Source organism: Ranitomeya imitator, chromosome 5 (genome assembly GCF_032444005.1).
Source record: "Ranitomeya imitator isolate aRanImi1 chromosome 5, aRanImi1.pri, whole genome shotgun sequence".
NCBI classification, from domain to species: Eukaryota; Metazoa; Chordata; class Amphibia; order Anura; family Dendrobatidae; genus Ranitomeya; species Ranitomeya imitator.
The window spans coordinates 512,672,006-512,816,184 of record NC_091286.1 but is presented as its reverse complement, the minus strand read 5'-3'; the positions used below and the strand labels follow the sequence as shown (position 1 = coordinate 512,816,184).

Here is a 144,179-nt window from a genome sequence, read left to right as displayed (position 1 = left end):
AGTATATTGCCTAGTGACATAGTATATTGCAGTCACATAGTATATTGCGCAGCCATGTAGTATATTGCCCAGTGACGTAGCATATTGCCCAGTGACGTAGTATACCGCACAGAACCATGTAGTATATTGCCCAGTTACATAGTATATTGCCCAGTGACGTAGTATACAGCACCGAGCCACGTAGTATATTGCACAGCGAAGTAGTATACAGCACAGAGCCACGTAGTATATTGGCCAGTCACATAGTATATTGCCCAGCTACGTAGTATATTGCCCAGCCAGGTTTGTCACAGGTTAAAAAATAAAAAATAAACATATACTCACCTTTCTGAGGGCCCCTTGTAGTCCACGGCAGCTTCCGGTCCCAGGGTTGGTATGAGCGCAGGACCTGTGATGACGTCGCGGTCACATGACCGTGACGTCATGGCAGGTCTTTCTAGCGCAGGCGCACATGGCCTGTGATGACGTCGCGGTCACATGACCGTGACATCATGGCAGGTCCTTCTCGCGCATGCGCGCAAGGCCTTTGAAGACGTCGCGGTCACATGACCGTGATGTCATGGCAGGTCCTTCTCCCATACCATCTTTGCCACCGGAACCTGCAACGGAAGATGGCGGCCGGCGCGAGCGACTACGGAGGGTGAGTATAGCAGTTTTTTTTTATTATTATTATCTTTAACATTACATTTTTTACTATTGATGCCGCATAGGCAGCGTCAATAGTAAAAAGTTGGGGACACACAGGGTTAATAGCGGCGGTAACGGAGTGCATTACCCGCTTACCCGCGGCATAACGCTGTCCGTTACCACTGGCATTAACCCTGTGTTAGCGGTGACCGGAGGGGAGTATGCGGGCGACAGGCACTGACTGCAGGTAGTAAGGAGCGGCCACTGTCTTCCGGACTGTGCCCGTCGCTGATTGGTCGAGGCAGCCATGACAGACAGCTGGCGAGACCAATCAGCGAATGAATATCCGTGAAAGAAAGAAAGAAAGAAAGAAAGAAGGACAGACGGAAGTGACCCTTAGGCAATTATATAGTAGATTAGTGTAATGTGTGACTCTGCTAATTCCACTACAGTACTACCCCCATAGAAGTAGATTGAGCAGGGTCAAACATTACACGACTGCTCCCAAAAAAGTAGATGGAGCGGGGTCACACATTACACGACTACTAATGTAGAAGTGGATGGTGCAGGGTCACACATTAAAACACTGCTCCCATAGAAGTAGAGAGTGGGGTCACACATTACACCACTGCTCCCAAAGAAGTGGACATAGCAGGGTCACGCATTACACCTCTGTGCCCCAAAAAGTGGAAGTTGTGGAGTCATGCTTTGCAGCACTGCTCCCATAGAATTGGACAGAGCAGGGTCACCCCATTCCGTCCACTTCTATGGGAGTAGTGGTGTAATGCATGACTCTGCTCTGTCCACTTTTTTGGGAGCAGTGGGGTAATGCGTGACCCCACTCCATCCACTATATTACTATTCCCATAGAAGTGGACAGAGCAGGGTCACATATTATTCAAAATATTCAACTATATCACATGTAAGGGGTGAACTGTGATAACATCAGGAGAGCATTAGGACCCTGCTGTTTCTGCACATCTGAGCTAAGAGAAAAGACCCCAGGAAACTGTGGGCAGGGAAGCTCATGAGAGAGGAAGGGAGGGGAGAAGAGAAACTGCTCTGTGAGAAACAGCATGGGGCAGCTGATGTGAAGTTAGAAGTTTGGACTCTGTAAAGACTGGTTTGCTGCTTGTGTTTGGGAAGGTATTAATCCCTTCCTCTGGTGAACCTGTGGTTCTGTTGTGGAACAATTACAGTGTGTTCATGAGTAGTATTGAGCGATACCTTCCGATATCCAGAAGTATTGGTATCGGATTGGATCGGCCGATATAAAAAAAAAAATCGCATATCACTGATACCGATACCGATACCAATGCAAGTCAATGGGACACAAATATCAGAACGTAAATAAGCCCTTTCTGTCCTTCTAAATCCTGTTCCGGAGGGGGGAAGAGTGTGGGTGGTGCGTGAGCGGACACTGTGCGTGTCTGTGTGTGGCGCTTGGTCTGTGCGGGCCTGCCAGGGACCTGTATGTGCCTGCTGGGGCTCTGTGCGGCCTGCCGGGGCTCTCTGCGGGCCTACTGGGGCTCTATGCGGCCTGCCGGGGCTCTATGCGCACTGTCGGGGCTCTATGCGGGCTTCCAGGGCTCTATGGGAGCTGCCGGGGCTCTTTATGGGCTGCCGGGGCTCTATACGGCCAGATGGGGATCTGTGTGTGTCTGCAGGCATCGTCCGATGGGACTACAAGGCCCATCGGACAATGCCTGCTACACTGACAGTGATTAAAACAGCCAATGATGGGACAGTAGTAGTCCCATCATCCGGCTAATGTCTTGAATGAAAAACAAAACAAAACACATACATACTCCATACATACTCCATACATACTCCATACAATATGTTACGCCGCCTTTTCATACTCACCTGTCCAGCCAGCGCGCTCCTGATGCTCCCTCCTCTTCTCTGTCTTCCTGCTTTTCCTGCGCTTGTCCCTCCTGTGCTTCGCGCATGCGCAGACGCGCTCCTTTCGTCGCTGGGGCTTCTGGGAGGTCGTGACCCGGCGGCTCCGCCTTCAATATGGCGGCGCTCCTCATCAGGTACTTCTTCCCAGCGCCTGCCCTGCTTAGACGCCTTTGCATCTATTGCGTTTGCTGGTTAACCGCCAGCATTCCCTTAGGTTCCTTGGCTCTGAACCTTGTTTCCTGCGCAGTGTCTCTTACCTTCTCTGTTTGCCGTGTCCTGCCAGTCTTGTGTTCCTGCCGTATCCTGCTAGTCCTGTGTTCCTGCCGTATCCTGCCAGTCCTGTGTTCCTGCTGTATCCTGCCAGTCCCGTGTTCCTGCTGTATCCTGCCAGTCCCGTGTTCTTGCCGTGTCCTGCCAGTCCTGTGTTCCTGCCGTTTCCAGCCAGTCCTGTGTTCCTGTCCTTTCCTGCCAGTCCAAAGTCTGACACTCTGTCAAGGTCTTTTCAATCTCAGGATGAAGGGGAAAGACCAGCACATATTCTTGATCCTGCTAAGATTGTTTCGTTGGCTCCTCTGAAGGTGATCACTACACCCCCGGGAAAGACCTTTGTATCCAATCATGACAAACTGAAAGTTTTACGTTGGGGTCATTCTTCCCGATTCGCTGGTCATGTTGGGGGCAAGAAGACTCTCACCCCGATTTCTCACCATTACTGGTGGCCTTCACTTCGGCAAGATGTCCTGGATTTCGTTGCCTCTTGTTCTTCATGTGCTAAAAACAAAGTTCCTCGACAGCTTCCTTCTGAACCTCTGCATCCGCTTTCTGTGCCCTCGGTTCCCTGGAGTCACATTGCAATGGATTTCATCATCGATTTGCCGAAATCTTCTAATTGTATGGTAATTTTGGTGGTGGTAGATAGATTTTCCAAAATGCCTCACTTCATCTCTCTACCTGGTTTACCTTCAGCTCCTGAGCTAGCAAAGGTCTTTCTTCATCAGATATTTCGGCTTCATGGATTCCCTCAGCATATCGTGTCCGACCATGGAGTTCAGTTTACCTCCCGTTTCTGGAGAGCTCTTTGTGGACTTATGAAGGTATCGCTAAATTTTTCTTCTGCATACCATCCCCAGTCTAACGGACAAGTGGAGCGGGTGAATCAAATTCTTACATCTTATCTTCGCCATTTTACTAATGCTCATCATGATGACTGGGTGTCTCTTCTTCCTTGGGCTGAATTCGCTTATAATAACCATACTAGCGAATCTTCGTATAAATCTCCTTTTTTCATTGTATTTGGGCAACATCCCGGCATTCCTCTCCCTGTTTCCCCCACCTCAGGTGTACCGGCGGCGGATTCCTTGTCTGTGGAATTCTCCAAAATTTGGCAGGAGGCTAAGGAGGCGCTTCAGAGGGCAAGTTACAGAATGAAAAAGTATGCTGATAAAAAGCGTTTAGATGTTCCTCCGTATCGTCGGGGTGACAAAGTCTGGTTATCCTCTCGTTACATCAGACTCAAGATTCCCTCTCAAAAATTTGGCCCACGTTACATTGGTCCCTTTGAGGTTTCTAGCCAAATTAATGATGCAGCTTATAAGTTGAAGTTGCCCTCCTCGTTACGCATTCCTAACTCTTTTCATGTTTCACTCCTCTAACCCGCAATTTTTAATCATTTTCATTCTGCTCCGTCACATTCTTATTTTACTATTTCTTCCGATGCTGCTTTTGAGGTTAAGTATATTCTTGCTAGGAAATTTGTTAAGGGTAAGACTTACTACTTAATCGATTGGAAGGGCTTTGGTCCCGAGGAGAGATCCTGGGAACCCCTAGAGAACATCAATGCTCCTGTGATCTTGAAAAAATTCCTTTCCAGTTTTAAAGAGAGGGGGGGTAAGATAGGGGATACTGTTACGCCGCCTTTTCATACTCACCTGTCCGGCCGGCGCGCTCCCGATGCTCCCTCCTCTTCTCTGTCTTCCCTTCTTTTCCGGTGCTCGTCCCTCCTATGCTTCGCACATGCGCAGACGCGCTCCTTTCGTCGCTGGGGCTTCTGGGAGGTTGTGACCCGGCGGCTCCACCTCCAATATGGCGGCGCCCGTCGGGAACTTCTTCCCAGCACCTGCCCTGCTTAGACGCCTTTGCGTCTTTTGCGTTTGCTGGTTAACTGCCAGTATTCCCTTAGGTTCCTTGGCTCTGAACTGTGTTTCCTGCGCAGTGTCTTTTACCTTCTCTGTTTGCCGTGTCCTGCCAGTCCCGTGTTCCTGCCATGTCCTGCCAGTCCTGTGTTCCTGCCGTATCCTGCCAGTCCTGTGTTCCTGCAGTATCGCTGCTGCGGGAGAAAAATTGAAGCCGTTGTCAGATGGATGGCAGCTAACGCATCGACTTCAATTAGTGCCACATCCTCTCAGGCACAGAGCACTGAAGAGCAACCATCGGTCTCATCACACCTGCCAAATTGCCCAGGCAGTCAGAGAGCCCAGGACAGGAGCCATCTCTACTTCTGTTCTCTGAATCTCTTGGCTTGGAAACAGGGGGCCAGCCAAGCAGCATTAGAGAATCAGAAGAAGAGTCTGTATGCAGTGATGCCCAACAGCTTTGTCTCTCTGAATCAGAAGAGGCGGGTGGGACAGTGCCTCCGGTTACCACTTCTCAGTACACATCTGATGATGAGACTCAGGTGCCACTTTCTGGTGCGTACTGTGCTGCCGAGACAAGCCAGGAGAAGCAGTTGATGGAAGAGGGTAGCGTAGATGATGAGGTCCTCGACTCATCATGGCATGAGGAACAGGAAGGTGGTGGGAGCAGCTCTGAGGAAGAGATTCCTCGAACGGCCGGGAGAGGGAGGGGGAAGACTGCGGTGCCTGTAGCCTCCACTTCGGCACCCATTAGGAGCATGCCTCTTCCAAAAGCCAAAGCGGGCGCTCCCCAGACTTGCAGTTCCTGGTCCTTTTTTGACACTGTTGCAAATGACATTTGCTTTCTCAAATGCAAGCTGTGTCGTCAGAAAATCAAACGAGGTAGAAATGTCAGCAACCTCAATACCTCAAACATGTGGAAACATGTGCGGACCAAGCACGCGGTGGAGTTACAAAAACACACTGAAGACCTAGGCCAACCTACAGCGGCACCTACCACCTCTTCAGCTCATGTTGTTGCCTCTTCCTCCAGCTCACACACTGCTGGTTTGGCTTCCTCACAGGATCGCCATGGAAGAACTTCTGGCACTGTTGTCCAGAGACCCACTGTAATTCCACCCACAGCACCACGTTCCCAGTCATCCTCACACTCCCAGCCCAGTCTACAGCCATCAGTAGCACAGGTATGGGAGAAAAGGCGGTCATTCTTGACAAACCACCCACGAGCACAGGCTCTGAATGCAGGCATTGCAATACTTCTGTCACTTGAAATGCTCTCATTCAGGCTGGTGGAAACTGACAGCTTCCGTAACTTGATGGCATTGGCAGTCCCACAATACAATATGACCAGCCTCTTTTATTTCAGCAGGCAAGCCATCCCTGCCCTGCAAAAGCATGTGGAGGGAAACATCAAACATGCGCTACTAAACGCTGTTAGTAGCAAGGTCCACCTCACCACCAATGCGTGGACCAGTCACCATGGCCAGGGACGATACCTTTCCCTCACTGCCCATTGGGTCAATGTTGTGGAGCTGGATACAGACATGGCGAGTGGCGCTGTACGTGTACTGCCAATGTCAAGGATTGCAGGAATCCAGTCTGTGCACATTGACTCCTCTTCATACTCCAGTTCCTCAGAATCATCGCTGCAGGAGCCGTCACGGTCTACCTCCATCTTGACCCGTGAACGCTTACCTGTTACAACCGATATGAGCGCAGCTGTGGCCAAACATCAACAGGCCGTACTTAAATTAATTTCTTCGGGGAATCGAAGCCACACAGCGCAGGAGCTCTGGAATGCCATCAATCAGGAGAGCGACATATGGTTTGCACCAGCGAATCTCCAGCCAGGCATGGTAGTGTGTGACAATGGCCGAAATCTGGTGGCAGCTCTGGTCCTTGGCAACCTCATTCACATCATCACATGTGCTCAACTTGGTTGTGCAGAGTTTTCTGAGGGACTATCCGGATCTTGATGCACTGCTGCACAAGGTCCGCCTTGAGTGTGCTCACTTGCGGCGTTCCAGCATGGCCAGGTCGCGCATTACAACGTCTTCCGGAACATCGCATCATATGTGACCTCCCCACCAGGTGGAATTCCACGTTACATATGTTGGAGCAGTTGTGTGAGCAGCAGCCAGCAGTAATGGAGTACCAGCTGCATCAGGCGTAAAAAAAAGTCACAGTGCATGCCGTTCAGACTTCACAACCACTGAGTGGGCCACTATGAAGGACATCTGCCAGGTTTTGCAGGCCTTTCATGAATCCACGCGGATGGTGAGTGCAGATGATGCACTAGTCAGCATGACTGTCCCCATTATCTGCCTTCTTGAAAGAACACTGCAAGCGGTAAGGGATGAGGTGGTGGAAGAGGTTGAGGAGTCAGAAATGCCATCGGCTTCTGGACAGTCTGCGCGACGTGGTTCCTCACAAAGGACTAGGCAGGGGACCTTTTGTGAGGAGGATGAGAAGGAGTCAATGGAGGAGGAAGACATTTTTTCCAGAGGAGGGAGTTTCACAAATCTCCAGTAGTCAGTATGTAGAGCGAGGGTGGGGTGATGCAGAGCAAGCAGACATCATGCTTCCAGCAGGGGGCAGCGTTTATTGGCCAGTTGGCAGTCTGCAGCACATGGTTGGTTTCATGCTGCAGTGCCTGAGAAACGACCGCCGCATCGCCCACATTCTTACCACGGCTGATTATTAGGTGTACACCCTCTTTGATCCGCGCTACAGGGACAATTTACAAACCCTCATACCACCGTTGCAGCGGGAGCGTAAAATGCGGCTGTACCAAGACACACTGGTGCAGTCCATCATCTTCTCCAGTCCAATCGAGAGAAGTGCTGTGCCTGCTACTGCTAGTGCTTTAGACTAGGTTCAGATTGCGTTAATGGGACCGCGCTAACGAACAGCGTTGCAGATCGTGGATATGCGAGAGCGGGGATGTTAAACGCGACCCCGAAAAAGACATTGCGTTAGCGCAATCTGCTAGCGCTTAGCGCTAAACGGATTGCCCTAACGCAATCTAAACCTAGCTTTACAAAGCAGCTCTGTGCGTAGAGGCAGTGGAGGAATCTCTGCACAAAGAGGGAGCAGAAGCAGTGGCTCAGCACAAGTCAAGACCAGTCTGTTCCAACAGTGGCAAAGTTTTGTGTGCCCACCACAAACGTCTACACCATTACTGATGGATCCAGTCAGCAGGAGGCCATGTTTCCATCAGATGGTGACAGACTACATGTCTTGCACTCTCAGCGTACTCCCAGATGGCTCTTCCCCCTTCAAGTTTTGGGTCTCTAAGCTGGATACATGGCCAGAGCTTAGCCAGTATGCATTGGAGGTGCTGGCTTGCCCTGCTGCCAGTGTATTATCGGAACACGTCTTTAGTGCTGCAGGTGGTGTACTATCAGACCGTCGCATGTGACTATCTTCTGATAACGTTGACCGGCTTACTTTCTTGAAAATGAACAAGGCCTGGATCTCACAGGAATTTACCAACTCCTGTTATTGATTAAATAATTGGTTGCCAACAGTATCCAGGTCTCCTGCTGTGTTCATGTTTCAACCACCTGAACTTTAATCCCTGGGCTCCAACACCGTCAGTTGCTGCCCAAAAGTGTCGGCTGCACAGACAACACATGACCCAATGTTATTGGGTTTCAGTAACGTCCGCTGATCCCCTGCAGTGTATCCGGCAACGTGTCCAGCGACCGCAACGCTGGCACTACAACAGCAATTAAAGGGAACCGGTCCCCCCCAGACATTTGTAACTGAAAGAGCCATCTTGTGCAGCACTAATGCTGCACAAGGAACAGGTGGCTCTTTTAGTTATGCTCCTTGCAGACGCTGCACTTAAGACTTATTAAATATGTGTCCCCTCATACCTTGAAACTGTCCCAGAGGTGGGACTTTCCTTCGCAATGAGACGCAGCATGGCCAGCATTCATGCCCCCATGGCGCCGAGCGCCTCCTCCTCAGCATTGTTAGAATCTGTCCCGCAGCCTGCGCTGTTATGTTTAACCTGGGTCATGTGCTGCTAGCACTGCCCATCTTCTGACATCATTTGATGTCAGGCTGACTGTGCCTGTGCGTACGCGCTGCACGAGATCCCTCCCCACAGTGCCTTCAGATTTTGTCACACTGCGGGCCTGGGATTCATGGGCATGCCCAGTGCATATCTTCACCTCCTACTCATCTGCTTCCGCCTTCCTCAGACTGTACGGCGTCATGGCCGTGGCATGTGATTATGGATCAGCTGATGCTGCACACTCAGAAGAGGGCAGATGGAGAGGAGTGAGAGGTGAAGATTTGCACTGCGCATGGCCATGAATCCCAGGCCCACAGTGTGACAAAATCAGAAGACACTGCGGGCCGTGATCTCTGGCAGCGCGCCCGCACAGGCACAGTCAGCCTGACATCAAATGATGTCAGAAGACAGGCAGCGCTAACAGCGCATGGCTAAGGTTTAACATAACAGTGCGGCCTCCGTGACCGATTCAAACAACGCTGTTGAGGCTGTGCCCGGCGCCAAGGGGGCCTGAATGCCGGCTGTGCTGCATCTCATTATGAAGGAAAGTCCCACCTCCGTGATGGTTTCTTGGTATCAGGGGACACATTGTTTAGTTCAGCGTGTGCAAGGAGCATAACTAAAAGAGCCACCTTTTCCTTGTGCAGTGTTAGGGCTGTACAATGTGGGTTTTAAAGTTGCTAATGTCTGGGGGGTTAAAGGTTCCTTTTCAACTTGCTCCAATTAGGCCTCAGCCTACACTCTGTCATGTAATGCCTGGGCTCCAACACCGCCAGTTGTTGCTCAGAAGTGTCTTTGGCACGGGTACTCCCTCCTGCCCAGCCTGGTTCCAGCAACGTCAGCTGGTTCCGGGTAGTGTCAAGGTCACTTAGACTGCAAAACGTTGTCATGTCGTGTTGCAGTCGGGTTAGCCGACTCCATGGTGCCTGCAGTTTAGGGGCTTCCTATGTGGGCTGCGGGAAGTGGCAATCAAGGCTGGTTCTGTAGTGCCAATAGGGCAAGCTCCCCCTGTAGGACTGTTGGTTTTCGGTAACTGCGGCTGGATTGCGGCCTACCTATTTTTTCTTTTACTGTGGACCTTCTGCTGCCTGAGTTCCAGCACCGTTAGCTGGTTCTTGGCAACACAATCTTGACTAGGTCCCCCTGTTTCCAGCACCGTCAGCTGGTTCCAAGCAGAGCCTTTAGCTTAGGTGCCTTCTTCTGGGTATCCGAGTTCCACCAACGTCAGGCGGTCCTTGGTAGTGCTTTATGGCACGGGTACCTCCTGCTTAGTAACCAGGTTCCAGCACCGTCAGCTGGTCCTCGGTCGTGCCATTGGCTCTTGCACCTTGGGCAACGCATCTGGGTTCTAGTACCGTCAGCTGATTCTCGGCAGTGTCTTTGGCATGGGTACTTCCTCCTGCCCAGGCTGGTTCAAGCACCGTCAGCTGGTTCCGGGTAGTGTCAAGGTCACTTAGACTGCAAAACGTTGTCCTGTCGTGTTGCGGTCGGGTTAGCCGACTCCATGGTGCCTGCAGTTTAGGGGGTTCCTATGTGGGCTGCGGGAAATGGCAATCAAGGCTGGTTCTGTAGTGCCAATAGGACAAGCTCCCCCTGTAGGATTGTTGGTTTTCGGTTACTGCGGTTGGATCGCGGCCTACCTATTTTTTCTTTTACTGTGGACTTTCTGCCACCTGAGTTCCAGCACCATTAGCTGGTTCCTGGCAACACAATCGCATCTAGGTCCCCCTAGTTCCAGCACCGTCAGCTGGTTCTGGTCAGAGCCTTTGGCTTAGGTGCCTCCTTCTGGGTATCTGAGTTCCACCAACGTCAGGCGGTCCTTGGTAGTGCTTTGTGGCACGGGTACCTCCTGATTAGTAACCAGGTTCCAGCACCGTCAGCTGGTCCTTGGTCGTGCCATTGGCTCTTGCACCTTGGGCAACGCATCTGGGTTCCAGTACCATCAGCTGGTTCTCGGCAGTGTCTTTGGCACGGGTACTCCCTCCTGCCCAGCCTGGTTCCAGCACCGTCAGCTGGTTCCGGGTAGTGTCAAGGTCACTTAGACTCCAAAACATTGTCCTGTCGTGTTGCGGTCGGGTTAGCTGACTCCATGGTGCCTGCAGTTTAAGGCCTTCCTATGTGGGCTGCGGGAAGTGGCAATCAAGGCTGGTTCTGTAGTGCCAATAGGACAAGCTCCCCCTGTAAGACTGTTGGTTTTCAGTAACTGCGGCTGGATCGCGGCCTACCTATTTTTTCTTTTACTGTGGACCTTCTGCTGCCTGAGTTCCAGCACCGTTAGCTGGTTCCTGACAACACAATCGTATCTAGGTCCCCCTGGTTCCAGCACCGTCAGCTGGTTCCGGGCAGAGCCTTTGGCTTTGGTGCCTCCTTCTGGGTATCCGAGTTCCACCAACGTCAGGCGGTCCTTGGTAGTGCTTTGTGGCACGGGTACCTCCTGCTTAGTAACCAGGTTTGAACACCGTCAGCTAGTCCTCGGTCGTGCCATTGGCTCTTCTACCTTTGGGTAGCCATCCGGGTTCCAATACTGTCGGCTGGTTCTCAGCAGTGTCTTTTGCTCTTTTACCTTCTGCTCCCCATCCTGGTTCCAGCACCATCAGCTGGTTCCGGGCAGAGCCTTTGGCTTAGGTGCCTCCTTCTGGGTATCCGAGTTCCACCAATGTCATGCGGTCCTTGGTAGTGCTTTCTGGCACGGGTACCTCCTGCTTAGTAACCGGGTTCCAGCACCGTCAGCTGGTCCTCGGTCGTGCCATTGGATCTTCTACCTTTGGGTGGCCATCTGGGTTCCAGTACCGTCAGCTGGTTCTCGGCAGTTCCTCGGCCTTTTTGTACCTCCTGCTACAGTTCCAAGTTCAAGAGCCTAAGCATGACGACCCTGAAGACTGAGAAGCAAAGAACAAGAAGCTGCAGAACAAAAAGCAGAAGAACATTAAGCATAAGACTAAAAATCAGAGCAAAAGATATTATCTAAATTATAAGCAGAAGAAGACTAAGCAGTGTATGGGGGTGAGTCCGTTCCTCCTCGTGGTGCCCCTGGAAAAAACCTGCTGCTGCAGGACAAACTGAACGCGGACAAATCCTGTTTTAAATTTTTTGTGACAGGCAGAATGGAAGGTGTAATCTTCAAACTTTGACAGATAACAACTACAGGAATGCCTGATTGTCACACATAAGATTTTGATGAAGAAGAGGAATATGAAAGAGATGATGAAGTTGAATATGAAGAAGAAGAAGAAGAAGAGTTGAATGAGAAGAATATGAGGAATTTTTAAAAAAGGATCATAGGAAGAAGGTGAAGAAGAAGATGAATAAGGTGAAGAAGAAGTTGATGAAAAAGATGCTGCTGGTGAGGATGATGAAGAAGAAAGTGTGGTAGAAGTAAAAAAAGGTGCAGAGCATGGAAGTAGAGAAACATAAATATCTGACAAAATCTAAAAAACCTAAACATAGTCAAAATCTTTGTAACTCCGAACATCTTTAAAAATGTATAATTACTGCTATACCATTTGAATGGGCTAAACCTCTATGCCTTTAATGTCCCCTCCACCTCCTCCGATACATTCTACGTTATTCTTAGTTGTTTTCCTTCATGTGGAATTAGGCTACAAGGAAAGAAAGGGTTTATTTTAATTCCGATATTTTGGTCCCATTGACTTGCATTGTTATCAGGTATCGGTATCGGCGAGATCCGATATTTTGCCGATATCGGCCGATCCAATCCGATACCGATACTTTTGAATATCGGAAGATATCGCTCAACTCTACTACTTATGTGAATTACATCCCAGTGCAAAATTTGTACCTGAGCTATCACCAGCATGTTAGCTTGATGTATGGGCCCTTATAGTGTTCTAGATCCTATAAAGACATACTTGTTCAGCCCATGTAATAATGTTCCCAATCACAATACCTTCCAGTGATAATGTCCCCCTCCTGGGCTCCTTCCTGTAATAATGTTCCCCCATCATGGGCCCATTCCTGTAATAATGCTCCCAATCATGTGCCCCTTTTTGTAATAATTTCCCCTTTCTTAGTCTCTTTTTGTAATAATGTACTCCATTCCTGGGCCTGTTTCTATAATAATGTCCCCGATACTAGACCCCTTTAATAATGTCCCTAATCCTGGACCCTTCTTGTAATAATGTCACCCATCCTGGGCCCCTTCCTTTGATATTGTTTTCATCCTGGGATTCCTCCTGTAATAATGCCCCTTATCATGGGCACCCCTTCCTGTAATAATGCCCCCCATCATGGGTCCCTTATTTGTAACAATATGTCCCATCTTCTGGCCTTTTCTATTATAATAATGTCCCCAATTCTGGTCTCCTACCCTGTAATAATGCACCTCATCCTGGCCCCTTTCTGTAATTATGTCCTCCATTATGGACACCCTTCCGATGATAATGTCTCTCATCATGAGGCACTTCCTATAAAAATGTTCCCTGTCTTTGCTCCTTTCTGTAATAATGTCTCTCATCATGGTTAGTTCCTGTAAAAATGTTCCTTCATCCAGGCCCCTTCCTGTAATAACGAATAAAAGAGAGAAAATTGCAAATGGACGGCACTGCCCCAACTAAATCCATAATCTTCAGGAAAGCCGGTACTAAAAAGCTATATCATGTCAGCAACAGCCATGGCAAAAAAGATATCGGGTGCAAAACCATGAAATAACAATATGTGTCCCAGGTAGCAAAAGAAAAAAGCAAGATGCACTCACCAATCTTCAAAGTAGCACATTTTATTGAGTCTTCACAATTAAAACTTCATGGCCGGGGGAGAAGAAAAGGAGCTTGTGCGAGCAGGGAAGACGACGGCCGTTTCACGCGGTCCTTGCGCTTCAACGGGTCTGCATCATGCAGCCCCGTTGAAGCGCAAGGACCGCGCGAAACAGCCGTCGTCTCCCCTGCTCGCACGAGCTCCTTTTCTTCTCCCCCGGCCATGAAGTTTTAATTGTGAAGACTCAATAAAATTAGCTACTTTGAAGATTGGTGAGTGCATCCTGCTTTTTTCTTTTGCTACCCTTCCTGTAATAATGTCGTCTTTCCTGTAATCATGTTTCCCATCCATTCTGTAATAATGTATCCCATCCTGAACCCCTTCCTGTAGTAATGAACCCAATTCTGGACAACTTTCTTTTATAATGTCTCACATGCTAGGCTTTCAGTAAAAATGTTCCCCTTCATGAACACCCCTTTCTGTAATAATGTTTCCTGTACTGGATCCTTTCTGTAATAATATCCCGACCCTGGTCCCCTTTCTGTACTAATGTCACTAATTCTGGGCCCCTTCCTGTTGTTAAGTCCTCCATACTTCGTCCATCTTGTAATACTGTCTCCAATCCTGGGCTCCTTACTGCAATAATGCCCTCTATTCTGGGCTCCTTCCTATCATAATGCCCCCATCCTGGGCCCCTTTCTGCAATATTATCCCCCATCCTAGGCCACGTTCCTCTTTTTATGTCCCCCATCCATGGCCCCTTCCAGTAATAATGCCTCCCATCCCATGTCCCGTCCTAGTATAATGTGCTCCATTCAGAGCCTCATCCAGTAATAATGTCCCCTGTACTGCTACTCTTTTACAGCATATTTAAAATAAATAAATGATTCTCCTTACTTTCCCCACTCTCATGACATGCAACAACCTTTTTTATAGCCAGCACATAGACATGCAGCTGATTTCAACATTTCTGTCACAGGCGACACATAGCGTCATGGGTATGTGCCGCCCATGACGTTCACGCCGGCATCAGCTGCTGGATTCTGGTTACCCGGCAGTGTGCATTGCAGTGCAGGAAGGTGGTGTGTCTTGGCATTGCAATACATTTCGGCTATACGTGCCTTGGATGCACATCCAGCTGAAAAAAAAAAGAGCTGACGTTGGCAGGTCCCTTTCCTGCAGGGGCCTTCTGCAACCACAATCATTATGCTCTTGCTGGCCCAGGGTTCCATGTTCCCCCCGCCCCATGGACGAGTCCACCCCAGATGTTTGCTCATGACTATATGTTTAAAGCACATAATGCACTGGGGATTACATGTTTACAGCATGGCATGCGTATTAAAGGTATACTGTCATCTGATTCATGCAGCCTGAACCATGGGCAGCATGAATCAGGCTGTTAGTGCAGTGCTGCTGCATTTCAGGAAAAACATGTTGTCAGGGTTGGCAGAATGCACCGAATATATATATATCAGAAGTAGTAGGTGCGTTCGCAACCCGGGGTCCACCGTGCAGGAAAGAACCTGCTGCTAGTAAAGGCGGTACAATGTGGCGTTATAAACAAACTCTGTTACTTCACAGAGTCCGTTAGCAAAGAGAATGCTATGCCCTGTTAAGCTCACAGAGGAACACAGCTTCTTAGTAGAGCCAATAGTGATCATGCAGTCAATAGCAAAGCAAACACGCAGCTCCTCTCCGGTGGAGCCGGAATTCTAATGGCTATACGCCAGCCCTGAATCCACACACACAAAACTCCTCCCCTGAGGTGCCAGCATTCTAGTGGCTTATTTCAGCCAAACCCTGACCGCATACAAACATGACCACACTGGCGCTGAGCTCATACATAAATTCACACTAGCGCTTGGCCGTGCGGCCTGCGAACGTTTTATAGTTGCAGCTCAACAGGATCTTCTTGGAGGACCAATGGAAGCTGCTACAGGGCCTGAGCGTGTGACCCCCGACCTCCAATGAGAGGTACTCCGGTGGGCATGCTCAGAGTTTGTAAAGCAGGACTTAGTCCCAAAAAAAGCCTGCTTGCCGCATACCAGTGCAAGGTACAATAGCAGAGCCTGGAAAGGCAGCAGTAACCCTTTGCACAGTATCAGACAGAGTGAGACGCTGGGACCGATGTCTCCGCTGAGCAGGCTCCACTGCGGCTGATGCAAAATGGGAGACCGCAGCAGACATGGTTTGAGACTCCCCCTGTGCAGCAGTGGGAACTCGACTCCTAACACATGTCAGAGGCATATCCCCGGCAGTTTCTACCTGTGCTGTTCTGGTTGATTGCCAGGTCTCTTTTTATATGTGTAAATGGGGAAAGACATGTCAGTAATTGGAAACTGGGTAGGGAAAAGCTGCAAGGGACTACATTGGACTAACCATCTAAAATGTATAGTCCCTGGCAGAATCTTTAAAGTATGTCCACTCTGAAATGTCACAGCTAGTGATGGGCGATCCCGTAGATGTTGGGGTCCGGAAATATCAGCCAAACATCTAAAAAAAAGTTTAGTTCAGGTAGCAGAATGATATCTGAACCTGGACCCCATTTACGTGAATTGGGGCCCGAACATCTATCATTTGCTACGCTGTCATCTGTGTGACAACTCGAGAGACACCGGCGGTTCTGATCGGCAGTAAGATCATTGTGGACAGTCTGAGAGCTGTCAGCTGTCATCCCATGCTGTCAGATGTAAAAAGGTTACTGACAGTTACATGGATCAGCTGATGAGAGATTACTACTCTCATAGGCGTATGCCTGCTGTAGCTGATCACAGCAAGAGCAGGTGCAGCTGATGGGAGTTTTCATCTGCTGGCGTCTGTGCAATAAATAAAAAAAATGAAAAAAAGAACTTTCTCACACAGCGAGCGGTACTGTAAGTGAGGTCACAGGGGTTCATCACCTATGAACTCCAGAGATCTTTCTCAAGTCACAACTACACACTGCAAGAGCATAATCATGCTCCCATCCCAGAGTCGGTTGGCGTGGATAGCGATCGAATCACTGATGTGACCACTATCCAAAACATCTTGATCTTTGTGGGATATATATGGATTATCTTCATACATCCCCCGCTAGCGTCGTGGGGTACTCAGAACTGGGTCGTACGGCTCTTAAAGGGGTGGTCACAGCAGCAGTGACCCGGTCCATGGCCCTGGGCGTGCAATTTGAAGGAATGGATGATGGAAAGGGATAAAGTTTATATAGGAAAATGGGATGATTTGTGATGCCATCTATGGTACTCGGCAAGGGATGGCCGACACTGCTTAAAGGGACTGCTGGGGATGATGGTGATGCAGCTGGGATGGTTCTGCTCCCCACAGGGCTACCGGTGCAGTTTTGTAAGGGACTTGTGGATGTTGGGGTGCAGGACTGAGGGTCCAGGACTGAGGGTGCGGGAATAACTAGAGGATACAAGGGCTGCAGATTTATTTACCTTTAATTCCTGGTTGAAGGTGCTGTCTGGGGCACAGGTAACAGGTGGTAATGGAGAGCCAGGTGGATTTCAAGGCCTTCCCTCTGTGCTGTTCTCTGGGTGCTTGGTGTTTTTACTTCTCCTCCAGTCCCTCTCTGTCTGTCCACTAAGTGAAACACTACCCGCATGGCAGGCAGCTTGAGCCTGTTCCAGGAATCACTCCCTTGTGGTGACTCCAGGCTCTCCTAAACTGCTGTGCTTCCGGGTGTCAGCTGGGGCCAGGAGGCCTGCAATCCCCTGCCCTCTGGTTTTAATTGCTGGGCCTGCAGCTCCCATACAACCACGGACTCTTCCTTCACTATCTGCTCTCTCACTCCCACATACTAAGACTAACTAACTCAGCCCCCAGACCAGAATTGATAGGGAAGTTCCCCTGAAAACTGGGTTATAGCTCCCCATTCTCTTCTGGAGTCAGGAAAGGTGTTGGATGCAGACTTTATTACCTGCTAAGGGGATCTCTCTTTGCTTCCATGCATGGCATCACGCCCCTGAGGAAGGTAATGTCACTGTGGCAACCGGACTCCTCATGTGCCACATTCACATAGGACAGGTGAGGGATATGGTTGTTTATTATTTTTCCTCTTTTACAGATGACAGGGACTTCAGTGGATTAGGTGTAAAAGAGTGTGTAACTGTGCTTTTTTATTTCAAATAAAGGAGTCTGTGTCATTATTTCAGTTAAAGGATTTTATTTGGGCTGTGCTTTTTTTTTAAATTGAAAAATGGGATGAGTAATGAGGGCGCCTTATAGTCGCCTTTCCATTACTAATCTCTGCACTTGATGTCAGCAGCCATAAAACAGCTGACATTAACCGCACAAATATTACCCCACTTGCCAGTGCAACAGGGCAAGAGGGAAGAGCCAGGCAAAGTGCCAGAATCAGAAAGCAATCTACAGCCACATATGGGGCATATATACATTCAGAAGAAATTATGGGACACATTTTGGTGCTATTTTTGCACATTTTTCCTGGTGAAAATGTAAAATCTGGGGCTAAAACTAAATTTTGGTGGTAAAAATGTAATTATTTCTTCTTCACTCAATGGTATAAAATTCTGTGACACACCTGTAGTGTCAATATGATCACTGCACTCCTAGATTAATTCATTTAGAAGCGTAGTTTGTAAAACGAGATCACTTACAGGTGGGTTGTGCTGTTCTGGCACCTTAAAGGGTCTGCCAATGTGACAAACCAGTCCAGAGGAAAAGATTTTGCAGTATTTTTTTTTTCATTTTTGTGGCTGTAAGTTATATACTCCTGTGATGCACCTGGTGGATCAAGTTGCTCACCACACATCTAGATACATTCCTTGAGGGGTCTAGTTTCCAAAATGGGGTTTCATGTAGGAGGTTTCCACTGTTTAGGCACATGAGGGGCTCTCCAAACATGACCTGACACCTGCAGACCATTCTATCAAAGTCTGCATTCCAAAACGGCACTCCTTCCTTTCTCAGGCCTGCTGTGCACCCAAACAATAGCTTTCCGTTGCGTATGCAGTATCAATGTACTCAGAAAAAATTGCACAACAAATTTTGGTGTCCATTTTCTCTAGTTACCCTTGTAAAAATGAAAAATTTGGGGCTAAAAAACATTTTTGTGGGAAAAATTACTTTTTTTTTTTTCCAAAGCTCAGAAGTTATAAACTGTGAAGCAGCTGGGTGTTCAAGGTCACTTGTGGTGTGCTTCCGCTGTTTAGACACATCAGGGGCTCTCAAAACATGACATTGCATTCGCTAATAACTGCTGCAAATTTTGCAATCAAAAAATCAAATGGCGCTCCTTCCCTTCCAAGCCCTGCTGTGCATCCAAACAGTAGTTTTCCTACACAAATTGGGTATCGACATGCTTAGGAGAATTTGACATTTTGTGGTCCATTTTTTCCTGTTACACTTGTGAAAATAAAAAAAATTGGTTAAAATTTTTGAGGAAAAAAAGTTAAATGTTCAAATATTCCTGTGAAGCACCCGAAGGGTTAATAATTTTCTTGAATGTGGTTTTAAGCACTTTGAGGGGTGCAGTTTTTGAAATGATTTCACTTTTGGCCATTTTCTGTCATATAGGGATCCCAAAGTCACTTCAAATGTGATGTGGTCCCTAAAAAAATGGTTTTGTAATTTTTGTTGGAGAAATGAGAAATTGCTGGTCACATTTTAACCCTTATAACTTTTCAACAAAAAAATTATATTTCAAAAATTGTGCTGATGTAAATTGGGAAATGTTATTTATTAACTATTTTGTGTGACATATCTCTCTGATTTAACCCCTTCATGACCTTGGGATTTTCCGTTTTTCCGTGTTCGTTTTTCGCTCCCCTCCTTCCCAGAGCCATAACCTTTTTATTTTTCTGTCAATATGGCCATCTGAGGGCTTATTTTTTGCAAAACAAGTTGTACTTTTGAACGACATCATTGGTTTTAGCATGTCATGTACTAGAAAACGAGAAAAAAATTGCGGTGAAATTGCAAAAAAAGTGCAATCCCACACTTGTTTTTTATTTGGCTTTTTGTTAGGTTCACTAAATGCTAAAACTGACTGGCCATTATGATTCTCCAGTTCATTACGAGTTCACAGACACCAAACATGTCTAGGTTATTTTTTATCTAAGTGGTGAAAAAAAATTCCAAACTTCGCTGAAAAAAAAATAAAAATGGCGCCATTTTCCGATACCCGTAGCGTCTCCATTTTTCATGATCTGGGGTCAATTGAGGGCTTATTTTTTGTGTGCTGGCGTTTTTAATGATACCATTTTGGTGCAGATACATTCTTTTCATCGCCCGTTATTGCATTTTAATGCAATGTCGCGGCAACCAAAAAAACGTAATTCTGGCGTTTCTAATTTTTTTCTTTCTACCCCATTTAGCAATCAGGTTAATCCTTTTTTTATTGATAGATAGGGCGATTCTGAACGTGGCGGTACCAAATATGTGTAGGTTTGATTTTTTTATTGATTTATTTTGAATGGGGCGAAAGGGGGGTGATTTAAACTTTTATATTTTTTTTATTTTTTTCACATTTTTTTATCTTTTTTTTTTTTACTTTTGCCATGCTTCAATAGCCTCCATAGGAGCTGGCACAACTCGATCGCCTCTGCTACATAGCAGCGATCATCAGATCGCTGCTAGGTAGCTGAATTGCAGGTGTGCTATGAGCGCCGACCACAGTGTGGCGCTCACAGCAGGCCGGGATCGATAACCATAGACCATCAGCAGGTCGGGATCAGTAACCATCTCAAGGACCTCTATGGTTACTCTGCAGAAGCATCGCTGACCCCGATCATGTGCCGGGGGTCGGCTATGCGCTCATTTCCAGACGGATGGCCGGAAGTGCCGGTTAAATGCCGCTGTCAACGTTTGACAGCAGCATTTAACTAGTTAATAGCGGCGGGTGAATCACAATTTCATCCGCCGCTTTTGCGGGCACATGTCAGCTGTTCAAAACAGCTGACGTGTCCCGGCTTTGATGCGGGCTCACCGCCGGAGCCCTGCATCAAAGCACGGTATCTGACTTCGGACGTACTATCCCATCTGAGGTCAGAAAGGGGTTAAGGGCATAAAAATGAAAAATTTTAAAATTGCTAAATTTTTGTCAAGTTTTTTAGTTTTTTTCACAAATAAAGGTAAGTTATATCGATGAAATTTTACCACTATCATGAAGTACAAAAAGCAGTCTCAGAATTAGCAGGGTCCGTTGAAGCATTCTAGAGTTATTACCACTAGGGTTGAGCGAAACGGGTCGAACATTTTCAAAAGTCGCCGACTTTTGACAAAGTCGGGTTTCATGAAACCCGATCCGACCCCTGTGCGGTGTCGGCCATGCGGTACGCGACTTTCGCGCCAAAGTCGCGTTTCAATGACGCGAAAAGCGCCATTTCTCAGCCAATGAAGGTAAACGCAGAGTGTGGGCAGCGTGATGACATAGGTCCTGGTCCCCACCATCTTAGAGAAGGGCATTGCAGTGATTGGCTTGCTGTCCGCGGCGTCACAGGGGCTATAAAGGGGCGTTCCCGCCGACCGCCATGTTACTGCTGCTGATCTGAGCTTAGGGAGAGGTTGCTGCCGCTTCGTCAGAAGCAGGGATAGCGTTAGGCAGGGTCTATTAACCACCAAACCGCTTGTGCTGTAGCGATTTGCACTGTCCAACACCACCTTCGGTGTGCAGGGACAGTGGAAGCTACATTTTTTTTTTTTTTCCCCCTCAGCGCTGTAGCTCATTGGGCTGCCCTAGAAGGCTCCCTGATAGCTGCATTGCTGTGTGTACGCCGCTGTGCAAACCAACTGCTTTTTTCAAAGCACAAATCCTCTTGTTCCTTCCTTTCTGCACAGCTATCTTGTTTGTTTGTCCACACTTTTTATTTAATTTGTGCATCAGTCCACTCCTTATTGCTGCCTGCCATACCTGGCTGAGATTACTGCAGGGAGATAGCAATTGAAGGACAGTTCCTTTTTTTTTTTTTTTTTGTGGGAGATTAAGATTGGCATTTCTGCTAGAGTGCCATCCCTGTCTGTGTCATCTCTCACTCAGTGGGCCATAGAAAGCCTATTTATTTTTTTGCTTGATTTGGGTTCCAAAATCTACCTGAAAAAATCAAAAAATCAATCAGTGGGAGAAAAATATTGGCCTTTGGGCTTGTGTGCCAGTCCTAAGCGTGCCATCTCTCTCTCTCAGATAGTGGGCCATAGAAAGCCTATTTATTATTTTTTTTATTGGGTTTATAAATTTTCCCTGGAAAAAAAAAAAAAAAAAGTGGGAGATTAATATTGGCCTCTGGGCTTGTGTGCCAGTCCTGAGCGTGCCATCTCTCTCACAAATAGTGGGCCATAGAAAGCCTATTTATTTTTTTGCTTGATTTGGGTTCCAAAATCTACCTGAAAAAATCAATAAATCAATCAGAGGGAGAAAAATATTGGCCTTTGGGCTTGTGTGCCAGTCCTAAGCGTGCCATCTCTCTCTCTCAGATAGTGGGCCATAGAAAGCCTATTTATTATTTTTTTATTGGGTTTATAAATTTTCCCTGGAAAAAAAAAAAAAAAAAGTGGGAGATTAATATTGGCCTCTGGGCTTGTGTGCCAGTCCTGAGCGTGCCATCTCTCTCACAAATAGTGGGCCATAGAAAGCCTATTTATTTTTTTGCTTGATTTGGGTTCCAAAATCTACCTGAAAAAATCAATAAATCAATCAGTGGGAGAAAAATATTGGCCTTTGGGCTTGTGTGCCAGTCCTAAGCGTGCCATCTCTCTCTCTCAGATAGTGGGCCATAGAAAGCCTATTTATTATTTTTTTATTGGGTTTATAAATTTTCCCTGGAAAAAAAAAAAAAGTGGGAGATTAATATTGGCCTCTGGGCTTGTGTGCCAGTCCTGAGCGTGCCATCTCTCTCACAAATAGTGGGCCATAGAAAGCCTATTTATTTTTTTGCTTGATTTGGGTTCCAAAATCTACCTGAAAAAATCAATAAATCAATCAGTGGGAGAAAAATATTGGCCTCAGGGCTTGTGTGCCAGTCCTAAGCGTGCCATCTCTCTCTCTCAGATAGTGGGCCATAGAAAGCCTATTTATTATTTTTTTTATTGGGTTTATAAATTTTCCCTGGAAAAAAAAAAAAAAAAAAGTGGGAGATTAATATTGGCCTCTGGGCTTGTGTGCCAGTCCTGAGCGTGCCATCTCTCTCACAAATAGTGGGCCATAGAAAGCCTATTTATTTTTTTGCTTGATTTGGGTTCCAAAATCTACCTGAAAAAATCAATAAATCAATCAGTGGGAGATAAATATTGGCCTCAGGGCTTGTGTGCCACTCCTGACTCCTGTGTGCGTCCTCTCTCACTCAGTGTGCCCTAGAAAGCCTATTTTTTGTTTTCTTTGTTTTCTAAATTCTCCCTGAAAAAATCATTTTATTTTATTTGGTTTCTAAATTATTCCTGAAAAAAATCATTTTTTTTGTATTTTTTTTTTCTAAAGTCTCCCTGAAAAAACAAACAAAAACAAATCAGTGGGAGATTAATATTGCCCTTTCTGCTTGTGTGCCAGTCTTGACTCCTGGGTGTGCCATCTCTCTCTCTCCAATTGTGGGCCATAGAAAGCCTATTAATTTTTTTCTTGATTTGGGTTCCAAAATCTACCTGAAAAAATCACTTAATCAATCAGTGGGAGATAAATATTGGCCTCTGGGCTTGTGTGCCACTCCTGACTCCTGTGTGCGTCCTCTCTCACTCAGTGTGCCCTAGAAAGCCTATTTTTTGTTTTCTTTGTTTTCTAAATTCTCCCTGAAAAAATCATTTTATTTTATTTGGTTTCTAAATTATTCCTGAAAAAAATCATTTTTTTTGTATTTTTTTTTTCTAAAGTCTCCCTGAAAAAAAAAAAAAAAACAAATCAGTGGGAGATTAATATTGCCCTTTCTGCTTGTGTGCCAGTCTTGACTCCTGGGTGTGCCATCTCTCTCTCTCCAATTGTGGGCCATAGAAAGCCTATTAATTTTTTTCTTGATTTGGGTTCCAAAATCTACCTGAAAAAATCACTTAATCAATCAGTGGGAGATAAATATTGGCCTCTGGGCTTGTGTGCCACTCCTGACTCCTGTGTGCGTCCTCTCTCACTCAGTGGGCCCTAGAAAGCCTATTTTTTGTCTTATTTGTTTTCTAAATTCTCCCTGAAAAAATCATTTTATTTTATTTGGTTTCAAAATTATTCCTGAAAAAAATCATTTTTTTTTTTTTTAAAGTCTCCTTTTTAAAAAAAAAAAAAATCAGTGGGAGATTAATATTAACATTTGCGCTTCAGTGACAGTCCTGCGTGTGTGGCATCTCTCTCATTTGTTGCCACCAACAACAGAGTGTGTAACATTGTGCCTGATTTTCGTTGTGGTCTCACCCTCCTGTAAAGGGGTAGCTAAATCATACTGAAGTTATAGCTCACCGTGTAAGTTGTGTGACAGCAACAAATACCGTTAGTTTGGTAACGTTTTTAAAACAATGAGGATGTCTGGTGGAAGAGGTCGTGGCCGGGGGCGTTCATTGTCAGCTGGTAATGAGGGTAGTAGTAGTGGTGGAGCATCAGGTGGTCGTGGGAAAAAAAAATTGCACCTAAGTCTGGAGCTGTGGAGCCAGGTTCGTCGTCTGGCTACACAAGGCCTCGAACGCTCCCTTTTCTGGGAGTAGGAAAACCGCTTTTAAAGCCGGAGCAGCAAGAGCAAGTTTTGGCTTATCTTGCTGACTCAGCCTCTAGCTCTTTTGCCTCCTCTCGTGAAACTGGTAAAAGTAAAAGCAGCGCGTCGTTACTGGATGTTCTCGGTCAGGGACAAGTCGCTTCCTTGTCCTCTTCAGCAAAAACGACAACAGAGAAGAATGCAGCAGGCGACACAACGGGTTACTCCATGGAGCTCTTTACACATACTGTCCCTGGCTTAGAAAGTGAAGCAGTTAACAGTCCATGCCCATTACAAGTTGAATCTGACATGGAGTGCACTGATGCACAGCCACAGCCAGACTACTATGCTGGTCCTTTGACTCAGACCACAACATTGCCCTCGCAGGGTGCTGATCAAGAATCAGACCCTGATGAGACTATGTTGCCCCATCACGAACGCTATACCACCGACCGACAAGGTGACACAGACGAAGTTGCACACGAGCTACAAGAAGAGGTAATGGATGACCCAGTTCTTGACCCTGATTGGCAGCCATTGGGGGAACAGGGTGCAGGCGGCAGCAGTTCTGAAGCGGAGGAGGAGGGGTCGCAGCAGGCATCAACATCGCAACAGGTTCCATCTGCCGGGCCCGTATCTTGCCCAAAACGCGTAGCAAAGTCAAAACCTGTTGGAGGACAGCGTGGCCATCCGGTTAAAGCTCAGTCTGCAATGCCTGAAAAGGTATCCGATGCTAGAAAGAGTGCAGTCTGGCATTTTTTTTAAACAACATCCAATTGATCAGCGCAAAGTCATCTGTCAAAAATGTTCAACTACCTTAAGCAGAGGGCAGAATCTGAAAAGTCTCAATACAAGTTGCATGCATAGACATTTAACCACCATGCATTTGCAAGCTTGGACTAACTACCAAACGTCCCTTAAGGTTGTAGCACCCTCGGCCAATGAAGCTAGTCATCAACGCAACATCCCTTCCGGCAGTGTAGGGCCAACATTTTCTGCACCACCTGCAGTATCTGTGCAGGTTTCTTTGCCAGGCCAAAGCAGTCAGGGTCAGGGAATCACCAGTTTCGTAGTAGGAAACACTGCATCTAGGGCACCGGCGGCAACAATACCATCTCCCACCGTCTCTCAGTCTGCCATGTCCACCGGCACCCCCGCTAGTTCCACGATCTCCAGCTCTCCAGTCCAGCTCACCCTACATGAGACTATGGTTAGAAAAAGGAAGTACTTAGCCTCGCATCCGCGTACACAGGGTTTGAACGCCCACATAGCTAGACTAATCTCGTTAGAGATGATGCCCTACCGGTTAGTTGAAAGCGAAGCTTTCAAAGCCCTGATGGACTACGCTGTACCACGCTACGAGCTACCCAGTCGACACTTTTTTTCCAGAAAAGCCATCCCAGCCCTCCACCAGCATGTTAAAGAGCGCATCGTCCATGCACTCAGGCAATCTGTGAGCACAAAGGTGCACCTGACAACAGATGCATGGACCAGTAGGCATGGCCAGGGACGTTACGTGTCCATCACGGCACACTGGGTAAATGTGGTGGATGCAGGGTCCACAGGGGACAGCAAGTTTGGGACAGTTCTGCCTAGCCCACGGTCTAGGAAACAGTTGGCTGTAGCCGTTCGCACCCCCTCCTCCTCCTCCTCGTCCTCCTGCAGAAGCGAGACCTCGTCCACAGACCGCAGTCGCACAACCACTCCATCCGCAGCTGCCACTGTTGCACACCAGGTCTCCCATTATGGGGCAGCTACTGGCAAACGTCAGCAGGCTGTATTGGCTATGAAGTGTTTGGGCGACAACAGACACACCGCTGAAGTTCTGTCCGAGTTCTTGCAGAAAGAAACGCAGTCGTGGCTGGGCACTGTAGATCTTGAGGCAGGCAAGGTAGTGAGTGATAACGGAAGGAATTTCATGGCTGCCATCTCCATTTCCCAACTGAAACACATTCCTTGCCTCGCTCACACCTTAAACCTGGTGGTGCAGTGCTTCCTGAAAAGTTATCCGGGGTTATCCGACCTGCTCCTCAAAGTGCGTGGACTTTGCTCACATATCCGCCGTTCGCCCGTACACTCCAGCCGTATGCAGACCTATCAGCGTTCTTTGAACCTTCCCCAGCATCGCCTAATCATAGACGTTGCAACAAGGTGGAATTCAACACTGCACATGCTTCAGAGACTGTGTGAACAGAGGCGGGCTGTAATGTTTTTGTGGGAGGATACACATACACGGGCAGGCAGTAGGATGGCAGACATGGAGTTGTCAGGTGTGCAGTGGTCGAAGATTCAAGACATGTGTCAAGTCCTTCAGTGTTTTGAGGAATGCACACGGCTGGTTAGTGCAGACAATGCCATAATAAGCATGAGCATCCCCCTAATGCGTCTGCTGATGCAAAGTTTGACGCACATAAAGGATCAGGCGTCTGCAGCTGAGGAAGAGGAAAGCCTTGATGACAGTCAGCCATTGTCTGGCCAGGGCAGTGTACAGGACGAGGTAGCGGGCGAAGAGGAGGAGGACGACGAGGAGGATGATGGGGATGATTATATTTTTAATGAGGAAGCTTTTCCGGGGCCACTGGAAATTGGTGGCGCGGCAAGGCCGGGTTCTGTTTTTTTGAGGGACACAAGTGACGTGGATTTGCCTGAAACTGCCCCTCAACCAAGCACAACCGCAGATTTGAGAACTGGAACTTTGGCCCACATGGTGGATTATGCCTTACGTATCCTCAAAAGGGACACACGCATAACTAAAATGATGAATGATGACGATTACTGGTTGGCCTGCCTCCTTGATCCTCGCTATAAAGGCAAATTGCAAAATATAATGCCACATGAGAACTTGGAACTAATATTAGCAACCAAACAATCAACTCTTGTTGACCGTTTGCTTCTGGCATTCCCTGCACACAGCGCCCGTGATCGTTCTCACACGAGCTGCAGGGGCCAGCAGACCAGAGGAGTTAGAGGGGCAGAAATCAGAAGTGGCGTTGGCCAGAGGGGTTTTCTGACCAGGTTGTGGAGTGATTTTGCTATGACCGCAGACAGGACAGGTACTGCAGCATCAATTCAAAGTGACAGGAGACAACATTTGTCCAGTATGGTTACAAACTATTTTTCATCCCTTATCGATGTTCTCCCTCAACCGTCATTCCCATTTGATTACTGGGCATCAAAATTAGACACCTGGCCAGAATTGGCAGAATATGCATTGCAGGAGCTTGCTTGCCCGGCAGCTAGTGTCCTATCAGAAAGAGTATTCAGTGCTGCAGGTTCAATACTAACAGAAAAAAGGACTCGTCTGGCTACCCAAAATGTAGATGATCTAACCTTCATTAAAATGAACCACAACTGGATTTCAAAATCTTTTGCCCCACCTTGCCCGGCTGACACCTAGCTTTCCTATGAAAAGGTCTTGCCTGTGGACTATTCTGAATGCCTTTTCCAATCTCGTAATTTTCTGCACCTGATTGTCCAGCATACGACATGTTTACACCTCACTAAATGGCCAAACTCCCCACACGGGGCCGTGGTATCGACACTTGGCGGCAGCACCCGTGAGAGTGCACTTTGTCTGAAGAGGTGGGTGAGCCCGCTTTTGGTCGACGGCACTGCCACTGGGTCCCTCCTAGTACAATAAAGTGTCTCTGGCGGTGGTGGTGCGCACCCAACGTCAGACACACCGTTGTAATATGAGGGGCCCTGGGCCTGTACCGCCGGCCACAAGACAGTCCCCCCCCCTCAGCTCAAACAGTGCTCAACCACTTGCAAAATTATCTCACAGCTCCACCAATGTTTAGTCTATGCGCTGACATCCTTCAATGCCTGCCACTGACAATACCATTGTATTGACATTTTTGTTATGTTAGGCCTTCGATGCCTGTCTGTGGTCACTCCTTCCACTAGGCCTCCACTGACCACACCACTGCTGCCCGTGTACCCCTGGAACCAATTTAAAATTGCCTACAGCCATGTGTTATTATTTTAGGCCTTCGATGCCTGTCTGCGGTCACTCCTTCCACTAGGCCTCCACTGACCACACCACTGCTGCCCGTGTACCCCTGGAACCAATTTAAAATTGCCTACAGCCATGTGTTATTATTTTAGGCCTTCGATGCCTGTCTGCGGTCACTCCTTCCACTAGGCCTCCACTGACCACACCACCGCTGCCCGTGTACCCCTGGAACCAATTTAAAATTGCCTACAGCCATGTGTTATTATTTTAGGCCTTCGATGCCTGTCTGCGGTCACTCCTTCCACTAGGCCTCCACTGACCACACCACTGCTGCCCGTGTACCCCTGGAACCAATTTAAAATTGCCTACAGCCATGTGTTATTATTTTAGGCCTTCGATGCCTGTCTGCGGTCACTCCTTCCACTAGGCCTCCACTGACCACACCACTGCTGCCCGTGTACCCCTGGAACCAATTTAAAATTGCCTACAGCCATGTGTTATTATTTTAGGCCTTCGATGCCTGTCTGCGGTGACTCCTTCCACTAGGCCTCCACTGACCACACCACTGCTGCCCGTGTACCCCTGGAACCAATTTAAAATTGCCTACAGCCATGTGTTATTATTTTAGGCCTTCGATGCCTGTCTGCGGTCACTCCTTCCACTAGGCCTCCACTGACCACACCACTGCTGCCCGTGTACCCCTGGAACCAATTTAAAATTGCCTACAGCCATGTGTTATTATTTTAGGCCTTCGATGCCTGTCTGCGGTCACTCCTTCCACTAGGCCTCCACTGACCACACCACTGCTGCCCGTGTACCCCTGGAACCAATTTAAAATTGCCTACAGCCATGTGTTATTATTTAAGGCCTTCGATGCCTGTCTGCGGTCTCTCCTTCCACTAGGCCTCCACTGACCACACCACTGCTGCCCGTGTACCCCTGGAACAAATTTAAAATTGCCTACAGCCATGTGTTATTATTTTAGGCCTTCGATGCCTGTCTGCGGTCACTCCTTCCACTAGGCCTCCACTGACCACACCACTGCTGCCCGTGTACCCCTGGAACCAATTTAAAATTGCCTACAGCCATGTGTTATTATTTTAGGCCTTCGATGCCTGTCTGCGGTCACTCCTTCCACTAGGCCTCCACTGACCACACCACTGCTGCCCGTGTACCCCTGGAACCAATTTAAAATTGCCTACAGCCATGTGTTATTATTTTAGGCCTTCGATGCCTGTCTGCGGTCACTCCTTCCACTAGGCCTCCACTGACCACACCACTGCTGCCCGTGTACCCCTGGAACCAATTTAAAATTGCCTACAGCCATGTGTTATTATTTTAGGCCTTCGATGCCTGTCTGCGGTCACTCCTTCCACTAGGCCTCCACTGACCACACCACTGCTGCCCGTGTACCCCTGGAACCAATTTAAAATTGCCTACAGCCATGTGTTATTATTTTAGGCCTTCATTGCCTGTCTGCGGTCACTCCTTCCACTAGGCCTCCACTGACCACACCACTGCTGCCCGTGTACCCCTGGAACCAACATCAGAAAATATAAAAATAAGTATTTTGCTTATAAAAAAGAAAATACTGGAGAGATATCAAATGCAGACATTTTAACATTAAAAACAAACACATACAACAAAAATCTGGTACAGTACTAAAAATGGCCACCAGCTACAATAACTTTCTCCTGCAAGTAGTTAACTGAAAGGTTTTTTCAATTTTAAACACAGATATGGCATCCACCGAGTGTTGTCCTGTCGCGTCTTCTTTATATTATTGCCAAGAAGATGCAAAACAATGAAAATAATAAAATCATTATTTACCAAAAAAATAGAGTAAGTCAAAACCACATTGCAAATAAACATTCATTACAAATAAAGAAGCAGGGCGCGTCCGAGGGTGAGTATATACCTAATAAGAATATAATCACCCTCGGACGCGCCCTGCTTCTTTCCGACAGCCTTCCTTCCTAAGAATCAGCCCTTCCGTGGTGTAGCGAGAGGGTTTGTTACACTCCAAGGTGTTCCCCAGGTTGCCTTTCCTGAGCTTCGATCTTCCGGCTCTCGTTTAGTAGTTGTTGGAAACTACGCTGCATTAGGCCTACAAATTGGGTATGGGGTGTAGAGAGATGGTGTGTTCCACTCCAAGGTGTTCTCCAGGTTGCCTTTCCTGAGCTTCGATCTTCCGGCTCTCGTTTAGTAGTTGTTGGAAACTACGCTGCATTAGGCCTACAAATTGTGTATGGGGTGTAGAGAGATGGTGTGTTCCACTCCAAGGTGTTCCCCAGGTTTCCTCGCCAATGCTTCGATCATCATGCTCTCGTTTAGTAGTTGTTGGAAACTACGCTGCATTGGGCCTACAAATTGGGTATGGGGTGTAGAGAGATGGTGTGTTCCACTCCAAGGTGTTCTCCAGGTTGCCTTTCCTGAGCTTCGATCTTCCGGCTCTCGTTTAGTAGTTGTTGGAAACTACGCTGCATTAGGCCTACAAATTGGGTATGGGGTGTAGAGAGATGGTGTGTTCCACTCCAAGGTGTTCTCCAGGTTGCCTTTCCTGAGCTTCGATCTTCCGGCTCTCGTTTAGTAGTTGTTGGAAACTACGCTGCATTAGGCCTACAAATTGGGTATGGGGTGTAGAGAGATGGTGTGTTCCACTCCAAGGTGTTCCCCAGGTTTCCTCGCCAATGCTTCGATCATCATGCTCTCGTTTAGTAGTTGTTGGAAACTACGCTGCATTAGGCCTACAAATTGGGTATGGGGTGTAGAGAGATGGTGTGTTCCACTCCAAGGTGTTCCCCAGGTTTCCTCGCCAATGCTTCGATCATCATGCTCTCGTTTAGTAGTTGTTGGAAACTACGCTGCATTGGGCCTACAAATTGGGTATGGGGTGTAGAGAGATGGTGTGTTCCACTCCAAGGTGTTCTCCAGGTTGCCTTTCCTGAGCTTCGATCTTCCGGCTCTCATTTAGTAGTTGTTGGAAACTACGCTGCATTAGGCCTACAAATTGGGTATGGGATGTAGAGAGATGGTGTGTTCCACTGTAGAGAGATGGTGTGTTCCACTCCAAGGTGTTCCCCAGGTTTCCTCGCCAATGCTTCGATCATCATGCTCTCGTTTAGTAGTTGTTGGAAACTACGCTGCATTAGGCCTACAAATTGGGTATGGGGTGTAGAGAGATGTGTGTTCCACTCCAAGGTGTTCCCCAGGTTTCCTCGCCAATGCTTCGATCATCATGCTCTCGTTTAGTAGTTGTTGGAAACTACGCTGCATTGGGCCTACAAATTGGGTATGGGGTGTAGAGAGATGGTGTGTTCCACTCCAAGGTGTTCTCCAGGTTGCCTTTCCTGAGCTTCGATCTTCCGGCTCTCGTTTAGTAGTTGTTGGAAACTACGCTGCATTAGGCCTACAAATTGGGTATGGGGTGTAGAGAGATGGTGTGTTCCACTCCAAGGTGTTCCCCAGGTTTCCTCGCCAATGCTTCGATCATCATGCTCTCGTTTAGTAGTTGTTGGAAACTACACTGCATTGGGCCTACAAATTGGGTATGGGGTGTAGAGAGATGGTGTGTTCCACTCCAAGGTGTTCTCCAGGTTGCCTTTCCTGAGCTTCGATCTTCCGGCTCTCGTTTAGTAGTTGTTGGAAACTACGCTGCATTAGGCCTACAAATTGGGTATGGGGTGTAGAGAGACGGTGTGTTCCACTCCAAGGTGTTCTCCAGGTTGCCTTTCCTGAGTTTCGATCTTCCGGCTCTCGTTTAGTAGTTGTTGGAAACTACGCTGCATTAGGCCTACAAATTGGGTATGGGATGTAGAGAGATGGTGTGTTCCACTGTAGAGAGATGGTGTGTTCCACTCCAAGGTGTTCCCCAGGTTTCCTCGCCAATGCTTCGATCATCATGCTCTCGTTTAGTAGTTGTTGGAAACTACGCTGCATTAGGCCTACAAATTGGATATGGGGTGTAGAGAGATGGTGTGTTCCACTCCAAGGTGTTCCCCAGGTTTCCTCGCCAATGCTTCGATCATCATGCTCTCGTTTAGTAGTTGTTGGAAACTACGCTGCATTAGACCTACAAATTGGGTATGGGGTGTAGAGAGATGGTGTGTTCCACTCCAAGGTGTTCTCCAGGTTGCCTTTCCTGAACTTCTATCTTCAGGCTCTCATTAAATTGTGGTTAAACGGAAGAACTGCATTTGGCGTACTAGTTCGTTTGGGGCCTACTATCGGTGTCTGCCGCTCCTTGCTGTTCTCCTGGTTTCCTGTCCTGAAATTCCGTTTTCAGGCGCTCGTTAAGTAGTTGTTAATGTTAGACTGCATTTGGCCTACTAGTTGGGTTGGGGCCTACTATCGGTGTCTGCCACTCCTTGCTGTTCTCCTCTACTGAACAAAGCTGTGCCGCCTGTTTACTACTGTTGCCAATTTTGAACTGCATTTCGACTACTTACTGATTTGGGCCTACTCTCTGTGTCAGCCTCTCATTCCAGTTGTCCTCCACTGCAATGCCCCCTGGTTATTCCTGTGTTACCAATTTTGAACTGCATTTAGCCCACTTTATTCTTTGGGCCTATATCTGTGTTTCCTCCTCATCCTGCCCATTGCCCAGCCAGTGATAGATGAGTCTGCTGGTACATTGACCCATAACGCAACATTCCCCGTGCACGCTACACAACAACATTGTGACCCTGCTGAAAGTCAGGTTGCTCTTCCCGCATACCATACCACCTTACACGGGGACAAAGAGGAAGGTGCAGATGAAAGTGCAGGTTCCTTCATCAGGTGGGGGGAGGAATACTAGTTGGCGACGTCACTGGCACAGGGCCTCTCATAGTTCGCAAAAGTGTTGCTGCTGGTGGGAGGCGCCCCCGCCGTGCAAACACACCGCTGTACTTTGAGGGGCCCTGTGCCAGTGCCAATGCCAACGAGTGGGCCCCCCCTGCTTGCTCAGGATCACAGCACTTGCAAAGTTGAAATACTTACCTCTCCCTGCTCCACTGCCGTGACGTGGTCCAGATTTCCTGGGCCCACTAATTACTTGAACCAGCCCTACCCACCACAACTTTAGCCAGATGACCCCCAATTTCAAATGCCTTCCAATTATTATAAGGTAAATTACGCTTGACAAGCTTCATTAAGAAGAATGGATGGTTTTGACATTAAAATGGGCACTCTAGGTGTTTTCCTGGCCCCCACTCACTGCCGACTATGCTGCCCCATTGACTTGCATTGGGTTTCGTGTTTCGGTCGATCCCGACTTTACGTCATAATCGGCCGATTTCACTCGACCCGACTTTTGAGATAGTCGGGTTTCGCGAAACCCGGCTCGACTCTAAAAAGGTCAAGTCGCTCAACTCTAATTACCACATAAAATTATGTTGGTCAGAATTTTAAAATTTGACTTGGTCATGAAGGTGCAAACAGAATTGGGGGGGGGGTCAAGGAGTTAAGGTACCGTGACATTTAGCGACGCTGCAGCGATCTAGACAACGATGCTGATCGCTGCAGCGTCGCTGTGTGGTCGCTGGAGAGCTGTCACACAGACAGCTCTCCAGCTACCAACGATGCCGAAGTCCCCGGGTAACCAGGGTAAACATCGGGTTACTAAGCGCAGGGCCACGCTTAGTAACCCGATGTTTACCCTGGTTACCAGTGTAAATGTAAAAAAAAAAAAACACTACATACTTACATTCCAGTGTCTATCCCCCGGCGTTCTGCTTCCCTGCGTTCTGCTTTCCTGCACTGTGTAAAGCAGAGCGGTGACGTCACTGCTGTGCTTTACGGCCAGCCGGCGCTCAGTCAGTGCAGGGAAGCAGAATGCAGGGAAGCAGAACGCCGGGGGACAGACACCGGAATGTAAGTATGTAGTGTTTGGTTTTTTTTACATTTACACTGGTAACCAGGGTAAACATCGGGTTACTAAGCGTGGTCCTGCGCTTAGTAACCCGATGTTTACCCTGGTTACCAGTGAAGACATCGCTGGATTGGCGTCACACATGCCGATTCAGCGATGTCTGCGGGAGATCCAGCGACGAAATAAAGTTCTGGCCTTTCTGCTCCGACCAACTATGTCACAGCAGGATCCAGATCGCTGCTGCGTGTCAAACACAACGATATCGCTAGCCAGGACGCTGCAACGTCACGGATCGCTAGCGATATCGTTGTTAATTTGTTCAGTGTGAAGGTACCCTTAATATAGGTTAATAATGTTCTATTTAAACAAAAAAGTATCTTGATCAATTTTAAAGCAATAGACTTTTAGCTCAAGTAGATACGTTTATAGCATTTATGCATCTATAAAACCTCCCAAAGTTTCATGGAGCCATTCAACGTCAAAATAGTCAGCTGGCATGCATACATGTTTCCACTTGCCAACCATTAAATTTATAAAGCTATTGTTAGTCATGCTTCAAATTCAGATCTGCTGCTTCTGTATGTTTCCTGTATTATGAATGCTATTTCCTATAAGAGCAAACCCTCCTTTCTTCCACCCAAACTAGCCCCCCTCCAGGATATTTAGCCTAAAAAAGCAGGATATTCACTAAAGGTCTTTGATGTTCAGAGAAACATTCATTGCCAAGACTATTCTGGGAAATTCACAGTCGTACTAACTGATAACTTTCAATCAGTACAAAATTAAATCATTCATCTGCAAGTCAAAAAGATCAGGTCTACAGGAAGAAAAAAGTCTAGAGAAAGATCTGAGTCCTGCATTGAGGTAAGTCTTCAAAACAAAAATTTGCATGCACTAAAATCTGCACATTGTTATCCACCCAAATAGATATCATGCCATCCCTAATGATCTGGTGATTCGGACCACTTACCTCTGTAAAGGAGAATATTCATAAAACTATATTTGTTTATTTTGCAGTTTATTCCCTTTTCTCATCTGGTTACGAGAATATAAATTATGAGGAGAATGCTAATCACTGACACTATAAAAAATCTCCAAAGTTTACATCCTGGGATTTATAGACAGATAATTGTATGATATATAATTTAATACTAGTATTTAGGCATAAAAAAGTGTAAAAGTGTAAAGAAAGCAGGAGTTTATTCTCCATATTTACTAAGGTAACATATTATTAAAAAAATAAGAAACAAGCAAAGAACTTTTGTTGCAAATAAAAGAATCTTTTTGTGCTTAAAAGGAACCTGTCACCATAAAAATGCAATCCAATCTGTGCTTACCATGTTATAGAGCAGGTAGAGCTGAGTAGATTGATACATAGTAGTGATGAACGAGTGTACTCTTTGCTCAGGTTTTCCGGAGCATGCTCAGGTAGTATCCGAGTATTTGTGAGTGCTCGGAGATTTTCCTTGCCGCAGCTACATGATTTGCGGCTACTGGACAGCTTGATTACATGTGGGGATTCCCTAGCAACCAGCAACCCCCACAAGTACTCAGGCTGGCTAGCAGCTGTAAATCATGCAGCTGCATCAACAAAAACTAAATCTAAGAGCGGTAGCAAATACTCGGAGACCACCCTAGCGTGCTTGTGAAAACCTAACATTTTGTTAGAAAATATTCAGTATATCCTGTATTTTAATCCTCTGCTCTTTCTGGGATTTTCGGTCCAGTGAGTGGTCTGATAAGTGACTGATAATTTCCTTGCATAAGAGTTCATACAGAGACTGCTATCAGTCACTAATAGGACCGCCCTCTGGACCCAAAATCACAGAAAGAGCAGAGGGTTAAATGCTGAATCATTTCTCACGAGAAAAAAAAAAAAAAATATACCGTATATATATTCTCAGCTCACCGATCTATAACAAGGTACTGGAAGCTTATACCCCATTTTAATGATGACAGGTTCCCTTTAAAGATCTGGTAATATGCTTTAAAGAGGACCCAAAAACTTTTCTGATTTGACTGTTTTAGAATATAATTATATTTTACATAAAATTAAAATTCTAAATAAATCTTTTCTTTAGAATGAATAAATTGACAGTTAATTGGGGGTGGATCCTAATATTTATGACACTGCCCAATCAACGCACCCAGTGTTGGGCCACGTTCACACGTTCAGTGTTTGGTCAATATTTTGCCAAAACCAGGAGAGGAACAATCAGAGGAAAAGTATGATAGAAACATATGCACCACTTCTGTATTATCACCCACTCCTGGTTTTGGCTTACAAATACTGGTGTAAAATACTGACCAAACACTGATCGTGTGCACATGGCCTTAGGCCGGTTTCACACGTCCAGATAATTCCGGTACCGGAAAAAATCGGTACCGGAATTATCCGTGTCCGTGTGCCCCTACGTTTCTGTGGCACATCAGTGTGGCAAACGTGTGGCACACGTGTGCCCACTGGGTACCACACGCACCGTGCTGGGTACCACACGTACCAGCATCTGGTGCTGAAGCCCCGATTCATATCTTCCCTGCAGCAGCGTTTGCTGCAGGGAACATATGAATAATAGTGTTTAAAATAAAGATCTATGTTCCCCCCGCCCTCCCACCCCCTGTGCGCTCCCCCGCTGTTCTGAAAATACTCACCAGGCTCCCTTGTTGGCTGTCGCTGCTTCCTGGTCTGGCCGCATCTTCTCCTGTATGCGGTCACGTGGGGCCGCCGATTACAGTAATGAATATGCGGCTCCACCCCTAGATCTTTATTTTAAACACTATTATTCATATCTTCCCTGCAGCAAACACTGCTGCAGGGAAGATATGAATCGCGGCTTCAGCACCAGTGGGGGGGACAGCGCTTAATGTAGCGCTGTCTCCTGCACGGCACACGGACTGCACACGGACAACGTCGGGTACGGGTTTTACACGGACTCATTGACTTTAATGGGTCCGTGTAATACGTGCGCTCCCACGAACACTGACATGTCTCCGTGTTTGGCACACAGAGACACGGTCCGCAAAAAATCAATGACATCTGAACAGATGCATTGATTTTAATGGGTCTACGTGTGTCAGTGGCTCCGGTACATGAGGAAACTGTCACCTCACGTACCGGAGACACTGACGTGTGAAACAGGCCTTAGACTGTGCAGGGACACCTTTTCATGTTACTGATAGTAAAACAGATTTGTCAATTCCAAATTTTTTGTAGGTGGAATAACAGAGTAGAATAACACACCACATCTCTGTAACTGTAGTTTTAAGGTATAATAAATAATAAATCTTAGTTATTATTACAGACATGTAAATAGATCTTTAAACAGAAGTCTCAAGGTATTCATTAAAATTGATATTCTTATTGAACAGGATGTGAGAATGTTGTTACAATTCTTTTCATCAATCATACGTCCATTAGTAAAATCAAGGTGCCATATGACCGATGTAGAAAGCTGTGCTTGTATAAAAGCTACAAACACCGGTATATCTGGCACCCAGCGTGCAGCTTGAATACTGTTTAGCACACTGAAATCCCATAATAAAATTATATACCATGACATTACTATTCATTATCCTTGCAGGATATAAAAGATGCACATACGTATAAAAGATAACTTATACTATACATATTTACCCATTTGCTGCAGGCAATACAATTGCATTAATTTACTGACTGCTTCATTTACCATGTAAAATGCAGTCTTTTATTGTACATCCTACAGTACATCCGAGTATATGGTAATTACAGAAACAAAACGCAAATAGCTTGATGAGAAAACTGATGCAACGTCAGCAATCACTTTTATACCTGATTTTTATTTCCAAAAATGAATCTGCCTTAAACATGAAAGGTTGTTTATAGATGGATGTTGTAAACCATATTTCTTCCTGCTGGTTGCTAACCACGAAGTGAGTTTGGCTACACAGGCTCATAACTTATGTTTGAATTATTAACTAGCGTTATTCAAGATATGCAAATGAGCCTATTACAGCTGCCCTCCGTATACACAGAGAAGTCATAAAACTCACACACTGTCATCACTGGCTGGTAGAGGACTGCAAGCATCGGGATCATCTGATACAATGGTAAGTGAAGCGATACATCGCTCACTCGTACTATTAATTGACTTCAGTAATTATTGACTGTTGCTAGCGTATATACTGTAGTTATTCATAGTTTCATAGTTATAAGGTTGAAGGTAGACTTAATCCATCGAGTTCAACCTATAGCCCAACAATTCATTGCATTCCTTCCATTACAATTCTTATAATAGCTGAAGCTAAATTTACTTTTATTGTTCATCCTTAAAAATGACACAGAATATTGATAGTCTGAGTTGTTAAAAGCTTTTAATCTGTTTTCAGTTACTAATAAAGGTTTTATATAGTACTCAAAAATTCATATGTGACCTTTGTGAACTGGAGTTTAGTTAGTCTTCGACACTTGACATTTAAATTGGATGTAATCAATAAGTTGCTGATGTAACATTGAAGCAACATCACTAGGAGGTATATTACCTAATAATAACCCATAATATCTACTTATATCTATTTGTCTATCTATCTATCTATCTATCTATCTATCTATCTATCTATCTATCTATCTATCTATCTGTCAAATGCATTTATCTGTCTGTCATTATCAATGTAACCATATACTAATGATACATAGAAATGTAGTTATATCAAAGTTTATATTGTGCTAACTCTGTAGCTCATGGGATCTTCTAGGATACATAGGCATAGCCTCTTCCTCGGTCTGGGAACCATGATCTCAGTAAATTTCACCTTCTTTAAAAGCTCACGAACTTCTAAGATGAAAGTAAAAGAGTGGCTGTGTATTTGACTTCTGTTGGAAAATGTAAATATAGTGTAAAATGCACCATTGTTCATATTTATTCAAGTATACACATTTTGGGCACCACTGTCTTGATCATATGACATAAAGAGTGCAGACCACTCTCGAAGACACCACACTAATGGTACTTCTCCAATATTCATCAAAGCTATTTTTTTTCCTAAATCCATTGCTACTACCAATTAGGATGGTCAAACAGAAAATTCTAAACTAGTGTTGAGACTATTGGAATACAAACCTAACAGGTGACCCTTTCTCCTAAGGAATTAAACAAGGATAATAGGGGTACTGCTACTGATGTCTAAACGTAGTACTGTATTTTTTTTATTACAAAATTAGATATGCCACACTCTGCCTTCTCTGTTTTGCCATTTGTAAACTATCTTTCTACAAGAGAGGGTTGAGGGCTGGAGAAAGTGATAAGAAGCATGTGTAAATGCTGTTCAGAATGATACCTACTATGCTTTTAAGGTTCCATAGGAGCGAGGTGCAATCACTAATGTGCAGATGCTACGCTGACAAGCTGAGCTGTTGCCGCCTTATAGCGATGGCCTGAGATACAGGTGCTTCTCACAAAATTAAAATATCATCAAAAAGTTAATTTATTTCAGTTCTTCAATACAAAAAGTGAAACTTATGTATTATATAGAGTCATTACAAACAGTGATCTATTTCAAGTGTTTATTTCTGTTAATGTTGATGATTATGGCTTACAGCCTATGAAAACCCAAAAGTCATTATCTTAGTAAATTAGAATAAATAACAAAATTCACCTGCAAAGGCTTCCTAAGCATTTAAAATGGTCCCTTAGTCTGTTTCAGTAGGCTCCACAATCATGGGGAAGACTGTTGACTTGACAGATGTCCAGAAGGCAGTCATTGACACACTCCACAAGGAGGGTAAGCCGCAAAAGGTCATTGCTAAAGAATCTGGCTGTTCACAGAGTGCTGTATCCAAGCATATTAATGGAAGGCTGAGTGGAAGGAAAAAGTGTGGTAGAAAAAGGTGCACAAGCAACCAAGATAACCGTAGCCTTGAAAGGATTGTTAAGAAAAGGACATTGAAAAATTGGGGGGAGATTCACAAGGAGTGGACTGCTGCTGGAGTCATTGCTTCAAGAGCCACCACACATAGACGTATGCAGGACATAGAGAACAAGTATCGCATTCCTTGTATCAAGCCACACATGACAAATGGACAACGCCAGAAGCGTCTTACCTGGGCCAAGGCGAAAAAGAACTGGACTGTTGCTCAGTTGTCCAAGGTGTTTCAGACGAAAGTAAATTTTGCATTTCATTTGGAAGTCAAGGTCCCAGAGTCTGGAGGAAGAGTGGAGACACACAATCCAAGCTGCTTGATGTCTAGTGTAAAGTTTCCACAATCATTGATGATTTGGGGAGCCATGTCATCTGCTGGTGTAGATTCACTGTGTTTTATCAAGACCAAAGACAGCGCAGTAATTTACCAGGAAATTTTAGAGTACTTCATGCTTCCCACTGCCGACAAGCTTTTTGGAGATGGAAATTTCATTCTCCAGCAGGACACGCTGCCAAAAGTACCAATACCTGGTTTAAAAACAATAGTATCACTATGTTTCTTTGGCCAGTAAACTCGCCTGACCCGATAGAGAATCTATGGTGTATTGTTAAGAGAAAAATGAGACACCAGACACAACAATACAGACGTGCTGAAGGCTGCTATAAAAGCAACCTGGGCTTCCATAACACCTCAGCAGTGTCACAGACCGATTGCCTCCATGCCACACAGCATTCATGCTGTAATTGATGCAAATAATCCCCGACCAAGTATTGAGTGCATTTACTGCATATACATTTCAGTAGGCAAACATTTCAGATGTTAAAATCATTTTTTTTCAACTGGTGTTATAAAATATTCTAATTTAAAGTATTCTGTAAGCCATAATCATCAACATTAACAGAAATAAACACTTGAAATAGATCACTCTGTTTGTAATGACTCTATATGATAAATGAGATTCACTTTTTGTATTGAAGAACTGAAATAAATTAACTTTTTGAAGATATTCTAATTTTATGAGAAACACCTGTAATCATAGCAGCAGCATGTCGAGTTCTGTGTAGGCTGCCACTGATGTAGTGTCAGATGACTGCGTTTTCAGCTTTGGAAAACATACTCTGCGAAAGTCTGAGATGTCAGCCACAAAAGGAGACAGCCTAAATGGGTAGCGAGGTATTAACAATACTAAAAAAGAATGCCGTTAGGTGTTTAAGGGTCTTTGTGGGATGTCAGATTGGAGAGGTTTGTAATCAGTGTTGTAGTGGATTAGCTGCCCTGAACCTGTGATACTGTATGTGTCTAAAGGTTTTGTCTAGTAACAAAATGGATTGCAAAATGGACTGGTAAAAGAAGATCTTTCAAGAATAGAGACCTGTATGACTGATAAAACGAATTCTACACATATCTCTTTAAGGGAGATGCAAATCTAAGATCTATGATAACATTGAAATACTGGAAATTACAACTCATTTGTTTGTAGTACTTTTAATGTGATGTTTTAGAACAATATAGCAGTAGCAGCAATTAGAACTGAGTGTATCTTTTTGAAATTCAAATTCACCGACTTTGCAGAACTTCCCTTAAATTTGTATTTGCATCAATTACATTTGCATGAATTGGATAAATTAACCCCTTATCATCCAGAGGTATTTTCTTTTTTGCGTTTTCGTTTCATTGCTCCCCTTCTACTCAGAGCCATAACTTTTTTATTTTTCTGTCAATATGGTCATTTGGGGGCTTGTTTTTTGTGGGCCAGTTTTACGTTTGAACAACACCATTGGTTTTAACATATCATGTACTGGAAAATGGGAAAAAAATTCCTTCCAAGCGTGATGAAATAGCAAAAAAAAGTGCAATTTCATAGTTGTTTTATTTTATTTATTTTTTTTTACCATGTTCACTAAATGCTGAAATTGACCTGCCATTATGATCCTCCAGGTCATTAAGAGGTCAAAGACACCAAACATTTCTTGGTTATTTTTTATTTAAGTGGTGCAAAAAAAATTCAAAATTTGGTAAAAAAAAAATTAGTGCCATGTTTCAAGACCTGTAGCATCTCCATTTTTTTGTGATCTGGGGCTGGGTGAGGGCTTATTTTTTCCACACCGAGCAGATATGTTTATTGATACCATTTTGGTGTAGATACAATCTTTTGATCACTCGTTATTGCATTTTATTGCAGTGTAGCAGCGACCAAAAAAACTTTCATTCTGACGTTTTTAATGTTTTTTCTCGTTACGCCATTTAGCGATCGAGTTAATTCTATTTTTTATTGATAGATCGGACAATTCTGAAAGCATCAAAACCAAAATATGTGTAAATTTGACTTTTTTGTTTTATTTTGAATGGAACAAAAGGGGGGTAATTTGAACTTTTATATTTTGTTATTTTTAACCCCTTTACCCCCAAGGTTGGTTTGTACATTAATGACCGGGCCAATTTTTACAATTCTGACCACTGTCCCTTTATGAGGTTATAACTCTGGAACACTTCAACGAATCCCAGTGATTCTGACAATGTTTTCTCGTGACTTATTGTACTTCACGATAGTGGTAAAATTTATTTGCTATTACCTGCGTTTATTTGTGAAAATAACGGAAATTTGGCGAAAATTTTGAAAATTTTGCAATTTTCCAACTTTGAATTTTTATGCAATTAAATCACAGAGGTCTGTCACACAAAATACTTAATAAGTAACATTTCCCACATGTCTACTTTACATCAGCACAATTTTGGAACCAACATTTTTTTTTTGTTAGGGAGTTATAAGGGTTAAAAGTTGACCAGCAATTTCTCATTTTTGCAACACCATTTTTTTTTAGGGACCACATCTCATTTGAAGTCATTTTGAGGGGTCTATATGATAGAAAATACCCAAGTGTGACACCATTCTAAAAACTGCACCCCTCAAGGTGCTCAAAACCACATTCAAGAAGTTTATTAACCCTTCAGGTGTTTCACAGGAATTTTTGGAATGTTTAAATAAAAATGAACATTTAACTTTTTTTCACAAAAAATTTACTTCAGCTCCAATTTGTTTTATTTTACCAAGGGTAACAGGAGAAAATGGACCCCAAAAGTTGTTGTACAATTTGTCCTGAGTACAACGATACCCCATCTGTGGGGGTAAACCACTGTTTGGGTGCATGACAGAGCTCGGAAGCGAAGGAGAGCCATTTGACTTTTCAATGCAAAAATGACTGGAATTGAGATGGGACACCATGTTGTGTTTGGAGAGCCCCTGATGTGCTTAAACAGTAGAAACCCCCAACAAGTGACCCCATATTGGAAACTAGACCCCCCAAGGAACTTAACTAGATGTGTTGTGAGAACTTTGAGCCCCCAAGTGTTTCACTACAGTATATAACGCAGAGCCGTGAAAATAAAAAATCTTTTTTTTTCCCACAAAAATTATTTTTTAGCCCCCAGTTTTGTATTTTCCCAAGGGTAACAGGAGAAATTGGACCCCAAAAGAAGTTGTTGTCCAATTTGTCGTGAGTACGCTGATACCCCATATGTTGGGGTAAACCCCTGTTTGGGCACACGGGAGAGCTCGGAAGGGAAGGAGCACTGTTTTACTTTTTCAACGTAGAATTGGCTGTAATTGAGATCGGACGCCATGTCGCGTTTGGAGAGCCCCTGATGTGCCTAAACAGTGGAAACCCCCCAAATTATAACTGAAACCCTAATCCAAACACACCCCTAACCCTAATCCCAACAGTAACCCTAACCACACCTCTAACCCTGACACACCCCTAACCCGAATCCCAACCCTAATCCCAACCCTATTCCCAACCGTAAATGTAATCTAAACCCTAACCGTAACTTTAGCCCCAACCCTAACCCTAGCCCTAACCCTAGCCCTAACCCTAGCCCTAACCCTAATGGGAAAATGGAAATAAATACATTTTTTTAATTTTTCCCTAACTAATGGGGTGATGAAGGGGGGTTTGATTAACTTTTATAGCTGGTTTTTTAGCAGATTTTTATGATTGGCAGCCGTCACACACTGAAAGACGCTTTTTATTGCAAACATTTTTTTTTGCATTACCACATTTTGAGAGCTATAATTTTTCCATATTTTGGTCCACAGAGTCATGTGAGGTCTTGTTTTTTGCGGGGCGAGTTGACGTTTTTATTGGTAACATTTTCGGGCACGTGACATTTTTTGATCGCATTTTATTCCGATTTTTGTGAGGCAGAATGACCAAAAACCAGCTATTCATGAATTTCTTTTGGGGGAGGCGTTTATACCATTCCGCGTTTGGTAAAATTGATATAAAGCAGCTTTATTCTTCGGGTCAGTACGATTAAAGCGATACCTCATTTATATCTTTTTTATGTTTTGACGCTTTTATGCGATAAAAACTATTTTATAGAAAAAATAATAATTTTTGCATCGCTCTATTCTCAGGACTATCACTTTTTTATTTTTTTGCTGATGATGCTGTATGGTGGCTCATTTTTTGCGGAACAAGATGATGTTTTCAGCGGTACCATGGTTATTTATATCCGTCTTTTTGATCGCTTGTTATTCCACTTTTTGTTTGGCGGTATGATAATAAAGCGTTGTTTTTTGCCTCGTTTTTTTTTTTTTCTTACGGTGTTTACTGAAGGGGTTAACTAGTTGGCCAGTTTTATAGGTTGGGTCATTACGGATGCGGCAATACTAAATATGTGTACTTTTATTGTTTTTTTTTTTTTATTAAGATAAAGAAATGTATTTATGGGAATAATATTTTTTTTTTCATTATTTAGGACTTTTAATTTTTTTTTACTCATTTGGAAAAATTTTTTTTAACTTTTTTACTTTGTCCCGGGGAGGACATCATAGATCGGTGATCTGACAGTTTGCATAGCACTCTGTCAGATCACCGATCTGACTTACAGTGCTGCAGGCTTCACAGTGCCTGCTCTTAGCAGGCGCTGTGAAGCCACCTCCCTCCCTGCAGGACCCGGATGCCGCAGCCATCTTGGATCCGGGCCTGGAGCAGGGAGGGAGGTGAGAAGACCCTCGCAGCAACGCGATCACATCGCGTTGCTACGGGGGGCTTAGGGAAGCCCGCAAGGAGCCTCCTCCCTGCGCGATGCTTCCCTGTACCGCCGGCACACCGCGATCATGTTTGATCGCGGTGTGCCGGGGGTAAATGTGCCGGGAGTGGTCCGTGACCGCTCCAGGCACATAGTGCCGGATGTCAGCTGCGATAGGCAGCTGACACCCAGCCGCGATCGGCCGCACTCCCCCCGTGAGCGCGGCCGATCGCATATGATGTACTATCCCGTCGATGGTCATTGGGGCCCACCCCACCTCGACGGGATAGTACGTCTAATGTCAGAAAGGGGTTAAAATATTTTAAAAACTTTTTTTCACTTTTTGCACGATTCAATAGTCTCCATTGGAGACTAGAAGCTGCACTACTTAATCGCCTCTACTACATACAGATCACCTGTGTGTATCAGAAATTTTCACTTGCTATGAGCGCCGTCCACCGTACGGCGTTCATAGCAAACCGGCAATGAGAACTTTAGAGGTCTACTGGAGGCCTCTGATTGTTATACCAACTCATCTGTGTCCTGCGAACATGTGACGGGGTCACCGATAGTCGGGATTAGTGACGCGTTTCGGGTAAGTGCGAGTTAAATGCCGCAGTCAGAAATTGACAGTGGCATTAAACTAGTTAATAGTTGCTGGTAGATCGCGATTCCACCAGCGGCTGTTGCAGGCACATGTCAGCTGTATAAACCAGCTGTCTTGTGCTTTGTGCAGGGGCCCGCACCAAACAGAGTGAGTGCGACATCGGCATACTATTACAGTCGTTGTCAGAAAGGGGTTAAAGCCTCTAATTGTCTGGATAATATGTGTAGAACGCTTTGAGTTCCCCTTGGAGTCAATTGATCATGTTTAGAGCTTTGCAATGCAAACAATGTCAAAATAATTTCCACCTATCTGGCAAAAGGAAAATGTATGTTCACAGGTAACCAACAGCGTATCTCACAACACACTGATGTATCAGACTTTTTAGGCTACATGTATTGTATAAACAGTAGGGTTGAGCGAAACGGGTCGTTCATTTTCAAAAGTCGCCGACTTTTGGCAAAGTCGGGTTTCATGAAACCCGATCCGACCCCTGTGCGGGGTTGGCCATGCGGTACGCGACTTTCGCGCCAAAGTCGCGTTTCAGTGACGCAAAAAGCGCCATTTCTCAGCCAATGAAGGTAAAAGCAGAGTGTGGGCAGCGTGATGACATAGGTCCTGGTCCCCACCATCTTAGAGAAGGGCATTGCAGTGATTGGCTTGCTGTCTGTGGCGTCACAGGGGCTATAAAGGGGCGTTCCCGCCGACCGCCATCTTACTGCTGCTGATCTGAGCTTAGGGAGAGGTTGCTGCCGCTTCGTCAGAAGCAGGGATAGCGTTAGGCAGGGTCCATTAACCACCAAACCGCTTGTGCTGTAGCGATTTCCACTGCCCACACCACCTTCGGTGTGCAGGGACAGTGGAAGCTACATTTTTATTTTCCCCTCAGCGCTGTAGCTCATTGGGCTGCCCTAGAAGGCTCCCTGATAGCTGCATTGCTGTGTGTATGCCGCTGTGCAAACCAACTGCTTTTTTCAAAGCACAAATCCTCTTGTTCCTTCCTTTCTGCACAGCTATCTTTTTTGTTTGTACACACTTTTTATTTAATTTGTGCATCAGTCCACTCCTTATTGCTGCCTGCCATACCTGGCTGAGATTACTGCAGGGAGATAGTAATTGAAGGACACTCCCTGTTTTTTTTTTTTTTTTGTGGGAGATTAAGATTGACATTTCTGCTAGAGTGCCATCCCTGTGTGTGCCATCTCTCAGTCAGTGGGCCATAGAAAGCCTATTAATTTTTTTGCTTGATTTGGGTTATAAAATCTACCTGAAAAAATTACTACATCAATCAGTGGGAGAAAAATATTGGCCTCAGGGCTTGTGTGCCACTCCTGACTCCTGTGTGCATCATCACTCACTCAGTGGGCCATAGAAAGCCCATTTTTTTTTTTTTTTTGCTTTATTTGGGTTCTAAATTCTACCTGAAAAAATCAATAAATCAATCAGTGGGAGATTAATATTGGCCTTTGGGCTTGTGTGCCAGTCCTAAGCGTGCCATCTCTCTCTCTCAGATAGTGGGCCATAGAAAGCCTATTTATTATTTTTTTTATTGGGTTTATAAATTTTCCCTGGAACAAAAAAAAAAAAAGTGGGAGATTAATATTGGCCTCTGGGCTTGTGTGCCAGTCCTGAGCGTGCCATCTCTCTCACAAATAGTGGGCCATAGAAAGCCTATTTATTTTTTTGCTTGATTTGGGTTATAAAATCTACCTGAAAAAATCACTACATCAATCAGTGGGAGAAAAATATTGGCCTCAGGGCTTCTGTGCCACTCTTGACTCCTGTGTGTGCCATCTCTCAGTCAGTGGGCCATAGAAAGCCTATTTATTTTTTTGCTTGATTTTGGTTCTAAAATCTACCTGAAAAAATCACTACATCAATCAGTGGGAGAAAAATATTGGCCTCAGGGCTTGTGTGCCACTCCTGACTCCTGTGTGCATCATCACTCACTCAGTGGGCCATAGAAAGCCCTTTTTTTTTTTTTGCTTTATTTGGGTTCTAAATTCTACCTGAAAAAATCAATAAATCAATCAGTGGGAGATTAATATTGGCCTTTGGGCTTGTGTGCCAGTCCTAAGCGTGCCATCTCTCTCTCTCAGATAGTGGGCCATAGAAAGCCTATTTATTATTTTTTTTATTGGGTTTATAAATTTTCCCTGGAACAAAAAAAAAAAGTGGGAGATTAATATTGGCCTCTGGGCTTGTGTGCCAGTCCTGAGCGTGCCATCTCTCTCACAAATAGTGGGCCATAGAAAGCCTATATATTTTTTTGCTTGATTTGGGTTATAAAATCTACCTGAAAAAATCACTACATCAATCAGTGGGAGAAAAATATTGGCCTCAGGGCTTGCGTGCCACTCTTGACTCCTGTGTGTGCCATCTCTCAGTCAGTGGGCCATAGAAAGCCTATTTATTTTTTTGCTTGATTTTGGTTCTAAAATCTACCTGAAAAAATCACTACATCAATCAGTGGGAGAAAAATATTGGCCTCAGGGCTTGTGTGCCACTCCTGACTCCTGTGTGCATCAACACTCACTCAGTGGGCCATAGAAAGCCCATTTTTTTTTTTTGCTTTATTTGGGTTCTAAATTCTACCTGAAAAAATCAATAAATCAATCAGTGGGAGATTAATATTGGCCTTTGGGCTTGTGTGCCAGTCCTAAGCGTGCCATCTCTCTCTCTCTCAGATAGTGGGCCATAGAAAGCCTATTTATTATTTTTTTTATTGGGTTTATAAATTTTCCCTGGAACAAAAAAAAAAAAGTGGGAGATTAATATTGGCCTCTGGGCTTGTGTGCCAGTCCTGAGCGTGCCATCTCTCTCACAAATAGTGGGCCATAGAAAGCCTATTTATTTTTTTGCTTGATTTGGGTTCTAAAATGTACCTGAAAAAATCACTACATCAATCAGTGGGAGAAAAATATTGGCCTCAGGGCTTGTGTGCCACTCCTGACTCCTGTGTGCATCATCACTCACTCAGTGGGCCATAGAAAGCCCATTTTTTTTTTTTTTTTTGCTTTATTTGGGTTCTAAATTCTACCTGAAAAAATCAATAAATCAATCAGTGGGAGATTAATATTGCCCTTTCTGCTTGTGTGCCAGTCTTGACTCCTGGGTGTGCCATCTCTCTCTCTCTCTCCAATTGTGGGCCATAGAAAGCCTATTATTTTTTTAGCTTGATTTGGGTTCCAAAATCTACCTGAAAAAATCACTACATCAATCAGTGGGAGATAAATATTGGCCTCTGGGCTTGTGTGCCACTCCTGACTCCTGTGTGCGTCATCTCTCACTCAGTGGGCCATAGAAAGCCTTTTTTTGTTTTATTTGTTTTCTAAATTCTCCCTGAAAAAATCATTTTATTTTATTTGGTTTCTAAATTCTTCCTGAAAAAATCATTTTATTCTATTTTTTTTTTCCTAAAGTCTACCTGAAAAAAAAAAAAAAAAAAAACAGTGGGAGATTAATATTTACATTTGTGCTTCAGTGACAGTCCTGCGTGTGTGGCATCTCTCTCATTTGTTGCCACCAACAACAGAGTGTGTAACATTGTGCCTGATTTTCGTTGTGGTCTCACTCACCTGTAAAGGGGTAGCTAAATCATACTGAAGTTATAGCTCACCGTGTAATTTGTGTGACAGCAACAAATACCGTTAGTTTGTTTACGTTTTTAAAACAATGAGGAAGTCTGGTGGAAGAGGTCGTGGCCGGGGGCGTTCATTGTCAGCTGGTAATGAGGGTAATGGTAGTGGTGGAGCATCAGCTGGTGGTGGGAAAAAAAATATTGCACCTAAGTCTGGAGCTGTGGAGCCAGGTTCGTCGTCTGGCTACACAAGGCCTCGAACGCTCCCTTTTCTGGGAGTAGGAAAACCGCTTTTAAAGCCGGAGCAGCAAGAGCAAGTTTTGGCTTATCTTGCTGACTCAGCCTCTAGCTCTTTTGCCTCCTCTCGTGAAACTGGAATGTCAAAGCAGCGCGTCGTTAGTGGATGTTCACGGTCAGGGACAAGTCGCTTCCTTGTCCTCTTCAGCAAAAACAACAACAGAGAAGAATGCAGCAGGCGACACAACGGGTTACTCCATGGAGCTCTTTACACATACCGCCCCTGGCTTAGAAAGTGAAGCAGTTAACAGTCCATGCCCATTACAAGTTGAATCTGACATGGAGTGCACTGATGCACAGCCACAGCCAGACTACTATGCTGGTCCTTTGACTCAGACCACAACATTGCGCTCGCAGGGTAATGATCAAGAATCAGACCCTGATGAGACTATGTTGCCCCATCACGAACGCTATACCACCGACCGACACGGTGACACAGACGAAGTTGCACACGAGCTACAAGAAGAGGTAATAGATGACCCAGTTCTTGACCCCGATTGGCAGCCATTGGGGGAACAGGGTGCAGGCGGCAGCAGTTCTGAAGCGGAGGAGGAGGGGCCGCAGCAGGCATCAACATCGCAACAGGTTCCATCTGCCGGGCCCGTATCTTGCCCAAAACGCGTGGCAAAGCCAAAACCTGTTGGAGGACAGCGTGGCCATCCGGTTAAAGCTCAGTCTGCAATGCCTGAAAAGGTATCCGATGCTAGAAAGAGTGCAGTCTGGCATTTTTTTAAACAACATCCAATTGATCAGCGCAAAGTCATCTGTCAAAAATGTTCAACTACCTTAAGCAGAGGACAGAATCTGAAAAGTCTCAATACAAGTTGCATGCATAGACATTTAACCACCATGCATTTGCAAGCCTGGACTAACTACCAAACGTCCCTTAAGGTTGTAGCACCCTCGGCCAATGAAGCTAGTCAGCAACGCAACATCCCTTCCGGTAGTGTAGGGCCACCATTTTCCGCACCACCTGCAGTATCTGTGCAGGTTTCTTTGCCAGGCCAAAGCAGTCAGGGTCAGGGAATCACCAGTTTTGTAGTAGGAAACACTGCATCTAGGGCACCGGCGGCAACAATACCATCTCCCACCGTCTCTCAGTCTGCCATGTCCACCGGCACCCCCGCTAGTTCCACGATCTCCAGCTCTCCAGTCCAGCTCACCCTACATGAGACTATGGTTAGAAAAAGGAAGTACTTAGCCTCGCATCCGCGTACACAGGGTTTGAACGCCCACATAGCTAGACTAATCTCGTTAGAGATGATGCCCTACCGGTTAGTTGAAAGCGAAGCTTTCAAAGCCCTGATGGACTACGCTGTACCACGCTACGAGCTACCCAGTCGACACTTTTTTTTCCAGAAAAGCCATCCCAGCCCTCCACCAGCATGTTAAAGAGCGCATCGTCCATGCACTCAGGCAATCTGTGAGCACAAAGGTGCACCTGACAACAGATGCATGGACCAGTAGGCATGGCCAGGGACGTTACGTGTCCATCACGGCACACTGGGTAAATGTGGTGGATGCAGGGTCCACAGGGGACAGCAAGTTTGGGACAGTTCTGCCTAGCCCACGGTCTAGGAAACAGTTGGCTGTAGCTGTTCGCACCCCCTCCTCCTCCTCTTCGTCCTCCTGCAGAAGCGAGAGCTCGTCCACAGACCGCAGTCGCACAACCACTCCATCCGCAGCTGCCACTGTTGCACACCAGGTCTCCCATTATGGGGCAGCTACTGGCAAACGTCAGCAGGCTGTATTGGCTATGAAGTGTTTGGGCGACAACAGACACACCGCGGAAGTTCTGTCCGAGTTCTTGCAGAAAGAAACGCAGTCGTGGCTGGGCACTGTAGATCTTGAGGCAGGCAAGGTAGTGAGTGATAACGGAAGGAATTTCATGGCTGCCATCTCCCTTTCCCAACTGAAACACATTCCTTGCCTGGCTCACACCTTAAACCTGGTGGTGCAGTGCTTCCTGAAAAGTTATCCGGGGTTATCCGACCTGCTCCTCAAAGTGCGTGGACTTTGCTCACATATCCGCCGTTCGCCCGTACACTCCACCCGTATGCAGACCTATCAGCGTTCTTTGAACCATCCCCAGCATCGCCTAATCATAGACATTGCAACAAGGTGGAACTCAACACTGCACATGCTTCAGAGACTGTGCGAACAGAGGCGGGCTGTTATGTTTTTGTGGGAGGATACACATACACGGGCAGGCAGTAGGATGGCAGACATGGAGTTGTCAGGTGTGCAGTGGTCGAAGATTCAAGACATGTGTCAAGTCCTTCAGTGTTTTGAGGAATGCACACGGCTGGTAAGTGCAGACAACGCCATAATAAGCATGAGCATCCCCCTAATGCGTCTGCTGATGCAAAGTTTGACGCACATAAAGGATCAGGCGTCTGCAGCTGAGGAAGAGGAAAGCCTTGATGACAGTCAGCCATTGTCTGGCCAGGGCAGTGTACAGGACGAGTTAGCGGGCGAAGAGGAGGAGGAGGACGAGGAGGATGATGGGGATGATTATATTTTTAATGAGGAAGCTTTTCAGGGACCACTGGAAATTGGTGGCGCGGCAAGGCCGGGTTCTGGTTTTTGGAGGGACACAAGTGACGTCGATTTGCCTGAAACTGCCCCTCAACCAAGCACAACCGCAGATTTGAGAACTGGAACTTTGGCCCACATGGCGGATTATGCCTTACGTATCCTCAAAAGGGACACACGCATAACTAAAATGATGAACGATGACGATTACTGGTTGGCCTGCCTCCTTGATCCTCGCTATAAAGGCAAATTGAAAAATATAATGCCACATGAGAACTTGGAACTAATATTAGCAACCAAACAATCAACTCTTGTTGACCGTTTGCTTCTGGCATTCCATGCACACAGCGCCCGTGATCGTTCTCACACGAGCTGCAGGGGCCAGCAGACCAGAGGAGTTAAGGGGCAGAAATCAGAAGTGGCGTTGGCCAGAGGGGTTTTCTGACCAGGTTGTGGAGTGATTTTGCTATGACCGCAGACAGGACAGGTACTGCAGCATCAATTCAAAGTGACAGGAGACAACATTTGTCCAGTATGGTTACAAACTATTTTTCATCCCTTATCGATGTTCTCCCTCAACCGTCATTCTCATTTGATTACTGGGCATCAAAATTAGACACCTGGCCAGAATTGGCAGAATATGCATTGCAGGAGCTTGCTTGCCCGGCAGCTAGTGTCCTATCAGAAAGAGTATTCAGTGCTGCAGGTTCAATACTAACAGAAAAAAGGACTCGTCTGGCTACCCAAAATGTAGATGATCTAACCTTCATTAAAATGAACCACAACTGGATTTCGAAATCTTTTGCCCCACCTTGCCCGGCCGACACCTAGCTTTCCTATGAAAAGGTCTTGCCTGTGGACTATTCTGAATGCCTTTTCCAATCTCGTAATTTTCTGCACCTGATTGTCCAGCATACGACAAGTTTACACCTCACTAAATGGCCAAACTCCCCACACGGGGCCGTGGTATCGACACTTGGCGACAGCACCCGTGAGAGTGCTGTTTGTCTGAAGAGGTGGGTGTGCCCGCTTTTGGTCGACGGCACTGCCACTGGGTCCCTCCTAGTACAATAAAGTGTCTCTGGCGGTGGTGGTGCGCACCCAACGTCAGACACACTGTTGTAATATGAGGGGCCCTGGGCCTGTACCGCCGGCCACAAGACAGTTCCCCCCCAGCTCAAACAGTGCTCTACCACTTGCAAAATTATCTCACAGCTCCACCAATGTTTAGTCTATGCGCTGACATCCTTCAATGCCTGCCACTGACAATACCATTGTATTGACATTTTTGTTATGTTAGGCCTTCGAAGCCTGTCTGCGGTCACTCCTTCCACTATGCCTCCACTGACCACACCACTGCTGCCCGTGTACCCCTGGAACCAATTTAAAATTGCCTACAGCCATGTGTTATTATTTTAGGCCTTCGATGCCTGTCTGCGGTCACTCCTTACAATATACCTCCACTGACCACACCACTGCTGCCCGTGTACCCCTGGAACCAATTTAAAATTGCCTACAGCCAGCCCAATTTTTTTATTCTAGGCCTTCGATGCCTGTCTGCGGTCCATTCTTTCCACTACTACTACACTGACCAGGCCACTGCTGCCCGTGTACCCCTGGAACCAATTTAAAATTGCCTACAGCCATGTGTTATTATTTTAGGCCTTCGATGCTTGTCTGCGGTCACTCCTTACAATATGCCTCCACTGACCACACCACTGCTGCCCGTGTACCCCTGGAACCAATTTAAAATTGCCTACAGCCATGTGTTATTATTTTAGGCCTTCGATGCCTGTCTGCGGTCACTCCTTCCACTACGCCTCCACTGACCACACCACTGCTGCCCGTGTACCCCTGGAACCAATTTAAAATTGCCTACAGCCAGCCCAATTTTTTTATTTTAGGCCTTCGATGCCTGTCTGCGGTCCATTCTTTCTACTACTACTACACTGACCAGGCCACTGCTGCCCGTGTACCCCTGGAACCAATTTAAAATTGCCTACAGCCATGTGTTATTATTTTAGGCCTTCGATGCCTGTCTGCGGTCACTCCTTACAATATTCCTCCACTGACCACACCACTGCTGCCCGTGTACCCCTGGAACCAATTTAAAATTGCCTACAGCCAGCCCAATTTTTTTATTCTAGGCCTTCGATGCCTGTCTGCGGTCCATTCTTTCCACTACTACTACACTGACCAGGCCACTGCTGCCCGTGTACCCCTGGAACCAATTTAAAATTGCCTACAGCCATGTGTTATTATTTTAGGCCTTCGATGCCTGTCTGCGGTCACTCCTTACAATATGCCTCCACTGACCACACCACTGCTGCCCGTGTACCCCTGGAACCAATTTAAAATTGCCTACAGCCAGCCCAATTTTTTTATTTTAGGCCTTCGATGCCTGTCTGCGGTCCGTTCTTTCTACTACTACTACACTGACCAGGCCACTGCTGCCCGTGTACCCCTGGAAGCAATTTACAATTGCCTACAGCGATGTGTTATTATTTTAGGCCTTCGATGCCTGTCTGCGGTCACTCCGTCCACTAGGCCTCCACTGACCACACCACTGCTGCCCGTGTACCCCTGGAACCAATTTAAAATTGCCTACAGCCAGCCCAATTTTTTTACTTTAGGCCTTCGATGCCTGTCTGCGGTCACTCCTTCCACTAGGCCTCCACTGACCACACCACTGCTGCCCGTGTACCCCTGGAACCAATTTAAAATTGCCTACAGCCATGTGTTATTATTTTAGGCCTTCGATGCCTGTCTGCGGTCACTCCTTCCACTAGGCCTCCACTGACCACACCACTGCTGCCTGTGTACCCCTGGAACCAACATCAGAAAATAGAAAAATAAGTATTTTGCTTATAAAAAAGAAAATACTGGAGAGATATCAAATGCAGACATTTTAACATTAAAAACAAACACATACAACAAAAATCTGGTACAGTACTAAAAATGGCCACCAGCTACAATTACTTTCTCCTGCAAGTAGTTAACTGAAAGTTTTTTTCAATTTAAAACACAGATATGGCATCCACCGAGTGTTGTCCTGTCGCGTCTTCTTTATATTATTGCCAAGAAGATGCAAAACAATGAAAATAATAAAATCATTATTTACCAAAAAAATAGAGTAAGTCAAAACCACATTGCAAATAAACATTCATTACAAATAAAGAAGCAGGGCGCGTCCGAGGGTGAGTATATACCTAATAAGAATATAATCACCCTCGGACGCGCCCTGCTTCTTTCCGACAGCCTTCCTTCCTAAGAATCAGCCCTTCCATGGTGTAGAGAGAGGGTTTGTTACACTCCAAGGTGTTCCCCAGGTTGCCTTTCCTGAGCTTCGATCTTCATGCTCTCGTTTAGTAGTTGTCGGAAAGTAGGCTGCATTAGGCCTACAAATTGGGTATGGGGTGGAGAGAGATGGTGTGTTACACTCCAAGGTGTTCCCCAGGTTTCCTTGCCATTGCTTCGGTCTTCCGACTCTCGTTTAGTAGTTGTAGAAAACTACACTGCATTAGGCCTAAAAAATGGGTATCGGGTGGAGAGAGATGGTGTGTTACACTCCAAGGTGTTCCCCAGGTTGCCTTTCCTGAGCTTCGATCTTCCGGCTCTCGTTTAGTAGTTCTTGGAAACTACACTGCATTAGGCCTACAAATTGGGTATGGGGTGTAGAGAGATGGTGTGTTCCACTCCAAGGTGTTCTCCAGGTTGTCTTTCCTGAGCTTCGATCTTCCGGCTCTCGTTTAGTAGTTCTTGGAAACTACACTGCATTAGGCCTACAAATTGGGTATGGGGTGTAGAGAGATGGTGTGTTCCACTCCAAGGTGTTCTCCAGGTTGCCTTTCCTGAGCTTCGATCTTCCGGCTCTCGTTTAGTAGTTCTTGGAAACTACACTGCATTAGGCCTACAAATTGGGTATGGGGTGTAGAGAGATGGTGTGTTCCACTCCAAGGTGTTCCCCAGGTTTCCTCGCCAATGCTTCGATCTTCATGCTCTCGTTTAGTAGTTGTTGGAAACTACGCTGCATTAGGCCTACAAATTGGGTATGGGGTGTAGAGAGATGGTGTGTTCCACTCCAAGGTGTTCTCCAGGTTGCCTTTCCTGAGCTTCGATCTTCCGGCTCTCGTTTAGTAGTTGTTGGAAACTACACTGCATTAGGCCTACAAATTGGGTATGGGGTGTAGAGAGATGGTGTGTTCCACTCCAAGGTGTTCTCCAGATTGCCTTTCCTGAGCTTCGATCTTCCGGCTCTCGTTTAGTAGTTCTTGGAAACTACACTGCATTAGGCCTACAAATTGGGTATGGGGTGTAGAGAGATGGTGTGTTCCACTCCAAGGTGTTCTCCAGGTTGCCTTTCCTGAACTTCTATCTTCAGGCTCTCATTAAATTGTGGTTAAACGGAACAACTGCATTTGGCGTACTAGTTGGTTTGGGGCCTACTATCGGTGTCTGCCACTCCTTGCTGTTCTCCTGGTTTCCTGTCCTGAAATTCCGTTTTCAGGCGCTCGTTAAGTAGTTGTTAATGTTAGACTGCATTTGGCCTACTAGTTGGGTTGGGGCCTACTATCGGTGTCTGCCACTCCTTGCTGTTCTCCTCCACTGAACAAAGCTGTGCCGCCTGTTTACTACGGTTGCCAATTTTGAACTGCATTTCGACTACTTACTGATTTGGGCCTACTCTCTGTGTCAGCCTCTCATTCCAGTTGTCCTCCACTGCAATGCCCCCTGGTTATTCCTGTGTTACCAATTTTGAACTGCATTTAGCCAACTTTATTCTTTGGGCCTATATCTGTGTTTCCTCCTCATCCTGCCCATTGCCCAGCCAGTGATAGATGAGTCTGCTGGTACATTGACCCATAACGCAACATTCCCCGTGCACGCTACACAACAACATTGTGACCCTGCTGAAAGTCAGGTTGCTCTTCCCGCATACCATGCCACCTTACACGGGGACAAAGAGGACGGTGCAGATGAAAGTGCAGGTTCCTTCATCAGGTGGGGGGAGGAATACTAGTTGGCGACGTCACTGGCACAGGGCCTCTCATAGTACGCAAAAGTGTTGCTGCCGGTGGGAGGCGCCCCCGCCGTGCAAACACACCGCTGTACTTTGAGGGGCCCTGTGCCAGTGCCAATTCCAACGAGTGGGCCCCCCCTGCTTGCTCAGGTTCACAGCACTTGCAAAGTTGAAATACTTACCTCTCCCTGCTCCACTGCCGTGACGTGGTCCAGATTTCCTGGGCCCACTAATTACTTGAACCAGCCCTACCCACCACAACTTTAGCCAAATGACCCCCAATTTCAAATGCCTTCCAATTATTATAAGGTAAATTACGCTTGACAAGCTTCATTAAGAAGAATGGATGGTTTTGACATTAAAATGGGCACTCTAGGTGTTTTCCTGGCCCCCACTCACTGCCGACTATGCTGCCCCATTGACTTGCATTGGGTTTCGTGTTTCGGTCGATCCCGACTTTACGTCATAATCGGCCGATTTCACTCGACCCGACTTTTGAGATAGTCGGGTTTCGCGAAACCCGGCTCGACTCTATAAAGGTCAAGGTCGCTCAACTCTAATAAACAGTCTAAAAAATATTTGTTGGTGCCAGATGCATGCATTGCTGTTGTTTAAAGACAGGTGGTGCAAACAAAAACCATGGCGTTTTCACAACTTTGCATACAACAGTTATCCCTGTTTAGGGATACATGGAGATTTGCACTTTGCTAAATGAAGAAGCAATAGCTGTTTTATAAGCAGTTCAAAGTCCCTTCACTTGGTGAGACATAACTAGTGTACTATACAGTTTTAAATGTGAAAAAGTAATGGCCTATAAAGCAGTAGTGCAAAAAACTCTTTTTGTGTAGAGATGACCAAGCACTAAAATGCTCGGTTGCTCGTTACTCGAATTGAGCAATTCCTAATGCTCAGGTGATCGTTTCGAGTAACAAGAATAATAGAAGTCAATGGGAAATCCGAGCATTTTTCAGTCAGACCCTACAAGGAGGTCTGGGGGGCTGTGAAAATGTTGAAATGAATGTAAAAAGTGCCGAATGGAAGAGCAGCATGGGGAAGACCCCTTGAAGCATCTCTGTCTCCCAGATCACCAGATCGCTGCTGAGAACAATGGTGTCACATTTTTAGCCCACTTTAACCCCTTTCTGCCATTAGACGTACAATTCCATCCATGTGTAGTGGGCCCTACTTCCCAAGGACGGAATAGTACGTCATAGGCGATCGGCCGCGCTCACAGACAGCTGACATCTGGCACTATGTGCCAGGAGTGGTCACAGACCGCCCCCGGCACATTAACCCCCGGAACACCGCGATCAAACATGATCGCGATGTGCCGGCGGTGCAGGGAAGCATCACGCAGGGAGGGGGCTCCCTGCGGGCTTCCCTGAGACCCCGGCAGCAACGTGATGTGATCGCATTGCTCCGGGGGTCTCCTACCTTCCTCCCTGCAGCATGTCCTGGATCCAAGATGGTCGCGGATCCGGGTCCTGCAGGGAGGGAGGTGCCTTCCCAAGTGCCTGCTCAGAGCAGGCACTTGGTAACGCTGCAGCGCTCTGAGACAGATCAGTGATCTGTCAGAGTGCTGTGCAAACTGGAAGATCACTGATCTGTATTGTCCCCCCCTGGGACAAAGTAAAAAAGTTAAAAAAATTTTTTACAAGTGTGTAAAAAAAAAATAAAAAAAATCCTAAATAATGAAAAAAAATATATACCGTATATATTATTCCCATAAATACATTTCTTTATCTAAATAAAAAAAGAACAATAGAAGTACACATATTTAGTATCGCCGTGTCCGTAACGACCCGACCTATAAAACTGTCCCACTAGTTAACCCCTTCAGTAAACACTGTAAGAAAAAAAAAAACGAGACAAAAAACAACGCTTTATTATCATACCGCCGAACAAAAAGTGGAATAACACGCGATCAAAAAGATGGATATAAATAACCATGGTACCGCTGAAAGCGTCATCTTGTCCCGCAAAAAACGAGCCGCAAAACAGCAACATCAGCAAAAAAATAAAAAAGTTATAGTCCTCAGAATAAAGCGATGCAAAAATAATTATTTTTTCTATAAAATAGTTTTTATCGTATAAAAGCGCCAAAATATAAAAAAATGATATAAATGAGGTGTTGCTGTAATCATACTGACCCGAGGAATAAAACTGCTTTATCAATTTTACCAAACGCGGAACGGTATAAACTGGTTTTTGGTAATTCTGCCTCACAAAAATCGGAATAAAAAGCGATCAAAAAATGTCACGTGCCCGAAAATGTTACCAATAAAAACGTCAACCACCTTCATCACCCCCTTAGTTAGGGAAAAATAAAAAAATTAAAAAAATGTATTTATTTCCATTTTCCCATTAGGGTTAGGGCTAGGGTTAGGGTTAGGGCTAGAGTTAGGGTTAGGGCTAGGGTTAGGGCTAGGGTTAGGGTTAGGGCTAGCGTTAGGGTTAGGGCTAGGGTTATGGTTAGGGTTAGGGCTATGGTTAGGGCTAGGGTTAGGGTTAGGGCTAGGGTTAGGGCTAGGGTTATTAGGGTTATGGTTAGGGCTAGGGTTAGGTCTAGGGTTAAGGCTACAGTTAGGGTTAAGGCTACAGTTAGGGTTGGGGCTAAAGTTAGGGTTAGGGTTTGGATTACATTTGCGGTTGGGAATAGGGTTGGGAAGTAGGGTTAGAGGTGTGTCTGGGTTAGAGGTGTGGTTAGGGTTACCGTTGGAATTAGGGTTAGGGGTGTGTTTGGATTAGGGTTTCAGTTATAATTGGGGGGTTTCCACTGTTTAGACACATCAGAGGCTCTCCAAATGCGACATGGCGTCCGATCTCAATTCCAACCAATTCTGCGTTGAAAAAGTAAAACAGTGCTCCTTCCCTTCCGAGCTCTCCTGTGTGTCCAAACAGGAGTTTACCCCAACATATGGGGTATCAGCGTACTCAGGACAAATTGGACAACAACTTTTGAGGTCCAATTTCTCCTGTTACTCTTGGGAAAATACAAAACTGGGGGCTAAAAAATAATTTTTGTGGGAAAAAAAAGGATTTTCTATTTTCACGGCTCTGCGTTATAAACTGTAGTGAAACACTTGGGGGCTCAAAGTTCTCACAACACATCTAGATAAGTTCGTGGGGGGGTCTAGTTTCCAATATGGGGTCACTTGTGGGGGGTTTCTACTGTTTAGGTACATTAGGGGCTCTGCAAACGCAATGTGATGCCTGCAGACCATTCCATCTAAGTCTGCATTCCAAATGGCGCTCCTTCCCTTCCGAGCCCTCCCATGCGCCCAAACGGTGGTTCCCCCCCCACATATGGGGCATCAGCGCACTCAGGATAAATTGGACAACAACTTTTGTGGTCCAATTTCTCCTGTTACCCTCGAGAAAATACAAAACTGGGGGCTAAAAAATAATTTTGGGGGAATTTTTTATTTTTCATTTTCACGGCTCTGCGTTAGAAACTGTAGTGAAACACTTGGGGGCTCAAAGTTCTCACAACACATCTAGATAAGTTCCTTGGGGTGTCTAGTTTCCAATATGGGGTCACTTGTGGGGGGTATCTACTGTTTAGGTACATTAGGGGCTCTGTAAACGCAATGTGACGCCTGCAGACCATTCCATCTAAGTCTGTATTCCAAATGGCGCTCCTTCCCTTCCGAGCCCTCCCATGTGCCCAAACGGTGGTTCCCCCCCACATATGGGGTATCAGCGCACTCAAGACAAATTGCACAACAACTTTTGGGGTCCAATTTCTCCTGTTACCCTCGGGAATATATAAAACTGGGGACTAAAAAATAATTTTTGTGGGAATAGATTTTTGTTTTATTTTTACGGCTTTGCATTATAAACTTCTGCGAAGCTCTTGGTGGGTCAAAGTGCTCACCACACATCTAGATAAGTTCCTTAGGGGGACTACTTTCCAAAATGGTGTCACTTGTGGGGGGTTTCAATGTTTAGGCACATCAGTGGCTCTCCAAACGCAACATGGCGTCTCATCTGTGAATTTTGCATTGAAAAGTCAAACGGCGCTCCTTCCCTTCCGAGCTCTCCCATGCGCCCAAACAGTGGTTTACTCCCACATATGGGGTATCAGCGTACTCAGGACAAATTGTACAACAACTTTCTGGTTCCAATTTCTTCTCTTACCATTGGGAAAATAAAAAATTGGGGGCGAAAAATAATTTTTGTGAAAAAAAAATGATTTTTTATTTTTACGGTTCTGCATTATAAACTTCTGTGAAGCACTTGGTGGGTCAAAGTGCTCACCACACCTCTATATAAGTTCCTTAGGGGGTCTACTTTCCAAAATGGTGTCACTTGTTCGGGTTTTCAATGTTTAGGCACATCAGTGGCTCTCCAAACGCAACATGGCGTCCCATCTCAATTCCAGTCAATTTTGCATTAAAAAGTCAAATGGCGCTCCTTTGCTTCCAAGCTCTGTCATGCGCCCAAACAGTGGTTTACCTCCACTTATGGGGTATCGGCATACTCAGGACAAATTGTACAACAAGGTTTGGGGTCCATTTTCTCCTGTAACCCTTGGTAAAATAAAACAAATTAGAGCTGAAGTAAATTTTTTGTGAAAAAAAGTTCAATGTTAATTTTTATTTAAACATTCCAAAAATTCCTGTGAAACAACTGAAGGGTTAATAAACTTCTTGAATGTGATTTTGAGAACCTTGAGGGATGCAGTTTTTAGAATGGTGTCACACTTGGGTATTTTCTATCATATAGACCCCTCAAAATGATTTCAAATGAGATGTGGTCCCTAAAATAAAATGGTGTTGTAAAAATGAGAAATTGCTGGTCAACTTTTAACCCTTATAACTCCCTAACAAAAAAAAATTTTGGTTCCAAAATTGTGCTGATGTAAAGTAGACATGTGGGAAATGTTACTTATTAAGTATTTTGTGTGACATATCTCTGTGATTAAATTGCATAAAAATTCAAAGTTGGAAAATTGAAAAATTTTCAAAATTTTTGCCATATTTCCGTTTTTTTCACAAATAAACGCAGGTAATATCAAAGAAATTTTACCACTATCATGAAGTACAATATGTCACGAGAAAACTTTGTCAGAATCACCGGGATCCATTGAAGCGTTCCAGAGTTATAACCTCATAGAGGGACAGTGGTCAGAATTGTAAAAATTGGCCCGGTCCATAACGTGCAAACCACCCTTGGGGGTAAAGGGGTTAAGGACTGACAATAAAACATTTAAAATTGAAAAGAAACATTTTTTTTCCTTTATTATGACTTTTATAAGGCAACATTTTAAAAGGATTTTACAAAATAATTTAACTAAGCCAAAACTGATTTTTTGATTAAAAAAATTGGAAATTTCAGTTTAATTTAAGAAGGAAACAAAAAGTGCCAAAAATTAGAGACTCGGAGGGCTCAGATACACCCTGTATTAGAAATAAAGGAGGGTCTCATACACATTCTGCTCAAATTGTCACTTAGCGGTACTCTTAGACTCATTACAAACAGCGGTCCATCCATACACCCTTCAAGGCACCAACTGTACTGCCTCATTCAAATACTATGAGCAAAGTGTAGTTCTACACTCATAAAAGCTCTGCACATAGTGCAATGTCTGCCAAAACATATAATCATAGTCATCCATGCACCTTTCAAGGCACCACCTGTAGTGCAATTTCACACAATCTAACTATATATATGACAATAGTCAATTGTTTAGCAACTGAATTTGGATACCTGTACAAGGGCATAATTTCTATTGCTTTCTAACCAACACAATTTCACACAAACCAAGTTCTACAGCATATATTACAATTATTTCCAACTAATTTCAATTTACACAATGCAGGTTCTACAGTATATATGACTATAGTCCATTTTTGAACAACCAAACTTGTACACCTGTGTCATGCCATTTTTATTATTTGTCTCTAACCAACAAAATTTCACACAAACCAAGTACTGCAGTATATATGACAATAGTCAATTTTTGAATATCCAAATTTGTATACCTGTAACAGGGCATATTTTGGAATTATTTATAACCAGTTAAATTTCACACAAAGCAGGTTCTACAGTATATATAGTCCAGTTTTGAAATGGTTTATTTCAGTTTTGTATACTGTAATGTAACAAGAACCATGTTACAGTGTATGGCTGAATCACTGAATCCATAAAAATTTTTGGAATGTTTTTTTTCAAGTTTTATATGCCACTGTAATGTAACAAGAATTGTGAAAGGGTGACTCATTAAATCCATAAAATTATAAGGAGGGTCATACATACACCCTTGAAAGCAACAACTGAAGGACCTTATTCAAATATTTAACATTTAAAACACTTTATGCGCTGCTGTAATCTGGTGGTGTGGAAAAGTGGTGGCTAATCCAGGTTTTGTTCATTTTTATCAGAGTGAGCCTGTCAACATTTTCTGTTGACAGTCAAAAGCGCCTGTCTGTTATGAACCCCCGGCGGCACTAAAACCCACTCAAACAAGATGGGCAACACAACAACTGCAAGACATAGAGGGACAGCTCAGGCCACGTGTCTAGCTTTGAGACCCAATAGTTGAAGGTCGAAGAGGAATTGGGGAGTATGCTGGTTTTGTCGGCCTGTTATTGTTTCACCATCTAAAAAAACTTTTTCCTCCTTGTCAAAAATACCCATTCATCAGGCCCTAGATGCTGAGATGGTGTTATGAATTTGGCCCATGCCTTTGACAGTGTACCCCTGCCTCTGCTGTGTGTCTCACTTGCCTTTCCTCCTTGGTTGGACAAGTAGAAAGTTTGCTCCGTGCCTCTAGCGTTGTCTGACAGGATTTTTTAAACATATTTTCAACAATGGTCTTTTAGTATAGCATCATTTTAGAAGACCTCTTTGCCTCAGGAAGGAGAGATGCAAAATTCTCCTTGTAGTGTGGGTCTAGCAGGGTGATCAACCAGTACTCTTTTTTGGCCAAAATTAATGTAACACTAGGATCAAGGGAAAGGCAATGGTCATAAAGTCTGCCATACGTGGGTAGGTTCCTGTAGGTAACATTTCCTTGTCTTGACCATGATGATGACTCTCCATCTCCTCCTCCTCTTCCTCTTCCATCCTTATTCCCATCTTCAGCTCATCCTCAGGAGAGATGGGACAAAGGTTGTGTGGGTACTAGCCTCTGTTGCACTAGCAAACAGCTCCTGTTCCTATTCCTCCTCCTCAGCCTTAACCTCCTCATTATTACCCAATACACGATGAGCGGATGAGATGAGGCTGGGCTTGGTAGTATCTCCCCATCTCATGTTTTCCTCCATCGCCACCTGGCCAACATACATAACTTCATGTTCAGCAACTGTTTAAGTAGGCATAGAAGCGAGATCGTTGCGCTGACTTTGGTGCCATCACTGCTCACCATCATTAAGAAGTCCTCTAAGTTATGGAGAACCACACAAATGTCAGACATCCTTGCCCACTTTTCAGTTGTTTTGTGTGGAGGCTGACTAGAATACCGATTTGTTGGAGCTGGTACTCCCCAACTGGCCTCTGCTGCTCACAAAGCCTTGCCAGCACGTGTTGTGTAGAGTTTCAGCGTGTGGGCATGTCACATACCAGTCAGTCAACGGGCACTTGCATGCGCTGCTGCAGTACTGCCAGAATGGCGCCATCTGGAGCCAACATGCGTAATAGAACGCTGACGTGGCATAACTTGACTAGAAGCTCTGGCAAATCTGGGTATGTTTTCAGAAACTGCTGAACTACCAAGTTGAGCACGTGGGCCAAACATAGTAATTGGTGAGCTTTCCAAGCTTCACAGCAGCCACCAGGTTATGTTTACTATCACACATAACTAGTGTTGAGCATTCCGATACCGCAAGTATCGGGTACCGGCCGATATTTGCGGTATCGGAATTCCGATACAGAATTCCGATACTTCCCGCGTATCGGATACCGGAATCGGAAGTTCCCAGAATTCAAACTGAACGCAGCAGCCAATGAGGAATGATTGGAAGTGTGGGCACATCCTGTTTAGCATGGTGGGCATGTAAGTACTGGCAAGGCTTGGATTGGCTGCTGAAATGATGTCACTCTGCACTATAAAAAACGCTGCCGCCATTTTGCGCTCACTCTGCTGTGATTTCAGTTAGGGACAGGACGCTGTGTTCTAACTGAGGGCCAGTCGAGCTAGCTTATTGCTTTATTTTCCTTTCCAAAGGCTAATTTAGCAAAACGCTGTGTGTTCTTCACTGTTCACCTTGCTCTTGCCTTGCAGCGCTGTTTTAACAGCGTTCTGCAAGGTCTCTGTGTGTGTGTGTGTGTGCAGCTCACTCTGTAGTCTGTGTGCAGCCATATACCCGGTTGTATTCAGCTCAGGGGGGGTTCACACTGCCTCACACAGTTGTCCTTTTTTGCTCTTAGTGCAGCCTGCTGCACATTTTTTCTCAAATTTCCTATTAGTGTTTTTCCACCAGTCTCCAGCTCTATTGTGGAAAAACACTACATAGGATAACCTAGAGGGGGGTTTTTGGGCCTTGCAGCACCGTTTACGGCTGTCTGCACGGTCTCCGTGTGAGCCCAGCTCGCCCTGTAGTCTGTGTGCAGCCATAGCCGGTTGGATTCAGCTCAGGGTTCGTTACTGGCTCATACCTTGAGAAAAATTTTACTTTTTTTCAAATAGTGCAGCCTGTTTAAAATTTGAAAAAAAAAAATTCCTATTAGTGTCTTTCCACTCGTATCCAGCTAAATAGTGGAAAAATACTATATAGGATAACCTAGAGGAGGGTTTTTTGGCCTTGCAGCGCCGTTTACGGCTGTCTGCACGGTCTCCGTGTGAGCCCAGCTCGCCCTGTAGTCTGTGTGCAGCCATAGCCGGTTGGATTCAGCTCAGGGTTCGTTACTGCCTCATACCTTGAGAAAAATTTTACTTTTTTTCAAATAGTGCAGCCTGTTTAAAATTTGAAAAAAAAAATTCCTATTAGTGTCTTTCCACTCCTATCCAGCTAAATAGTGGAAAAACACTATATAGGATAACCTAGAGGAGGGTTTGTTGGCCTTGCAGCGCCGTTTACGGCTGTCTGCACGGTCTCTGTGTGAGCGCAGCTCGCCCTGTAGTCTGTGTGCAGCCATAGCCGGTTGGATTCAGCTCAGGGTGCGTTACTGCCTCATACCTTGAATAACAATTTCCTTTTTTTCAAATAGTGCAGCCAGTTTAAAATTTGAAAAAAAAAATTCCTATTAGTGTCTTTCCACTCGTATCCAGCTAAATAGTGGAAAAACACTATATAGGATAACCGAGAGGAGGGTTTTTTGGCCTTGCAGCGCCGTTTACGGCTGTCTACACGGTCTCCGTGTGATTTAAACTAGCTCTGTAGCCCGATCTGCACCAAAAAAAAAGTTAAGTTCACCAAACACAACTTAACACTTGTGTAGGCCACATTTGAAAAATAATAAAGTTTAGTCCACAATTTACAACATTAGTGTTTCTTACACCTGTTAGGAGGAGCATTTCAGGAATAGGCACACTAAGGCCTTAGTACTTTTCTGCTTATCTTTATCTGTCAACCAAGATGAAGAGGGCAGGGAGTAAGGCACGTGGGCGTGGGCGCGGAGCAGGGAGAGGAGCAGGGAGAGGACGTGGTGATTCTGTGCCTGCTGCGGGCGCCGGTGACTCGTCGTCACTCAGTTTCAGCAGGGAACAGTCCTTCATGCGCAGCTTTGTCGGAGAGCGCCGTGCACCGCTGCTACGTGAAGACCAAATTGAAGCCGTTGTCGGGTGGATGGCAGCTAACGCCTCGGCATCGACTTCAGTTAGTGCCACATCCTCTCAGGCACAGAGCACTGGAGAGCAGCCATCTGTCTCTTCACCACCTGCCAAATTGGCCAGGCAGTCAGAGAGCCCAGGACAGGAGCCGTCTCTACTTCTGTTCTCTGAATCTCTTGGCTTGGAAACAGGGGGCCAGCCAAGCAGCATTGGAGAAATGGAAGAAGAGGCAGTGTGCAGTGATGCCCAAAAGCTTTATCTCTCTGACTCTGAAGAGGCAGGTGGGCCAGTGCCTCCGGTGACCACAGCGCAGTACGCATCTGATGATGAAACTCAGGTGCCGCTTTCTGATGCGTACTGTGCTGCCGAGACTACCCAGGAGGAGCAGTTGGTGGCAGAGGGTAGTGGAGATGATGAGGTCCTTGACCCATCGTGGCGTGAGGAACAGGAAGGTGGTGGGAGCAGCTCTGAGGAAGAGCTTCCCCTTACGGGCCAAAGAGGGAGAGGGAGGGGGAAGACTGCGGAGCCTGTAGCCTCCACTTTGGCACCCGTTAGGAGCCTGTCTCTTTCCAAAGCCAAAAAGGGCGCTCCCAAGACTTGCAGTGCCTGGTCCTTTTTTGACACAGTTGCAGATGACATTTGTTTTGTCAAATGCAAGCTGTGTCATCAGAAAGTCAAAAGAGGTAAAAGTGTCAGCAACCTCAATACCACAAATATGTGGAAACATGTGCGGAACAGGCACGCGGTGGAGTTACAGAAACACAGTGAAGACGTAGGCCAACCAACAGCGGCAGCTACCACCTCTTCATCTCGTGTTGCCTCTTCCTCCACTGTTGTCCAGAGACCTAGTGTAATTCCACCCACAGCACCACCTTCCCAGTCATCCTCACACTCCCAGTCTACTCTACAGCCATCGGTAGTCCAGGCATGGGAGAAAAGGCGGGCATTCTCGGCCAACCACCCCCGAGCACAGGCTCTGAATGCAGGCATTGCCAAACTGTTGTCCCTGGAAATGCTCTCGTTCAGGCTGGTGGAGACTGACAGCTTCCGTGACTTGATGGCATTGGCAGTCCCACAGTACAAGGTGCCCAGCCGCTTTTACTTCAGCAGGCAGGCTGTCCCTGCCCTGCACAGGCATGTTGAGGCAAACATAAAACATGCGCTACTGAACGCCGTCAGTAGCAAGGTCCACCTCACCACCGATGCGTGGACCAGTCAGCATGGACAGGGGCGATATGTTTCCCTCACTGCCCATTGGGTTAATGTTGTTGAGCCAGGTACAGATCGTGCGAGTGGCGCAGGACGTGTCCTGCCCACTCCAAGGATTGCAGGAATCCAGTCTCTACGCATCGACTCCTCCTCTTACACCAGTTCCTCTGATTCCTCTCTGCAGGATCCGTCACAGTCCACCTCCACATGGACCCGTGAACGTTTACCTATGACCGACATGAGCACAGCCGTGGCCAAACGTCAGCAGGCCGTCTTGAAACTAGTTTCATTGGGGCATCGAAGCCACACAGCGCAGGAGCTCTGGAATGCCATCAAGCAGGAGAGCGATGTGTGGTTACTGCCAGCGAATCTCCAGCCAGGCATGGTAGTGTGTGACAATGGCCGAAATCTGGTGGCAGCTTTGGCCCTTGGCAACCTCACTCACATCCCATGTCTGGCACATGTGCTCAATTTGGTTGTGCAGAGTTTTCTGAGGGACTATCCGGATCTTGATGCCCTGCTGCACAAGGTCCGCCTAGAGTGTGCTCACTTGCGGCGTTCCAGCTTGGCCAGATCCCGCATTGCTGCTCTGCAGCGCCGATTCCGCCTTCCGGAACACCGCATCATATGTGACCTACCTACCCGGTGGAATTCCACGTTACATATGTTGGAGCGGTTGTGTGAGCAGCAGCAAGCAGTTATGGAGTACCAGCTGCATCAGGCGCAAAGAAGTCGCAGTCAGCGCCGATCAGACTTCACAACCACAGAGTGGGTCACTATGAAGGACGTCTGCCAGGTTTTGCGTCCTTTTGATTATTCCACGCGGATGGCAAGTGCAGATGATGCACTAGTCAGCATGACTGTCCCCCTTATCTGCCTGCTTCAGCAAACTTTGCAAGGGTTAAGGGATGATGTGGTGGAAGAGGTGGAGGATGAGGAGTCACCTTTTCCATCAGCTTCTGGAGAGTCAGCACCACGTGGTTCCTCACAAAGGGGTACGCAGGGGCCAATTTGTGAGGAGGATGAGGAGGAGTCAATGGAGGAGGAAGAGCTCCGTCCAGAGGAGGGAGCGACACAATTGTCCAGTGGTCAGTGTGTACAGCGAGGGTGGGGTGATGACGAGCGGGCAGAGATCATGTCTCAAGCAGGGGACAACGTTTCTGGGCCAGTTGGCACTCTGCAGCACATGGTGGATTTCATGCTGCAGTGCCTGAGAAACGACCGCCGCATCGACCACATTCTCAACATGCCTGATTATTGGGTGTTCACCCTCCTCGATCCTCGCTACCGGGACAACGTCCAAAACCTCATCCCTGCGTTGACCCGGGAGCGTAAATTGCGGGAGTACCACGACACACTGGTGAATTCCATCATCTTCTCCTGTCCAACTGAGAGGAGTGCTGCTAGTGCTTTACAAAGCAGCTCAGTGCATCGAGGCAGTGGGGGAGGCTCTGCCCAAAGAGGGAGCAGAAGCAGTGCCTCTGCCCAAGGCAAGCCCAGTATGGCACAACTCTGGCACACTTTTGTGTGCCCGCCCCAAATGTCTACACCATCATCGGCGGCTCCAGTCAGCAGGAGGCAACGGTTCCGTCAGATGGTGACAGACTACATGGCTTGCCCTCTTACTGTACTCCCAGACGGCTCTTCCCCGTTCAAGTTTTGGGTCTCTAAGCTGGATACATGGCCAGAGCTAAGCCAGTATGCATTGGAGGTGCTGGCTTGCCCTGCGGCTAGTGTCTTATCGGAACGTGTCTTTAGTGCCGCAGGTGGTGTACTAACAGACCGTCGCATGCGACTATCCTCCGATAACGTTGACCGGCTTACTTTCCTGAAAATGAACCAGGCCTGGATCTCGCAGGAATTTGCCACTCCTCTGCCTGATTAAGTAATTGGGTGTCATCCAGGTCTCCTGCTGTGTTCATCTTTCTACCACCTGAACTGCTATTCCTGGGCTCCAACACCGCCAGTTGCGGCTCAGAAGTGCAGGCTGCACAGTAAAAACATACGACCCAGTGTTATTGGGTTTCAGTAACGTCAGCTGATCCCCAGCTGTGTAGCCGGCAATGTGTCCTGCGACCGCCACGCTGGCACAACAACCTAAATGTAAGGGAACCTGTCCCCCCCCCCCCCGTCGTTTGTTACTGAAAGAGCCATCTTGTGCAGCAGTAATGCTGCACAAGGAAAAGGTAGCTCTTTTTTTTTAGCTCTTTGCACACGCAGAACTTAACACTTATAAAATGTGTTCACTGATACCGTTATACCGTCCCGGAGCTGGGACTTTCCTTCGTAATGTGACGCAGCACAGCCGTCATTCCTACCCCCTTTGTGCCATGCGCTGCCTCCTCAGCGTTGTTTTAAGCTGTCACGGAGCCTGCACTGTTCTGTTATCCCTTGGGCATGCCCTATTTGCGCTGCCTGTCTTCTGACATAATTTGGTGTCAGGCTGGCTGCGCCTGTGCGGCCGCGCTGCCCGAGATCCCGCCTCGCAGTGTCTTCTGATTGAGTCACACTGCAGGCCTGGGATCCATGGGCATGCGCAGTGCATATCTTCCCCTCGGGCTCTCGCTCATTTCCCTCCTCCTTCTTTAGACTGTGCGCCGTCAGCTGATCCCTAGCATGCCACGGCCGTGACACCGCGCAGTCTGAAGAAGAGGGAAGGAGGGGAGTGAGAGTCGAGGTTATGCACTGTGCATGCCCATGGTTCCAAGGCCCGCAGTGGGATTACGTTAGACGAGACTGCGAGGTGGGATCTGGAGCAGCGTGGACGCACAGGCACTGACAGCCTGACACCAAATTATGTCAGAAGACAGGCAGCGCTAATTGGGCATGGCCAAGGGCTAACAGAACAGCGCAGGCTCCGTGACAGCTTAAAACAACGCTGAGGAGGCAGCGCACGGCATCAAGGGGATAGGAATGACAGCTGTGCTGTGTCCCATTACGAAGGAAATTCGCACCTCCGGAACGGTTTAACGGTATAAAGGGACACATTTTTAGTGTTTACTTCGGTGTTTGCAAGGAGCATAATTAAAAGAGCAACCTTTTCCTTTTGCATCCTTAGTGCTGCACAAGATGGCTCTTTCAGCTACAAACGTCTTGGGGGGGGTTAAAGGTTTCCTTTCAACTTGCTCCAATCAGGCTTCGGCCTACACTCTGTTCCTCTGCTCCTCCTGCTGTCCCTGGGCTCTAACACCGCCAGTTGGTGCCTGGAAGTGCTGTGTGCACAGTCAACAGTCGCTCCTCTGTTATTGGGGTTCAGTAACGTCAGCTGATCCCCAGCTGTGTGTGCGGCAATACCTCCAATCTGCTCCTCCTGCTGTCCCTGGGCTCTAACACCGCCAGTTGGTGCCTGGAAGTGCTGTGTGCACAGTCAACAGTCGCTCCTCTGTTATTGGGGTTCAGTAACGTCAGCTGATCCCCAGCTGTGTATCCGGCAACGTGTCATGCGACCGCCACGCTGGCACAACTAAAATGTAAGGGGACCTGTCCCCCCCCCCCCCAGGCGTTTGTTACTGAAAGAGCCACCATGTGCAGCACTAATACTGCACAAGGGAAAGGTCGCTCTTGAAATTATGCTCCTTGCAAACGCTGAACTACACACTCATGTAATGTGTCCCCTCACACCGTCCAACCGTCCCGGAGGTGGGACTTTCCTTTGTAATGTGACGCAGCACAGCCGTCATTGCTACCCCCTTGGCACCGTGCGCTGCCTCCTTAGCGTTGTTTGATTCCGTCATGGACCCTGCGCTGTTATGTTATCCCTTGGCCATGCACAGTTTGCGCTGCCCGTCCTCTGACATCATTTGTTGTCGTCCTGGCTGCGCCTGTGCGTCCACGCTGCCCGAAATCACACCTCGCAGTGTCGTCTAATGTGATCCCACAGTGGGCCTGGTATCCATGGCCATGCGCAGTGCATATACTAGCCTCTCACTCCCCTTCTTCACGCTTCTTCAGACTAGGCGGCGTCAGCTGATCCCTAATAGCATGCCACGGCCGTGACGCCGCACAGTCTGAAGAAGCAGGAAGGAGGTGAGTGAGAGGCGATGATATGCACTGCGCATGCCCATGGATCCCTGGCCCGCAGTGGGACTACATTAGATGACACTGCAAGGTTGGATCTCGGGCAGCTTGGACGCACAGGCACTGCCAGCCTGACACCTACATGATGTCAGAAGACGGGCACCGCTAACTGTGCATGGCCAAGGGATAACATTACAGCGCGGGCTCCGTGACAGAACCAAACAACGTTGAGGAGGTGGCGCCCGGCACCAAGGGGGTTGGAATGACGGCTGTGCTGTGTCACATTACAAAGGAAAGTCCCACTTCCGGGATGGTTTGACGGTGTGAGGGGACACATTATATGAGTGTGTACTTCAGCGTTTGCAAGGAGCATAATTTTCGGAGCCACCATTTTCCATGTGCAGTATTACTGCTGTACAAGATGGCTCTTTCAGCAACAAATGCCTGGGGGGGGGGGGTTAAAGGTTCCCTTTCAACTTGCTCCACTGCAGGCTTCGGCCTACACTCTGCTCCTCTTTGATTCCCTGGGTTTCAACACTGTCAGTTGCCACCTGGAAGTGTTGTCTACACAGAAAAAACACTAGGTGATGTGTCAGTGGGGTTCAGCACCGCCAGCTGTTCCCCTGCTGTGTAGTCGGCAACGTGTCCAGCACAAGCCACGCTGGCACAACAGAACAAAAGCTGCCACCAGTGCAGGCTTCGGCCTACACTCTGCTCCTCTCCTCCTCCTGCTGACCCTGGGCTCAAACACCGCTAGTTTTTGCCCGGAAAAATGCTAGCTGCACAGAGAAAAACACCAGCCAATGTGTTAGTGGGGTTCAGCAACGCCAGCTGTTCCCCTGCTGTGTAGCCGGCAACGTGACCTGCAAACGCCACGCAGGCACATGAACTGAAATTAAAGGGAACCTGGCCCCACCCCCCCAGGTGTTTCTATGTATAACAGCCACCTTGTACAGCAGTACTGCGGCATTTGTACAAGGTGGCTGACTTTTTCTCCTTGCCCACGTGGAACTCAACACGTACAAAATGTGTCTCATTGAGACCATTCCACTGTCCCTGAGGTGTGACTTTCCTTTCTAATGATACGCAGCACCACCCTTGTTAGCGCTGCCCGTCTTTTGACATCATTGGTTAGCTGGCTGCGCCTGTGCGTCTGCCCTGCTCGAAACAACGCCCCTCGGTGTCTTATTTTTTTGAACAGCGAGGGTGTGATTGATGGGCATGTGCAGTGCATATGTTTGCCTGTGTTCACTCATCTCCTTCCGCCTTCTTCAGACTGGGTGTCCTCATGGCCGCGGCAGGCGATAAGGGATCAGATGAGGCCGCCCAGTCTGAAGCAGGTGTAAGGACATGTGTGAGCGTCAAACATATTTACTGAACAAGGCCACGAATCCCAGCCACGCAGTGTGATTTTTTGAAAACACACTGTGGGTCTGGGATTCATGTCCATCGCTAACCGTAACGGCCGACATTAAATGAGGTCAGAAGACAGGAAGCGCTCACAGCGCATGGCCAAGGGATCCCAATAGCGCAGACTCCTGTACAGCAAATAACAACGCTCAGGAATCTGCGCACAGCAGCTAGGTGTAAATTTTGACACCTGTGCTGCATCTCCTTAAAAAGACTAGTAGTCACGCCTCCACTACTGTTTGACAGTATAATGGGCTAAACAGTGTACGTGTTTTATTCAGCGTGTGCAAAGAGCAAAATTAAATAGAGCAACCTTTGACTTGTGCATCATTAATGCTGTTCAAGGTGTGGCTCTTGTACCTTGCAACACCTGAGGGGGGGTTAAAGGTAACCTTTGAAATTGGTTCAACTAGGCTTCGGCCTACACTCTGCTCCTCTACTCCTCCTGCTGACCCTGGGCTCAAACACCGCTAGTTTCTGCCCGGAACTGCTAGCTGCACAGAGAAAAACACCAGTCAATGTGTTCGTGGGGTTCAGCACCGCCAGCTGTTCCCCTGCTGTGTAGTTGGCATCGTGTCCAGCACAAGCCACGCTGGCACAACCGACCAAAAGCTGCCACCAGTGCAGGCTTCGGCCTACACTCTGCTCCTCTCCTCCTCCTGCTGACCCCGGGCTCAAACACCGCCAGTTTCTGCCCGGACATGCTAGCTGCACAGAGAGAAACACCAGCCAATGTGTTAGTGGGGTTCAGCACCGCCAGCTGTTCCCCTGCTGTGTAGTCGGCATCGTGTCCAGCACAAGCCACGCTGGCACAACTGACCAAAAGCTGCCACCAGTGCAGGCTTCGGCCTACACTTTGCTCCTCTCCTCCTCCTGCTGACCCTGGGCTCAAACAACGCCAGTTTCTGCCCGGACATGCTAGCTGCACAGAGAAAAACACCAGCCAATGTGTTAGTGGGGTTCAGCACCGCCAGCTGTTCCCCTGCTGTGTAGCTGGCAACGTGTCCTGCAAACGCCACGCAGGCACATGAACTGAAATTGAAGGGAGCCTGCCCCCCACCCCCCCAGGTGTTTCTATGTATAACAGCCACCTTGTACAGCAGTACTGCTGCATTTGTACAAGGTGGCTGACTTTTTCTCCTTGCACACGTGGAACTCAACAAGTACAAAATGTGTCTCATTACAGACCATTACAATGTCCCTGAGGTGTGACTTTCCTTTTTAATGACACGCAGCACCCCCATTGTTAGCGCTGCCCGTCTCCTGACATCATTGGTTGGCTGGCTGTGCCTGTGCGTCCCCCCTGCCCGACACAACGCCCCCCGTTGTCTCATATATTTTGACTGCGAGGGTGTGATTGATGGGCACGAGCAGTGCATATGTTCCCCTGTCTTCACTCCCCTCCTTCCGCCTTCTTCTGACTGTGCGGCCTCATGGCCGCGGCATGCGATAAGGGATCAGCTGAGGCCGCCCAGTCTGAAGCAGGTGTAAGGACATGTGTGAGCGGCGAACATATTTACTGCACAAGGCCACGAATCCCAGCACCGCAGTGTGACTTTAGGAAAAGCCACTGTGGGTCTGGGATTTATGGCCATCGTTAACCGCACCGGCCAACATGAAATGAGGTCATTAGACGGCCTGCACTAACAGGGTATTGCCAAGGGATAACACAAGAGCGCAGTTTCCTGTACTGCAAATAACAACGGTAAGGAATCTGCGCACAGCACCTAGGTGTAAATTTGTACACCTGTGCTGCGTCTCCTTAAAAAGACTAGTAGTCACGCCTCCACTACTGTTTTACAGTATAATGGGCTAAATAGTGTACGAGTTTAATTCAGCGTGTGCAAGGAGCAAGATTAAATAGAGCAACCTTTGACTTGTGCATCATTAATGCTGTTCAAGGTGTGGCTCTTGTACCTTGCAACACCTGAGGGGGGGTTAAAGGTAACCTTTGAAATTGGTTCAACTAGGCTTCGGCCTACACTCTGCTCCTCTACTCCTCCTGCTGACCCTGGGCTCAAACACCGCTAGTTTTTGCCCGGAACTGCTAGCTGCACAGAGAAAAACACCAGTCAATGTGTTAGTGGGGTTCAGCAACGCCAGCTGTTCCCCTGCTGTGTAGTCGGCAACGTGTCCAGCACAAGCCACGCTGGCACAACAGAACAAAAGCTGCCACCAGTGCAGGCTTCGGCCTACACTTTGCTCCTCTCCTCCTCCTGCTGACCCTGGGCTCAAACAACGCCAGTTTCTGCCCGGACATGCTAGCTGCACAGAGAAAAACACCAGCCAATGTGTTAGTGGGGTTCAGCACCGCCAGCTGTTCCCCTGCTGTGTAGCTGGCAACGTGTCCTGCAAACGCCACGCAGGCACCTGAACTGAAATTGAAGGGAGCCTGCCCCCCACTCCCCCAGGTGTTTCTATGTATAACAGCCACCTTGTACAGCAGTACTGCTGCATTTGTACAAGGTGGCTGACTTTTTCTCCTTGCACACGTGGAACTCAACAAGTACAAAATGTGTCTCATTACAGACCATTACAATGTCCCTGAGGTGTGACTTTCCTTTTTAATGACACGCAGCACCCCCATTGTTAGCGCTGCCCGTCTCCTGACATCATTGGTTGGCTGGCTGTGCCTGTGCGTCCCCCCTGCCCGACACAACGCCCCCCGTTGTCTCATATATTTTGACTGCGAGGGTGTGATTGATGGGCACGAGCAGTGCATATGTTCCCCTGTCTTCACTCCCCTCCTTCCGCCTTCTTCTGACTGTGCGGCCTCATGGCCGCGGCATGCGATAAGGGATCAGCTGAGGCCGCCCAGTCTGAAGCAGGTGTAAGGACATGTGTGAGCGGCGAACATATTTACTGCACAAGGCCACGAATCCCAGCACCGCAGTGTGACTTTAGGAAAAGCCACTGTGGGTCTGGGATTTATGGCCATCGTTAACCGCACCGGCCAACATGAAATGAGGTCATGAGACGGCCTGCACTAACAGGGTATTGCCAAGGGATAACACAAGAGCGCAGTTTCCTGTACTGCAAATAACAACGGTAAGGAATCTGCGCACAGTACCTAGGTGTAAATTTGTACACCTGTGCTGCGTCTCCTTAAAAAGACTAGTAGTCACGCCTCCACTACTGTTTTACAGTATAATGGGCTAAATAGTGTACGTGTTTAATTCAGCGTGTGCAAGGAGCAAAATTAAATAGAGCAACCTTTGACTTGTGCATCATTAATGCTGTTCAAGGTGTGGCTCTTGTACCTTGCAACACCTGAGGGGGGGTTAAAGGTAACCTTTGAAATTGGTTCAACTAGGCTTCGGCCTACACTCTGCTCCTCTACTCCTCCTGCTGACCCTGGGCTCAAACACCGCTAGTTTTTGCCCGGAACTGCTAGCTGCACAGAGAAAAACACCAGTCAATGTGTTAGTGGGGTTCAGCAATGCCAGCTGTTCCCCTGCTGTGTAGTCGGCAACGTGTCCAGCACAAGCCACGCTGGCACAACAGAACAAAAGCTGCCACCAGTGCAGGCTTCGGCCTACACTTTGCTCCTCTCCTCCTCCTGCTGACCCTGGGCTCAAACAACGCCAGTTTCTGCCCGGACATGCTAGCTGCACAGAGAAAAACACCAGCCAATGTGTTAGTGGGGTTCAGCACCGCCAGCTGTTCCCCTGCTGTGTAGTCGGCATCGTGTCCAGCACAAGCCACGCTGGCACAACTGACCAAAAGCTGCCACCAGTGCAGGCTTCGGCCTACACTTTGCTCCTCTCCTCCTCCTGCTGACCCTGGGCTCAAACAACGCCAGTTTCTGCCCGGACATGCTAGCTGCACAGAGAAAAACACCAGCCAATGTGTTAGTGGGGTTCAGCACCGCCAGCTGTTCCCCTGCTGTGTAGCTGGCAACGTGTCCTGCAAACGCCACGCAGGCACATGAACTGAAATTGAAGGGAGCCTGCCCCCCACCCCCCCAGGTGTTTCTATGTATAACAGCCACCTTGTACAGCAGTACTGCTGCATTTGTACAAGGTGGCTGACTTTTTCTCCTTGCACACGTGGAACTCAACAAGTACAAAATGTGTCTCATTACAGACCATTACAATGTCCCTGAGGTGTGACTTTCCTTTTTAATGACACGCAGCACCCCCATTGTTAGCGCTGCCCGTCTCCTGACATCATTGGTTGGCTGGCTGTGCCTGTGCGTCCCCCCTGCCCGACACAACGCCCCCCGTTGTCTCATATATTTTGACTGCGAGGGTGTGATTGATGGGCACGAGCAGTGCATATGTTCCCCTGTCTTCACTCCCCTCCTTCCGCCTTCTTCTGACTGTGCGGCCTCATGGCCGCGGCATGCGATAAGGGATCAGCTGAGGCCGCCCAGTCTGAAGCAGGTGTAAGGACATGTGTGAGCGGCGAACATATTTACTGCACAAGGCCACGAATCCCAGCACCGCAGTGTGACTTTAGGAAAAGCCACTGTGGGTCTGGGATTTATGGCCATCGTTAACCGCACCGGCCAACATGAAATGAGGTCATTAGACGGCCTGCACTAACAGGGTATTGCCAAGGGATAACACAAGAGCGCAGTTTCCTGTACTGCAAATAACAACGGTAAGGAATCTGCGCACAGCACCTAGGTGTAAATTTGTACACCTGTGCTGCGTCTCCTTAAAAAGACTAGTAGTCACGCCTCCACTACTGTTTTACAGTATAATGGGCTAAATAGTGTACGAGTTTAATTCAGCGTGTGCAAGGAGCAAGATTAAATAGAGCAACCTTTGACTTGTGCATCATTAATGCTGTTCAAGGTGTGGCTCTTGTACCTTGCAACACCTGAGGGGGGGTTAAAGGTAACCTTTGAAATTGGTTCAACTAGGCTTCGGCCTACACTCTGCTCCTCTACTCCTCCTGCTGACCCTGGGCTCAAACACCGCTAGTTTTTGCCCGGAACTGCTAGCTGCACAGAGAAAAACACCAGTCAATGTGTTAGTGGGGTTCAGCAACGCCAGCTGTTCCCCTGCTGTGTAGTCGGCAACGTGTCCAGCACAAGCCACGCTGGCACAACAGAACAAAAGCTGCCACCAGTGCAGGCTTCGGCCTACACTTTGCTCCTCTCCTCCTCCTGCTGACCCTGGGCTCAAACAACGCCAGTTTCTGCCCGGACATGCTAGCTGCACAGAGAAAAACACCAGCCAATGTGTTAGTGGGGTTCAGCACCGCCAGCTGTTCCCCTGCTGTGTAGTCGGTATCGTGTCCAGCACAAGCCACGCTGGCACAACTGACCAAAAGCTGCCACCAGTGCAGGCTTCGGCCTACACTTTGCTCCTCTCCTCCTCCTGCTGACCCTGGGCTCAAACAACGCCAGTTTCTGCCCGGACATGCTAGCTGCACAGAGAAAAACACCAGCCAATGTGTTAGTGGGGTTCAGCACCGCCAGCTGTTCCCCTGCTGTGTAGCTGGCAACGTGTCCTGCAAACGCCACGCAGGCACCTGAACTGAAATTGAAGGGAGCCTGCCCCCCACTCCCCCAGGTGTTTCTATGTATAACAGCCACCTTGTACAGCAGTACTGCTGCATTTGTACAAGGTGGCTGACTTTTTCTCCTTGCACACGTGGAACTCAACAAGTACAAAATGTGTCTCATTACAGACCATTACAATGTCCCTGAGGTGTGACTTTCCTTTTTAATGACACGCAGCACCCCCATTGTTAGCGCTGCCCGTCTCCTGACATCATTGGTTGGCTGGCTGTGCCTGTGCGTCCCCCCTGCCCGACACAACGCCCCCCGTTGTCTAATATATTTTGACTGCGAGGGTGTGATTGATGGGCACGAGCAGTGCATATGTTCCCCTGTCTTCACACCCCTCCTTCCGCCTTCTTCTGACTGTGCGGCCTCATGGCCGCGGCATGCGATAAGGGATCAGCTGAGGCCGCCCAGTCTGAAGCAGGTGTAAGGACATGTGTGAGCGGCGAACATATTTACTGCACAAGGCCACGAATCCCAGCACCGCAGTGTGACTTTAGGAAAAGCCACTGTGGGTCTGGGATTTATGGCCATCGTTAACCGCACCGGCCAACATGAAATGAGGTCATGAGACGGCCTGCACTAACAGGGTATTGCCAAGGGATAACACAAGAGCGCAGTTTCCTGTACTGCAAATAACAACGGTAAGGAATCTGCGCACAGCACCTAGGTGTAAATTTGTACACCTGTGCTGCGTCTCCTTAAAAAGACTAGTAGTCACGCCTCCACTACTGTTTTACAGTATAATGGGCTAAATAGTGTACGTGTTTAATTCAGCGTGTGCAAGGAGCAAAATTAAATAGAGCAACCTTTGACTTGTGCATCATTAATGCTGTTCAAGGTGTGGCTCTTGTACCTTGCAACACCTGAGGGGGGGTTAAAGGTAACCTTTGAAATTGGGTCAACTAGGCTTCGGCCTACACTCTGCTCCTCTACTCCTCCTGCTGACCCTGGGCTCAAACACCGCTAGTTTTTGCCCGGAACTGCTAGCTGCACAGAGAAAAACACCAGTCAATGTGTTAGTGGGGTTCAGCAACGCCAGCTGTTCCCCTGCTGTGTAGTCGGCAACGTGTCCAGCACAAGCCACGCTGGCACAACAGAACAAAAGCTGCCACCAGTGCAGGCTTCGGCCTACACTTTGCTCCTCTCCTCCTCCTGCTGACCCTGGGCTCAAACAACGCCAGTTTCTGCCCGGACATGCTAGCTGCACAGAGAAAAACACCAGCCAATGTGTTAGTGGGGTTCAGCACCGCCAGCTGTTCCCCTGCTGTGTAGTCGGCATCGTGTCCAGCACAAGCCACGCTGGCACAACTGACCAAAAGCTGCCACCAGTGCAGGCTTCGGCCTACACTTTGCTCCTCTCCTCCTCCTGCTGACCCTGGGCTCAAACAACGCCAGTTTCTGCCTGGACATGCTAGCTGCACAGAGAAAAACACCAGCCAATGTGTTAGTGGGGTTCAGCACCGTCAGCTGTTCCCCTGCTGTGTAGCTGGCAACATGTCCTGCAAACGCCACGCAGGCACATGAACTGAAATTGAAGGGAGCCTGCACCCCACACCCCCACCCCCAGGAGTTTCTATGTATAACAGCCACCTTGTACAGCAGTACTGCTGCATTTGTACAAGGTGGCTGACTTTTTGTCCTTGCCCACGTGGAACTCAAAACGTACAAAATGTGTCTCATTGAGACCATTCCACTGTCCCTGAGGTGTGACTTTCCTTTCTAATGATACGCAGCACCCCCCTTGGTAGCGCTTCCCGTCTTCTGACATCATTGGTTGGCTTGTTGCGCCTGTGCGTCCGCCCTGCCTGAAACAATGCTCCTCGTTGTCTTATTTTGACTGCGAGGGTGTGATTGATGGGCACGAGCAGTGCATATCTTCACCTGTCTTAACTCATCTCCTTCCGCCTTCTTCAGACTGTGCAGCCTCATGGCCGCGGCATGCGAGAAGGGATCAGCAGAGGCCGCCCAGTCTGAAGCAGGTGTAAGGACGTGTGTGAGCGGCCAAAATATTTACTGCTCAAGGCCACGAATCACAGCACCGCAGTGTGACTTTATGAAAAGGCACTGTGGGTCTGGGATTTATGGCCATCGTTAACCGCACCAGCCAACATGAAATGAGGTCATAAGACGGGCAGCTCTAACAGGGCATTGCCAAGGGATAACACAAGAGCGCAGACTCCTGTACAGCAAATAACAACGCTCAGGAAGCTGTGCCAAGCACCAAGGCGTTATTTGGGACACCTGTGCTGCGTCTCCTTAAAAAGCCAAGTCACGCATCCACTACAGTTTGACTGTAGAATGGGCTAAATTGTGTACGTCTTTCATTCAGCGTGTGCAAGTAGACAAATTAATAGAGCAACCTTTCACTTGTGCAGCATTAATACTGCACAAGGTGTGTCTCTTGTACTTTGTAACACCTGAGGGGGGGTTAAAGGTTTCCTTTGAAATTGGTTCAAATAGGCTTCGGCCTACACTCTGCTCCTCTCCTCCTCCTCCTGCTTCAACACGGGCTCTAACATCGCTAGTTTTTGACCGCAAGTGCTAGCTTCACAGAGAAAAACACACGCCATTGTGTTAGTGGGGTTCAGCAACGCCAGCTGTTCCCCCACTGTGTAGCCGGCAAAGTGTCCTGCAAACGCAACGCAGACACAAAGCTGCCTCCAGTGCAGGCTTCGGCCTACACTCTGCTCCCCCTGCTTACCCTTAGCTCCAACACCGCTAGTTGGGGCTCTAGGAAGACAATCTTTAATAGGCAACGCATCTGGGTTCCAGCACCGCCAGCTGGTTCTCGGCAGTGTTCTTGTCACAGGTACTCCCTCGTGCCAAGCCTGGTTTCAGCACCGTCAGCTGTTTCCGGGTTGTGTCAAGCTCACTGAGACGCCTATGCTTGCCCCGTCGTGGTGCGGTCGGGTTAGCCAACTCCAGGGTGCCTCTAGTTTAGGAGCTTCCTATGTGGGCTGCGTGAACTGGTAGTCAAGGCTGGTTCTGTAGTGCCAGTAGGCCCAGCTCCCCCTGTAGGACTGTTGGGGTTCGGTAACTGCGGCTGCCTCGCGGCCTAGCTGTTCTCTCCTCTCCTGTGGGCCTTGGGGTCCACCACCTGGTTCCAGCACCGTCAGCTGGTTCCGGGCCGAGCCTTTGGCTTAGGTGCCTCCTCCTGGGTATCCGAGTTCCGCCAACGTCAGGCGGTCCTTGGTAGTGCTTTTAAGCGCGGGCACCTACAGCTTAGTAACCGGGTTCCAGCACCGCCAGCTGGTCCTCGGTCGTGCCATTGGCTCTTGCACACTGGGGCAACGCATCTGGGTTCCAGCACCGCCAGCTGGTTCTCGGCAGTGTTCTTGTCACAGGTACTCCCTCGTGCCAAGCCTGGTTTCAGCACCGTCAGCTGTTTCCGGGTTGTGTCAAGCTCACTGAGACGCCTATGCTTGCCCCGTCGTGGTGCGGTCGGGTTAGCCAACTCCAGGGTGCCTCCAGTTTAGGAGCTTCCTATGTGGGCTGCGTGAACTGGTAGTCAAGGCTGGTTCTGTAGTGCCAATAGGCCCAGCTCCCCCTGTAGGACTGTTGGGGTTCGGTAACTGCGGCTGCCTCGCGGCCTAGCTGTTCTCTCCTCTCCTGTGGGCCTTGGGGTCCACCACCTGGTTCCAGCACCGTCAGCTGGTTCCGGGCCGAGCCTTTGGCTTAGGTGCCTCCTCCTGGGTATCCGAGTTCCGCCAACGTCAGGCGGTCCTTTGTAGTGCTTTTAAGCGCGGGCACCTACAGCTTAGTAACCGGGTTCCAGCACCGTCAGCTGGTCCTCGGTCGTGCCATTGGCTCTTGCACACTGGGGCAACGCATCTGGGTTCCAGCACCGCCAGCTGGTTCTCGGCAGTGTTTTTGTCACAGGTACTCCCTCGTGCCAAACCTGGTTTCAGCACCGTCAGCTGTTTCCGGGGTGTGTCAAACTCGCTGAGACGCCTATGTTTGCCCCGTCGTGTTGCAGTCGGGTTAGCCAACTCCAGGGTGCCTCCAGTTTAGGAGCTTCCTATGTGGGCTGCGTGAACTGGTAGTCAAGGCTGGTTCTGTAGTGTCAGTAGGCCCAGCTCCCCCTGTAGGACTGTTGGGGTTCGGTAACTGCGGCTGCCTCGCGGCCTAGCTGTTCTCTCCTCTCCTGTGGGCCTTCGGGTCCACCACCTGGTTCCAGCACCGTCAGCTGGTTCTTGGCAGTGTCTTTTGCTCTTGTACCTTCTGCTCCCCATCCTGGTTTTAGTACCGTCAGCTGGTTCCGGGCAGAGCCTTTGGCTTAGGTGCCTCCTTCTGGGTATCCAAGTTCCACCAACGTCAGGTGGTCCTTGGTAGTGCTTTCAGGCACGGGTACCTCCTGCTTAGTAACCGGGTTCCAGTACCGTCAGCTGGTTCTCGGCAGTGTCTTTTGCTCTTGTACCTTCTGCTCCCCATCCTGGTTCCAGTAACGTCAGCTGGTTCCGGGCAGAGCCTTTGGCTTAGGTGCCTCCTTCTGGGTATCCGAGTTCCGCCAACGCCAGGCGGTCCTTGGTAGTGCTTTTTAGCACGGGTACCTCCTGCTTAGTAACCGGGTTCCAGTAACGTCAGCTGGTCCTCGGTAGTTCCATAGGCTCTTGAACCTTCGGGTAGCCATCCGAGTTCCAGTTCCATCAGCTGGTTCTTGGCATTTTCTCAGCCTTCTTGTACCTTCTGCTACATTTCCAAGTTTAAGACCCTAAAGTCGACGACCCGGAAGACCACCCCGATGACGACGACCCGGAAGACCACCCCGATGACGACGACGACGACCCGGAAGACCACCCCGATGACGACGGCGGAGACGACGACGGCGGAGACGACGACGGCTGAGACGACGACGGCGGAGATGACGACACTGGAGACGACGACCCTGGAGAAGACGACATGGAAGACCGAGAAGCTGAAGAACAAGAGGCTGCAGAACAAAGAGCAGAAGAACATTAAGCATAAGACTTAATATCAGAGCAAAAGATATTATCTAAATTATATGCAGAAGAAGACTAAGCAGTGTATGGGGGTGAGTCCGTTCCTCCTCGTGGTGCCCCTGGATAAAGCCTGATGCTGCAGGCCAAACTGAACGCGGACAAATGTAACTTTTGTGACTGGCAGAACGGAAGGTGTAATCTTCCAACTTTTATAGATAACAACTACGGGAATGCCTGTCACAAATGAGAATATGATGAAGAAGTAGAATAGGAAGAATAATAACAGTGGAATAAAAAGAATATGTAGAATAGGAAGAATAATAATAGTTGAATAAAATGAATATGAAGAATGTAATAAAAAAAAAAATAGGTAGAAGATGAAGAAGAAGATGAATAAGGTGAAGAAGAAGTTGATGTCAAAGATGCTGATGATGATGAAGATGAAAGTGTGGGAAAAGTAAAAAAAAAAAAGAAAAAAAAAGAAGGGGAAGGGCGTGGAATAGTGAAACATCAATATCTGACAAAATTAAAAAAAATTTACATACTCAATATCTTTTTCACTCCGAACGTCTTAAAAAAAAAAAAAAAACATGCTATTCTATTTGATTGGGCTAAACCTCATTGCCTTTAATGTCTCCGCCACCTCCCACAATACATCCTACATTATTCTTAGTTGTTTTCCTTGATGTAGAATGAACCTACAAGGAAAGAAAGGGTTTATTTTAATTCCGATATTTTGGTCCCATTGACTTGCATTGGGATCGGGTATCGGTATCGGCGATATCCGATATTTTTTGAATATCGGCCGATCCCAACCGATACCGATACTTTCCGATATCGGAAGGTATCGCTCAACACTACACATAACCATGCCTGGTTGGAGGTTCAGCAGCAAAAGTCACAGACCTGTCTGGTCTGTTATTCCTTTAAATAATAACGCCGCTGTGTGCGGTTGTCTCCTAGACAAAATAGTTTCAGCACAGCCTGTTGCCGCTTTGTTGATGCAGTGCTGCAGATCTTAAAGGCATCCAGGTGATGTGGATGGCATACTCTCCGATAACACTTAGGAGATGGAGGATGAGGAGGAGCAGGAGGAGGTGCAGGAACTGATCTATGAGGTGGAGGAAACCCTGATATACGCAGGGCCAGCAATTCTTGGGAGCACATAAGCTGTACCAGGGTGGGACTCGGCCCCAGTCTCCACATTGTTCGGGCAGTGTGCCATCAGAGAAATGTAGTGTCTCTGGCCACAATCACTTGTCCACATGTTGATCATTAAGTAGACAATCCCAGTAACAGTGCCCTGACCCGTGAGCCTGTTTGTTTGGCTCTCCATGCATGTATTGTGACTGTGACACAGCCGCGACACATGCAGCTGCAGAGCCGAACAGCTGATCAGCCGTCGCGCTCCGTGTGGCCGGGTTCTCTCTGCAGCTTACTCGGTAAGCGCTATAGCTTGCTGAATAAGCAGGGACCTGATGAAATTCACTCAACTCTAGAAATAACATAATTGGCATGAGCAGCATCATCGCTTCTCATGCGGGACGCTTATTTCCGCGTCATCACGGAGTCTGTGCAGCCAGGTGCCCGCTTTCCATCTTTATAGGAGCACACTGCACATGATCGGAAGCTATCTTACCAGAGTTTTCTTGGTGCAGCTGCTGTGAAACAATCAGAGATGCAGCATGCAGTAGAGCTTAGAAAGCTGCCCCCACCCACACAAAAGCTTTCTATGTACACCGTCAATCGGAAGTGAGATGCTTATCAGAGAACGGGGCCTGGTCGAAGACTGCTCACAGCATCACTAGTCCTGACAATGATAATGTAATGATGACAAAACCTTTATTGTAAGTAAACAACAACAATGCCTAATAAGTGATACATTGTTAAAATCTGAGTGTGTGTTTCAGCCACTAGCTCCTGCTGTTTTCAAATTACATAGCAAAAACCTGGTGGTAGATTCCCTTTAAGACAGAGCAGGCAAGAAGCTGCTTAACAATTTATTTCCAGCAGTGGCAGCCCCAGAATCAGCAATACAGTCAAACACTATGAAGCAGAAGAGGTGTGCTGGCATGGCTGTGAAGTGGCTATGGCAGAAGCAGTACGGTAGGGAGATAAGATGGGGTAAACCTTAAAATGCTTGGAAGTTTAAGGCCAGCAATGGCAGCCCCAGCAGAAGCAGTACTACAGAATAGATGACATGAAGATCATGAAGGATATGTTGGGTAAAGTGTGATCCATTGGCTCTGGTTGAAGGAGAATGGTGTTGATTAGAGTCAATGGACAGACAGGCAAATAGATGGCACTACCTATTTAACCATTAACATCAGCCGACGATGATAGAAAGTCAGTTCTGGTCCATGCCACAAGATGATGACTCATTTTGACAAATATTTTCACACTTATAGCAGATAACGTGGTCCACTTTGGTGTTTAAAATGCATGTGCAATGCTGAACATCGTCTTTTACATTATACAGGAACTAGGCATGATGGCATGCCCAAAGCAAACTGTGCTATTTCCGTCCACACTCATACTACAACAGATATTAAACTTGCTTCAATTAGGCTTCAGCCTACACTCTGCTTCTCCTGGATTCCCTGGGCTCCAACACCGCCAGTTGCTGCTCAGAAGTGCCCTCTGCACAGTCAACACTTGCTGCCGTGTTATTGGGGTTCAGTAACATCACCTTATCCCCTGCTGTGTATCCGGCAATTTCTCCTGCTCCCTCCACACTCACACTACTACAGATATTAAAGGGAACCCGTCCCCCAAAGGCGTTTGTAAATAAAAGAGCCACCTTGTGCAGCACTAATGCTGAATTTGGACAAGGTCGTCTTTTTGCTATGCTCCTTGCACACGCTGAACTAAATACTTATAACATGTGCCCCCTCATACTATGAAACCGTCCCGGAAGTGGGACTTTCCTTCCTAATCAGACACGGCAAAGCCGTCATTTTTACCCCCTTGGCGCTGGGCTCTGCCTCCTCAGCATTGTTTGAATCTGTCCCAGAGCCTGCGCTGTTATGTTATCCCTTGGCCATGCGCAGTTAGCGCTGCCCGTCTTCTGACATCATTTGATGTCAGGCTGATTGTGCCTGTGCGGCCACGCTGCCCGAGATCCCGCCCCGCAGTGTATTCTGATTTATTCACACTGCGGGGCTGGGATTCATGGGAATGCGCAGTGTATATCTTCGCCTCTCACTCATCTCCTTCTGCCTTCTTCAGACTGTGCGGCGTCAGCTGATCCCTAAGCGCATGCCACGGTGATTAGGGATGAGCTGACGCCGCACAGTCTGAAGAGGGAGATGAGTGAGAGGCGAAGATATGCACTGCGCATGTCCATGAATCCCAGCCACGCAGTGTGAATAAATCAGAAGACACTGTGGGGTGGGATCTCGGGCAGCGCGGCCGCACAGGCGCAGTCAGCCTGACAACAAATGATGTCAGAAGATGGGCAGCGCTAACTGCGCATGGCCAAGGGATAAAATAACAGCGCAGGCTCCGGGACAGATTCAAACAACGCTGAGGCGTCCGGCGCCAAGGGGGTAAGAATGACGGCTGTGCTGCGTCTCATTAAGAAGGAAAGTCCCGCCTTCGGGAAGGTTTCACGGTATGAGGGGGCACATTTTATAACTGTTTACTTCAGCGTTTGCAAGGAGCATAACTAAAAGAGGCAACTTTTCCTTGTGCTGCATTAGTGCGGCACAAGGTGGCTCTTTTAGTTACAAACGCATGGGGGGATATAGGTTCCCTTTCAACTTGCTCCAAGTAGGCCTCGGCCTACACCCTGATTGACCCTGGGCTCCAACACCGCCCGTTGCTGCTCAGAAGTGCTGTCTGCACAGAGAAAAACACTAGCTCCTGTGTTAGTGGGGTTCAGCAACGTCAGCTGCTCCCCTGCTGTGTGTCCGGCAATGTCTCCTGCTCCCTCCACATTCACATTACATCAGATATTAAACTTGCTCCAATTAAGCCTCAGCCTACACCCTGATTGACCCTGGGCTCCAACACCGCCAGTTGCTGCTCGGAAGTGCTGTCTGCACAGAGAAAAACACTAGCTCCTGTGTTAGTGGGGTTCAGCAACATCAGCTGCTCCCCTGCTGTGTGTCCGGCAATGTCTCCTGCTCCCTGCACATTCACAAAACATCAGATATTAAACTTGCTCCAATTTGGCCTCAGCCTACACCCTGATTGACTCTGGGATCCAACACCGCCAGTTGCTGCTAGGAAGTGCTGTATGCACAGAGAAAGACACTAGCTCCTGTGTTAGTGGAGTTCAGCAACGTGAGCTGCTCCCCTGCTGTGTGTCCGGCAATGTTTCCTGTTCCCTCCACATTCACATTACATCAGATATTAACCCCTTCAAGTCGCGGCCCTTTTTCATTTTTGCGTGTTCGTTTTTCGCTTCCCTCCTTCCCAGAGCCATAACTTTTTTATTTTTCCGTCAATATGGTCATGTGAGGGCTTATTTTTTGCGGGACAAGTTGTACTTTTGAACGACACCATTGGTTTTACCATGTCTTTTACTAGAAAACAGGAAAAAAATTCCAGGTGCGGTGAAATTGCAAAAAAAGTGCAATCCCACACTTGTTTTTTGTTTGGCTTTTTTGCTAGGTTCACTAAATGCTAAAACTAGCCTGCCATTATGATTTGGTTTTTTTTTAATTGTTTTATTTAGGATGGGGCGAAAGGGGGGTGATTTAAACTTTTATATTTTTTATATTTTTTTCATATTTTTAAAAACATTTTTTTTTTACTTGTGCCATGCTTCAATAGCCTCCATGGGAGGCTAGAAGCTGGCATAGCCTGATCGGCTCTGCTACATAGCAGCGATCATCAGATCGCTGCTATGTAGCAGAAATGCAGGTGTGCTGTGAGCGCCGACCACAGGGGGGCGCTCACAGCAGACCTGCATCAGTAACCATAGAGGTCTCAAGGACCTCTATGGTTACCTTCCTGATGCATCGCCGACCCCCGATCATGTGACGGGGGTCGGCGATGACGTCATATCCAGCCGCCCGGCCGGATGCGGTAGTTAAATGCCGCTGTCTGTGTTTGACAGCAGCATTTAACAGGTTAATAGCGGCGGGTGAATAGCGATTTCACCCGCCGCTATTGTGCGCACATGTCAGCTGTACAAAACAGCTGGCATGTCGCGACTTTGATGTGGGCTCACCGCCGGAGCCCACATCAAAGGGGGATTCACGGCATGCGCAGTAGATGTACGGCGCATGTCGTGAAGGGGTTAAACTTGCTCCAGTTAGGCCTCGGCCTACACCCTGATTGACCAACACCACCAGTTGCTGCTCGGACGTGCTGTCTGCACAGAGAAAAAAGCTAGCTCCTGTGTTAGTGGGGTTCAGCAACGTCAGCTGCTCCCCTGCTGTGTGCCCGGCAATGGCTCCTGCTCCCTCCACATTCACACTACAACTGATAATAAACTTGCTCCAATTAAGCCTTGGCTTGCACTCTGTTTCTCCTGTAATCCCTGGGCTCCAACACTGCCACTTGCTGCTCGGAAGTGCTGTCTGCACAGTCGACACTTGCTGCCATGTTATTGGGGTACAATAATGTAAGCTGCTCCCCTGCTGTGTGTCCGGCAATGTCTCCTGCTCCCTCCATATTCACATTACATCAGATATTAAACTTGCTCCAATTAGGACTCAGATTACACCCTGATTGACCCTGGGCTCCAACACCGCCAGTTGCTGCTCGGAAGTGCTGTCTGCACAGACAATAGTTGCTGCCATGTTATTGGGGTTCAGCAATGTCAGCTGATCCCCTACTGTGTATCCAGCAATTTCTTCACTCAGTTTTTAGCATTGACTTGGGCTCCAACACTGCCAGTTGCTGCCCAGAAGTGCTGTCTGCACAGGCAACAGTTGCTCCTCTGTTATTGGGGTTCAGTAACGCCACCTGCTCCCCTGCTGTGTGTGCGGCAATTTCTCCACTCAGTTTCTAGCATTGACCCTGGGCACCAACACCACCAGTTGCTGCTCGGAAGTGATGTCTGCACAGTCAACACTTGCTGCCCTGTTATTGGGGTTCAGGAATGTGAGCAGCTGATCCCCTGCTGTGTATCCGGCAATTTCGTCACTCAGTTTCTAGCATTGACCCTGGGCTCAAACACTGCCAGTTGCTGCTCGGAAGTGCCGTCTGCACAATCAACACTTGCTGCCGTGTTATTGGGGTTCAGCAATGTCAGCTGATCCCCTGCTGTGTATCCGGCAATTTCTCCTGCTTCCTCTACACAAAGACTACAACAGATATTAAACTTGCTCCAATTAGGCCTCGGCCTACACTATGTTTCTAGCATTGACCCTGGGCTGTAACACCGCCAGTTGCTGCTCGGAAGTGCTGTCTGCGCAGTCAATAGTTGCTCCTCTGTTATTGGGGTTCAGTAACGCCAGCTGCTTCCCTGCTGTGTGTGTGGTAATTTCTCCCCTCTGTTTCTAGCATTGACCCTGGGCTCCAACACCGCCAGTTGCTGCCAAGATGTGCCATCTGCACAGTCAACAGTTGCTCCTCTGTTATTGGGGTTCAGTAACGTCAGCTGCTCCCTTGCTGTGTGTGCGATAATTTCTTCACTATGCTTCTAGCATTGACCCTCGGCTCCAACACCACCAGTTGCTGCCCAGAAGTGTTTTCTGCACAGTCAACAGTTGCTCCTCTTTTATTGGGGTTCAGTAACGCCAGCTGCTCCCCTGCTGTGTGTGCGGCAATGTCTCCTGCTCCCTCCACACTAAGACTACAACAGATATTAAACTTGCTCCAATTAGGCCTCGACCTACACTCTGTTTTTAGCATTGACCCTGGGCTCCAACACCGCCAGTTGCTGCTCGGAAGTGCTGTCTGCACAGTCACCACTTGCTGCCATGTTATTGGGGTTCAGTAATGTCAGCTGGTCCCCTGCTGTGTATCCGGCAATTTCTCCTGCTCCCTCCACACTCACACTGCTATAGAAATTAAAGGGAACCTGTCCCCCCCAGGCGTTTGTAACTAAAAGAGCCACCTTGTGCAGCACTGATGCAACACAAGGAAAATGTGGCTATTTTAGTTATGCTCCTTGCACACGCTGAACTAAACACTTATAAAATGTGTCCTCTCATACTGTGAAAGTCCCGGAGGTGGGACTTCCTTCCTCATCAGATGGGGCACAGCGGTCATTCATACCCCCTTGGCAACGTGCGCCGCCTCCTGAGCGTTGTTTGAATCTGTCCCGGAGCCTGCGCTGTTATGTTATCCCTTGGCCATTTGCAGTTAGCGCTGCCCGTCTTCTGACATCATTTGATGTCAGGCTGACTGCACATGTGCGGCCGCGCTGCCCGATATCACGCCCCGCAGTGTATTCTGATTTATTCACACTGCGGGGCTGGGATTCATGGACATGCGCAGTGTATATCTTCGCCTCTCACTCATCTCCTTCTGCCTTCTTCAGATCCCTAATTGCCGTGGCATGCGCTTAGGGATCAGCTGACGCCGCATAGTCTGAAGAAGGCAGAATGAGATGAGTGAGATGCGAAGATATGCACTGCGCATGCCCATGAATCCCAGCCCTGCAGTGTGAATAAATCAAAAGACCCTGTGGGGCGGGATCTCGGGCAGCGAGGCTGCACAGGCGCAGTCAGCCTGAAAACAAATGATGTCAGAAGACGGGCAGTGCTAACTGCGCATGCCCAAGGGATAACATAACAGCGCAGGCTCCGGGACAGATTCAAACAACGCTGAGGAGGCGGCGCCCGGTGCCAAGGGGGTATAAATGATGGCTGTTCTGCGTCTCATTAAGAAGTCCCATCTCCGGGAAGGTTTCACGGTATGAGGGGGCACATTTTATAAGTGTTAACTTCAGCATGTGCAAGGAGCATAAGTAAAAGAGCCACCTTTTCCTTGTGCAGCATTAGTGCTGCATAAGGTGGCTCTTTTAGTTACAAACACCTGGGGGTGGTTACAGGTTCCCTTTCAACTTGCTCATATTAGGCCTCAGTCTACACTCTGTTTCTCCTGTAATCCCTGGGCACCAACACCACCAGTTGCTGATCGGAAGTGCCATCTGCACAGTCAACACATGCTCTAGTGTTTTGGGGTTCAGTAACGTTAGCTGATCCCCAGCTGTGTGTGCGGCAATTTCTTATATGGTATATAACACATATAACACCTTTCTCCTGCTTGCTCCACATTGACACCACTACAGATTTTAAACTTGCTCCAATTAGGCCTCATCCTACACTCTGTTTCTCATGTAATCCCTGGGCTCCAACACTGCCAGTTGCTGCTCAGAAGTGTCTTTGGCACGGGTACTAACTCCTGCCCAGCCTGGTTCCAGCACGCCAGCTTTTTACGGGTAGTGTCAAGGTCACTTTGCCTCCAATATGTTGTCCTGTCCGGTTGCGGTCGGGTTAGCCAACTCTATGGTGCCTGCAGTTTAGGTGCTTCCTATGTGGGCTGCGGGAACTGGCAATCAAGGCTGGTTCCAAAATGCCAATAGGACAAGCTCCCCCTGCAGGACTGTGGGTTTTCGGTAACTACGGCCGGCTCGCGGCCAAGCAATTCTTTTTTTCCTGTGGACCTTCTGCTGCCTATCTGAGTTCCAGCACTATTAGCTGGTTCTTTGGAAAGCAATCTTGAATAGGTCCCCCTGGTTCCAGTACCATCAGCTGGTTCCAGGCAGAGCCTTTGGCTTAGGTGCCTCCTTCTGGGTATCCGAGTTCCACCAACGTCTGGTGGTCCTTGGTGGTGCTTTCTGGCACAGGTACCTTCTGCTTAGTAACCGTGTTCTGGTACCGTCAGCTGGTCCTCGGTCGTGCTATTGGCTCTTGTACCTTCTGCTACCCATTCGGGTTCCAGTACTGTCAGCTGGTTCTCGGCAGTGTCTTTTGCTCTTGTACCTTCTGCTCCCCATCCTGGTTCCAGTCCTGTCAGCTGGTTCCAGGCAGAGCCTTTGGTATAGGTGCCTCCTTCTGGGTATCCGAGTTCAACCAACGTCTGGTGGTCATTGGTAGTGCTTTCTGGCACTGGTGCCTCCTGCTTAGTAACCAGGTTCCAGTATCGTCAACTGGTCCTCGGTAGTTCCATTGGCTCTTGTACCTTCTGCTACCCATTCGGGTTCCAGTACTGTCAGCTGGTTCTCGGCAGTGTCTTTTGCTCTTGTACCTTCTGCTCCCCATCCTGGTTCCAGTCCTGTCAGCTGGATCCAGGCAGAGCCTTTGGCTTAGGTGCCTCCTTCTGGGTATCCGAGTTCCACCAATGTCTGGTGGTCCTTGGTAGTGCTTTCTGGCACAGGTACCTCCTGCTTAGTAACCGGGTTCCAGTACCGTCAGCTGGTCCTCGGTAGTTCCATTGGCTCTTTTACCTTCGGGTAGCCATCCGGGTTCCAGTACCGTCAGCTGGTTCTCGGCAGTTCCTCAGCCTTCTTGTACCTTCTGCTATATTTCCAAGTTCAAGCTTTTGGAAATGGTTTTTGCTAATCACTCTGGATCTCCCTGACGACGACCCTAAAAATGACGACTCTGAAGACCACGCCGAAGAAGACGACAACCCCGGAGATGATGACCCCGGAGACGACAACCCTGAAGACCACCCCGAAGAAGACGATGACCCCGGAGATGACGACCCTGGAGACGACGACCCTGAAGACCAAGAAGAAGAAGAACAAGATGCTGCAGAACAAAAAGCAGAAGAACATTAAGTGTAAGACTAAAAATCAGAGCAAAAGATATAAATTATAAGCAGAAGAAGACTAAGCAGTGTATGGGGGTGAGTCCGTTTCTCCTCGTGGTGCCCCTGGAAAAAAACCTGCTGCTGCAGGCCAAACTGAACGCGGACAAATCCTGTTGTAAATCTTTTGTGACATACAGAACGGAAGGTGTAATCTTCAAACTTTTATAGATAATAACTACAGGAATGCCTGTCACAAATAAGAATATGATGAGGAAGAAGAATATGAAGAAGATGAAGAAGTAGAATATGAAGAATAATAATAGTTGAATAAAAAGAATATGAAGAATGTAAAAAAAAGAAAAATAGGAAGAAGGTGAAGAAGAAGAAGATGAATAACGTGAAGGAGGAGTTGATGAAAAATATGCTGCTGCTGAGGATGATGAAGAAGAAAGTGTGGGAGAAGTAAAAAAGAAGGTGAAGAGCATGGAAGTAGTGAAACATAAATATCTGACAAAATATAAAAAATCTTAACATAGTCAATATCTTTGTAACTCCGAACGTCTTAAAAAAAATTAATTCCTGCTATTACATTTGATTGGCTAAACCTCTATGCCTTTAATGTCTTCTCCACCTCCCCCAATACATCCTACATTATTCTTAGTTGTTTTCCTTAATGTAGAGTTAACCTACAAGGCAAGAAAGGGTTTATTTTAATTCCGATATTTTTGTCTCATTGACTTGCATTGGTATTGGGTATCGGTATCGGCGATATCTGATATTTTTTGGATATCGGCCGATCCAATCCGATGCCAATATTTTCAAATATCGGAAGGTATCGCTCAACACTAGTAAGAACCCTGGACGTGGGTTGCCGGCTTAAGTATTTTAGCCATCAATTATGTTCCACAGGACATCTGTGTATCTTTTCTCAGCATCTTTGTACATGATTTTCCTTTCTACGCTTTTGTTTCCTTAATAAAAGTATTATGATTTCTGTCACAAAATCTCCTGTTTTTGTATTGCTTTAAATATGAAAAAGAATTGGAAATCAGGAAAAGGGCTAACTCTGTTTCACACAACTGTATCTATTCAACTAGCGGGGCCATTTGTTTTTTAAACTGGATCTGAGAGGGGCATATAACCTTATATGTATTCACCAAGGTGATGAGTCGAAGACTACTTTCAATACAGCTGAAGTTCACTTTGAAAATTTGGTGAGCCCATTCAGTTTGATCAATGCTCCATCATTGTTTAATAATGCAGGTTACACAATATATATATACACGGAAATCATACTCACATGTATACAGAGCACATAGATACACGTATGTGTCTTTACTAGAGATGGGCAGACCCCTGGATGTTCGGGTCCGGCGGGTTCAGGTACCAGTTCAGGTTCGGGTAATGATTTGCTGATGGGAGCAGTACACCCATCAGCCGACACCAGAGACTGAAGGTAAACGTTATACCTCTGATCACAGCTGTGGGCTCACGCTGTCATTTGACAGCATGGGAACCATGGCTATCTGACCGGCTGTAATGATTTTACCGCCAATTAGCAGTATTTGCCGTGCTGACACTGGATGTTTGGGCTTCCCATTCAAGTGAATGGGGTCCGGTTTCGGGTTCGGGTCCAGGTACTGTTCTGGAACCCAAACTTTTTTTATCTGTTTGGCGGAACCCTTCTGCCCCAATCAACCAAGGGTCCGCTCATCCCTTAGCCATCCTTCTGTAGGGTGTCTGAGTAAGGGCCCTGTCTGATTTAGAGAATGTTCACACTGAGTTATCTTCAGGAGATTTTGTAAACATTTAAAAATCCTCCTTAGAATCTAATTCAAAATCTCTTGGTAAGGCTACGTTCAGATTAGCGTTTCCCGACGCTGCGTCGGGAAACGCAGCGGCGACGCACGCGTCATGAGCCCCTATGTTTAACATGGGGGACGCATGCGTTTTTCTTGTTGCGTTTTCCGACACGTGCGTCGTTTTTGACGCTAGCGTCGGATGCAAGAAAATGCAACAAGTTGCATTATTCTTGCGTCCGATTTTCGTCAAAAAACAACGCACGCGTCGCAAAACGACGCGTTTTTGCATGCGTCGTGCGTTGCGTCGCCGACGCAGCGGCGCGCAACGCTAATCTGAACGTAGCCTTAACTCTTCCAATTCATTTATATGTGAAATCCACTTTGCTGTTCATATGAGGAGCTTTTGGAGGTGATGCTACCTGAAGAAGTTTTGCAAAAACTCCTGGTGAAAGAGAAGAAAGTGTATCACTTTTCTGAAGCAGTTCCTAAAGTTGACCTCTTCAAACTAGGCTCTGTCCAATCAAAAAGCTGCAAAATGTTTTCAGACAAAAACTTTTCCAAAACTCTTCAAAGCATCTATAACACAGCTTCAGAAAAGGAGAAGAAAAACTCCAAAACTTTCTAAAAAGGTGCATTTTTTAAAGCAGCAATCATTGACCACAGTGGTTATGCCATACAAGCTTCACTGTTGAGGTTATGCCATACAAGCTTCACTGTTGAGGTTAGTGATTGATTGTAGAGATAATAATTTTGATATTCTGAAAGTGAACCAAAGGCTGTTTGAAAATAGAGGAGCTGTAAAATGAGAAAGAGCGTAAGAGTTAGCAATTCTAATAAGCCTATACATAATTAGTGCAGATAGCAGACCTGGTGTCCTGATTTTAATCTCTACTTTTGCCTTTACGAACATCATCAGTGCACGTCCATCTCATAGCAGTATACATTTCACTATATTTCCCATGTGGCCACATGAGTCACTTAGGACAAAGAGAAAGCAACCTCAACAATTGGGAAAGGCAAAAGTCGGAATCAAAAGCAGCGCACAAGGTATGGTGTCTAGATGTTAGTTATGTATAAGAAAATTTTTTACTTGGGTTTGAGGTTTACTTTTAGGTGTTAAATGAACATGCAATAATAGAGGTTACATGAATAATCCATAATCTGCAAAAAAATGGGCTTTTTATATTTCACTCCCATTAGCAAGTTAAGAGCCAACATAGATTTCTCTTACGTGGTTTTACACATAAATAATTTTGGAAAATTTCTGAGGTTTTTTACAAGACTACAGATACCATTAAGGTTGAATGCCAGAGATATGGGATTAATTTAAATGAGGAAAACCAATAAAAAAAACTTTTTCATATTTGAAGGGAACCTGTCACCAAGATAATGCAGTCAATCGTGCAGTCACTATGTTAGAAAGGAGATGGGGTCCGTGTGGATTTTTATATAGATTTGTGAGAAAAGATTCAGCATAACTTAAGTTTTAGTCATTTAATCCTCTACTCTGTCCTGGATTTTGGGTCCAGTGGGCGGTCCTATCAGTGACTGACAGCTTTCTTTGCACACTGCTCAAAAAAAAAAAGAACACTAAATCCCACATCCTAGATATCACTAAATGAAATATTCCAGTTGTAAATCTTTATTCATTACATAGTGGAATGTGTTGATAACAATAAAACCTAAAAATTGTCAACTGCTCAGCAGTGTGTGTGTGGCCTCCACATGCCTGTATGATCTCCCTACAATGCCTGGGCATGCTCCTGATGAGGCAGCAGATGGTCTCCTAAGGGATCTCCCCCCAGACCTGGACTAAAGCATCTGCCAACTCCTGGATAGTCTGTCATGCAACGTGACGTTGATGGATAGTGCGAGATCTGATGTCCCAGATGTGTTCGGATTCAGGTCTGGGGAACGGGCAGGCCAGTCCATAGCTTCAATGCCTTCATCTTACAGGAACTGCTGACACACTCCAGCTACATGAGATCTGACATTGTCCTGCATTAGGAGGAACCCAGTGCCAACCGCACCAGCATATGGTCTCACAAGTGGTCTAAGGATCTCATCTCGGTACCTAATGGCAGTCAGGCTAACTTTGGTGAGCACATGGAGGGCTGTGCGGCCCTCCAAACAAATGCCACCCCACACCATTACTGACCCACTGCTAATCCGGTAATGCTGAAGGATGTTGCAGGCAGCAGATCGCTCTCCACAGCGTCTCCAGACTCTGTAATGTCTGTCACATGTTCTCAGTGTAAACCTGCTTTCATCTGTGAAGAGCACAGGGTGCCAGTGGCGAATTTGCCAATCCTGGTGTTCTGTGGCAAATGCCAAGCATCCTGCATCTGTGGACGTCGGGCTCTCAGACCATCCTCATGGAATCGGTTTCCAACAGTTTGTGCAGACACATGCACATTTGTTGCCTGCTGGAGGTCATTTTGCAGGGCTCTGGCAGTGCTCCTCCTTTTCCTCCTTGCACAAAGGCTAGGGTATCGGTCCTGCTGCTGGGTTGTTGCCCTCCTACGGTCCCCTCCATGTCTCCTGGTGTACTGGCCGGTCTCCTGGTAGCGCCTCCAGCTTCTGGACACTAGGCTGACAGACACAGCAAACCTTCTTGCCACAGCTCGCATTGATGTGCCATCCTTGATGAGCAGCACTATCTGAGCCACTTGTGTGGGTTGTAGAGTCCGTCTCATGCTACCACGAGTGTGAAAGCACAACCAACATTCAAAAGTGACCAAAACATCAGCCAGAAAGCATTGGTACTGATATGTGGTCTGTGGTCCCAACCTGCAGAGCCACTCCTTTATTGAGTGTGTCTTGATAATTGCCAATAATTTCCATCTGTTGTCTATTCCATTTGCACAACAGCATGTGAAACTGATTGTCAATAGTGTTGCTTCCTAAGTGGACAGTTTAATTTCATATAAGTTTGATTTACTTGGAGTTATATTCTGTTGTTTAAGTGTTCCCTTTATTTTTATGAGCGGTGTTTAACACTGCATACAAATATAACTGTCAATCACTGATAGGACCGCCCATTGGACTGAACAGTCCAGAAAGAGCAAAGGGTTTTCTCACACAACTACATATCAATGTGCTTAGCTCCTATTGCTCCATAACATAGTGCCTGGAATTTCATAGTAGCAGGTTCCCTTTAATAAGAACACTGTACATGATGGACTTATTGCCAAGATGTTATTAAATATTATTATTATGTCTTCATTCTGGTTCTGTGGCAAATTGAATAATATCTTGCCAAAAATTAATTCTTTGACTTTTCTTTGGAAATGTAGTCAGTTTAAAGTACTAAACACCTTTAAATCATTTGTGGTTAATTGTGCAATAAAGCGTTGAACAAATACTCAGGAACAAATGAATAACCAAGACCTTCAGTTGTTGACCACTTAAGAGTTAAGGTACCTTCACACTAAACAACTTCACAACGATATTGCTAGCGATCCGTGACGTTGCAGCGTCCTGGCTAGCGATATCGTTGTGTTTGACACGCAGCAGCGATCTGGATCCTGCTGTGATGTCGTTGGTCGGAGCTAGAAGGCTAGCACTTTATTTCGTCGCTGGATCACCCGCTGACATCGCTGAATCGGCGTGTGTGACACCGATTCAGCGATGTCTTCACTTGTAACCAGGGTAAACATCGGGTTACTAAGCGCAGGGTCGCGCTTAGTAACCCGATGTTTACCCTGGTTACCATCGTAAAAGTAAAAAAAACAAACACTACATACTTACCTTCTGCTGTCTGTCCCCGGCGCTCTGCTTCTCTGCACTCCTCCTGCATCCTGTGTCAGCGTCGGCCAGCTGGAAAGCACAGCGGTGACGTCACCGCTCTGCTTTCCGGCCGCTGTTCTCACAGTCAGTGCAGGAAAGCAGAGCGCCAGGGACAGACAACGGAATGTAAGTATGTAGTGTTTGGTTTTTTACTTTTACGATGGTAACCATGGTAAACATCGGGTTACTAAGCGCGGCCCTGCGCTTAGTAACCCGATGTTTACCCTGGTTACCGGCATCGTTGGTCGCTGGAGAGCTGTCTGTGTGACAGCTCTCCAGCGACCAAACAGCGATCGACATCGTTGTCGGTATCGCTGCAGCGTCGCTTAGTGTGAAGGTACCTTTAAGGTCCAAACAATGCTCAAGGTATTGTAACTGCAGTGTCAATAGGCTTTCATTATTTTAATGGCTCATTGTAGACAGTTTGAGAGAGTAATTCACTGTGTGGAAGTTTCACATTTAAAGTCATACAGACACTCCCACGTTTGAGATATTTGTGGTTATAGGAAATGGTCATATTTCTGTACCCCTATTGTGCAATTTTCTTGCTGAAATTAACCAACAATGTCATACTAACCGAGAATTGAAAAAAAAATTGTCAGCTTCTCTTCTGGATAAAGGCATGATAGCTATATTAGATCCACTTTTAACAATTTCTCATCCTATTTCCTCCATTTCAAGCCCCCCTTAAACCTCCCCACTTTTTTGGCAATTCCAGAATTAGAACAAATGATGCCTTAAAAAAGCTGAGAAGTCCGTCAATACCCCGAGAGGCAGTCTTAGTATAAATTAAGGGGTTTTCTAGAGAATATAATTATTTTAGTATAGCTTATCCCCTTAGTGATGAAGCCAGTTTACACCTTAATGACTAAGGTCCATTATTCAAATCTGACATGTCAGTCTATATGGTAATAACTCTCTAATGCTTAAACATGTGCCAATGATTCTGCTATTGTTTCTTGCAAAACACATTTTACTTAATGGTATTGGTAAAATTAGCTTGATATGTTTTGCATTAAAAAAAAAAAAAACTATTTGATGAATGTTTAGAAAAACTAGCAACTTTCAAACTTTGAATATTTATACCTTTACATGAAATATTAATACCACACAGTTACAGGCTCATTGAGACGAGTGTATTAAACATCCATTTGCTGGATGTAAACCTGATAGAATATGACCATGCGAGTCAATGTTAGTTCTCACAAAAATTTTTATACATGGACCGATGGTCTACATATAATAAATCTTAGAATGAGCTACTTTGATCAATATTTCGGATCAGTCTTGGTCATAATAATCCAATGAGTTAGCATCCAATTATCATGCAATTTTCATGGATCCATTACAATTATAAAAATAGGAAACAATATTTGGCCTTTTATTATTTATTCTATTGTTCATGTAAGAACCAGATACCATGTGTATGTACAAAACGGACAAACACATTGCATACAGTTGACAACATGTATGAAAAAATGGTCTTTTCTGGATGAAAACCTGCCGATTTTGCACATTATTCTGAACTCGGTCTAAGGGTTTGCTCACATCTGCATATACCAATGTTATTCAGTGAGGTAGAGTTCATTTGCTAGTTTTTCCTCAGCTACAATCAAGTAGAGGAAAATAATGCAGCATGCTGTGCTTGGTTACATATTTCGGACAAGACTCTCCAATGCAAGCCAATAGGTGCAAGAAAAAAACTGACGGCACACGGACCATCCATTTGTCATCCGATTTTTACACACTTATCTCAAAGGAAACACAAAATTTAATCAGCCAAGTATAGTAAATTCACAGTCGGAACCCTCAGAATAGATATATATACAGGGTTGGCCATTTATATGGATGCACCTGGCTGGGCCATGTATATGGATACACCTAAATAAAATGGGAATGGTTGGTGATATCAACTTCCTGTTTGTGACACATTAGTATATGGGAGGGGGAAAACTTTTCAAGATGGGTGGTGACCAGGGTTGCCATTTTGAAATTGGCCATTTTGGATCCAACTTTGTAAATGGCCCACCCAGGTGTATCCATATAAATGGCCCACCCTGTAGAATAGAAAGATATCCTGTAGATATGTGATTTCAAAGTACCCCTACATATTATAAACATTTCTACCCTTTAGTGCCTTTTATGTGAAGTTTATTCTACTGCGCTTTAGGCTTGTTTAAGGTAAAACGGACAGATATGAGCTGATATTATCAGGATGGAAAGGTCCCTTGTCCCTTCCCAGCCTAAAAATATCACCACGGAAGTGGTGCAACACATTAGAAATGCCAATTCTGGTGCTTCACCTTGGCTCTTCCTGATTGCCCTGGTGGAGTTGCAATCGGAGCAATGGGACTTGAGGTTGATGTCAGCTGTGATCTGCCAAAACATTGCCAACAAAGGATATATAACAAAATATTGAGATGAACTTTTTTTAATGACTAAATACTTATTTTCCACCATAAGTTGCAAAATAAATCTTGCCAAATCAGACAAGGTGATTTTCTGGATTTGTTTTCTCATTTTGACTCTCATAGTTGTGGTCTACCTATGATGTCAATTACAGGCTTCTCTTATCTTTTAAGTGGGAGAACTTGCACAATTGGTGGCTGACTAAATACATATTTTTGCCTACTGTATACATAGAAAATAAAGTTCTATTTCCTTTATATGTGTTGCTCTCGGAAAAAAATGACTCTCAATGTATAGTTGTGTATGTAAAAATATGGCTATATATGTGTATATATTTACTAGCTATTGAACCCGTTCTACGCCTGGGTGGCGAGCATTTATATTGGTATATGGTCTCCATCCTGGTATGTGCTGCTCCATCCTGCGTCCCCATCCTGGTATGTGCTGCACCCATCCTGTGTCCCCATCCTGCGTCCCCATCCTGGTATGTGCTGCACCCATCCTGCGTCCCCATCCTGTCATGTGCTGCACCCATCCTGTGTCCCCATCCTGTCATGTGCTGCACCCATCCTGCGTCCCCATCCTGTCATGTGCTGCACCCATCCTGCGCCCCCATCCTGTCATGTGCTGCTCCATCCTGCGTCCCCATCCTGGTATGTGCTGCACCCATCCTGTGTCCCCATCCTGCGTCCCCATCCTGCCATGTGCTGCACACATCCTGCGTCCCCAACCTGGTATGTGCTGCACCCATCCTGCGTCCCCATCCTGTCATGTGCTGCACCCATCCTGCGCCCCCATCCTGTCATGTGCTGCACCCATCCTGCGTCCCCATCCTGGTATGTGCTGCACCCATCCTGCGTCCCCATCCTGCGTCCCCATCCTGTCATGTGCTGCACCCATCCTGCGTCCCCATCCTGGTATGTGCTGCACCCATCCTGCACCCCAATCCTGCGTCCCCATCCTGTCATGTGCTGCACCCATCCTGCGTCCCCATCCTGGTAGGTGCTGCACCCATCCTGCGTCCCCATCCTGTCATGTGCTGCACCCATCCTGCGTCCCCATCCTGGTATGTGCTGCACCCATCCTGCATCCCCATCCTGTCATGTGCTGCACCCATCCTGCGCCCCTATCCTGTCATGTGCTGCACCCATCCTGCGTCCCCATCCTGGTATGTGCTGCACCCATCCTGCGTCCCCATCCTGCGTCCCCATCCTGTCATGTGCTGCACCCATCCTGCGTCCCCATCCTGGTATGTGCTGCACCCATCCTGCGTCCCCATCCTTTCATGTGCTGCACCCATCCTGCGTCCCCATCCTGGTATGTGCTGCACCCATCCTGCGTCCCCATCCTGTCATGTGCTGCACCCATCCTGCGTCCCCATCCTGGTATGTGCTGCACCCATCCTGCGCCCCCATCCTGTCATGTGCTGCACCCATCCTGCGTCCCCATCCTGTCATGTGCTGCACCCATCCTGCGCCCCCATCCTGTCATGTGCTGCACCCATCCTGCGTCCCCATCCTGGTATGTGCTGCACCCATCCTGCGTCCCCATCCTGTCATGTGCTGCACCCATCCTGCGTCCCCATCCTGTCATGTGCTGCACACATCCTGCGTCCCCATCCTGTCATGTGCTGCACCCATCCTGCGCCCCCATCCTGTCATGTGCTGCACCCATCCTGCGTCCCCATCCTGGTATGTGCTGCACCCATCCTGCGTCCCCATCCTGCGTCCCCATCCTGTCATGTGCTGCACCCATCCTGCGTCCCCAACCTGGTATGTGCTGCACCCATCCTGCGTCCCCATCCTGCGTCCCTATCCTGCGTCCCCATTCTGGTATGTGCTGCACCCATCCTGCGTCCCCATCCTGCATCCCCATCCTGCGTCCCCATCCTGTCATGTGCTGCACCCATCCGGGGGCCTGAGCAGGCGGGGACACAGGCGCGCTGTGGGGGTCAGGTGCCGGTATCGCCGCCAGCTCAGGCCCCCCAGCAGTTACTATATTCACCTGTCCTCCGTTCCACCGCTGGGCTCGCATTAAGCGTGTCATCGCGCCCTCTGAACTGAAGGTCACAGGCCGAAGACCGGGAAGATGGCGGCGCTCAGCGGTGGAACGGAGGACAGGTGAATATGGCTGATACTCACCCTCCTGGCGGTCCCTGCTTCTCTGTTGGAGATCGCGGTGTGCGTTCAGTGTGAACGCATACTGCGATCTCTCGGGAGCGTCACTCTGTGAGGCCCAGACTGCGCCGGCGCTTGCGCCTGCGCAGTCTATAAAGGCTTCGGACAGAGTGACGCTCCCAGCGTTATATTATAGATAGGTTTATACATTGTACATACTTTATTTTAAGTTACATAATGTCACCACTTCTCTTTATCACTATGTCATATTACCTGTATTTGGATATCCTTGCGAAAGACCATTTAAGGTCAAAATGTTGGACCATTTATCTGTATACACCTGTCGGATTTAGTTAAATAAAGCATCATTTATTTTAACATATTTCACAATGCTTTGTGCTGAAGTTGGCTTTAATTTTTTCATGACTCCAGTAATTTTTCTGAGCACAACCTACTTATTGGCAGTAGTTTAAGCTTATCCAGGGGCGTAATTACCACGGTCGCAGCTGTTGCCGCTGCGACCGGGCCCGGCGGGTCTGGGGCCCGGAAGGTCCGAGGCACCCGACACCATGTTGCAGTGCAGGAGATTTCTCCCTCAAGGCAACAGTCAGAGGTGTATCTAGGCGGAGGGGGCAGCAGGGCATGTGAGAAAAAGGAAGCAGGCCAGCTCTGGTCAGCACGGTGAGACATCTCCTGCTCTGCAGCCCCGGGACAGAAGGTGAGAGCGGGGGAGATGCGGACATGACGGAGCTGTGTAAGCAGTAGAAGCTGAGGAGCTGCATGTTTACGTCTTCCTCCCCTGTACCAGAGAGGAGAGTGTGAGATGTGTGTATGAGCTGGTATCGTGTGTGTGTGATCTGTAGTGTGTGTGTGTGTGTGACCTGTAGTGTGTGATCTGTAGTGTGTGTGTGTGTGATCTGTAGTGTGTGTGTTTGTGTGTGTGATCTGTAGTGTGTATGTGTGTGTGTGATGTGTACTGTGTGTGTGATCTGTAGTATGTGTGTGTGATCTGTAGTGTGTGTGTGTGATCTCTAGTGCGTGTGATCTGTAGTGTGTACGTATGTGTGTGACCTGTAGTGTGTGTGTGTGATCTGTAGAGTGTGTGATCTGTAGTGTGTGCATGTGTGTGATCTGTAGTGTGTGCGTGTGTATGATCTGTAGTGTGTGTGTGTGTGATCTGTAGTGTGTGTGTGATCTGTAGTGTGTGTGTGTGATCTGTAGTATGTGTGTGTTTGTGATCTGTAGTACGTGTCCGTGTGATCTGTAGTGTGCACGTGTGTGTGATCTGTAGTGTGTGTGTGATCTGTAGTATGTGTGTGTGATCTGCAGTGTGTGTGTGTGTGATCTGTAGTATGTGTTTGTGTAATCTGTAGTATGTGTGTGTGTGATCTGTAGTGTGTGTGATCTGTAGTGTGTGTGTGATCTGTAGTGTGTGTGTGTGTGTGTGATCTGTAGTATGTGTGTGTTTGTGATCTGTAGTACGTGTGCGTGTGATCTGTAGTGTGTACGTGTGTGTGTGATCTGTATTATGTGTGTGTGATTTGTAGTGTGTGTGTGATCTGTAGTATGTGTGTGTGTGATCTGTAGTGTGTGTGATCTGTAGTGTGTGTGTGTGATCTGTAGTATGTGTGTGTTTGTGATCTGTAGTACGTGTCCGTGTGATCTGTAGTGTGCACGTGTGTGTGATCTGTAGTGTGTGTGTGATCTGTAGTATGTGTGTGTGATCTGCAGTGTGTGTGTGTGTGATCTGTAGTATGTGTTTGTGTAATCTGTAGTATGTGTGTGTGTGATCTGTAGTGTGTGTGAGATCTGTAGTGTGTGTGTGTGTGTGATCTGTAGTATGTGTGTGTTTGTGATCTGTAGTACGTGTGCGTGTGATCTGTAGTGTGTACGTGTGTGTGTGATCTGTATTATGTGTGTGTGATTTGTAGTGTGTGTGTGATCTGTAGTATGTGTGTGTGTGTGATCTGTAGTGTGTGTGATCTGTAGTGTGTGTGTGTGATCTTTAGTATGTGTGTGTGTGATCTGTAGTACGTGTGTGTGTGATGTGTGTGTGTGTGATCTGTAGTACGTGTGCGTGTGTGATCTGTGGTGTGTACGTGTGTGTGTGATCTGTAGTATGTGTGTGTGTGATCTGTAGTATGTGTGTGTGTGATCTGTAGTGTGTGTGTGATCTGTAGTATGTGTGTGTGATCTGTAGTACGTGTGATCTGTAGTGTGTGCGTGTGATCTGTAGTGTCTGTGTGATCTGTAGTGTGTGTGGGATCTGTAGTATGTGTGTGTGTGTGTGTGTGTGATCTGTAGTACAGTGGGGCAAAAAAGTATTTAGTCAGTCAGCAATAGTGCAAGTTCCACCACTTAAAAAGATGAGAGGCGTCTGTAATTTACATCATAGGTAGACCTCAACTATGGGAGACAAACTGAAAAAAAAAAAATCCAGAAAATCACATTGTCTGTTTTTTTATCATTTTTTTTGCATATTATGGTGGAAAATAAGTATTTGGTCAGAAACAAACAATCAAGATTTCTGGCTCTCACAGACCTGTAACTTCTTCTTTAAGAGTCTCCTCTTTCCTCCACTCATTACCTGTAGTAATGGCACCTGTTTAAACTTGTTATCAGTATAAAAAGACACCTGTGCACACCCTCAAACAGTCTGACTCCAAACTCCACTATGGTGAAGACCAAAGAGCTGTCAAAGGACACCAGAAACAAAATTGTAGCCCTGCACCAGGCTGGGAAGACTGAATCTGCAATAGCCAACCAGCTTGGAGTGAAGAAATCAACAGTGGGAGCAATAATTAGAAAATGGAAGACATACAAGACCACTGATAATCTCCCTCGATCTGGGGCTCCACGCAAAATCCCACCCCGTGGGGTCAGAATGATCACAAGAATGGTGAGCAAAAATCCCAAAACCACGCGGGGGGACCTAGTGAATGAACTGCAGAGAGCTGGGACCAATGTAACAAGGCCTGCCATAAGTAACACACTACGCCACCATGGACTCAGATCCTGCAGTGCCAGACGTGTCCCACTGCTTAAGCCAGTACATGTCCGGGCCCGTCTGAAGTTTGCTAGAGAGCATTTGGATGATCCAGAGGAGTTTTGGGAGAATGTCCTATGGTCTGATGAAACCAAACTGGAACTGTTTGGTAGAAACACAACTTGTCGTGTTTTGAGGAAAAAGAATACTGAGTTGCATCCATCAAACACCATACCTACTGTAAAGCATGGTGGTGGAAACATCATGCTTTGGGGCTGTTTCTCTGCAAAGGGGCCAGGACGACTGATCCAGGTACATGAAAGAATGAATGGGGCCATGTATCGTGAGATTTTGAGTGCAAACCTCCTTCCATCAGCAAGGGCATTGAAGATGAAACGTGGATGGGTCTTTCAACATGACAATGATCCAAAGCACACCGCCAGGGCAACGAAGGAGTGGCTTCGTAAGAAGCATATCAAGGTCCTGGAGTGGCCTAGCCAGTCTCCAGATCTCAACCCTATAGAAAACCTTTGGAGGGAGTTGAAAGTCCGTGTTGCCAAGCGAAAAGCCAAAACATCACTGCTCTAGAGGAGATCTGCATGGAGGAATGGGCCAACATACCAACAACAGTGTGTGGCAACCTTGTGAAGACTTACAGAAAACGTTTGACCTCTGTCATTGCCAACAAAGGATATATTACAAAGTATTGAGATGAAATTTTGTTTCTGACCAAATACTTATTTTCCACCATAATATGCAAATAAAATGATAAAAAAACAGACAACGTGATTTTCTGGATTTTTTTTTCTCAGTTTGTCTCCCATAGTTGAGGTCTACCTATGATGTAAATTACAGACGCCTCTTATCTTTTTAAGTGGTGGAACTTGCACTATTGCTGACTGACTAAATACTTTTTTGCCCCACTGTATGTGTGTGTGTGTGAGGCAGGGGCGTAACTATCACGGTTGCAGTGGTCGCCGCTGCGACTGGGCCTGGCAGGACAGGGGCCCAGCAGAGCACCCGACTCCCCCCGCCACCACATTGAACTATACTGGAGTCTATGATGCCAGTACAGTTCAAAGCAATGATGGAGGAGAGAGCTTCAGCTAACGCTCCCTCTCCCATCATTCCCCTCTGCCTCTGACACTGCGGGTGCATGATGACATCACTTCATCGTGCACCCTCTCTCTGCAGGACCCAGGCAGTGCAGCATCTGCACAGGTGATGGCGGCCACCATATTGGCCCAGCCTGTGGTGGCTGCTGGGTCCGAGGAACATTCGGCTCTGGATCTGGTGGGGGGCATGTGGACCGATCCGCCTAGGAGGGGCATGCCGCAGCCGCTCAGCCATGTGGAGGATCCAGGGATGAACATGGAGGTGTACGGGACCGGCGGCAGTGAGGTGTGTCTGCTGCCCGTGTGTTGCCGTCTTCGGCCACCAGCATCCCTGGCCCCCTGTGACACCAGCCCCGTTTCCTCCCTGCTCTCCCGTGCCCCATATCCTCGTAGGTCCCCAGGTACAGGTCATTGTGCTCCTCCAGGCCCCTGTATGCGCCTTGTCACTCCTCCCCTGCTCCCCCCATGCATTCCCAGACCCTTGTCCCCATGTGACCCGTCTGCCCTGCTCTCAAGTCTCCCCTGTCCCCTTTCTCACCATGTGTTCCCCATCTACCCTGTCCTCGTAATCCCTGTGCCCCCTTTTTCCCTGCTCCAAAGTCTCCCCATCTTCCCCTTGCAACTCTGTCTACTTGCGTCTCTATCTATTCTGCCCTTGGAGTCCCCGTGTGTCCCCTTGTGCCCTTCTCTTCTTCCTGTTCCCCATGAGTCCCCTTGTGCTTGTGTCCCTTGTCCCCATGTGTAGCCTTGTGTCAGTCTCCCTTGCCCAGTAGTCCCTGTGTGTCCCCTTGTGCCTGTCTCCTTTGTCCCCTTGTCCTTGTGTCCCTTGTCCCCGTGTGTCCCCTTGTGTCAGTCTCCCTTGCCCACTATTCCCCTTGGGCCCTTCTCCCCTGCCTCCTAGCCTGCATGTGTCCCCTTGTTCCTGTCTTCCTTGCTCCCTAGCCCCCCGTGTCACCATTGTGCCTGTCTCCCCTAGCCCCTTTGTGTCCTTCTCCCCTGCCCCATAGTCATCATTTGCCCGTGCCTTTCTCACTGCACCTGTAAGGAGGGGCTGCATTATACTATGAGGGGGGCTGCATTATATTCTATGGGGGTTACATTATATTGTATGTGAGGCTGCATTATACTTTTGTGGGATGGCTGCATTATACTCTGTGGGGTGGCTGCATTATACTATATGTGGGCTGCGTTATACTGTATCAAGGACTATGGGGAATACATTATACTATATGAAATACTATGGGGTGCATTATACTATGAGAAGTGAATTGTACGACTTGGATGACGATGGTGGTGCATGATACTTTATGGAGCACTATGAGGAGTGTATTATACTATATGGAGGACTGAGCAGTGTATTTTAATATATGGAAGACTATGAGGAGTGTATAATACTATATGGAGGACTGAGGAGTGTATTATACTATATGGAGGACTATGAGGGGTGCATTAAACTATATGGAGCACTATGAGCAGTGTAGTATACTATATGGAGGACTGAGGACTGTAGTATACTATATGGAGGACTGAGCAGTGTATTACACTATATGGAGCACTATGAGGAGTGTATTTTAATATATGGAGGACTATGAGGAGTGTATTATACTATATGGAGGACTGAGGAGTGTATAATACTATATGGAGAACTAGGGGAGTGTATTATACTATTGTACTATATGGAGGACTATGGAGAGTGTATTATACTATATGGATGACTATGGAGAGTGTATTATACTATATGGATGAATATGGAAAGTGTAATTATACTATACTAGATGGTGGCCTGATTCTAACGCATCGGGTATTCTAGAATATGCATGTCCATGTAGTATATTGCACAGTCCACATAGTATATTGCCCAGTCACGTAGTATATTGCCCAGCCACGTAGTATATTGGCCAGCCACGTAGTATATTGCCCAGTCACGTAGTATATCGCCCAGTGACGTAGTATATTGCCCAGTCACATAGTATATTGCCCAGTTACGTAGTATATTGCCCAGTGATGTAGTATACAGCACAGAGGCACATAGTATATTGCACAGCGACGTAGTATACAGCACAGAGCCACGTAGTATATTGCCCAGCCACATAGCATATTGGCCAGTCATGTAGTATATTGCCCAGCTACGTAGTATATTGCCCAGTCACCTATGTCACAGGTTAAAAATTAAACATATACTCATCTTCCGAGGGCCCCTTGTAGTTCGGTCACATGACCGTGACGTCATGGCAGGTCCTTCTCCCATACCATCCTTGCCACCGGAACTTGCCGCTTGCATGGAGCGGTTACCGGAGCGTAGCGAGGAGCGGGAAAGGCGGCGGAAGGTGAGTATATAATGATTTTTTTTATTATTATTTTTAACATTAGATGTTTTTACTATTGACGCTGCATAGGCAGCATTAATAGTAAAAACTTGGTCACACAGGGTTAATAGCGGCGGTAACAGAGTGAGTTACCCGCGGCATAACGCGGTCCATTACCGCTGGCATTAACCCTGTGTGAGCGGTGACCGGAGGGGAGTATGGAGCAGATGCCGGGCGCTGACTGCAGGGTAGTAGGGAGGGACTAATCGGACTGTGGCCGTCGCTGATTGGTTGCGGCAGCCATGACAGGCAGTTGGCGAGACCAATCAGCGACTTGGATTCCATGACAGACAGAGGCCGCGACCAATGAATATCCGTGACAGACAGAAGGACAGACAGACGGAAGTGACCCTTAGACAATTATATAGTAGATGGATGACTATGAACTTTGCAGAATATTATAAAGAGGACTATGGGGGTGCGTTATACTTCTTATATGGATCCCCATGACTTCTATGTAAGCCCCTGATGAGTATAATGGTTTATTTTCTTTTATAAATTACATAGCAATGGCAGTCTGAATTTGGGTGGAAAATATTTTTGCATGGTTGGGGGAGCACCATTTGAAAGTTCGCATTGGGGCCCATAACTTTCTAGTTACGCCACTGAGCTTATCCACTTGTAATCAACAACTGATTCTGGGATTCCAAAAGTAAAGAGATACGTCGATCTCTAGTCTAGTGAACAGATATCACTGACCTGGATGCTGGATCAGAGTTCTGTAAACCAATCCACTCAGCTCTATTCCTACATAATGCTCATTTACTCATTAAAGTCATACGGTGCCTCAATTAAAATATTTCACTGTGGTTTGAATATGTTTTCTTTTGCACTTAAAAGGCTTTTCTGGGGCTGAAATATTGATGACGTAAATATTCAATATGAGATCGGTGCTGTCCAGCACCCAACACCTCCATGCAACAGCTGAAAACCTCTCCGCCAGAGGCTGAAACTAAATGATGTATGGTACAGAACACAGCAGCACTGTTATTTGCCTTTGCACAGCACTGTACTGTACAATAATGGATGATAAACATCATTACCCAGCATACATTAAGCATTGTATTGGACTGCTGTGTTCATACATTGTATACATGTGGTTGCCCATGAGGCAGGTTTTACATGAGCAGCGAGGGTTTCATGCTTTCAATTCCCACTAATCTCCTATTGATGATCTATTTCTCGTATAGGTCATCAATTGCTAATAAAAAAAAAAGTTGTTGTTCCAGCATCTGGTAAAATAGTTCTTTCTTTATTTTAAGTCCATTCAAATTTACAAAAATTACAAAGGTTGCATAGACAGGGCAAGGGAGCAAGACGCGTTTCGAACGCTCACTTGCATTCTTTATCATGCAAGTGAGCGTTCGAAACGCGTCTTGCTCCCTTGCCCTGTCTATGCAACCTTTGTAATTTTTGTAAATTTGAATGGACTTAAAATAAAGAAAGAACTATTTTACCAGACCCTGGAACAACAACTTTCTTCTTTGAGCATATTATCTGGTGTGGATTCACCTGGTTCTGTGCAAGCTGGACTTCAAGTACTAGGTGAGCTGACTTTCTCTTTACTACATGTGAATAAATTGCTAGGCCCTGGAAGCCCTCTTAGCACCTGCTCAGAATTTAGAGAGGATTTGTTTTCAAAATGTATTTTTGTATTTTTTTAATCTTATAAAAATCTTTAGTATGACATGAACTAAACAAATATTCCGGATATGCTTCTTCCTTCCTTCTAGGGTCATGAAAATCCCAACTGTTCGTCAGCTGATTGCCTACTTGAGAAATACTACCTATCCACTGTATATTCACTGGAATTTATATTCGGAATTCTTGGCAATGGTATAGTCATGTTCGGATATATTTTCTGCATAAAAAAGTGGACCAGCGGAAATATATACCTATTCAACCTTTGCTTATCAGACTTTGTCTTCCTATGCACCCTTCCTCTATTGATTCAAAGCTACACCAAGGGGTGCTGGATGTTTGAGGAGTTCTTGTGCTACAGCAATAGATACCTGCTGCATGCCAATCTTTACACTAGCATCCTTTTCCTCACCTTCATCAGTATTGATCGATACTTGATTATCAAGCATCCTTTTAAAGATCATATTATGCAAAGGAAGAAGACGGCCATTCTGATTTCTGTTGGTGTTTGGATTGTAGTCATGTTAGAAATAGCGCCAATTCTGTTTTTTATTGAATTGCGCAATGACAGCCAATGCCTCAGCTATGGAAGTTCTGGAATGGCATCGGCCAGCCTAATTTATAGTGTGTTCCTAACTATCACTGGCTTCATCATACCACTCTGCACCATGTGTGTATTTTACGTAAAAATGGCACGCTTTTTAAAAAGCAGAAATGGAATCCTTCCAACATCCTTTTCCGTGGAGAGGCCTCTCACCTTGGTCTCTGTTGCAGTAATTGTGTTCTTTGTTTTATTCACCCCATATCACATCATGAGAAATATGAGGATTGCATCACGGATGGAAGAATGGCAGCTGAGCAAACAAGCAAAGATCACCATCAATTCCATATATGTCATTTCAAGACCTATTGCTTTCTTGAACAGTGTGATTAACCCTGTCTTCTATTTCCTGATGGGGGACAATTTCAGGGAAATGTTGCTAGCCAAAATGAGGCACTTTTTAAAAACTATGAAATGTCATTGAATATGCAACTTCAAAACTGACCGCACTTAACTAAAGGCATGGTCTACTACGTTTTCTGTAACAAAACCAGACATGTATTGTCTAAAAAATATTATACACCCCCTTTCTGGTTTCCTCTTCTGGTTGACAAACATGTAACAGCTGCAGTCTGTTATTGGCTGCAACAGTCAAATGCCGTCCCTACCAAAGGAAGGAGCAAGGAGAACTGGTCGGGAGATCCTAGTTCGAGTCGTATGTTAGGGAGTGACGGGGGCTGTTAGATGAGTATATATTATTATTTTATTTTTAGATAATAATGGTTAAATAGGTGGTACAGACAAAGTAGTGGACAAAGCCTCTAGTGCGATAATGCTGTATAAAAAATGTATATGGAGCATATATAGTTCTTTCTTTTGTATTCAGCATTTCTGTATTAAACAGAATAGCATTGTATTAAATATATATTTTGCCGAACATTTTCTGCCAGATAAAATAAATATAAGACAGATTTGAAACCATGATCCAGATTATTATCATCCATAAAGCAAACCTGACAGATGATACATGCTGCCCGATTTAAGGAAAGCATGTATCAGACCATGGCTCGAAAAAAAATGTTGCTGAAATTCAGTAATTAATTGCCATATGTGGATAGAAATTAACATTTATTGAAAAATCCAAATATATCAGATACTTTTCACTAGTGGTTTGTACTTCTCCTTATATGAGTTGCTATCTGGTAACATCCATTTGGACTTGAACAAAAGTTCAGCATACAAAATTTGGTGAAAGGTCTTAGTGGCTCAGATGAAACTATAGTACTGACAAATTCATGTTAGAAGACCTGCATCATCATCTTTAAAAGTTTTCAAGTCTGATATTGAAGTTAGCATTTTGTAAATCCATCTCTAATTGGACTTATAATATTTCCAATTTAATATCAAAATCATATACATCACCAAATGACATGGATTTTAAACTAAGTCTAATAAATCTATGTATGCAGTTTGTATTATGTAATCTGGTGACAGATCTGATTTAGAGCATAAATGATGAATTGTTAATGAACCACTCCAATTTTTTTTATTTATTGCAGCTCTGGAGTTGTGCTACTAATCTAAGTTCCTGTACCCTAGTATTATACTTACCAGCCACTTTCATTTGCTGTTCCCGGCACCGCTCCGAACCCCATGCGCCATCTTGTGATCACAACTTCTGACTGAACGGAAGTCAGAAGTAATGGTCACAAACTCTCCATCTAAGTCTATGAGAGCTTCTTTTTGGATTCAATGTGGCTCTCATAGACTTACACTGAGTTGTGATTTCTGGCTGTCCCAGCAAACACAGGAGTGATCTGGCAGGTCACAGCTTGCATAAGATGACCGGAGTGGCTCAAATAGCAGAAGAAGACAGCGTTGGGTTAGTATGATACAGTGAAAGATATAATTATTTGATCCCTTGCTCTATATAACACCACAATAGCTGCAGCTTTGGAATCTCTTGCCCCTCTCACACATACCAAAGCTCGCAAAATCAACAGACAACCCTGGCACACCAGCATGACCAAAGAACCGAGGCGAGCTTCCAGAGCTGCTGAGCGCAGATGGAAAAGATCCCACTCCAACGAGCACTTCATCGCATTCAAACAGTCCCTCACTACTTTCAAGACCACACTCGCCACAGCTAAACAAACCTACTTCTCATCTCTCATATCCTCCCTGTCTCACAACCCCAAATAGTTATTCAACACCTTCAACTCTCTCCTCCGTCCCCCAGCACCTCCTCCCTCCCCACTCATCTCAGCAGAAGACTTGCCTCATTTTTCAAGCAGAAAATTGAGAACATCAGAGACAGTTTTAGTAAACAACCCCCAGAACCCTTCCTCCCAACCACCCAGCCCTCCACCTCCAAAACCAACTTCTCCACCATTACAGAAGACGGACTCTCCACTCTACTCTCAAGATCGCATCTCACCACCTATGCACTTGACCCACTCCCATCCCACTTCATCCCAAACCTCACCACAGTCTTCATCCCAACCCTAACCCATCTCTTCAACCTATCACTAACAACTGGCATTTTCCCCTCAAGCTTTAAACATGCCTCAATCACACCTATCCTCAAAAAGCCCTCTCTTGACCCATCCTCTGTATCTAGCTATCGCCCTATATCACTTCTCCCCTTTGCCTCAAAACTACTGGAACAACATGTCCATCTTGAACTGTCCTCCCATCTATCTTCCTGCTCCTTCTTCGACCGCTTTCAATCAGGCTTCCGGTCACACCACTCCACAGAAACTGCCCTAACTAAGGTCACCAATGACCTATTAACCGCCAAGAGCAAGCGACACTACTCTATCCTCCTCCTCCTGGACCTGTCCTCTGCCTTTGACACAGTGGACCATTCCCTGCTGCTGCAGACCCTCTCATCCCTTGGAATCACAGACTTGGCCCTATCCTGGATCTCGTCATACCTAACTGACCGTACATTCAGCGTCTCCCACTCACACACCACCTCCTCACCTCGCCCCCTATCTGTCGGAGTCCCGCAAGGTTCAGTTCTAGGACCCCTGCTCTTCTCCATTTACACCTTTGGCCTGGGACAGCTCATAGAATCTCACGGCTTTCAGTATCATCTCTATGCTGACGACACACAGATCTACATCTCCGGACCAGATATTACCACCCTACTAACCAGAATCCCTCAATGTCTGTCTGCTATTTCATCCTTCTTCTCCACTAGATTTCTAAAACTTAACAAGGACAAAACAGAATTCATCATCTTTCCCCCATCTCACACGACCCCCCCAACGAACCTATCCATTACAGTAAACGGCTGCCCACTCTCCCCAGTCCCACAAGCCCGCTGTCTTGGGGTAATCCTTGACACTGATCTCTCTTTTAAACCACATATCCAAACCCTTCCCACTTTCTGCCGCCTCCAACTCAAAAATATTTCACGGATCCGCACATTCCTAAACCAAGAATCCGCAAAGACCCTAGTCCATGCCCTCATCATCTCCCGCCTTGACTACTGTAACCTCCTGCTCTGTGGCCTCCCCTCTAACACTCTTGCACCCCTCCAATCTATTCTAAACTCTGCTGCCCGACTATTCCACCTGTCCCCCCGCTATTCCCCGGCCTCTCCCCTCTGTCAATCCCTGCACTGGCTCCCCATCACCCAGAGACTCCAGTACAAAAGCCTAACCATGACATACAAAGCCATCCACAACCTGTCTCCTCCATACATCTGCGACCTCGTCTCCCGGTACTCTCCTGCACGCAACCTCCGATCCTCACAAGATCTCCTTCTCTACTCCCCTATTATCTCCTCTTCCCACAATCGCATACAAGATTTCTCTCCTGCATCCCCCCTACTCTGGAATTCTCTACCACAACATATCAGACTCTCGCCTACCATTGAAACCTTCAAAAAGAACCTGAAGACCCACCTCTTCCGACAAGCCTACATCCTGCAGTAACCACCGATCGACCAAACCGCTGCACGGCCAGCTCTACCCTACCTACTGTATCCTCACCCATCCCTTGTAGATTGTGAGCCCTCGCGGGCAGGATCCTCTCTCCTCCTGTACCAGTTGTGACTTGTATTGTTCAAGATTATTGTACTTGTTTATTATGTATACCCCTCCTCACATGTAAAGCGCCATGGAATAAATGGCGCTATAATAATAAATAATAATAATAATATTAAAATTAACCTACCCTTAAAATTATAGACTGTTCAAGTCTTTGTCAGTGGACAAACTTACAAAATCAGCAAGGGGTCAAATCAGCAAGGGATCAAATAATTATTTCCTTCATTGTAGTTTGTGCAGGAAACCTAAATTAGTTGCACCATTTCAGCAGTAACATGGAAAAAATGCTGGAGTAGTACTTTACGCTTTGTTCGTTCTGCTTATTTTTACATTAGTAAAACTGTCCATTTATGAAGCAAAAGATATTTTAGGAATGCCTCCTTCTCCCTAGAGTTCCCTGAAGAAGGAATACGTTTATTCCGAAACGCGTCGGTTTTTGGTCCATCGCGCTACCCGTAGCCAGTCACGTGTGTGAACACGTGACTGTGACGTCACGCTAGGTCCTGTATTGTCGGGAGACCGAGCGGCTAACTTTTACAGCGCGCAGCCACCCCACGCTGCTAAAGCAGAAACAGCGGCTGTGTTAGAGCGTTGCTACCGGCCGGAGCAGCGCTCACCACCCGCCGAAGTTGGTGAGTTTACCTGAATGTCAGGTCACATCAGGAGGACTTCTTCAAGCGACGAAACAGAGGAAAAAACAACCGCATTATAGGAGGTAATTCCGTCCTGGACAGTATCTTCAGCGCAACTGTATTGGTTCTTTTATGCAGTTTTATGTGTTCCTTTTATATATAGATTTTACGTATCCGCCTGGTAGGATTTGTGCGCCCTCATAATATTAAAGTATTTCTACATTATAGTATCCAAACGAAATCTACATTGAAAAGCGCCCAGTGGGTAAAACTGAACAAAAACGGAAGGTCTTCACTGTGTCTAAAAGGTACAACCATAGATAGAAGTGGGACTAAGTGGTAATTAGGATATAAAGGGCTGTTCCTTGGTCTGCTGCTTTATATAAATTAAAGGGGAGTATTCCTAGCGCGGATATATAATTATTTACGGAAACCTAAATTAGTTGCACCATTTCAGCAGTAACATGGAAAAAATGCTGGAGTAGTACTTTACGCTTTGTTCGTTCTGCTTATTTTTACATTAGTAAAACTGTCCATTTATGAAGCAAAAGATATTTTAGGAATGGCTCCTTCTCCCTAGAGTTATGTACACTCCCTGACAGAAGTTATGTCGCTTATCCATGTTATGTAAATAAAAGCTTATAACTTGACGTTAAATTCATCCATTGGTTGTAGAAATTATTCCTTTGAAAGCTGAAACCCTCCGAAATGTGGTTTAGGTTAAGAAAATAAATTGGCATCAATGCAGAAATATTGATCAGTTAATGGACACAGAAAGGTCAGATTTTAGCAAGACAAAAGTTTTGTCGCCTGGTCATATAATGCACCAATCCTAGTTTACATCCTCACCTGTGCTCAGTAAATGATTGGTTAATTAGTGTGTGTGTGTGTATAAAAAGAAACTCAGCACCCCAGACCTTCACTTGAACTGCAACTTGAGCTCTTACAACATGCCAAAAATCCACCCTGCAATCAAAGCCTGGATTATCAAAAGGCTGAAGACCAGATCCACTGCAGAGGTGGCTGGCACCTTTAATGTGTCTCAGCGTCAAGTACAAAGAATTAAAAAAATATTTGAAGAGACTGGAGATGTGTTTGACATGCCCAGGTCCGGCAGACCCCGCAAGACAACTGCTCAGGAGGAACGTTTGTTGGTTAGAAAATCCAAAGTAAGCCCCTCTTCTACTGCAGCAGAGCTCCAACAGGCCTGGTCACCTCAAGTCCCTGTGTCAACCAGAACAGTTTATAGGATTCTGTCTCGAAATAGCCTCCATGGTTGAATCAGTGCCCAGAAGCCAGCACTAAACAAAAGGCAAATAAAAAACTGTGTGGCATTTGCAAAGTCCCACAGCCTGCTAAACAGATGGATGCTGGAAAAGTGGCAGAAGGTGTATTTCTCTCATGAATCTTCAGTAGAATTACACCACAGACCTGCACCACAAATACTGCAGGAGACCTACTGGAACCCGTATGGATCCAAAATACACCCAGAAAACAGTTAAATTTGGCGATGGAAAGATCATTGTCTGGGGTTACAATCAGTATGGGGGGTGTGCAAAACATTTGCACGGTAGAAGGCAATATCAATAGCCTAAAATATAAAGAAGTATTAGCTACTTTGTATATTCCAAATCATAAAAGGGGTCAAATTCTGCAGCAGGATGGTGCTCCATCTCACACATCCATCTCTACAACAAAGTTCCTCCAGGCAAAAAAGATCAAGGTGCTCAAGGACTGGCCAGCCCAGTCAGACATGAACATCATTGAGCATGTTTGGGGTAGAATGAAAGAGGAAGCTTGAAAGACAAAACCAAAGAATCTAGATGAACTCTGTGAGGCATGTATGACTGCATTCTTTGCTATTCCTGATGACTTCATTAATAAATTGTATGGATCATTGTTGAACCGCATGATTGCAGTCCTTCAAGCTCATGGAAGTCACACAAAATATTAAATATGATTCTAATAGCACCACAACTTCATTCACCAATGTTATGCAACATATATTTGTATTTTAAGTTAATTATTTGTTTGAATATCACATTAATTTCTGTGGGCGACAAAACCTTTGTCTTGCTAAAAATCTGACCATTCTGTGTCCATTAACTGATCAATATTTCGACATTGATGTCAATTTGTTTTCTTAACCTAAACCACATTTTGGAGGGTTTCAGCTTTCAAAAGAATAATTTATGTAACCAATCGATGAATTTAACATCAGGTTATAAGCTTTTATTTACATAACATAGATAAGCAACATAACTTCTGTCAGGGAGTGTAAGCCTGAATCGTCTTTTCATTGCATTTTTCAATATTGCTTTTTCAATATTTTTTTAACCCAGAATTTTTGTTAGTTTGAAAGCATTTGTATAGTATTTTGGGGTGTTTTTTTACTAACATTCTTAAGTCCATTAAACAATAAAAAATAAATGAAAACTAGCATTCTTTTAAGTAAAAATAATGGCAAAAAACTCAAGCGATGCCTGGGTTTCTTTCAGGAATTATGTCAGCCTTCCTATTGACTTCTATTTTAATGTATTTAGTGTCTAACGTGTGGAAAATGGCAGAACAATGTACAAATGTATTTGTTACTTATTTTAAAATCTTAACCTGAACTATTTAAAAGATGTTAAAAAGTCTGAACATGTGAAAAGCAAGTCATTCTTCCATACAGATTGATAACACCATTATTGTAACTTAATTGTTTTTTTAACTCTTTTTCTACCTTTTTTTCATGCAGACCTACACATAAAATAGCGGAAAGCAACTCTGAGGTGTGAACATAGCTTACATAAAAATGTTACATTGCTATGGTCTCTCCTTAAATCCCTTGATTTTTGTTTTGCTTTTTGCAGATATTGAAAGGAGCAATTTATTTTTTCAAAATAAGAATAAAAATAATAACAAAAAATCCAAAAAATAACCAAAATAAAAGGGCATTAGAACAATATAATTGTATATTTACCAATTTACCGTAGACCTTTCCAGCAATCTTTATGTGATTTAGCAGCATGCCCATATCTTTCTAAATGAGTTACTTATGTCATTGTATTAATATTTATGTATATTTTCTTGTTTTAATGGTTTGTTTCTCTTTGGCTTAATATCAATTTAAATGCAGCTGTGATAGTCAATGATTAATTTAGTTAATAGCTTGAATACGAGGTATTATAGGCAAAAAATAAGTTTAAAATGATGAACTCCCAAAGCTTGTGTAACATTAACGGCAAAAACTTTTGTGGAAATACATTAAAAAAAAGGGAGCATGCTGTAAGGAATGTAATTATATGAATAAGAAAAGATGAACACCTCAAGTTTTTTATTTCAAAGTCACTGGATGTTAAGATTATTCTTGTATTTTGATGTGTGATTTTATAACATTTCATGATGTTTTTATTTTTGGATAATCCCGATTCATATAATAGGTCCTTGGGTGTTCAGTAGACCATGGGAGGTCCTGTTGTTGGGATTTGAAGTTGTTACTTGCAAGAGGAAGTTTTGTTCCAACCTTCTTTTATCCTTTTGTAATGGCATAACAAAATGGGCTGCCTAAAGCAAATATAACCTCATGTCCAATTTGTAATAATTTTTATTCTCTCAATTCACATAAAATGTTAAATAAAGTAAGCCTGAAATTGGTCAAGGAATAAAAATCTATTTTGTTAACAGTTGCTATGCTTATCTACATACTGTATCTCCGTGGTAGATTTTTCCAGGATCTATGTACTCTGATCTCGCAGGCATATTCTCTTCCATTAAGCCTTTTTGTTTTGCGAATAAACATCTGGAAATTAACACGATAGTTGAAAAGAGAGTACAACTGCCGAATCTGACTACTTAGAATTTGTAGTCTGTTACTATTACGATGCATATTACTGTGTAAGAAGAAGTGAAGAAACAATACTGTATGAAATATTCAATCAAGACCATTGTCTCCTCTTTCTTCATTTTACATGTTTTTGACCAATGAATAATTGTTGTGAAGGCGGATTTACCATATCCATTTGGTTCAAGTATATATCAATGCACTGCTCAATCTCTATAAATATCATCATAATGCAATATGTTCTAAGTTAAGGTTTTGATAACATATATGATACAATATATTTTATTGTAATATTTATATCCTTTGATAAGTAAATCATTGTTTTAATTCATTATACCAAATCAAGCAATTGTTCAACAAACCAAAGGACTATATTTTTCCAGTTCCATAAAGTTTTGGAAGCCAACAGAACTTATCACATCTCAACAGTTTGTAGGCTTTAAACAGTATTAGATCATGGAGACAATTGGCATTGCGTATGTTAATAAACTGTTTCAGTAAAAACAAAACTAAAATGTGTATGTTTTATTATGCTGACTGTAAAAGTTTGATGCATATTCTTCTACTTGTATATAATTGTGCTTAATTTACTATTTTCTGGAGGTGCAATGCTTTCTTTGTAAGAGGACCATGCCTTCTATCGCAATACCAATCTTGACCAGCAGGACTACTAAACCGGTGTGACTGCCTTATATACAGTGGGTACGGAAAGTATTCAGACTCCTTTAAATTTTCACTCTTTGTTTCATTGCAGCCATTTGGTAAACTAAAAAAAGTTCATTTTTTTCTCATTAATGTACACTCTGCACCACACCTTGACTAAAAAAACAGAAATGTAGTAATTTTTGCAAATTTATTAAAAAAGAAAAACTGAAATATCAGATGGTCATAAGTATTCAGACCCTTTGCTCAGTATTGAGTGGAAGCACCAATTTGAGCTACTACAGCCATGAGTCTTCTTAGGAATGATGCAACAGGTTTTTCACACCTGGATTTGGGGATCCTCTGCCATTCTTCCTAGCGGATCCTCTCCAGTTCTCTCAGGTTGAATGGCGAACGTTGGTGGACAGCCATTTCCAGGTCTCTAGAGATGCTCAATTACATTTAGGTCCGGTCTCTGGCTGGACCAGTCAAGAATGGTCACAGAGTTGTTCTGATGCCACTCCTTTGTTATTTTAGCTGTGTGCTTAGGGTCATTGTCTTGTTGGAAGGTGAACCTTTGGCCAAGTCTGAGGTTCAGAGCACTCTGGGAGAGGTTTTCATCCTGGATATCTCTGTACTTGGCTGCATTCATGTTTCCTTCAATGGCAACGAGTCGTCCTGTCCCTGCAGCTGAAAAACGCCCCTATAGCATGATGCTGCCACCACCTTGTTTCACTGTTGGGACTATAGTGGGCAGAAAATGAGTGGTGCCTGGTTTTCTCCACACATACCACTTAGAATTAACACCAAAAAATGTCTAGCTTCGTCTCATCAGATTAGTGAGTCTTATTTCTCATATTTTGGGGGTTCTTCATGTGTTTTTTTTTTAGCAAACTTTAAGCGGGTTTTCATATGTCTTGCACTGAGGAGAGGCTTCCATCAGGCCACTCTGCCATAAAGGCCAAACTGGTTAAGGGATGCAGTGATAGTTGACTTTGTGGAACTTTCTCCCATCTCCCTACTGCATCTCTGAAGCTCAGCCACAGTGATCTTGGGGTTCTTCTTTACCTCTGTCACCAAGTCTCTTCTGCCGCATGATTTGTAAGTATATTTCAACTACAAGACGCACCCCCATTTTCCCCTAACATTTTTGGGGAAAAAGTGCGTCTTGTAGTCCGAAAAAAACGGTACTGTAACAAATCTCAGCAAGTTATCATGTCTCTGATGATAAACAAGTTTCTATTCATTGACACCAAATATCTTTAAAATGGTGAGGAATGACACAAAGTATAATAGAAAGGTTCAGTATATATGTCTGAGTGTATGTGCCCAAGATCAGGAAGATCAGCGTTTTGGACGCAGCTCAACTGCACTGAGTGAAAACATGCTGCGTTCTACATTACAACATTATACCCAAAATTGCCCACAACTGAGTAAAACTGTTCGGACAGAGAACTCAACTTAGTATCATAACTTTAACCAAAAAAGAACTAAATGCTCATAGAGTATAATTCTAAAATTTTATTAGACACACACATGTATATATATATATATATATATATATATATATATATATATATATATATACAACATTTTGTTAAAATACAGAGGCTGCCATTGCCAAGCCTCATGACAATATAAATAGTTACTTGTGCAAAATAATGCAAAATGCTACAATATTTCCATCATACAATGTGACTGGAAAAAAAGAAACACACACTCAGTAGATCAAGCCTGGAAGCAAGTGCAAAAAATCGCCAAATGCAGCCGAACTAGCAGGTGTTGCCTATGGTAAAGAGCATCACTTGATCCATAATAGCACATAGAACAGTATTACATGTACATGAATTTGGCGGATGAAATGAAGGAAGTTTATATGATACTTACAAGTCAGTCAGTATTCACTCCACAATATGAGGTGCAGCTTCTCCTTTTCAAAGCAGCACTGTTCCAGCAGACACCTCCCTGACCTCCCCTCTGCTCACTTCCTGAAGAGGTGAGTTTTCAGGTTCCGTCTGAAGGATCCGAATGTGGTTGATAGTCAGACGTGTTGGGGCAAAGAATTCCAGAGAATGGGGGATATTCGGGAAAAGTCTTGGGGCAGTTGGGTGAGGAGCAAATAAGTGTGGAGGAGAGAAGGAGGTCTTGGGAGGACCGGAGATTAAAAAAGGGAAGATATTGGGAGATTAGTTCAGAGATATATGGAGGAGACAGGTTATGGATGGCTTTGTAGGTTAGTATAAGTAATTTGAACTGTATATGCTGAGGGAATAGGAGCCAGTGAAGAGATTTGCAGAGGGGGCAAGCGGAGGAGTAGCGAGGAGAGAGATGAATTAGTCGGGCAGCAGAGTTAAGGATGGACTGAAGAGGTGCAAGGGTGTTAGCAGGGAGGCCACAGAAAAGGATGCTGCAGTAGGCAAGCGAGAGATGATGAGGACATGCACAAGCATTTTTGTAGATTGACAGTTGAGGAAAGGATGGATTCTGGAGATATTTTTGAGCTGGAGGCGACTAATCTAATACTGGGTTATGGACTTGTAGCCATGGCAACCCCAACAGGACCACATCATGCAGATTTTGCAACACCAGAAAGCGAATATCCTCCTGGTGCGCAGGAGCCATGCACATGGTCAGCTGGGTCCAATACTGAGGCTTATTCTTGGCCAAAGGCGTAGCATCAATTCCTCTCAATGGAATAAGACACTGCAAAGGCTCCAAGACAAACCCACAGCGCCTAGCAAACTCCAAGTCCATCAAATTCAGGGCAGCGCCTGAATCCACAAATGCCATGACAGAATAGGAAGACAAAGAGCAGATCAAAGTAACGGACAAAAGAAATTTCGACTGTACCGTACCAATGGTGGCAGACTTAGCGAACCACTTAGTACGCTTAGGACAATCGGAGATAGCATGAGTGGAATCACCACAGTAGAAACACAGCCCATTCTGACGTCTGTGTTCTTGCCTTTCAGCTCTGGTCAAAGTCCTATCGCACTGCATAGGCTCAGGTTTATGCTCAGATAATACCGCCAAATGGTGCACAGATTTACGCTCACGCAAGCGTCGACCGATCTGAATGGCCAAAGACATAGACTCATTCAGACCAGCAGGCATAGGAAATCGCACCATGACATCCTTAAGGGCTTCAGAGAGACCCTTTCTGAAGATTGCTGCCAAAGCACATTCATTCCATTGAGTGAGCACAGACCACTTTCTAAACTTCTGACAATAAATCTCTATCTCATCCTGACCCTGACACAGAGCCAGCAAATTTTTCTCTGCCTGATCCACTGAATTAGGTTCATCGTACAGTAATCCGAGCGCCAGAAAAAACGCATCAATATTACATAATGCAGGATCTCCTGGCGCAAGGGAAAATGCCCAGTCTTGAGGGTCGCCACGTAATAAAGAAATAATGATCTTAACTTGTTGAACTGGGTCACCAGAGGAGCGAGGTTTCAACACCAGAAACAGTTTGCAATTATTTTTGAAACTCAGAAATTTAGCTCTATCTCCAAAAAACAAATCAGGAATAGGAATTCTTGGTTCTAACATAGAATTCTGAGCCACAAAGTCTTGAATATTTTGTACTCTTGCAGTGAGAAGATCCACACATGAAGACAGACCTTTAATGTCCATCACCACTTGGGTGGAAACTTGGGCTGAAAGGTGGCAGATGAGGTTTAACAATGATAAATGTAAGGTTATACACATGGGAAGAGGGAATCAATATCACCATTACACACTGAACGGGAAACCACTGGGTAAATCTGACAGGGAGAAGGACTTGGGGATCCTAGTTAATGATAAACTTACCTGGAGCAGCCAGTGCCAGGCAGCAGCTGCCAAGGCAAACAGGATCATGGGGTGCATTAAAAGAGGTCTGGATACACATGATGAGAGCATTATACTGCCTCTGTACAAATCCCTAGTTAGACCGCACATGGAGTACTGTGTCCAGTTTTGGGCACCGGTGCTCAGGAAGGATATAATGGAACTAGAGAGAGTACAAAGGAGGGCAACAAAATTAATAAAGGGGATGGGAGAACTACAATACCCAGATAGATTAGCGAAATTAGGATTATTTAGTCTAGAAAAAAGACGACTGAGGGGCGATCTAATAACCATGTATAAGTATATAAGGGGACAATACAAATATCTCGCTGAGGATCTGTTTATACCAAGGAAGGTAACGGGCACAAGGGGGCATTCTTTGCGTCTGGAGGAGAGAAGGTTTTTCCACCAACATAGAAGAGGATTCTTTACTGTTAGGGCAGTGAGAATCTGGAATTGCTTGCCTGAGGAGGTGGTGATGGCGAACTCAGTCGAGGGGTTCAAGAGAGGCCTGGATGTCTTCCTGGAGCAGAACAATATTGTATCATACAATTATTAGGTTCTGTAGAAGGACGTAGATCTGGGTATTTATTATGATGGAATATAGGCTGAACTGGATGGACAAATGTCTTTTTTCGGCCTTACTAACTATGTTACTATGTTACTATGTTACCACACCTGTGTCCTGAACCACCCAAATGTCTAGGGGAAAAAAAAGGCAAAACACAGTGCAAAGAAAAAAAAATGGTCTCAGAACTTCTTTTTTCCCTCTATTGAGAAGCATAGTACTTTTGGCCTCCAGTACTGTTATGAATAGGTAATTCAGAACCACAATGGACCTTGAAGTTCAGAGCACACAAGTGACCTGACAAAAACCACAAAACATAGGACGAGCTCTGAGACGTGGGAACTCTGCTGACCGCAATCCCTAAACCTATCAAACCACACTAGAGGTAGCCGTGGATTGCGCCTAACGCTCCCTATGCAACTCAGCACAGCCTGAGAAACTAGCTAGGCCTGAAGATAGAAAAATAAGCCTACCTTGCCTCAGAGAAATTCCCCAAAGGAAAAGGCAGCCCCCCACATATAATGACTGTGAGTAAAGATGAAAATACAAACACAGAGATGAAACAGATTTAGCAAAGTGAGGCCTGACTTACTGAATAGACCGAGGATAGGAAAGATAGCTTTGCGGTCAACACAAAAACCTACAAACAACCACGCAGAGGGGCAAAAAGACCCTCCGCACCGACTAACGGTACGGAGGTGCTCCCTCTGCGTCTCAGAGCTTCCAGCAAGCAAGCAAAACCAAAAAAGCAAGCTGGACAGAAAATATAGCAACAAAAGTAAAACAAGCAGAACTTAGCTTATGCTGAGCAGACAGGCCACAGGAACGATCCAGGAGGAAGCAAGACCAATACTAGAACATTGACTGGAGGCCAGGATCAAAGCACTAGGTGGAGTTAAATAGAGCAGCACCTAACGACTTAACCTCATCACCTGAGGAAGGAAACTCAGAAGCCGCAGTACCACTCGTGACCACAGGAGGGAGCTTGATCACAGAATTCACAACAGGGGTCCTGACTCCTGCTGTGACTAACTGCCGTTGAAATAACTGCACTTCACAATACTTAGCTGTCTTGATACTTTGCTGCCGGTAGACATGTGCCTGACCAGCATGCGTGCCCCTAGAATGCTACTAAATTTATAGGACTAAGTAGAGAATCAGGTGACAGGGATTGTGGGAGCTGATTTGGGATAAATTAACAATTGGTCCACACTCCAGGGGAGGTTACATGATCAAAGGCACTGGGCTTGGCTACAACCATTTGCTGTAACACCTTGCACCCAATAGAATCTCCTGTGACCCCAGCATGGATGTACAGCAGTAAGTACTGATAAGCAGCAGATGACAGCAAGCAGAGATTGTACCATTAAAGTAAATGTTGCAGGATAAGTAGCAGATGACAGCAAGCAGAGATTGTACCATTAAAGTAAATGTTGCAGGATGATAAGTAGCAGATGACAGCAAGCAGAGATTGTACCATTAAAGTAAATGTTGCAGGATGATAAGTAGCAGATGACAGCAAGCAGAGATTGGACCATTAAAGTAAATGTTGCAAGGATGATAAGCGGCAGATGACAGCAAGCAGAGATTGGACCATTAAAGTAAACGTTGCAGGATGATAAGCAGCAGATGACAGCAAGCAGAGATTGTACCATTAAAGTAAATGTTGCAGGATGATAAGTAGCAGATGACAGCAAGCAGAGATTGGACCATTAAAGTAAATGTTGCAAGGATGATAAGCAGCAGATGACAGCAAGCAGAGATTGGACCATTAAAGTAAACGTTGCAGGATGATAAGCAGCAGATGACAGCAAGCAGAGATTGTACCATTAAAGTAAACGTTGCAGGATGATAAGCAGCAGATGACAGCAAGCAGAGATTGGACCATTAAAGTAAACGTTGCAGGATGATAAGCAGCAGATGACAGCAAGCAGAGATTGGACCATTAAAGTAAACGTTGCAGGATGATAAGCAGCAGATGACAGCAAGCAGAGATTGGACCATTAAAGTAAACGTTGCAGGATGATAAGCAGCAGATGACAGCAAGCAGAGATTGGACCATTAAAGTAAACGTTGCAGGGTGATAAGCAGCAGATGACAGCAAGCAGAGATTGTACCATTAAAGTAAACGTTGCAGGATGATAAGCAGCAGATGACAGCAATCAGAGATTGTACCTGTGTGAAGAGAGGAGATGGATGTTAATTTCCGGCCGTTGAAATAATTGCACTTCACAATACTAAGCTGCCGTGATACTTTTCTGCCAGTAGACGCGTGCCTGACCCACACGCGTGCCCCCCTGATAGGGAAAAATTCAGTGGCTAGTGTTCTTATCTTTCACTGCATGCTCTTTTTTCAATGCCAGGCCCTCACCAAGGTCCTGAAGTACCCCAGAGTGCAAGGCCTGTGGTGACATCATGGTCACATGACAGGTCACTTGATTGTGATTTCACTACAGGTTATGAACCAGTCTCTACTTCGGAAGCTTCACTGATAATGCTATTATAAGTGAAACTCCTGCTGTAGACACTTATAGCCCCCAGGGAATGGAGGCGTTAGGCAGATGTCCTGCTCTTTTGTGCTCCACATAATGCTTTGCAAGTAGCTCAGCGTGCTCCTATGTGATCATCTACCTAGGCCTATATAAGGCCTATCAAGACACACACCTCTCTTGATATTAAGACTCTTAGTTTGTCTGTGCACCACAATCTGCTCAGAAGCTGCCTGCGGTCTCCAGGACCTCTAGTACCTGTCTGTGCCCTCAAGAACCTCTTTTACTTGTGTGCAGTCTCCTGGACCTCTACTACCTGCCTGTGGTCTTCAGTAACCCTGCTACCTGTTTCTGGACTCTTGTCTATATGCAGTCTCTTGTATCGCTGCTACCTGTTTCCCACGTGACCCAACTGCTTGCTGCATCAACACCCACCATGACCCATCCGTACCTTTAGCTTTAAGAATCCTCCTCACCTAGTGAGCCTAACAAATGCTTTCAATTAGCTGGACTGCAATATCTGTGATGGATTTCCATATCCCATGTGTATTTGATGGCTTAACATGTAACGAAAGGGCCTTTGGTCCTCCTCAGGCAAATAAAAGGAGCCATAGTCTGACTCCTGTCATTGTAAACACCATACCTACTCCGCTGAGAATCACAGTGACAAAAACAATTATATCAAATTGATCAACTTCATGATTCATGTGCATTTCTAGAGAATCATGTGGATCCAACTTCTTTATGAACCTCCAAGGTATAATATAATCTTAGTTATAACTAAAATGTAGAGACAAAGAAGTAATGGGAAGTAAGTTGACATTATGTGCATCAAATCTGACTCTTTGAGAAGTATACCAGTCTTAGCAAGTAATTATTATTCTTTGGATGATAATGATGGACATACATACAGGGGAAGGGGCCCAAGATGGATACACATACAGGGGGGAAGGGGGCCAGGATGGATACACATACTGGGGGACAGGGGCCAGGATGGATACACATACTGGGGGAAGGGGGCCAAGATGGATATACATACGGGGGGAAGGGGGCCAGGATGGATAAACATATGGGGGAAGGGGGCCAGGATGGATATCCATATGGGGAAGGGGGCCAGGATGCATACACATACGAGGGTAAGGGGGCTAGGATGGATATACATACAGGGGAAGGAGGCCAGGATGGATATACATATGGGGGAAGGGGGCCATGATGGATTTACATATGGGGGGAAGGGGGCTAGGAGTGATACACACGGGAGGCCAGGATGGATACACATATGGTGGGGCCAGGATGGATACACATGGTGGGGCCAGGATGGATGCACATATGGGGTCCAGGATGGATACACATACGGGGGCCAGGATGGATACACATACGCAGGACAACAGGCCCAGATGGATACATATGGAAGGGCAGGACATGGGACCGGATGGATACATATGGGGGGCCAGGGTGGAAATATGGGGGCAGGACAAGGGGCTTGATGGATACATATGGGGGCCAGGATGGAAATATGGGGGCAGGACAAGGGGACCAGGATGGATACATATTGTGGGACAGGGTGGAGTTGTCGAGGCAGCACTGAAAACTGAGAAGCAGGCGTGGGATTTGCTATCAAAACTCATCTTGTTCATAAATTTACCAGACATCTGGAGGGCATCATCGACCATCTGATGACATTTCTGCTCCCACATACAAACAAGAAACATGCAACTCTGATCAGTGACTATGCTCCCACTATGACTAATCCGAGTTACATTAAAGATAAGTTCTATGATGAACTTGACACACTTATTTCAACAATCCCATATGAAGACAAGCTCATTATACTTGGAGACTTTAATGCCAGAGTGGGAACAGGCCATCAAAACTGGGAAGGGGTCATTGGGAGACACGGCACTGGCTAGTGTAACCGTAATTGCCTGCGGCTCCTCAATATGTGTGCCACACATGACCTTGTCATCACCAACACCCTTTTCCGTTTACCCACATGCAAGATAACATCATGGATGCACCCACGCTCGAGGCATTGGCATCTTATTGATTACATCACTGCCAGGAAAAGGGATGATATGGACTTTAGAGTGACGAGGGCCATGTGCGGTGCAGACTGCTGGACTGACCATCGCCTCATTGTGTCTAAGTGCAGGCTCTGCATCCTGCCTGCGAGGAGGCCCCAAGGGCAGAAAACTACAAAGAGGCGAATGTCTATAAGGTGCAAAATAAAAGAATTGCAGGGGAATTTGCCAATGACCTTGATGGCAGACTGTTATATATACCTCAGTCAGAGGAGACTGGCTTTGAGGAACAGTGGACCATACTAAGAGATATGGTGTTTAAAATACTGCTCTGTAGCATCTCAGATCAGTAGCCAGAAATAAGATTAGTTTGATGAAAATGGCGAGGAAATAAAGACACTCCTAGAAGAGAAACATCAGTGGTACACGGTGTATCAAAATTACTCCATGTCGCTAGCTAAGAAAGATGCCTGTACCAACATAAAAAGAAAGACAGATCATGCTATGTGAGATGCAGGATAGCTGGCTTAGCAAGAAGGCTGATGAAATTCAGGGCTATGCAGATACCCATGACCAGAAACGCTTCTATGATGCGCTCAAAGCTGTATATGGACCCCAGTTATCAAGCTCTTCATCTCTGCTTAACGCAGATGGAACTAAGCTGCTGACAGAAAAGAAACAAATTCTGGAACGGTGGGTTGAGCACTTTAATAATGTTCTTAATCGCCCTTCCAATATCAATGATGAGGCCTCAGGTAGAAATCAACAAGGACCTTGATGCTTTTGCAAGTGGAGATGAAGTCAGAAAAGCAGTAAAACAACTTTCTTGTGGAAAAGCACCCGGAAATGATCCTATACCTGCTGAGGTATATAAAGCTGGCGGCCCTGCTCTGATGCAAACGGTGACCAAACTATTCCATTATATATGGAAAAAGGAACAAGTTCCGCAACAGATGAAAGATGCCAGCATAATTCACATATACAAGAGGAAATGTAATCGCCAATTTTTCGCCCTTCTGTCCACTGCAGGAAAGATATTGGCTCGTCTCTTGATCAATTGCCTTTTACTTCACCTTGAGCAAGACCTATTACTCGAAAGCCAGTGTGGTTTCCATGCTAAACGTGGAACAGTAGATATGGTCTTTGCAGCACGTCAACTTCAGGAAAAGTGCCAGGAGCAACACAGTGATCTTTATGTAACTTTTGTTGATTTGACCAAGGCTTTCGACACCGTCAGTAGAGACGGTCTGTGGCAGTTCCATGATGGCATGATGGTGAAGGTTCTGAACGAAGGAGATGAATCTGAGGCTTTCCCAGTAACAAACGGCATAAAACAAGGCTGTGTGCTTGCTCCAACCCTGTTCAGTATGCTATTCTCTGCAATGTTAAGTGATGCCTTTAACAACTGTGAAGATGGAATCCAGGCTAGGTACAGGACTGATGGCAAGCTATTCAACCCAAAATGTCTGAAGGCAGTTACGAAAGTGCATGAGACTGTAATCCTTGAATTATTAATTGCTGATGAGTCTGCACTTAACGCTAGCACAGAACAGCAGATGCAGCATGAAATTGACTGTTTTTCTCAAGCCTGCAACAGTTTTGGTCTCGAGATCAACATTAGAAAAACCAAAGTCATGTATCAACCTGTTCCAGGGAAACTATACAAGGAGCCATGTATCATGGTGAAGGAGCAAAACCACAAAGCAGTCAATAACTTCACCTACTTAGGCAGCACACTTTCCCTTGAAGTAACCATAGATGCTGAGGTTAATAACAGAATTGCCAAAGCCAGTGCCGCCTTCGGGAGACTGTGTAAGAATGTCTGGGAATGAAGGGGACTCAGCCTTACTACCAAGCTGAAGGTCTACTGCGCGGTGGTCCTCACCACACTTCTCGATAATAGCGAGACCTGGACAGTCTACAGCCAGCATGCTAAACAGCTTAATTATTTTAACATGAGTTGCCTCCGCAGACTCCTCCACAACACGTGGCAAGACAACGTCCCGGACACAGCAATTCTGGAACAAACTGGGCTCTGCAGCTTTTACACTCTCCTGCTGAAAGTCCAAGCCTGGTGGGCTGGACACGTGGTCAGAATGACTGACAGTCAACTAGTGAACCAACTGCTGTACGGAGAACTGTGCCAAGGAAAGCAAGCAGTTGGGGGGCAGAAGAAGCGCTATAAAGACTGCCTTAAGGCATCTCTCAAAAACCTGGAACTCAACACCAATGAATGGGAAGAGCTTGCCCTGGATTGTCCAGGTTGGTGGGGCAGGATCACCTCAGGAGCACGTGCAGCTGAAGATAGGAAAATCTTTGATGCAAAAAGAAAGCATGCTGTGTGCAAGGCACAAGTAGAATCTGGAGTACTGACTGCATCTGCTTCCTTATGTCAAGCATGTGGGCGAACCTTCAGGGCCCGGATTGGACTCATCATCCACCTCCGGACCCATAACTACTAATTCTCTTCTAACCCTGAAGGCATGCTCATCTTCGACTATGAAGGATGAACATCATCATGGGGGGCATGACAAGGGACCAAGATGGATACATATGGTGGGCCAGGGTGGAGAGATGGGGTGCCAGGATGGCTGTATGTTGGGGCAGGACAAGGGACCAGGATAGATATATGAGGTGCCAGGATGGATACATGGGGGGCAGAACAAGGGACCGGGATGGATATATGGGGTGCCAAGATAGATATATGGGGGAGCCAGGATGCGTATATATGGGGGCAAGATGGATTTACAGTATCGGAGGGGCAGGACAAGGGACCAGGATGCATATATATGGGGGGGGGCAAGGATGCATATATGGGGTGGCTTGGACAGATATATGGGGGGTCAGGATGGATATATGGGGGCAGGATAGATATATGGAGAGGGGCAGGATGGATATATGGGGAGGGGCAGGACAAGGGACCAGGCTAGATATATGGTACAGCAAGGATGCATATATATATAGGGGCCAAGATGGATTTATGGGGGAGGGGGAAAGGACAAGGGATCATGATGCATATATATTTGGGGGCAGGATGAATATATATGGGGGGTAGGATGAATATATGGTGGGGGCACTACAAGAGACCAGGAAGCATATATATTGTGGAGAGGCAGGTTGCATATATATGGGGCAGCCAGGACAAAGGACCAGGAAGGATATATGGTGTCCAGGAGAGATATATTGTGGGGGCAGGACAAGGGACATATGAGGGCGGGGAAGCGGGATGGATGTCTGGGGGTCAGGCTGGACAAGGGACATAGGGGGCTAGGCTGGGGCATATTATAAAATAAAGGGGGCCAGGCTGGAGCATAGTATAAAATACAGAGGGCCATGCTTGGTGAGATAATTAAATAAAGGGGGCCAGGATGAGGGACTTAATTACTGTTTGGGGGCCAGACTGAGGAACATGCTATATTAGTTTATGGTAACAAGTGGGGAACATAATTTCTTTAGGTTCCAATTAAGGACATTATTAATACTTTAATATAATTTACTTTTTAGGAAACGTTTTTTCATGGAGTGAATAGGATGGAGGCCCTGTTACTGTGCAGGGCGGTACTATGTCGCTTTTCTTCTTCATCTGACATAGTGTAGAAGTCAGGGAAAAAGTGGGGAAAGTGTTCTGGGAGCGATCAGCTATTGATGACTGTGTTATTTTTTGCAGAGACTGAATCCTGGCTGGAAGAAGTGATTGCGATCTGTGCTGGTTGAAGAAGAAAAGCAAAGATGAAGGACTTCAATTACAGATGTCACTGGTGAGTGAGTGTATTACATTTAAACGCATACTATTTACTGTGTGCAGAGCTCCTGTGCATAATATCACTGGTGATCCCTGTATTACCTGTACACTGACACCATATACAGAGCTCATGTGTATAATGTCACTAGTGATCACTATATTATCTGTACACTGACACTATATACAGAGCTCCTGTGTATAATGTCACTAGTGATCACTGTATTATCTGCACACTAATGCTATACACAGAGCTCCTGTGTATAATGTTACTGGTGATCACTGTATTATCTGTACACTGACACTATATACAGAGGTCCTGTGCATAATGTCACTGGTGATCACTGTATTACCAGTACACTGACACAATATTCAAATCTCTTGTGTATAATGTCACTGGTGATCGCTGTATTATTTGTACACTGACCCTATATACATAGCTCCTCTGTATAATGTCACTGGTGGTAATAACAGTGTTGTTAGTATTGTGGTTTGTATTCATAATCAGCATTGTAGTATTCGGTCACTATGTGGTGGTAATTTGTGGTCTGGTCACGGTGTGGCAGTATTTATCCCTGCATGTGGTATTATTTGGTCCCTATATGCTGGCAATATGTCATATTATTCACTCACTTTGTGATGGTAATTTGTGGTCTGGTCATGGTGTTGTTGTATTTGTCTCTTGTATGTATGATTATTCGGTCACTATGTTGTCTGGTCATGGTGTGGTTGTATTTCTTCCTGTATGTGGTGGTATTAGTCTTAGTATAGGGGATTGTGTTGTGTATGGCGGTCATTTGTTCTCTCTGATATTAATTAGGAAAAGATTCTTTATTTCTATTAGAGATTAGATACTTTGAACACAGCAGCAGATGTGCACTTACAGAGGTTCCTTTGAAAAAAAGTAATCACCTCTCCACAGGATAAGTAATAATGTATTGGTTGATGGGGTCTGACTGCTGGGACCCATTCAGCAAAATGTGGAACTTTTATCCCCATTAGACTGGCGTGGCATGTCCGGCATGTCCAGCTTAACTAATGATTCATTCCCTCAGTGGCTGCACTTGTTTTTTTCCAGAAGCCCCAAAGAGGATGAATGGAGCTGCGGTCAGATATCCCACCTACCGCTCCATTTTAAAATGGGGAAAAGTGTCCTTTTGTGGATAAAACTTCCTAATTCTTCCGCTTGATGTAGTTTCTAATGGTCGGACCTAAGCGATCACCTATCCTGTGGAGCCCATGGAGCCGTGATAATTTGTTTTAACCAAAGAACCCCATTAATGTAAACTACCATAATTATACATTCCAGCTATGGGGGCGCACAGTAGATATGCAGGAGCCGCCTGTGTTTTACAGCTGATGCTGCACTATAATGGGGATAACGACTTTCAGATTTTGCATAAAGCTGTAGGGTGGGCCCCTAGAGTTCAATTACCTGGTGGACCCCAGACATCTCAGTCTGACCCTGACTGGCTGTCATGACAACCCATTTTGGCTCCACGACTGTGTCACAGATGTGTCGATGGGAGTGTGGAATGATGCACACTGTTGTTGTTGCGTGAGAAATTCCACTGTCAAAGATTGACAGCGGGATTCAACAGGTTAACAGCTCTTAAAGATACAGGATGGCTGATTAAATGAGTAATCATGTGTAATGAAAGACGCAGGCTCAGATTGCGAGCCTGCATCAAATGCAGGGATGCGACTTTTGACATACAAGTACATCAAAGATTGTGAAGGGATTGAAAATCATTTCACTCACTGAACGATCATTTTTTCTTCCATTTATCAGGTGATTCGCAGCATGTTTGCAAAGGCTAATTAATAGGAAATGTGCATTCCTAGTAAAGTTCGTTCTTGATAAATGGATCATCTTAATACATCCTAATTGTTCTAAGTTTTTGTTTATCTAACGGCTAGTTCTCACAACTTTACTATAGACATGCATAGAGTTGAGCGACCTTGACCTTTTTAGAATCGAGCCGGGTTTCGCGAAACCCGACTATCTCAAAAGTCGGGTCGAGTGAAATCGGCCGATTATGACGTAAAGTCGGGATCGACCGAAACACGAAACCCAATGCAAGTCAATGGGGCAGCATAGTCGGCAGTGAGTGGGGGCCAGGAAAACACCTAGAGTGCCCATTTTAATGTCAAAACCATCCATTCTTCTTAATGAAGCTTGTCAAGCGTAATTTACCTTATAATAATTGGAAGGCATTTGAAATTGGGGGTCATTTGGCTAAAGTTGTGGTGGGTAGGGCTGGTTCAAGTAATTAGTGGGCCCAGGAAATCTGGACCACGTCACGGCAGTGGAGCAGGGAGAGGTAAGTATTTCAACTTTGCAAGTGCTGTGAACCTGAGCAAGCAGGGGGGGCCCACTCGTTGGCATTGGCACTGGCACAGGGCCCCTCAAAGTACAGCGGTGTGTTTGCACGGCGGGGGCGCCTCCCACCGGCAGCAACACTTTTGCGTACTATGAGAGGCCCTGTGCCAGTGACGTCGCCAACTAGTATTCCTCCCCCCACCTGATGAAGGAACCTGCACTTTCATCTGCACCTTCCTCTTTGTCCCCGTGTAAGGTGGTATGGTATGCGGGAAGAGCAACCTGACTTTCAGCAGGGTCACAATGTTGTTGTGTAGCGTGCACAGGGAATGTTGCGTTATGGGTCAATGTACCAGCAGACTCATCTATCACTGGCTGGGCAATGGGCAGGATGAGGAGGAAACACAGATATAGGCCCAAAGAATAAAGTTGGCTAAATGCAGTTCAAAATTGGTAACACAGGAATAACCAGGGGGCATTGCAGTGGAGGACAACTGGAATGAGAGGCTGACACAGAGAGTAGGCCCAAATCAGTAAGTAGTCGAAATGCAGTTCAAAATTGGCAACCGTAGTAAACAGGCGGCACAGCTTTGTTCAGTGGAGGAGAACAGCAAGGAGTGGCAGACACCGATAGTAGGCCCCAAACCAACTAGTACGCCAAATGCAGTTGTTCCGTTTAACCACAATTTAATGAGAGCCTGAAGATAGAAGTTCAGGAAAGGCAACCTGGAGAACACCTTGGAGTGGAACACACCATCTCTCTACACCCCATACCCAATTTGTAGGCCTAATGCAGTGTAGTTTCCAAAAACTACTAAACGAGAGCCGGAAGATCGAAGCTCAGGAAAGGCAACCTGGAGAACACCTTGGAGTGGAACACACCATCTCTCTACACCCCATACCCAATTTGTAGGCCTAATGCAGTGTAGTTTCCAAGAACTACTAAACGAGAGCCGGAAGATCGAAGCTCAGGAAAGGCAACCTGAAGAACACCTTGGAGTGGAACACACCATCTCTCTACACCCCATACCCAATTTGTAGGCCTAATGCAGTGTAGTTTCCAAGAACTACTAAACGAGAGCCGGAAGATCGAAGCTCAGGAAAGGCAACCTGGAGAACACCTTGGAGTGGAACACACCATCTCTCTACACCCCATACCCAATTTGTAGGCCTAATGCAGCGTAGTTTCCAACAACTACTAAACGAGAGCATGAAGATCGAAGCATTGGCGAGGAAACCTGGGGAACACCTTGGAGTGGAACACACCATCTCTCTACACCCCATACCCAATTTTAGGCCTAATGCAGCGTAGTTTCCAACAACTACTAAACGAGAGCATGAAGATCGAAGCATTGGCGAGGAAACCTGGGGAACACCTTGGAGTGGAACACACCATCTCTCTATACCCCATACCCAATTTGTAGGCCTAATGCAGCGTAGTTTCCAACAACTACTAAACGAGAGCCGGAAGATCGAAGCTCAGGAAAGGCAACCTGGAGAACACCTTGGAGTGGAACACACCATCTCTCTATGCCCCATACCCAATTTGTAGGCCTAATGCAGCGTAGTTTCCAACAACTACTAAACGAGAGCATGAAGATCGAAGCTCAGGAAAGGCAACCTGGAGAACACCTTGGAGTGGAACACACCATCTCTCTACACCCCATACCCAATTTGTAGGCCTAATGCAGCGTAGTTTCCAACAACTACTAAACGAGAGCATGAAGATCGAAGCATTGGCGAGGAAACCTGGGGAACACCTTGGAGTGGAACACACCATCTCTCTACACCCCATACCCAATTTGTAGGCCTAATGCAGCGTAGTTTCCAACAACTACTAAACGAGAGCCGGAAGATCGAAGCTCAGGAAAGGCAACCTGGAGAACACCTTGGAGTGGAACACACCATCTCTCTACACCCCATACCCAATTTGTAGGCCTAATGCAGCGTAGTTTCCAACAACTACTAAACGAGAGCATGAAGATCGAAGCATTGGCGAGGAAACCTGGGGAACACCTTGGAGTGGAACACACCATCTCTCTACACCCCATACCCAATTTGTAGGCCTAATTCAGTGTAGTTTCCAACAACTACTAAACGAGAGCATGAAGATCGAAGCTCAGGAAAGGCAACCTGGGGAACACCTTGGAGTGTAACAAGCCCTCTCGCTACACCACGGAAGGGCTGATTCTTAGGAAGGAAGGCTGTCGGAAAGAAGCAGGGTGCGTCCGAGGGTGATTATATTCTTATTAGGTATATACTCACCCTCGGACGCGCCCTGCTTCTTTATTTGTAATGAATGTTTATTTGCAATGTTGTTTTGACTTACTCTATTTTTTTGGTAAATAATGATTTTATTATTTTCATTGTTTTGCATCTTCTTGGCAATAATATAAAGAAGACGCGACAGGACAACACTCGGTGGATGCCATATCTGTGTTTTAAATTGAAAAAAACTTTCAGTTAACTACTTGCAGGAGAAAGTTATTGTAGCTGGTGGCCATTTTTAGTACTGTACCAGATTTTTGTTGTATGTGTTTGTTTTTAATGTTAAAATGTCTGCATTTGATATCTCTCCAGTATTTTCTTTTTTATAAGCAAAATACTGATTTTTATATTTTCTGATGTTGGTTCAAGGGGTACACGGGCAGCAGTAGACAGGTCAGTGGAGACCTAGTGGAAGGAGGGACCGCAGACAGGCTTCAAAGCCCTAACATAATAATTTGGGCTGGCTGTAGGCAATTTAAAATTGGTTCCAGGGGAACACGGGCAGCAGTAGACAGGTCAGTGGAGGCCTAGTGGAAGGAGGGACCGCAGACAGGCTTCGAAGCCCTAACATAATAAATTGGGCTGGCTGTATTCAATTTAAAATTGGTTCCAGGGGCACACGGGCGGCAGTAGACAGGTCAGTGGAGGCCTAGTGGAAGGAGGGACCGCAGACAGGCTTCGAAGCCCTAACATAATAAATTGGGCTGGCTGCAGGCAATTTAAAATTTTTTCCAGGGGAACACGGGCAGCAGTAGACAGGTCAGTGGAGGCCTAGTGGAAGGAGGGACCGCAGACAGGCTTCGAAGCCCTAACATAATAAATTGGGCTGGCTGTAGGCAATTTAAAATTGGTTCCAGGGAACCCGGGCAGCAGTAGACAGGTCAGTGGAGGCCTAGTGGAAGGAGGGACCGCAGACAGGCTTCGAAGCCCTAACATAATAAATTGGGCTGGCTGTAGGCAATTTAAAATTGGTTCCAGGGGAACCCGGGCAGCAGTAGACAGGTCAGTGGAGGCCTAGTGGAAGGAGGGACCGCAGACAGGCTTCGAAGCCCTAACATAATAAATTGGCCTGGCTGTAGGCAATTTACAATTGGTTCCAGGGGAACACGGGCGGCAGTAGACAGGTCAGTGGAGGCCTAGTGGAAGGAGGGACCGCAGACAGGCTTCGAAGCCCTAACATAATAAATTGGGCTGGCTGTAGGCAATTTAAAATTGGTTCCAGGGGAACACGGGCAGCAGTGGCCTGGTCAGTGTAGTAGTAGTGGAAAAACGGGCCGCAGACAGGCTTCGAAGGCCTAACATAACAAAAATTGGGATGTAGGCAATTTACAATTGGTTCCAGGGGAACACGGGCAGCAGTAGACAGGTCAGTGGAGGCCTAGTGGAAGGAGGGACCGCAGACAGGCTTCGAAGCCCTAACATAATAAATTGGCCTGGCTGTAGGCAATTTACAATTGGTTCCAGGGGAACACGGGCGGCAGTAGACAGGTCAGTGGAGGCCTAGTGGAAGGAGGGACCGCAGACAGGCTTCGAAGCCCTAACATAATAAATTGGGCGGGCTGTAGGCAATTTAAAATTGGTTCCAGGGGAACCCGGGCAGCAGTAGACAGGTCAGTGGAGGCCTAGTGGAAGGAGTGACCGCAGACAGGCTTCGAAGGCCTAGCATAAGAAAAATGTCAATACAATGGTATTGACAGTGCCAGGCATTGAAGGATGTCAGCGCATAGACTAAACATCGGTGGAGCTGTGAGAGAAAATTTTGCAAGTGGTAGAGCACTGTTTGACCTGGGGGGGACTGTCTTGTGGCCGGCGGTACAGGCCCAGGGCCCCTCATATTACAACGGTGTGTCTGACGTTGGGTGCGCACCACCACCGCCAGACACTTTATTGTACTATGAGGGACCTAGTGGCAGTGCCGTCGACCAAAAGCGGGCACACCCACCTCTTCAGACAAACAGTACTCTCACGGGTGCTGGCGCCAAGTGGCGATACCACGGCCCCGTGTGGGGACTTTGGCCATTTAGGGAGGTGTTAACATGTCGGATGCTGGACAATCAGGTGCTGCAAATTACGAGATTGGAAAAGTCGTTCAGAATAGTCCACAGGCAAGACCTTTACATAGGAAAGCTAGGTGTCAGCCGGGCAAGGTGGGGCAAAAGATTTCGAAATCCAGTTGTGGTTCATTTTAATGAAGGTTAGATCATCTACATTTTGGGTAGCCAGACGAGTCCTTTTTTCTGTTAGTATTGAACCTGCAGCACTGAATACTCTTTCTGATAGGACACTAGCTGCCGGGCAAGCAAGCTCCTGCAATGCATATTCTGCCAATTCTGGCCAGGTGTCTAATTTTGATGCCCAGTAATCAAATGGGAATGACGGTTGAGGGAGAACGTCGATAAGGGATGAAAAATAGTTAGTAACCATACTGGACAAATGTTGTCTCCTGTCACTTTGAATTGATGCTGCAGTACCTGTCTTGTCTGCGGTCATAGCAAAATCACTCCACAACCTGGTCAGAAAACCCCTCTGGCCAACGACACTTCTGATTTCTGCCCCTCTAACACCTCTGGTCTGCTGGCCCCTGCAGCTCGTGTTAGAACGATCACGGGCGCTGTGTGCAGGGAATGCCAGAAGCAAACGGTCAACAAGAGTTGATTGTTTGGTTGCTAATATTAGTTCCAAGTTCTCATGTGGCATTATATTTTGCAATTTGCCTTTATAGCGAGGATCAAGGAGGCAGGCCAACCAGGAATCGTCATCGTTCATCATTTTTGTTATGCGTGTGTCCCTTTTGAGGATACGTAAGGCATAATCCGCCATGTGGGCCAAAGTTCCAGTTCTCAAATCTGTGGTTGTGCTTGGTTGAGGGGCAGTTTCAGGCAAATCCACGTCACTTGTGTCCCTCCAAAAACCAGAACCCGGCCTTGCCGCGCCAACAATTTCCACTGGCCCCGGAAAAGCTTCCTCATTAAAAATATAATCATCCCCATCATCCTCCTCGTCCTCCTCCTCCTCTTCGCCCGCTACCTCGTCCTGTACACTGCCCTGGCCAGACAATGGCTGACTGTCATCAAGGCTTTCCTCTTCCTCAGCTGCAGACGCCTGATCCTTTATGTGCGTCAAACTTTGCATCAGCAGACGCATTAGGGGGATGCTCATGCTTATTATGGCGTTGTCTGCACTAACCAGCCGTGTGCATTCCTCAAAACACTGAAGGACTTGACACATGTCTTGAATCTTCGACCACTGCACACCTGACAACTCCATGTCTGCCATCCTACTGCCTGCCCGTGTATGTGTATCCTCCCACAAAAACATAACAGCCCGCCTCTGTTCACACAGTCTCTGAAGCATGTGCAGTGTTGAGTTCCACCTTGTTGCAACGTCTATGATTAGGCGATGCTGGGGAAGGTTCAAAGAACGCTGATAGGTCTGCATACGGCTGGAGTGTACGGGCGAACGGCGGATATGTGAGCAAAGTCCACGCACTTTGAGGAGCAGGTCAGATAACCCTGGATAACTTTTCAGGAAGCACTGCACCACCAGGTTTAAGGTGTGAGCCAGGCAAGGAATGTGTTTCAGTTGGGAAATGGAGATGGCAGCCATGAAATTCCTTCCGTTATCACTCACTACCTTGCCTGCCTCAAGATCTACAGTGCCCAGCCACGACTGCGTTTCTTTCTGCAAGAACTCGGACAGAACTTCAGCGGTGTGTCTGTTGTCGCCCAAACACTTCATAGCCAATACAGCCTGCTGACGTTTGCCAGTAGCTGCCCCATAATGGGAGACCTGGTGTGCAACAGTGGCAGCTGCGGATGGAGTGGTTGTGCGACTGCGGTCTGTGGACGAGGTCTCGCTTCTGCAGGAGGACGAGGAGGAGGAGGAGGGGGTGCGAATGGCTACAGCCAACTGTTTCCTAGACCGTGGGCTAGGCAGAACTGTCCCAAACTTGCTGTCCCCTGTGGACCCTGCATCCACCACATTTACCCAGTGTGCCGTGATGGACACGTAACGTCCCTGGCCATGCCTACTGGTCCATGCATCTGTTGTCAGGTGCACCTTTGTGCTCACAGATTGCCTGAGTGCATGGACGATGCGCTCTTTAACATGCTGGTGGAGGGCTGGGATGGCTTTTCTGGAAAAAAAGTGTCGACTGGGTAGCTCGTAGCGTGGTACAGCGTAGTCCATCAGGGCTTTGAAAGCTTCGCTTTCAACTAACCGGTAGGGCATCATCTCTAACGAGATTAGTCTAGCTATGTGGGCGTTCAAACCCTGTGTACGCGGATGCGAGGCTAAGTACTTCCTTTTTCTAACCATAGTCTCATGTAGGGTGAGCTGGACTGGAGAGCTGGAGATCGTGGAACGAGCGGGGGTGCCGGTGGACATGGCAGACTGAGAGACGGTGGGAGATGGTATTGTTGCCGCCGGTGCCCTAGATGCAGTGTTTCCTACTACGAAACTGGTGATTCCCTGACCCTGACTTCTTTGGTCTGGCAAAGAAACCTGCACAGATACTGCAGGTGGTGCAGAAAATGGTGGCCCTACACTGCCGGAAGGGATGTTGCGTTGATGACAAGCTTCATTGGCCGAGGGTGCTACAACCTTAAGGGAAGTTTGGTAGTTAGTCCAAGCTTGCAAATGCATGGTGATTAAATGTCTATGCATGCAACTTGTATTGAGACTTTTCAGATTCTGCCCTCTGCTTAAGGTAGTTGAACATTTTTGACAGATGACTTTGCGCTGATCAATTGGATGTTGTTTAAAAAAATGCCAGACTGCACTCTTTCTAGCATTGGATACCTTTTCAGGCATTGCAGACTGAGCTTTAACCGGATGGCCACGCTGTCCTCCAACAGGTTTTGACTTTGCCACGCGTTTTGGGCAAGATACGGGCCCGGCAGATGGAACCTGTTGCGATGTTGATGCCTGCTGCGGCCCCTCCTCCTCCGCTTCAGAACTGCTGCCGCCTGCACCCTGTTCCCCCAATGGCTGCCAATCGGGGTCAAGAACTGGGTCATCTATTACCTCTTCTTGTAGCTCGTGTGCAACTTCGTCTGTGTCACCTTGTCGGTCGGTGGTATAGCGTTCGTGATGGGGCAACATAGTCTCATCAGGGTCTGATTCTTGATCAGCACCCTGCGAGGGCAATGTTGCGGTCTGAGTCAAAGGACCAGCATAGTAGTCTGGCTGTGGCTGTGCATCAGTGCACTCCATGTCAGATTCAACTTGTAATGGGCATGGACTGTTAACTGCTTCACTTTCTAAGCCAGGGACGGTATGTGTAAAGAGCTCCATGGAGTAACCCGTTGTGTCGCCTGCTGCATTCTTCTCTGTTGTTTTTGCTGAAGAGGACAAGGAAGCGACTTGTCCCTGACCGTGAACATCCACTAACGACGCGCTGCTTTTACTTTTACCAGTTTCACGAGAGGAGGCAAAAGAGCTAGAGGCTGAGTCAGCAAGATAAGCCAAAACTTGCTCTTGCTGCTCCGGCTTTAAAAGCGGTTTTCCTACTCCCAGAAAAGGGAGCGTTCGAGGCCTTGTGTAGCCAGACGACGAACCTGGCTCCACAGCTCCAGACTTAGGTGCAATATTTTTTTTCCCACGACCACCTGATGCTCCACCACTACCACTACCCTCATTACCAGCTGACAATGAACGCCCCCGGCCACGACCTCTTCCACCAGACTTCCTCATTGTTTTAAAAACGTTACCAAACTAACCGTATTTGTTGCAGTCACACAACTTACACAGTGAG

The 144,179-nt window shown here is 46.3% G+C and overlaps 1 protein-coding gene across 1 annotated transcript; it reads left to right on the top strand.

Annotated features, from left to right (window-relative positions):
- The first annotated feature begins 34,558 nt into the window (after positions 1-34,558).
- SUCNR1 (succinate receptor 1) lies at positions 34,559-113,013 on the top strand. Its single transcript, XM_069768078.1, has 3 exons — positions 34,559-34,687; positions 37,782-37,909; positions 111,576-113,013. Exons 2-3 carry the CDS (start codon positions 37,907-37,909, stop codon positions 112,506-112,508), a joined length of 936 nt encoding a protein of 311 aa, XP_069624179.1. The 5' UTR covers positions 34,559-34,687; positions 37,782-37,906; the 3' UTR covers positions 112,509-113,013.
- The last annotated feature ends 31,166 nt before the right edge of the window (positions 113,014-144,179 follow it).